Source organism: Anabas testudineus, chromosome 5, assembly GCF_900324465.2.
Source record: "Anabas testudineus chromosome 5, fAnaTes1.2, whole genome shotgun sequence".
NCBI lineage: Eukaryota > Metazoa > Chordata > Actinopteri > Anabantiformes > Anabantidae > Anabas > Anabas testudineus.
The window spans coordinates 6685088-6825541 of NC_046614.1; the positions used below are offsets into that span (position 1 = coordinate 6685088).

At 41.8% G+C, this 140454-nt stretch overlaps 11 protein-coding genes and 1 non-coding gene across 21 annotated transcripts in view; 4 read left to right on the top strand and 8 right to left on the bottom strand.

The window, feature by feature from the left end:
• The first annotated feature begins 259 nt into the window (after positions 1-259).
• rae1 (ribonucleic acid export 1) lies at positions 260-5752 on the top strand. 2 transcript variants are annotated; one of them, XM_026346647.1, is made up of 13 exons: positions 260-375; positions 1022-1146; positions 1230-1334; positions 1525-1617; positions 1714-1800; positions 1886-1972; positions 2400-2471; positions 2591-2698; positions 3519-3625; positions 3824-3899; positions 4431-4625; positions 4735-4820; positions 5364-5752. In XM_026346647.1, coding segments are annotated over exons 2-13 (1107 nt in total). In that variant the 5' UTR covers positions 260-375; positions 1022-1056; the 3' UTR covers positions 5365-5752. The 2 variants fall into 2 exon arrangements, with proteins under 2 accessions (XP_026202432.1, XP_026202431.1); XM_026346646.1 differs by lacking the exon at positions 5364-5752 and having other exon boundaries at positions 4735-4824.
• A 1406-nt stretch (positions 5753-7158) lies between these two features.
• Positions 7159-16589, top strand: LOC113153958 (RNA-binding protein 38-like). Its single transcript, XM_026347884.1, has 4 exons — positions 7159-7601; positions 9728-9851; positions 10360-10414; positions 15465-16589. The coding sequence occupies exons 1-4, from the start codon at positions 7389-7391 to the stop codon at positions 15805-15807; spliced, it is 735 nt and encodes a 244-aa protein (XP_026203669.1). The 5' UTR covers positions 7159-7388; the 3' UTR covers positions 15808-16589.
• An 11924-nt stretch (positions 16590-28513) lies between these two features.
• tada3l (transcriptional adaptor 3 (NGG1 homolog, yeast)-like) lies at positions 28514-31948 on the bottom strand. Of its 2 annotated transcripts, none has more exons than XM_026346749.1 (9): positions 31826-31948; positions 31222-31459; positions 30826-31073; positions 30557-30662; positions 30288-30423; positions 30079-30182; positions 29842-29948; positions 29352-29543; positions 28514-29259 (listed from the first exon to the last, which is right to left on the bottom strand). In XM_026346749.1, the coding sequence occupies exons 2-9, from the start codon at positions 31429-31431 to the stop codon at positions 29067-29069; spliced, it is 1296 nt and encodes a 431-aa protein (XP_026202534.1). In that variant the 5' UTR covers positions 31432-31459; positions 31826-31948; the 3' UTR covers positions 28514-29066. The 2 variants fall into 2 exon arrangements, with proteins under 2 accessions (XP_026202534.1, XP_026202535.1); XM_026346750.1 differs by lacking the exon at positions 31826-31948 and adding an exon at positions 31648-31796.
• Positions 31949-32358: 410 nt separating this feature from the next.
• On the top strand, positions 32359-35104 carry arpc4l (actin related protein 2/3 complex, subunit 4, like). The gene is made up of 6 exons (XM_026347832.1): positions 32359-32473; positions 33172-33290; positions 33683-33794; positions 33889-33984; positions 34331-34501; positions 34600-35104. The coding sequence occupies exons 1-6, from the start codon at positions 32471-32473 to the stop codon at positions 34603-34605; spliced, it is 507 nt and encodes a 168-aa protein (XP_026203617.1). The 5' UTR covers positions 32359-32470; the 3' UTR covers positions 34606-35104.
• Positions 35105-35205: 101 nt separating this feature from the next.
• Positions 35206-48148, bottom strand: pfkfb4a (6-phosphofructo-2-kinase/fructose-2,6-biphosphatase 4a). 5 transcript variants are annotated; one of them, XM_026347829.1, is made up of 14 exons: positions 45647-45844; positions 42310-42426; positions 42130-42226; positions 41952-42018; positions 41770-41844; positions 41630-41686; positions 41418-41539; positions 41114-41321; positions 40857-41003; positions 40669-40773; positions 39897-40026; positions 39296-39358; positions 39127-39191; positions 35206-36728 (listed from the first exon to the last, which is right to left on the bottom strand). In XM_026347829.1, the coding sequence occupies exons 1-14, from the start codon at positions 45699-45701 to the stop codon at positions 36669-36671; spliced, it is 1368 nt and encodes a 455-aa protein (XP_026203614.1). In that variant the 5' UTR covers positions 45702-45844; the 3' UTR covers positions 35206-36668. The 5 variants fall into 5 exon arrangements, with proteins under 5 accessions (XP_026203614.1, XP_026203612.1, XP_026203616.1 ...); XM_026347827.1 differs by lacking the exon at positions 45647-45844 and adding an exon at positions 43240-43535; XM_026347831.1 differs by lacking the exons at positions 35206-36728; positions 45647-45844 and adding exons at positions 37445-38269; positions 48029-48148.
• Positions 48149-49200: 1052 nt separating this feature from the next.
• On the bottom strand, positions 49201-61479 carry mapkapk3 (MAPK activated protein kinase 3). Its single transcript, XM_026347633.2, has 10 exons — positions 60748-61479; positions 55935-56074; positions 53908-53972; positions 53598-53677; positions 53379-53505; positions 53123-53198; positions 52888-53012; positions 52115-52200; positions 51930-52010; positions 49201-49975 (listed from the first exon to the last, which is right to left on the bottom strand). Exons 1-10 carry the CDS (start codon positions 61042-61044, stop codon positions 49820-49822), a joined length of 1233 nt encoding a protein of 410 aa, XP_026203418.1. The 5' UTR covers positions 61045-61479; the 3' UTR covers positions 49201-49819.
• A 240-nt stretch (positions 61480-61719) lies between these two features.
• On the bottom strand, positions 61720-92730 carry dnah1 (dynein, axonemal, heavy chain 1). The gene is made up of 79 exons (XM_026347632.1): positions 92625-92730; positions 92036-92303; positions 91855-91927; positions 91530-91704; positions 91268-91418; positions 91030-91162; positions 90779-90940; positions 90400-90655; positions 89862-90019; positions 89549-89760; positions 88968-89266; positions 88648-88798; positions 88187-88380; positions 87867-88092; positions 87564-87683; positions 87387-87469; positions 87085-87226; positions 86646-86801; positions 86298-86496; positions 85944-86197; positions 85538-85750; positions 85281-85445; positions 85050-85171; positions 84770-84875; positions 84501-84680; positions 84222-84362; positions 83923-84086; positions 83678-83791; positions 83418-83606; positions 83243-83348; positions 83018-83131; positions 82777-82926; positions 82524-82610; positions 82242-82428; positions 82067-82158; positions 81819-81973; positions 79889-80066; positions 79612-79806; positions 79380-79499; positions 79107-79265; positions 78881-78982; positions 78653-78793; positions 78282-78442; positions 78045-78202; positions 77693-77866; positions 77543-77572; positions 77101-77279; positions 76578-76808; positions 76140-76336; positions 75763-75898; positions 75418-75626; positions 75121-75292; positions 74266-74457; positions 73977-74087; positions 73615-73800; positions 73316-73507; positions 72974-73141; positions 72631-72822; positions 71591-71722; positions 71293-71418; positions 71033-71152; positions 70618-70767; positions 70349-70509; positions 69021-69246; positions 68663-68858; positions 68381-68532; positions 68029-68225; positions 67772-67916; positions 67343-67501; positions 66729-66860; positions 66384-66554; positions 66050-66229; positions 65618-65794; positions 64690-64860; positions 64469-64599; positions 63541-63685; positions 62866-63072; positions 62441-62675; positions 61720-62037 (listed from the first exon to the last, which is right to left on the bottom strand). The coding sequence occupies exons 2-79, from the start codon at positions 92204-92206 to the stop codon at positions 61916-61918; spliced, it is 12618 nt and encodes a 4205-aa protein (XP_026203417.1). The 5' UTR covers positions 92207-92303; positions 92625-92730; the 3' UTR covers positions 61720-61915.
• On the bottom strand, positions 80517-80589 carry trnaf-gaa. Its single transcript has one exon. It is a non-coding gene; the product is annotated as a tRNA-Phe (tRNA).
• Positions 92731-99246: 6516 nt separating the features above from the next.
• si:dkey-202e22.2 (netrin-4) lies at positions 99247-103060 on the top strand. The gene is made up of 10 exons (XM_026349401.1): positions 99247-99343; positions 99851-100341; positions 100437-100745; positions 101007-101133; positions 101413-101601; positions 101832-102048; positions 102163-102290; positions 102425-102493; positions 102599-102769; positions 102909-103060. The coding sequence occupies exons 1-10, from the start codon at positions 99253-99255 to the stop codon at positions 103043-103045; spliced, it is 1929 nt and encodes a 642-aa protein (XP_026205186.1). The 5' UTR covers positions 99247-99252; the 3' UTR covers positions 103046-103060.
• A 556-nt stretch (positions 103061-103616) lies between these two features.
• Positions 103617-106478, bottom strand: chchd4a (coiled-coil-helix-coiled-coil-helix domain containing 4a). Its single transcript, XM_026348377.1, has 3 exons — positions 106317-106478; positions 105750-105848; positions 103617-105531 (listed from the first exon to the last, which is right to left on the bottom strand). The coding sequence occupies exons 1-3, from the start codon at positions 106336-106338 to the stop codon at positions 105182-105184; spliced, it is 471 nt and encodes a 156-aa protein (XP_026204162.1). The 5' UTR covers positions 106339-106478; the 3' UTR covers positions 103617-105181.
• Positions 106479-107196: 718 nt separating this feature from the next.
• Positions 107197-112013, bottom strand: LOC113154280 (SEC61 translocon subunit alpha 1). The gene is made up of 12 exons (XM_026348376.1): positions 111868-112013; positions 110930-110997; positions 110774-110839; positions 110585-110663; positions 110232-110363; positions 109979-110088; positions 109578-109731; positions 109102-109262; positions 108790-108987; positions 108431-108622; positions 108273-108349; positions 107197-108162 (listed from the first exon to the last, which is right to left on the bottom strand). Exons 1-12 carry the CDS (start codon positions 111872-111874, stop codon positions 107976-107978), a joined length of 1431 nt encoding a protein of 476 aa, XP_026204161.1. The 5' UTR covers positions 111875-112013; the 3' UTR covers positions 107197-107975.
• Positions 112014-121330: 9317 nt separating this feature from the next.
• Positions 121331-140454, bottom strand: part of LOC113154971 (inositol hexakisphosphate kinase 2-like) — a 20150-nt gene continuing 1026 nt past the window's right edge. For 2 of the 4 annotated variants that reach the window (XM_026349420.1, XM_026349419.1), the window contains 7 exons: positions 137851-137915; positions 136489-136603; positions 126367-126877; positions 124540-124774; positions 124090-124269; positions 123481-123664; positions 122157-122807 (listed from right to left, as the gene is read on the bottom strand). In XM_026349420.1, coding sequence (XP_026205205.1) covers positions 122157-122807; positions 123481-123664; positions 124090-124269; positions 124540-124774; positions 126367-126634 — 1518 coding nt within the window. In that variant the 5' untranslated portion in view covers positions 126635-126877; positions 136489-136603; positions 137851-137915. Of the gene's footprint in view, positions 122808-123480; positions 123665-124084; positions 124270-124539; positions 124775-126366; positions 126878-136488; positions 136604-137850; positions 137916-140454 lie in introns of those variants that run through there. The other 2 variants (XM_026349421.1, XM_026349422.1) reach the window with 2 other exon arrangements.

Sequence of the window (140454 nt, forward strand, 5' to 3'; positions counted from 1 at the left end):
TTAACCAGCTCATTACCCAGTTAAAAATAATCTCCGCCTTTACCGGGGGCTGTTTTTATTATTATTATGCAATTGAATTTCCATAATTTTCCACTTTGAAAATTTGTCAAATCTGGGCTTGACTTGCACATTTATTATACCAGCATCATCAAACGTTGGACTACTTTAAATGCAATTGGCAGCATGTATTTAGTAACTTATTTGAGTTGGAGTTGTATTGATCGGACTTTGTGTGATGCGCTGCCTCCAAGCGGTAACTCGTGTTTGCGTTCATCGGGACCGTTACGTCACCAAACTGCGACAGACCGCGGAACAAGCGCCACATTTTAGGCTTTTTCAGCCGAGCCACTTTAGCTACAGCTCAACAGATCTGGGGTGTGTATCTTCATGTAGTTTTAGTTGTGATGCGATGTTGTAGAAGCTACCGTGTTTAGATGCGTTGTTTAGAAACGTCGCCGCACAGAAAAGTTTTTAATTGACCATCCCAGCTACGTGGGATGGTCTCGGAAATGGACTTTAGCTAACATTTTAGCGCTGCAGTGTCTTCATTTTCTGTCTCAAATAACGGTTAAAATAGTAGCACATGAACTCACTTGTGTTTTAAATATTACAGCACAAGTACAGTAAATCGATAGTATATCATTATGTTAACAAGCAAGCTAACAGCTAACGAGTGTTTAGAGGCCATTGGCGACAGGTGACGTAGTTAGCCTTATAGCATTATAGCTACGTCTGGTAACTATCTGTTTTGTCTACGTTACGTTCAGATTTTTCATGATTAAATTATATATATAGTTTTGAGTTTGGTAACTGCGCTGTGATGAAGGTCTGGTAAACTAAACGTACTGTATTGTGCTGCTTAATATGTGCGATATATGTCGATTGTTTGCCTCAGCTACTCTACGTTATATGCTAATATTAATTGATTCTGATAATGATGTTGATGAGCTCTAAAGCGACAGCCAAATCACTGCGGTCTACTATTATGTAAAGTACATTTTTCCTTACGCTCCTTTCACAGGTGTACATTAGGAAAAGGAATTGGTTTAATGCAGTATGAGTTTATTTGGGGCGAATACCGGGTTTGGAACAGGAGGGACCGGGGTGTTTGGAAGCACAACGACAGACAGCCACAATCCCATGAAGGTAAACCCGAAGAATACAGAAGAAAATGACACGTTTATCAGATAGTTTGATGTTTGTTGTTTACTGGCTGATTTGTCCTGAAGGATGTTGAAGTGACTTCACCTCCAGATGACAGCATCAGCTGTCTGGCTTTCAGCCCCCCGACCATGCCAGGAAACTTCCTCATCGGAGGATCCTGGGCCAATGATGTGAGGATATATTCAGTCCTAAAAATAGTGTACTGCAGGATTATTTAATGAACCAAAGTTTATGAAAAATCACATTAATATGGGATTTGAAGATAAGAGGCCGAATGATTCCTTATTCCACTTCAGAACAAGATAAAAGAAAATGTTAGTGTGCTCACAAGTTAAACTCTGTCGTATGATCTTACCTCAGGTCCGGTGCTGGGAGGTGCAAGATAATGGACAGACTGTCCCCAAAGCTCAACAGATGCACACAGGTCCCGTGTTGGATGCATGCTGGAGTGATGTAAGTCTCTCTGTACAGACTCTGTTTCATTCTAGCAGTAAATGTGGTCTACTTACCCCCAGAATAATTTCATTATGTTCTAAACTCTTTAACCAGGATGGGAGCAAAGTCTTCACTGCTTCCTGTGACAAGACAGCCAAGATGTGGGATCTTAACAGCAATCAAGCAATGCAGATTGCACAGGTTGAATGCTAGCCTCCAAATATAATATGTGGTCATAAGAATGAAGCAGAATGAATCTTATGCCTCGTATCGTTTATCTTTACAGCATGATGGTCCGATCAAAGCAATCCACTGGATAAAAGCCCCTAACTATAGCTGTATCATGACTGGTAGCTGGGACAAAACACTGAAGGTACTGAAGAACATTGTGATTGAAAATGCAAACAGTGTTATGCATCTTGAGTGAAATTATTTATAGACGCACGTACGTATGATATGTTCCCAGTGGCTGCAGGTGTTTTTTTTTTTTATTATTAATTTAGCTGGCATGAGTGCAGACATCCAATGATGATAATTAATTTAAAATGGCAAAGATTTGTCCGATCAATCAGCCAATCACTAGTTAGGGTTATTTACTTCTAAAACATCATCCAGAAAACCGGAGCCATCTCTATTTCATCAGTAACCTGTCAGTCATGTTTCCTGTCAGTTAAATCTTAATTATTGATGTGCTCGCATTAAAATTGTTACATAATCATAATGCAGCAGTTAGTCAGTGAGTGTCAGTGTTTGTAGTGCAGTATTTTATTAGATTTTCTCTGTTTTGTCTTTCTCTTCAGTTCTGGGACACCCGCTCTCCCAATCCCATGATGTCACTGCAGATGCCAGAGAGATGTTACTGTGCAGATGTTGTAGGTGTTTTTGAGTTGTACAGTATGATGTGTATTTTAATGCTTGCAGTCTGGATGATTAAGTTTTTCTTTTTTTTTTTCTCTCCCCCCCTTTCTTTTTTTGTCACCCTCATATGCAGGTGTACCCAATGGCAGTGGTTGCCACAGCTGAGAGAGGCCTGATAGTGTATCAGCTGGAGAATCAGCCCTCTGAATTCCGCAGAATAGACTCTCCACTCAAACATCAGGTGAATGCAAATATAACTTTTTTCTTTTTTTAAAGAAAATGTGTTTTCAGGTGAACACAGCTTATAAAGATTCATATCATTTGGCAAGAAAAATGTGAAATGTCATGGTTTTCTCTGTTAAAGTTATTCATAGTATCTCTATTGAGTTGAGGTCTGGGCTCTGAATTTTATACTCCAAAAGGCAAATAAAAAATTTTTGAAGGCATTTTGTTGTGGAGTTACTCTGGTGTATTGGGTCATTGTCAATCAGCTTGTACAGAGTTTCAGTTGATGTACAGACATTCTCACATTATCCTGAAAATCTTTTTTTGATACACTTGGGAATTCATCTTCCCCTTTGTCACTGCAAACTGGTCAGGCCCTGATACAGCAAAGCAGGGTCAAGTCATGATGTTTCCTCCACCATACTTTACAGTTGGGATGATGTTTTCACGATGATATGCAGTGACCTTTTTCTGCCACATGTAGTGCTTTGTGTTCTTTTCAGATAGTTCAGTATAGTTTTGTCAGTACACAAAACATTTGTCAATACTGCTGTGGAGTGTCTTTATATGGCTCTTTGGCAAATTTCAGGTGTGCAGCAATGTTATTTTTAATACGCAAGAAGCAGCTTCCTCTGGCATAGACACCGTGCAAGTTCAGTGTTCGGTTATTATATTTGTTAATACTCTTGACTTAGATGAAGATCAGATCACATTTTATGACACATTAATTCTGAAGACCCTAAAATTTCAAAAGGTTCACATACCTTTTTTTGCCACTGTAGAATATTTGCATGCTTGCTGGTTGATCTAATGAACTTTAATTTCTTTACCTGCAGCATCGCTGTGTTGCCATATTCAAGGACAAGCAAAACAAGCCCACAGGCTTTGCTCTGGGAAGTATTGAGGGCAGAGTGGCCATCCACTACATCAACCCTCCAAACCCGTGAGCGCCTAAAATAATGTTTTACAGTGAAGGAGAGTCAATTTTGGAGTCATGCTCATCAATCACTATGTTTATTATTTTAACTCCATACAATGCTCATATACTTATTTGTATTGTTAACATACCTAAGGACACACTGATCTTACTGTCAAATACGTGATGCAAACACTGACATGAATGTTTGCTGATGCCCTTTAGAGCCAAAGACAACTTTACCTTCAAGTGCCATAGGTCCAATGGAACCAACACAACCACTCCACAGGACATATATGCTGTAAGTTATTCTGAGTTTCTCTGACATTTTGACATTGTTTTAGTTTGTTTGTGCATTTGTGTTGTATATTGTAAGTTTTGAAGAAACAGAAACATTGTCCTTATCATACCAGGATGAATCCAGGTTAGAGGAAAAATGTCAATGGTAGATGTTTTGGAAAAGGCAAAATTACAGCTAGAATAAATATAATTTAAATATAACTGGACTTTTTACGATGTAACGAGTCACACATGCAGTGAAATGGTGTTCTACTACATTAAAGGCTTCAATCAAGATAAAAAAATAACATATTAACATTAATGTCATGTTATATAATAGGTGCATTTTTAAATACAACTGTTATAATGTAAAAGCTATTTTCTTTAAATACTAGTCCCTCACAAATTTGTTTTAGGGTTATAATATATATATATATATATTTTTTTATTTTTTGTTTTGTTTTGTTTTTTTAAACCAGTTTGGTTGATAACATTGTTCTGTCGTAAAAACCTTTTAAAATTTCTCAAACTAATCTCCATTTTGTTCAATCAGGTAAATGCTATCTCCTTCCATCCTGTCCATGGTACACTGGCGACTGTAGGCTCAGACGGGCGCTTCAGTTTTTGGGACAAAGACGCCCGCACCAAGTTGAAGACTTCAGAGCAGCTAGACCAACCGATTACGGCCTGCTGCTTCAACCACAATGGCAACATCTTTGCTTATGCTTCCAGTTATGACTGGTCAAAGGTAGGAGTTGTAAAGGTGTTTGAATTTTAACACACAGGCGGAGAAGTGACTGTGTTGGCTGTCAACCCTTTATTTGGTTAAAATTTTTGCTCTTCTCTTCATCACTTAGGGCCATGAGTACTACAACCCTCAGAAAAAGAACTACATCTTCCTGAGGAATGCTGCTGAGGAGCTGAAGCCACGGAACAAGAAATGGTAAGAGGACAGCCACTGTCTCTAAATCTGGAGACTTGGTCACTCGACTGAGCTGCCCCACTTTCTCAGTGCCCTCGTGAATCATGCTGGGGCCTTGTAGGGCACCCCTTCGCATGAGTGGATGTGGCTAGTGAGGATATTAACATGATTGCTTCAGAGCTCGGTACTGCAATGGTACTGCTACACATAGCTATATTGTTATAGGACAGGTGCTGTTCTGACCCGAGTCAAGTGTTGTTCTGACCCGAGTCAAGTCACTTCGAAGGCTTGTGTGGTTTTTCTGCTGTGTTTTTAGGCAGTAAGGCTTTGCAGTGACATAAAATGATATGAGCATAGTTTGAATAAATGATGGCGATAACATTTCTAAGATTAAGGAAATCATGAACATAGGTGAGCAACAGTGAAACAACCATTGTATGGATTGATTTTTTTTGTCTGCTGGTGAGTGTTGTATTTGTGCTGTTTATTCTGTTCAAAAAAGAACACCCTTTCAGAAATAAAAGGAAAAGTTTGTTGTGACTGACTGCTCCCTCCTGTCTTTAGATTCGTCGTGCCAAGTTGCATCTCTTGTGGGGAAATGCGGAAGACCTGCTGCTTTAGTGTGTATACGCTCGGGACAGACTCCTTCCTTTGGGCAAACACCTGGAACAATGCCACGGTGCTTCGTATACTGTGCATGGACCAATCAGAGGGGGCTACCATACCTGGTCTTGATAACAGCTGCTTGACAGTTGGTCTTAGAGGTTATCACAGAAGGGGAGGGCTTAATTTGTTATTGATATTGATGTTTTGTTTTTTTGTTTTTTATGTGTACAGTTCCTCTTTTTTTACAGCTTCCCAAAGACCTTTCATTCTCTTCTGATTTGCTGTTACGGTGTGGTTTAGCTCCATTAATGATGTTTGGATGTAAAATAAATAAGTGCATACTCATAGGTTTGAACATGTTTATTCCAACTTGAGGGAGTGTGTTTTCTGTATAAGTGTTTATTGGGAGTTTATGGAAGTGTATTGTGCATGCAAAAGCATGACCACTATCTTTTAAATCTCTTCATCATGTGGGTCTTTGGCATTGGAATCGTCCAATCAAAACCATAAACTATGAACAGCATCTGTATGGCAATGACTCCTCCTGTTTGCTTGTCTTAATCGTAGTTGGCCAGCAGGTGGAGCGTTTTGCTCTTCTGTGTGTCAGCTGAACAGGACAAATGAGATCAAAGCAGGACAGTGGGGTTCTTCAGTCCTTTTGACAGGGCTACACAGCTGGAAATGGGGGATTTATCAAGAGTATATGAATGAGGTAGCATGGGCAGATACAAAGGCCACGTGTGAAAAGTGAACCAGTTCGTAGAGGAGAAGGTGTGAATTAAAGGCCTTTTTACTGAGGTCATTGGAGTATCACCTCACTGTTAGATTGACCCTTAGTACTTAGCAGTGGAACTCCAACACTCTGAGGGTGAGAACATACGCCGTTGCCACAGTTCACCAACCCCTCTCCGCTTTTATTGTGTGACACTGGTATCACTCTTCTAGACCACCGTCTCCTCAACTGTTAGTCAGGCTGGGCCATGTTTCTTTAACAAACTGTACAGATCCTCCAGGTCAGATGCAGTGTTGACTCACTGGTTACTGTAAGCACCAAGAGAATATTATTTATTTACACAGTCAAGGAGTTAGGCTTTTCACTGTTGGATTGACCTGCTGCTTTGGACCTAGGTCTGCCTCTCCCTGCACAGTGCATCCCTTGGTATGTTGTGGTGCATTTTAGACTGGTTCATATTTGGGAGACCACATTAGGAAGCTTGGAAAAAGATTTGAGGGCATTACAAAATGAGTAACACTGTCTGTGCTGTAGATCAATGCTTTTACAATGCAGTTTAATGCAATTCTGCCATAGTAAAGCGAGGATTACCAGCACTGCCTTTGTGCATTATATTTTAGAGTGAGGCCGAAGAGTTTGGGGTGTGTTCACATGAAGTAGTGTAGCTGCTCTGTTGGGTTAAAGTTTATCCCTCGCAACATCTATGCGTTTCCGCTCTCAGCTCAGGCCCAATGTACTGAAGTACTCCATGTTGTGTTGTTAAAGTTAGGTGAGACTTAATTAAGTACACTTAAGCTGCAGCTTGTTCAAAAGCCGAGACAATAACTTCCTCGGTACAGTAGCGTGCTGCTGCACGGTGCAGCTTTTCTTTGTGTAGTAAAGGACAAAAGCAGGTGCAGCACAGTGCCGGGGGGGGGGAGGACCAATAGGAGGAGCCGCCGGGCGAGTTGGCACGGAGCGCCCGCGCCGATTGGCTAAGAGTTGTGTGTGGGCGTGTGCGCGGCTCTGGCATATAAAACGAGCCGGCACACTTCCTCCCAGGCAGCGGTGGAGAAGTTAGCGGAGTGGAAGAGGTCGCCGGAGTCGAGGCAGCGTGAAGAGTACATGCCATCAGGTTGTTACAACTCACAGAAGAAGAGGAGAAATAAAAAAAATTAAAAAGGAAAAAAAAAAAAAAAAACACGTGTGGCGCTACTCATGCTGGGACGTCGCTGAGCGCTTAGTTAGTAGCTGAGTGAGCCTCCGGACCAATGCTCCTGCATCAGTTCATGAACGGAGCGCTGGACGTCATGCATCCTACACCGCTGCAGAAAGACACTACTTTTACCAAAATCTTTGTGGGCGGGCTGCCGTACCACACCAACGACGCCTCGCTGAGAAAATACTTCGAGGCCTTTGGGGACATTGACGAGGCGGTGGTGATCACCGACAGACAGACCGGGAAATCCAGAGGATACGGCTTTGTAAGTACGAGCGAGTCCGTCACGCACCGTAATGCGCATCACGAGGCGCACACTGCTGTCATTCATAACTTTTAACATGATTTAAAAAAAAAAACCCACCATTACGAGTTAGTTGTTATTCCTCCGTAATTTAGTTTAGTGTATGAATATGGCCAAAACACGCTGTAAATGTCTGCACAACTGTTTTTCCTTTTATGCGCTCTTTCACATCCCTTTTCTGTTGCGTCTATCGCAGATAATTATTCAGATTTGTGTCAGAGGTAAACCCCCCCACCTCACACCCCCCTGAGCCTAAACGCATAACAGCACAGCACCTCTGTTTTTTTGCCTGGCTGGCTGTTATTTTGGCCTAGGACGAGGGATCACACAGATTGATGGATAACTAAGAAGATTATATTTCAACATATGTCTGATGCACACCCTTTGTAAACCCCCAAAGAACCCCCTCCCTCACTCACCCCTGAGCAACCCAGGCTTATGACTTTGGAAGTGTTTGTGTGTGTGAGAGAGAGAGAGAGAGAGAGAGATGGTGTGCACTCCTTGCTTGCTTTATATGGTTATTCTAGAGTGGGGAGATTGACCTTGCACACCCTGCCCTCCATTGTCAAGGAGCAGCAGGGCCGTAGCACATGATTTACATCAAATCTTGGCTGCTTGGTGAGAAATTCCAGCATCAACAAACTGCCTATCTGCTGTTCTACAAATTAATGTTAAATTCCCCTTTGATCTTATCTTTTATTTGATTTATTAAACCATCCAGTGCATCATACGTAATGGCGTAAGCTTTAAAAACTTACAACAGGTTGTTTATGGCCTTCTGATATGACCTCATGGTGCACAGTGGAGGGGGTGGTGCTGTTTATTGTTACAGTTATCACAGCTAGATCTGTGCCTCTGTTGCTTTAAGTCCATATTAGTAAAAATAACCAAGAACCCCGGTGTTTAATTTAAGTCTACACCAACAGGTGACTAATTCTGGTCCAGACATATAAAGACAGCCGTTCCCTCTCGGACACAAAGAACAGAAGCAGGAAAAGAAATGCAAATATTTACTAGAACCTTGGAAAGGCGCATCATCACTAATGTACTATCAGGCCAAAGAAGGAATGGAAACTGTTATGTGTGCATGTTTACTTCTAAAGTCAGAATTGTAAGACAATTGCTCTCCGTGTTTACACATCAGCTCTGTAACCCAGAGGAAAGCTGGGCTGCGAGTCTCGCTCGTATCAAACGGCTGCTCATCCAGGCTGGTGTTTCAGGTTAAACAGGCTCGGGGCAATGTGGGTGCTGCCTGGGAGAAGACACGCATAGCTGTGGTAGTGGAGTGATCAGCACTTTTCTACTCCGCGCTCTCTTTGTGTGGCATGAGGCGACCTGCTAATTCTGTTTTCTGGGCGCTGTAGTCGGGATAGGTGGCTGGCAGCAGCAGGAGGGGAGGGAGGCGCCCCCCCCCCTACCAAAGCTGAGCACACCTTTTTTCTAAACACACTTCAGAGGTGGATTAGTAAAACCCCCCACAGCACGGCTCTTCACAGTGTAAACACAGCCTCGTTCCTTCCTGTGTGTTCACAACACAGGCCCTGGAGTGGGCTTTGTTCCGGATCCTTCCACTACGAAGAAGCGTACTGCTTTTAAAAACGTCCTCTTAAACAATGCAAGCTGTGGCCTACATTCACTGCTCGGTCCACACACCGAGGTGACTGAACCCTCTGAGTTGGCAGAACGTGGCAACCAAAACAGAAGGGCTCAACTAATGCCAAGAGGGAGGAAGGAGGGGTGGACTAATACCAATCTACTTAATATTGTGTCCCTAATTGGATAAACCCCTTGTTGCTCTTCCTAGATCCATATTTCAGCAGCTCTGCCCGTGGCTGAGTGGCAGTCAAGTGGCTGGCTGCTGCTGCTGCTGCGGGCAGTTTTTAAAGCTTATCGCTGTGCTTTGTTTGTAGGTTCCTCTTTACTTCACAGAAACAGAATCTCAACAGTGTAAAAGCCTGTAGGGGGGATATTTCTGATAAGACCAACCGACCAAATCCTGTTTTGTTTTTCATAAAAATTTTTTGTTATGCTTAAACGATTGAGTCATCAGCTGTCCGTGAGATGACATGTAGTGATTTTGTCTCCAGGTGACCATGACGGATCGAGTAGCAGCAGAGAGAGCCTGTAAGGATCCCAACCCCATCATCGACGGCAGGAAAGCCAATGTCAACTTGGCCTACCTGGGTGCCAAACCTCGCAGCATACAGACAGGTGAGGCTCAGTGAAATCATGGTGCCTTGCATCCAACTACCTTAATTAAACTGGAGAACAAACCAAAAAAAACATCCGTAACATTAAACCACAGGTAATGGAGCATAAAGACAAATTATACAATGAGAAAAAGTCAAAACTGAAAGCAGGTAAACTGAGGTTTAAGCACATGATTCATCTCTGGATTGATTTGGGCAGGCTGAGACATCCTCCTTAGAAACTTCTGGCTGTACTGTCGTAACCCCTGAGGGATAAAGGAGTTAGACACACAGTTAAGTGTGTGTGTGTGTGTATGTCAGAGACAGAAGTATAAGCTTGCTGTTGTGTCTCATGTGCAGCAGCATTTTAGATGTACATACCAAAACACATTCACACATTTGAAACTGTTGCTCCATTATTGGTAGGTTTGAAACGGCCTCTGTCTCTCGGTGCGCTCTGTGGATTGTTCTCCGGTCCTCCTCTGTAAATGCAAATGTGTGTGTCTGACAGCCGGCCTCCTATCTTCCAGGCATATCCATTGGAGTGCAGCCCATTCACCCAGCACTCATCCAGAGGCAGTATGGGTAAGTGAGCGGGAGTGGGCGCTTGTTGTGTTCTCTTGTGTTACGCTTTGTGCAACCCCACTAGGCTACTTTTCCTTTGACAAACAGGGCCTCTGGAAAGTACACGCCAGTTTCTGTGTCCGCATGCAACTCCACCAGTGGACTATTAGCATATTTGAGTTTTGTAGGGCTGGGAGATGGTTCACATATCCGTGTTAATAGAAGAGCATTCCAGGGGCGAATATGTGACTTACTCGTTAACTTCTGTCAGGAGCCTCTTGACTCGTGTACCTGCCTGAATGGGCTCTGTCACTGAGAAGGCTTCCTAGAAGTGGGCTGTGTTGTAGAAACAGCCTGGATAGCGTCTAGGAGCCACGGTCTGCTGAGCAGCTAATGAGCATTTCACTCCAGTAATGACTCTCCTCACCCCCTGCAGCTCTTGGAAATCACCCCTCAAGCTACAGCTCCCCGCCGTTTATATTTTAAACATAAAACCTGTGCAGAAGAATGGAAAAACCGGGAGAAGGCAGGTTTTGACACAAAGAACTTATAGATGTGCAGCTATTAAAAGTTATAATCTCTATGTGGAGGTAGGACTACGTCTAAAACAATAAAATGGTTTTATTTTACTAGTTAATAAGTTAAAGATCTATTGCAACAGCTTTGATGAGTTGAATTGATTAATGAGCTGTACATGCAGAGTATTTATTATATTTAGTGTCTCAAATGTACAGATTTTCTGCTTTTATATCAGCATATGTCTGTTTCTCTGTTTGGATTTATTTGAATATGATATTATTTAATGAATGAATCTTGGACTCAGAGCATATTAACTATTTTTTGCGATGATATATACTAAACAGCCTCCGGAAAACGTTTAAGCAGTAAGTCTGTGCTGATCCTGACTCATCTTATCTTGTGATCAATCTTCTTAGCAGATACCATTTTAAACTGTAGACACTCGTTCATTCATTCATCCATTATCCTAACCACTTTGGCTGTTAAAGGTCAAGAGGGTGCTGGAGCCAATCCCAGCTGTCGTTGGGTGAGAGTTGCGGTACACACTAGACACTGGACTGACACGTAGAGACAGACGGCTATTCTCATTCACACCTATGGGCAATTTAGAGCTTCCAATTAACCTAACTGCAAGTCTTTGGACTGTGGGAAGAAGCTGGAATACCCGGAGAAAACCCACACAGACACAGAACATGCACACTTCTCAAAAAAAAAAAAAAAAAAACACCCAGCCATCCTGTGAAAACCCGGCTCTTCTAGTTGGGAAGTAACAACTGCTCCTAACTGCCCCGTAGATGTATATTCCAGGCTTTATTCCCATGATGCATTACAGCAAAATCTGGATTTGTTTCAAAAAACCTTACATGTAATAAAAGTAATCTGAGCTTGTAGTTCTATACATGAGGATTATGAGGACAAAATAAGAAGCATTTAGTGGTTTTGGAAGTTGGTGAACTTTAAAAAAAAAAAAAGACACACTCTGATAAAGAGTTCATGTCAGCCATCCACTGCTCTGAGAGATCACACTGGTCAAAATTATAAATCTGGAGCTCCACTGGGGACATGTTCTGTCATGTTCTGTTAACCTAAGGAGGACGCAGGAAAGTCCCTTCTGATGCTCCTACTACCACAGTGAACGTAGATGCTACCAAAACCCAGAGGGCTGGAAATGTGGAGCCCAGTGCGTTTTTTTTGAGGCATGTGTCTGACAGGTGCTGGCTTGTATTACAGCCTGTTACACCCCCTTAATCCCCCATGACCACCACCCCAGAGACGTAGAGAGGCATACAGAGCACCTGTCCGCCGGACTCACAGTGATCATCTACATGACCGGTGTCAGCCGCAGACCTCGCTAAGATGCCGAGTGTACTAGTGGCTTTTGTTTTGGCACCCACCCCCCCCCAAAAAAAAAAAAACCCTTGATAACATATGGCTTTGAGTGTGAACAGTGCTGGAGGGTTACATGTAGCAGTGGTTTGGACTGTGTGTGTGTGTGTGTCTGTGTGTATAGCTATGGTCAGCAGATGCTGTGGACCGTGGGGTGGAGGGGGTTCACTGAGGCCAGGAACGTTGTTTTGATGGGTCGTTGTGCTTGCAGATTCACGTCCCCCACTCTGTGCACACAGCCCTGGCGCTTTCACGCGTCGATGATCTTATTCCTTTTCAGTGTTTTTTTTTTAACTGAAATCTCTACCATTACTGTGCTACCACTACAAGCACATTAGATGGAGACACTGAAAACTGACACCTCTGTGAGACTGGGAGGGAGGAGGCAAGGGGTTAAAGAGTTGATGGGGGGTGGGTGTCTGGGGGTGTATTCTGGGACTAATGCTTAATGAGGCAGTGTGCTCCCAAGGAAACGCACTTGTACAGATGTCAAACAAAACACCCTTCACCCCCCTCCCTCCCTCCTGCTTTCACAGTCTTCTTAAACAAAGAAGAAAGGGGGAATATCAAGTACTCATAAGTACTGTAAGGTGTTGTTTAAACCCCCCACCCCACCCGGTCCAGTCCAGTCCTGTCTGTTTTCACACAGTACCAGTGAGTCATGCGCTGAAGGTCAGTCGTGTTATCATGTAGAAATATTTAGCTGCTCGGTGCGATATCATCCCGGCTATTCACATATTCACATCAGCTCGCCATATGGCCTTCATTAATGAAGAATACTCCAGTCGATGTTCGTAATGTTTACGTGCACTAAATGTTTTCTGTTGAGCGTGTGTCTCTCCAGTGTCTCAGCCTGCCATCCGCAGAGCGCCACTGTGTCAAACACACACCGACTGGCAGTCAGCACAAAACCAGCTGACCTATGATCTTCTGGCCATCATCCACATTCCCCTGTCACAGTCCCACAATCCAGTTGGCATCTGGCATCTCTGCGGCCCCCGGGAGCACGCTACTGTCCCTAGCTTGCCTTAGTCCACATCCCTCGTTTGTCTTTAAATAAAAGCCACAGCTGTATAAAAGATACAACACAGGAGTTTTCTGTCTCTCCTTAACTGCGTTTAGTCTTAGATGATCTGCATTAATTTCACACCTTGCCCACACAAGGTCACTTGACTTTAAGCATCTGTGAAGACAGACTGTCACCAAGACCACGGAGAAGGCAGACTAATAATACATGAATGCGAGTAGAAACACATGTACATGTATGACCATCATGAAAGGTGTGTATGTGTGTGTGTGTGTGTGAGAGAGAGAGCACTGCATGGGCAGCGTTTACATTGTGCTCATTGGTGGGGGGTTGCCTTTCGTTTGCTTAAGCTTTCTAGTTACATGCCACTCTTGTTTCATGTGTTCAGGGCACTGACACTGACTTTTGTTTGTCCTTCTCTCACCACATGTCTCAGTGAGCTGTTGTTTGAAGTATTTTAATAATGTCACATCATAAATGTGATTTTTCTTAAAAACGAGATTCACACTTCTGTTCCCCCAATGTTTGATTCCATTCATATATTCAATCATGTTGTAACAGGACTTCTATGTTATTTCTGCCAATAATCATTGCCATACTTGTGCTATGGTTGCTCTCTGCTATCAGCTGACCAGTGTCCCAGCAGAGGATCAGAAGATACCCACAGTTCAGGACTAGAGTCCCAAGGAGGGGTTTGACAGAAAATGTCTGCCAGCCCCCCTCCTCCTCCTCCCTCCCTCAGCCAGCCTCTCTCCAAGGTGCCAGTGATGGCTTGAGAGTGCAGTGCGGTGTGCTGTGATGGATTGAAGTGCCTTTTTATCTTTTCCCTTTTGTGTGATATGAACTGAAGAGGTTGTGCTGATTGTGGTGTGACTCTTTTCCTATTATGGCATGGTTTGGGGTTTGCGGTGGTAACTGGTGTGTGTGTGTGTGTGGGTGGGTGGATGGATTAATAGCAGGGGGCATTGGACTGACGTGAGTGTGTGTGTGTGTGTGTGATGACATCCCTATCCATGCATGCTTCCGTCTTTTGCTGTGATGACTTGGTGGCTGCCACTCATTACTGATCATCTTCTTTTAAAGGACTGAGCCTGTGAGGAGAAAGCTAAGAAAGAAATCGAAAGACATTTAAACATAGTCCACGAAAGGAAGACTTTTATCAGCACTGAGATGCAGCTGAAGAGCCTAAATCAACGTGACATTTGTTGTGACTATCTTTTCTTTTTCTCGGGGTTTGTGCCTGTGGATGTTTTTCCCCAAAAGCGTAGTATCAAGGGTAAAGGCTCTCAAAACTGTCAGTTACATCACCCGTTTTTATGTACTAAGGGACGGGGGGGGAGGGGTGTCTTCTTTTCGGTGCCACCACCATCCCTCCCTCTTGACGACACACTCAGGAGAGATGCCCCTCAGTCCTAATAAATCCTCTTCTCCCCTTCAATTTCCTCGTGGATAAAGTGGCAAAGCAAAGACAAAAAAAAGAGAAGAGGCGGTACAGTCCCCAGATGCCACAGCCCTCATCAGCTACATCACAGGGCAGGCCCATGAGGCCTGGCAGAGCCTGGCACCAAGCCCTGATGAGCTCCCCCGCCACACCTTACCTCCCACAACTAGCATTTTCACCTGTGATAGTCAGGTGTGGGAAGTGAGAACTAGGGGACTGGAACTTCTGCTCTGCCTTTGTGTACTTCCCTTTGTGTGTGCGCGTGTGTGTGTGTGTGTGCAGCAAGTGAAGAGCAGCAGCTGTTAAAACACACTGCTGATGCCTGAGCTTGAAAACCTGCCAGTAACGGCTGACTCTATCATTCACCCCCCCCCCCCTTTTTGCCTTCCCTCCCATCCACCTCAGGAGGCCCTACCTAACAGGTTTTGTAGGTTTCACTAACTGACACAGACAGAAGGTTGAAGCATTTTCACGTCCTAACCTCCTCTGCCTCTTGTCTAGTAAGTCTTTAAAAACAGTGGAGATCCATGTGAGCGCTCTCTAAGTTCAGAACGACTACTGAGGGTTTATATTCCCCACGTGCTCGCCCTCAGGGAGCATTGTAAATAATAGAAGCCAGGCCTTGGGATTTCTCTGCTCTGCTGCTGCAGACCCTCTGTCTAACCCCCTCTGTGTTTGGTCTTTGTGTCTGTGTGCAGGTTGGCCCAGCCGTACGTCTATCCGCAAGCCTTTGTGCAGCCCAGCCTGGTACTGCCCACACAGGTTTCCACCTCTGTCAGTACCAGCCCCTACCTGGACTACAGTGCCGCCTACACCCAGTACGCCCAGGCAGCCTTTGAGCAGCAGTACCCGTATGCCGCCTCCCCAGCCGGTTTCCTAGGATACAGCTACGCCACCAGCCCCACAGCCACAGCTGGCCCAGCGGCCGCCGCCACAGCTCCAGCCACCGTTCACCCAACCCTCCCCTCTGCCACTGGTGCAGCCCCAGCCTTCCTGCACTACGCCCCACAGCAGCATATCCAGCCGGACCGTATGCAGTGAGGTAGAGGGGCTGGTTACAGAGGGACGAGGAGAGAGTGATGATCGCAGATCTTTGAACGGAAGATGGCGGAACGCCCAGTGGGGTGACCCTGCTGGCGCTAAGCAGAGGCTTTCAGGAAAAAGAGTGGGACTATTGCACTATATCATTAGGATGAGCGGCTTGCTCATTGGTTAAAGGGTAAAAAGGGTGGGTAGGGGTTCAAGGACTGGCAAGGTTCAGGTTGGGAAGCTAAACAGCATAAAGTATGTGGTCGCTTCCAAGGGCTTCCAGAAGCTGACACTTCTATTTTTTCTTTAGTATCATTATTTTTATTATTATTTTTATCGTCCCTCCATTATTGTATTAATGTCATTGTTAATGTTTATTTGTATGCCATTATTATCAATGTTATCATGTTATTGGCTCAATCAGTGGAAATGATGTGTTCGTGGTACATTGACGGATAGTTTGAGAGCTGTCTGGGACACTTAACACTCCCCCCCCTCCACCCATGCTTTAGAGAATCTGGGGTGGATTTGAAGGGCACTGCTGCTTTAGGACACTGTGAAACAGTCAGAAATGAGGGGGGCGGGGGGTGCACGGTGGACACTAGAGAGGCATACAGACAGCCTCTCATTGTATCTGTGTTCCCATCCCGGTGCTGTCCACAGCGGCGTGGAGCACTTGCCCCATGAACAAACCTCCAGCGTTCAGCTCAACACAGGAGCACAATGAGAGATTTCAACTCAAGGACAAAACAGAAAGTTTCAGTATAAGACTCTAATAAATCAGTTGTTTTGAAGCTGTCATGACAGGACTACTCATTTTCTTACTCTTTTTAATTAAAGGGGCCTTAATATTAAAAGAAATTCCTTTTTGAATCTCTGTTTGTCAGGCGCTTCCCACCTCCACCACCACCTCCACCACCACCACCACTATCAAACCAAGTGGAGAAAGCTCTTTGCAATTGTCCAGACTGTTTTCAGCAGTCACACTAATCTGGCTTACTTGGGTCTTGAAACTTTCAGATAGATGTTGATAATCACATGCAGTATGTGGGTGATGGGGACCGGGAGCGCTGCGTATTGATGTCAAAAGGTAGCTGACACTGAGCTCAAACACCAGTGTAATGTTGTTGTTGTTTTTTCTTTTGTCAAACTGTTGCTCTCAAAAGGACATTCATGTACAGCATTTTAAAAATGTTTTCAGTCATCAAGTACATTTACAATATTTATATGTAGGTATTTATAAGAGGTACTAAGTTAAAATAGTTTTTTTTGTTACTATGGCTATAATGGTGGCACAGATGTCGTTTAACCTGCAGAGACATACAGTACTTGCAGATTCAGAAGTGTCATATTCATTTTGCTTTCTGTCTTGTTGCCATGTCAGCGGGTTTGCCAGAGTGCACAGCACCAAACGGCAGATGCTCGTTTGTAGATCCTCGACTGGTTGCATCAGAAATGCTCTAGATTTCTTTTTTTTTTTTTCTTTCAAATAAAAATGTCTTTTACAGTCCCTTCAAAGAAGCAATACCAAAAAATAAAAAATTTGTACTTAAAGATGCCTTCTGACTTGTTATTTAATGTTTAAAACCCACAAACATCAAGATGTGTTTACCGTGTGTGTGTGTTATTGCAGTGTCATATATTTATAACGAAGTTGAAATGCAGATCCTGCTGTGATGTCACTGTGAAAACCCTGCGAGGTGCAGGCGCTCAGTTGTGTGCGTACGCCTGTTATCAGGGTTCTGTACCGGGTGGGGGTGGGGGGGGGGTGACAGGAGGCCCAGAGTTTTATCAAGTCACAACACCACCACATGGCAGGGGTGCTGGGTGTTCCCCTGCCCACACACACACACACACTCTGAGTCTGAGAGTTTTGTTTGAGGGGGGGCTTGTCAGAAAGTGTTTTGAATGTTACAGAGAGCTGCAAGGAAGTGTTTTTTTTTCTTCTTCTTCACTCAGTTACTCAGCAGCATCTCTGCGTGTTTGTGCTTACATGAGCTACTTTAGAAGATGTGTCACTCCTAACCCCCCCCCCCCCCCCCCCCCCCCCCCCCCACTCCCCCCGGAGAACAAAAACACAAGCAAGGCTGGTAGAAACAAAAGCACATCCATTATCTTTTTGTCCTCACCCAGGAAGCAATTTATCCACACAGTAATGATTTACAATATGGCCTCGAGTTTAATAGATGGTTTTTTTTTTTGTTGTGCTTTGATTTGATTGAAACGTATTCACACCTTATTTACTCATGAAATCCTGCACTTAATTACGTGGAACACCTTGTCCCTTTACCTTTAGTAACTTCCGAGACTGTGTGTGTGTGTGTGTGTGTGTGTGTGTGTGTGTGTGGTCTTATTCTTTCTTTGAATGTGTCCCAGTGAAAACATACACAACAATAACACGAATAGCAAGTTCATCCAATAGTTGCTGAGTCGGCATGCCTGGTCTATTAAATGTTATTATCCATACAATATTTGCCACAGTAGAAGATCCAAATCAAAGTAGCAGAGGAACGAACACACCAAGATTAGATGTGTTGGGATTCCCAAATTCAGCATGAATGACTCAATATCCCATAATGCAACTTGTCCTATCTTTCGGTAAATAATTTGCCTGGTAAATCTGAAGCTTCAGTCAAGCTGAGACAAACCTGTGGTCATGTCCAGACCCCCTGAGGATCTCATAACTACTCACACAGCATGAACTGACTTAATGCCACCATTAACACATTGACTGAAGGCGTTTTGATGGTATAAAATCTACCCACTTTTAGATTTCAGTGACAGCGGCAGCGTGCGTTTGTGCTCAGGAGCCGTGTCTGGGAAGAAAAACCTTGACATAAGACATGCAGTGTGTTAGGACATGAAGATGACAACACAGAGGAGAAGTTAAAGTTTTTCTAGCTGCATCATGTCACAGAGCTTTAAACACACTTGCATTCAGCAGAGTAGACGCCTGTGCTCTTGTTGTGTTTACTGGTCGTTACTGTAGTGAGGCAGCTCTGTTCCCTCTCTCGTCTCCTCACTTCGTCACTGTTTATCTGTCGCTATCTCTCCCCCCCCCCCCCCCCCCCCGTTCTCTGTTTGTGATCTCACTCACACATTTATTTGCTCAAGTTTTCTGCTTGTCACTTCTGTTTTTTCTTCCACGAACATCTCACCCTGTCTTCCCCACTTCACTGCCCGTGGTCCTGGTTCTCCTCACATGCTATTGTTGCCCTCTTCCTTCTTTATCCTTTCCTCTTGATCTCTTTCTCCTTTGTGAATCACACCAGAGAGGAGCAGAAACAGAGCCGGATGTCAGCTTGATGAACGAGGTCATGCAGGCCCCATAGACCCTGTTATGCTGAGTCACCATAAGATCTCTCTCACACACACATTTCTCTCTCTTTTCCTAAGTCTGTCTTTCACACACATACAAAGCAGGTTCCTTCAAATCTTTGCACACTTGTCCCTCTGTCGTGCAACTCTGGCGTCCAGTGATTCCTCAGAAGTCTCATAAAAACAGTCCCACCTTGTTCAGCGCTCCACTCATGTTCAATCACAACCAGGCAAAGACATATCTTGCTTACATGCTCTGAACACCATGTAGCACATCTGCGTTATATTAGTGCAACATCAAATGAGTGGTCAGAAACACACATAATCCAAATGAGAACATCAGCATGTCTTGCTAATTCATGCGTAATGTGCATTGGTGCATTTTTGGATGTAGAACCTTTTACACCATTGCAGTTACATTATATTTTGGGCTCCGGAACAAAGCTCAAGTACTAGAAATAGTTTATACACTTTGATATATTTAGTTTTACAAATGTTCACAAACCCACAACTTGGCTGGTTAAATGTTGCAGAAGTCAGCTAAGTTAATTGACTCTCTTGATGATTTCATCTAAGTAACAAGGTGTTTTAATCATTTAAAATGTGCCTCTGAAGATATATGTGTGGGACACATTTATTTGACCATTGTGTGCTTACTGTTTATACATAGTATGCAATAGTAACACTTTGCTGTTTTAGTCATACAGCATGTTTGCTCTCTCTAACTTAAACAATCATATTGTACCATTTCATTGATGAGCGACATACAGCTTCATCAATCATATATGACAGTTATGATCACTTTAGGGCTTTATATAAAGTCATAACGTGCTACTTTATGAGCTCATTATTTTTGTAATGGGTTGTGATCGTGCACTAATATATGTTCACTCAAATGTTCCGTTACTAATGCGTCCTCCATCCTGACTGGCTCCTGTCTCTAGACCCGCTTATGTCCGTGAGTCTACGCGGGTTTCTCTGGGTCTGGGGAGTGTCAGGGCCATGGCTTCAGATAGGCCCTCAGAAACAGGCTATATTTACACAGGCTCTTAGGAGACAAGACCAGACCCCAGAAACCCATCACATGCTCTGTCCTGTGGCCTTTTTCCCGCGCCCGTTCAGATAACATGGACAGGTCTGGGAGACAAGTCAGTCGGGGGGGGAGTACCTTGTCAAAACTACGGCTGCATACAAATGTGTTAGTATTTAGTTAATTAATGCTGTTTGTATATTACATCCCAAGCTACCTGGGAAGTAAAGACAACTGTGCAGTGGTCAGGCTCAGGCCTGTGATGCCGCCACAGACTGAGGAACGGCGCTAAAAACAAAGGTATTGCTTACCTCAATGGCACATGAGAGGTTGAATTTGCACCAAATTACAATAAGTATAGAAAGAGGAGTATTGTTAGAGTGAAATTAAATCTCCAAGTCCAAACTCAAATGTTTAACAGATGCTAGGATTCAAGACAAAGGAAGAGAAATGAGGAAATGAAGATTAAAAGCAGTTGAACTGGCCACATAGCTGACAGCAACTTTTAACAAGCTGAGCAACCTGATAGTTCAAATGTGTAAAGAAGAATTCAACTGGTCCAGCCAGTAAAACTGGGCTTACAGCACAATGTAAACCAACACACTTCTGTCTTCTACATAAACATGTCTCTTTACCCCCGCGGAGTACTTGTTTTTGACAGTCTGCCACAGCCTAGCAGGAGATTCAGATTGTTGACTGGAAAAAAACATGGACCAGACTAAATAAAATGGTGAGAGCATTGCTGAGTACGCTGAACACAGCAACAGTGTGTTTTAATTCTAATTAATCCAACTTTTTATTTGTAAGAAATTAGATTAATCTGGCCGTCAAGAGGATGCAGTTGCACTTGCCCCACATCCTGGGACATCACGTCTTCATGGAAAGGAAACATATATCTTCTGTTCAGTGGGAGTGGTTGAAACGGGGTTAAGGATGTATAATATACACATTAATATATATTACTTGTACTGGACATACTTACATACTATATGCTGTTGACCCTGATGACACTGTGATAATATTAGTAACTTTAATAAGAAAATACTCATGAAAAGTAACTTTGAAAGTGTGAAAGCAGGACTGTGGAATAGTGATATTTATACTTCAATGTGAGTTTTCATGGCCGTGGCAGAAACAAGTGCTTATCCAACAGCAGGCCTGTGTCCTATCAGCTGCTCCGATGGCCCTACAAACCGCTCTCGCACCTCTAGCTCGTGTGTCTCCACTGAGCCCGCTGATAATGAGATGGGTCAGCGCAGATAGCAGGAGTGATACTTGTGGTAAAGGTTATCACAGTAAATGGGAGTGAAGTGGATTTAATTAGTTTCCCACACAGTAAATAACAGAGACAGCATCAGCTGGAGCAGGTTGCACTTTGAGTGACGTGATGAGATTAAGTGTGTCTTAAGGAACTGGACATCACTGGATATGTGGGTTATAAGATTGTGGATGAATCTGTACACGTGTGTGCATCTGTATCTTAGTAGTTGTTTTTGTTTACTCTCTGTCTTCCCTCCAATCATACAAGCTCTCCAGCTCTGTCTCACTAAAGCAGACCCCGGGGAGGTCCAACAGAGTTGTTCAGACACCCCACACTCTCCCATCGCCAAAAACTCCTATCCAACCCCCCCCCAAACATCTCCCAACGGCAAGTGGAGCTGAGGCACCACAGACGCTTCCAGCCTCACGCCCTCCACTCATGTTCATTCCACACCGTGGCACACACAGTCTGGCAGTGTCGGCACGTGCACACACACAGAAAATTATTTCATTTTGTTCTGCAGCATGCAGCAAAAGGTGAGACAACACAGTGTAAGAAGATGAAAGCAAAAGTGAAGTAGGAGATGAGAAGTATTACATCCATTAAATGAAATGAGGTCAAAGTTGTATACACATACATGTACAGTAAATAGAACTAATGTCACATCATTTAAAGACAGAGTGAAATGCCGTGGAATTTAACCACAACATTTCTGACACTTGTTTGCCGTATGTGTTAATATGTAATGTGTTGAGCACATGGAGTGGGGGGTGAGGGGGGGGGGAGTGTTGCTTCTGTGTCATATTTCCTTATCTCTGGTCAACATGCTTGTGCTAACGTGCAGAGCCTCAAACCCAGCCAGCCGCTGTTGGGGGGCAGAAAAGAGGAGGGAGGGAGAGAAGGAGAGAGGGAGGGGTGGTGAGGTTGACTACACCAGGATCAGCAAAGAAAGAGAGAGAGAGACAGACACAGAGAGAGAGACAGAGAGAGACACAGAGAGAGAGACAGAGAGAGACACAGAGAGAGACACAGAGAGAGACACAGAGAGAGACAGACAGAGAGAGAGACACAGAGAGAGACACAGAGAGAGACACAGAGAGAGAGACAGAGAGAGACACAGAGAGAGAGACAGAGAGAGAGAGACAGAGAGAGAGGCCCAGCGCCTGACAACTACTGACAGCTGAGCTTCCTCTCTCTGTGGGGCTTTCACAACCACAAACTGACACCGTCTCGCAAACACACGCACACGTATGAATCGATCCACTTCAGCTGTACACGGAGCGGCCGAACGGTCATGCACAATTTAGGCCCGTTTTCTGTGTCAGGCGGAGCGTGACATTGACTGTATCAGGCCGTGCTGTGGAGTGGTCTCTGTGAGAGAGGGACTCTTATGTAAGTGCTGATGTTCAGTGTGTGTGTGTGTGAGTTTTGTTTTGTTTTGTTGTTTTTTTTCCCCCCATGCTCTCTTTGGAGCACGAGCTCAGCTCAGACATCCTCTCTGAAACCACTTGGTCTGTGTTCAACAAATGTCTCAGTGTGTGTGGCCGCGCACGGCACATCGCAGGGGGCTGTAAGCAACAGGTGAAAAAGAGGATGTTACAACAATCAGCGAGGCTTTTTCCTCAGTCTGACTTCTGAACCTTTGCTGTCACTGTTGGCATATGAGGACAGCTGTGCAAATGGCCTCTTGTTACCTTCACCATGCACAGCAACCATCATAACTAAGTCAAAAAGAGAACTACCACTGACCTGCTTCTCTGTTAGCCACTAGTTTTTCCTTATCCAGTTTGAAGGACACAGGACACTGTGAGGTCAAATTTGTGATTTCCAGCTATACAAATAAAACTAGAATTTCATATTTTCTTTGCAGCACATGACCCGTACATCACTTAGAGTGTTATTAAATGAAAGGTCCAGTACTTCAGGTCGTCATCTTCTAGAAATACTGTGAAGTGAGAATGCTCCAAACGTGCTTTAAAACACCTGTGCACATTAACTAGTCATCTTCAGAGGTTCAGCCCAGCTGTTTCCAGTCTTCATGTCAACCTAAGACAGCCAGGACCCTGCTATAGCTCCATCTTTACAGACATGACATTAACTAACGTGGTCACTTAACTTCTTTGCATCTAACTACTGGGAAACTAATTGAGAGTTTTTCTTCAAAATGTCTGCAACAGCACAAACACCAGGAGAAACGGGATTTGACTCATTAGGCAGAGTGAAAGCCAAAAAGGGGCATCTTTTAGACAGATGAGTGAGATTGTGTCGAGATAAAGTTTCATTTATGATCCATCATCTGAGATATTTTTGACCGTTAATTCATCTGTTTAATCTCCTTTGCTGTCTTGAACTCTCAGGACAGTACCACCCCACCCCAACCACCCCCATCACTCGTTGCTCCCATCGTTTCTTTTTGGAGATTTCCTCAAACCTCTCCTATTTTAGTATGTTCCACCCCATCATGAGTTGCTCCCTTCATGTAAAGAAAAAAAACACTAAGCTCCCTGCTCTCTCTCTCTCTCTCTCATAAAACAACGTACCCCTGTGAGTTTGTGTGTGTTTCCATGCACCACCAGTTATGGTCCCGATCCTAGAGGGAGTGATCAGTGCTCAGTGCAGCGAGGAGGATAGAGAACCCGGATTCACCAGCAGCTCTTTATAAGGACAAGGGAAAAAATGCCCTGCTGCCTCTATATTTAGACAGACTTTATTGGGCCTCTTGTCTTCGCTTTTCTCCCACCCCTCCAGCCCCCTCCTCCTGTGCTGCTGCTGCTGTTAGAAATCTCTCACCAAAGCCATGTGGGCGGCCGGCCCTCCTCTCCATCGCAGTGAGGGAAGAGTGAGCTCGATAATGATCTGGGTGATAATAACAGAGCAGAGGAAACAGAAGAGAGATGGGGAGAGGATAGAGGGAGAATGACAGAGAAGAGGTGGGTGGCGAGAGAAGTGTTTTTCATTGTGTCCCCTTTTGCTGTACAATGACTATTATCCACAGTCCTGGTGCTGTCCTCTCTCTGTCCCACCATCCTCCAGCTTGGAGGAAATCCCAAGAAAGGGGTATGTTATCCATCCAGCCATATAGGGAGGAGACTGGCAGAAATCTAATGACCCAGAACCATCAAAAGCGTCTCTACCATTTCCTCCTACTGCAATTTGCCCACTGTATGTTAAAGGCTAGAGTGGAAAGTGTTGTGGAAGTATGTACATGTATACATGGTGTAGGGCTACGTGCCTGTGCTATCTGGCCTTATCTCCAAAGTGGAGCCAATTTTTCAAGAGTTCTGACCTCTTCTGTCCGAATTTACTGCCAAAAACAAGTCGTGTTCTAACTTTGTGTTCTTTCATCCACCTATCTCTCTCTTTCTTATCTTAGCTATTGCCTGGTGATAATAACGCAGTATAATCAAACACTAATGGCACTGTGTCAGTGCTGAAGACAGAGAAGTGAAAAAGAGAAAAGCTGTTGGTGAGTTTTACCTTGAGATGGGACCTTTCAAAGAAAAAAACTCCTAAAACCTTGAGAAAACCCCTTAAGTCCCAATGAGCACCTGAGCATGAACAACATATTACAGTGACTTGACTTGTTTTGGGTGTGACAGCAATCACACCTCTCTGTCAAATGTAAATACAGAAGGCAGCGATTTGCCATTGCATCATTTAAAACCTACATTTTACTGTATTATTACTTACTATTGAACAAAACATGTGTTTTTGAAACTGAGACGTTTGGTTGTTTTTTCACAAACATCTGCTCATTTTGAACTTGATGCCAGCAACACACATGTGCAAAAGCAAAAAAGTGTGGACAGGAGTATATTCGCCACTGTGCTGCATCAACTCTTCTTTTAACTAAACATGTGAAGCTGTTATCAAATTCATTTTTTTCTAAGACTTAAATCACTATTGAAATGGAGCCTGAAAAGTTTACAGGCCTGTGTAATTGTACTTCAAATGTCCTCAGTTACTTTCCACCGATGGAAAAAGAAAGAAAAGCTCGTGGTGGCACTGGTTTGATCAAGGTTAAGACAATTCATCCATGTAGTTCTTGAGATACTTCAGTGTGGAACAAAGCAGCAGCCGCCAGCATGACAAATAATGCCCCTACTTGTAGTCTGGTCTTGTCTGACTGGATTTGTTGCCTATAATGCTGGGCTGTAAGTCAGTGGTTTGTAGCTGATTGCACCTATCCAGTACAAAATACCCTGGAGGAATCACGTGCTGGAACGGGCACCCGACAATATTTTTCTTTACTTCAGCAATGAGCAGTAAAACTCAGGGAGGTGCGGCTGAATGAGGCAGAAAAGTCCGATTTGCATGCGAGCTGACAAATTCAAGAGTCACACAAGTAAACCATCAACTGCCATGCAAATGAGAGGCAAATCAAATTCAAAATAGGCCCAAGGTAAAGGAGGGGTCAAAAAGATGACAACACAGGTGCGTTTTTGCTTATGAAAAACTTGGGACTATCTCATCACCCATGGATACTGTTGCTCGTGCTCCTGACTTCAGGCTGACAAGTTTTACCACAACAGCAACAGCAGTTTGCTGGGGGAAGGACAAAAGCATGACATCAGACATCATAGTGGAAGCAGCCCCGAAGACAATACTTCTCTGTGCGGGAGAAGAGCCAAGGCGTGGCCTGGCTGGACAGAGGCTTCTCTCAGTGGACCAGCCGGCCACAGCAGCTGTCTCAACCTCTGTCTCTATCTCTGCCACACAATTCAGCATGAAAGCTGACATAGCATTAGGACAAAGGATCAACACATTTACGTTAAATCCCTTAACCCCTGGGTATCGCTCCCCCCCCGTCTGTCTCTGTGTGTGTGTGTGTGTGTCAGCCTCTGTCTGTCCATGCTCACTCTGAGCTCAGGAACGCAGGGATGGAGGCGGAGTAGGAGGAGAGCCCCAGAGAAAGAAACCTAGTTCATACAAACTGGCAAAACAAAGAGCCAATGGACAGAGAGGCTCCCACTGACAGGGGATCCGGAGTGATGATTGCTTAGATAAGTGTGTGCACATGTAAACATATTACACACAACACAGAGCCTGCCCACATTGTAGCACTGTATTTACACTCTGTCTTCTTGTAACTGCCTGAGGAGATTAATAAAAAAAAAAAAAAGCTGGATGTGTTGTGCCGGAATACTTAAGTTCAAGTTATTTACCAAAACCCTCTGGTGAAGAGCCCTCCTCTTCTCACAGCCGTAAAAGTTTACCGGCTATGACAGAGAGGAGCGAAAGCAGCTTCACCACATAGTTGAACTCCACATGAGGGGAAAAGAGAAAGCTGCGTGATCGAGTGGAGCCGAGGCTGAAGTCAGAGCCTCGCCGATCCCTCAGGGACGCGCCACCTGGGTTGTGAAAGGGAGCCTGGCTGCCCTTTTCAGCTCAATACGGGATGTGCAAACAGCAGATGAGCATCATTGAGTGTGTATGAGCAGTGTATCAACACAAAACCCACCTGCCCTTCAGTTTAGGCCCAGTGACAACAAATGCAACAAAAGCCCTGCGCGATACGCCCAGCCTCGAGGGGCCGCCACAGCTACCTATTCATCCTCTCATTCACCTGTAAGGAGGATTCAATAGGTCTGCATGTTATTAAAAGCTTTTATACATACACACCGGCTGATAGCATTATGAATTTGCGTAAAGGATGCTGGGCTAAACTGAAGGGGGGGGGGGGGGGTTACATGATGATTGGGCCATTGTTGGAACCTCCAGCCTGTCTGTAAACTCTAAGCTGTGTTCAAGCACTTTTTTATTTATTTTTTGTTTAACCACCTGACTACTTCTCTCAAAAGATAGTCTTGCCATATTATTCAGTCCATTTCCACTAAAGGTACCTACAGCATGCAATGTACTGTAAGTACACACACACACGCACACACACACATCCTCAACGTAGTCAGTAGTTAGATTGCAGAATGGCTACATGTTAAATCACTTAGGTAAACAATGCTGACCTGCTTGGACTAAATACACTGACATGAGCTTCTATGTGCTCTCCCTCTGATGAACCTATGATTATATCCTCTTCCTGTTTAAAAGCTGGTTGACTAGTTGGACAAGCTGAGAGGCTGGAAATCCATCTACAGGGAGACCCGACATGAACTTTTGCCAGATTTTGCCTGTAGCTACCACTGTAGTGTGTGTGTTGACTAAACATTTATGTATTCTAATACTGCTGCTTTCAAGGGCTTAGTAACCCCAATAACCTCTGTAACGTTACTAATATTACAGAAGATCCTTATTTTAAAAACGTATCTTTTTACCAACCGTCTGTTCAGTTCCTACTGTCCTGGTACGGTGGTGTCTCTCCTACCTACTATTTCTTCAATAAAATCATGATAAACATTTCACTACTATAAAAATATACAGTTTTTGAATTGGCGACCAGGTGGAAATCAAAACGCTTCAGTGTGTTCAGGATTTATTCTTTCGTTTAATGGGAATACAGTGGTGTGGTGGTTGGTGATGTGACCGTGTGATGGTCTCTCACTGTTGTGTCGTCCCTGGCCAGATCCCTCTGCTTAACTGCACTGGTCTGTCACTCCATAGGATGAACTGAGTGACCCTCACACACAGCTGCACACTGTGAGACACATAGTCTCCTGCTTTATCCTGGGATCAAGATCAGTCAGGATATGTTCAGACGAACGCTGGACTCACACCACAGTAACACACTGTGTTGAGGTAACGTCGGCCACACAGGCCTGAGCCATGTCAGGGCCACAGGGCTGTTGAGTCAACAGGCAACAACTGCCATCTAGTGGTGTGTCATGAAAGAGGAACAGTTTCCACATTCAGGGACAAAACCACTGGTCATTTTACTCCAAATGTTTTCTCAGACAAGCAAAATAAGTCAGAAGTGAAACTAAATCTTCTATTAATATCTCAGGATATTGGACTTATTAATACAAACATCAAAATGAAGCTACAGCTCCTCAAGCTGTGCGAAACAAAAGCAGAAGTTTTGTTTCTGTTTTCTTGTTTGAATTTGATCAACTGACGCTGCTAATTTACTCTAAAGTAAAAAACGGGTTTATAATGAAGAATGGCAAGAAACTAAAATATGATCGAGCCCAGTCTTACTGTTTAGTTGACGTGTTTCTGTCCATTTTAATGGAATATGTCTGTTCACAGTGCACAGAATGTGGCCAAGGTCAACACACAGCACATCTTAAAACCTCCATTATTTGAATGTGTAGCAGTGTGTACTAAGTGTGTACTATACTGGTAATCAAAGGATACCAGTGAAAATAATCATCTGAACTGTAGAAAAAACAACAGCACACTACAACTCATCTCATCTGTCCATGTCATACACAGAAAAACTGACTTTAAGCAGTTCTGGTTTATTCAAACATTCATGTTGTATTGTTTTCATAACATTACAATTGTAAACAAAGTAAAAAGCAACATAAAAAATGAATTGACAAAAAAAAAAAAAAAAACTGAACAGAGAAAAAGTCTCTGATCATTACTGTTACAGATCATTTTAGCTTTCTGCTGTGCATGACACAAAACTACACAAATGTCCCTATCACACATCACCATAGGTATCAGTTCACTGTTCACAATGTTCTAATTGTTGTCGACTTGTGGGAAAAGAGGCTTACTCCAACACTTGAGGTAAAAACCAAACACAAACTGTTGCTTCCTCTATCCATCCAGTAACTTGAGGATGCTTTCTCTCTCTTTCAGTGCTTTCCAGGCCTGGTCCTTCTCCTTCTTGGTTGGAGTGCGTTTCTTCTGTCTGGCTGCCATAATGCGTCGAAATGCCTCCATCACCTCATTATCAGCCACCCTGACTCTCTGCCTCAGCTCCTGCTTGCGCATCTCCTCCTTTGCCAGCCTGCGAGGAAAACGCAAATCAAAAATTTATGTCAACAGCTGATGACGGATAAGACTTCATGGTAAGTGCATCTACTGCTGGCCTGCCCTCACCGGAGCAGCTCCTGTTTGCGGGCTCTGTTGTGAGCACTCAGGGCTTTCAGCTCTGCTTGTCTCTTCTGCAGCTCTGCCAGGACCTCATCCTCAGAGTCTCCTCCCGGTCCGGGCCGCTCTTCTGAGTCCAGTAGCCCCTGGGCTACCAGCTCCTCTTTGATCCGCGCCTCTAGGGAACGTGTGTGAGGAACACTGGAAAAGACATAAAACAGATTAAATACGACACATATGAAAAACAAATAATAAGTGAAATTAAAAGGAAGTCATAGCTGGTGCAGTTACAGCTGTGTGTGGATGTTTAGCATCATGTATCAGATCAAAACTCTATAAATTACCAAGTGTTAATAACAAAGTTATAGTTAACCCATCGAAATGCACCAGCGTTACAAGGTGTTTATTAAGTCAACTCAATTATCATGTCTGTGTGAAAAAGAGAAGTGATGTTGGTGCTTGTGATAATCCATACAATTCTTAAACGTAGCACAAATACCTAAAAGCTTTTCCTTGGCTTCGAGGAGACGTCCCAGCGGCATCGTTAGCATCCTTCCCTGCAATGTCTGGTATAGGAGAATCCTCCATGGGGGATATAATGTTCTCCTAGAAAAAAAAAAAAGGAGCAATAAACACATACTCCCATTTGTAGTGATACATTGTTTTTCATCTGTCATTTATTTTTACAAATGCCACAATTATTTCAATTCAATCAGTATACACATCTAACACTGACCTCTACAAGGGCCTGGAGCAGACGCTGTGTGAGAGGGCCGAAGGGACAGCTGTCCTCTTGTGATTCATGCTGGGATTCTGACTTTTTCAACAGCGAGTCCACGTCTACAGAAGGTCAACATGAAGATGAGATTAAGTTGGATACATGCTTGTGCAGTACTTAAAGTGCTGCAATGGTAAAACCAAGTGCAGACTCTAGTCTTCCCTCACCTTTTGCATCCAGTTCAGATAACGGCCCTCCCATGAGGCTCTTCTTCTTGTCATTGGCTCGCGCGCCTTCTCTCTGCTCCTCCAGCAGATCTTCCTGAGCCCATCGTTGAGAGTAGTGTTTCCCCAGTGCTGGAATCTACAAATAGCACAGACAGCACCAGATCTTAACACACATTTAACGTAATAAACCACTCAGAGTGTTGGTCAAGCTCTGACTGAGGCTTGGCATGAGACAACAAAGGCTCGTGCAAAGGCTTTTAATGACATACTTTAAAATACTCTGCTTCATCATCCGGAGGTTTCAGAAGCTCTTCTAGCAATCGGATCTCTTCATTTGTGATATCGGCACAATATGGCTCAACTGACGCCCAGAATCTGAAAACATAAAGATACACAAGATAAGGCGTGAATTTGTAAAATCAGGTAAAAAAACAACACACCAGAAACATACTTGATTATTCCACGTTCAAGACGTAAAAGACAAGACAAATACAAACAAGCGTCAACAGAGAGATTATAATGGACAGCTGCTGCTGACCTGTTGGGAGCATCGTTTTTAGGAGTGCGGGGAATGTCTTGTGGATCGTCTGTAAATTCATACTCTTGGACTTTAGGTTGCAGGTTTTTGGATTTGGGTCTGCCGGGGCCGGGACCTGGCCCATGACCACCTTTGCCGTCCAACTTCTGCTTCTTTGGCTTGTGGCGAGTTGTGGCAGCGGGGTCTGGGTCTTTCCCCAGCTTCAGGAATCGCTTGTCTCCTTTCTTGTCCTGCCAGTCTGTGAGAATCTACAATCAAAGTTTTCGGTCACAAATAAAAAAGTGGATGGGGAGGGGAGGTGGTATTTTGAACAACAATAACCACATTGGGATGAAAAGCACTGATGAGCCACATAAACAAGTGAAGTGCACTGGTTTGTCTCCGTCTTGCTCCCACCTGTCTCTGCTCCTCCAGGGCTCTGAGGCGGCGGTTAGCCGAGGACAGCAGCGTCTCCAGCTCCAGCTGCAGGGTGTCCAGCTCCTCGATGCCGATGCCATCGTCCTCTGAGCGGCCCAGCACGGCGGTGTAGCGGGGACACACCTTGACATGCTCGACGGGCTTGAAATCGTAATATTTCAGTGGAGGGCAGTCCTTCAACTCGCTCATGATGCCGTGAGGCAGACACCTGGATAAACTGATGCGGAGAAGAATGGACAGTGTGGAGAACAGTGATGATGGTGATGAGTTACAGTGAAGTAATATTAACTGAACTTATTGGTCCTCTCTTTTTTTTTTATCTCTCTGTGTATCTGTCTAACACACACACACACACACACACACACACACACACACACACACACACACACACCACTTAGCACGTACTCGCAGGTCAGTCTGCTGCTTGCTGGGCCCAAACTGTTCACATTACTGTTAGACTGCAACAACGGTGGCTATAATTTCACAATTCGGCACATCGACAGTTTACATAAAGAACCTATGGATGGTACAAACCTAAAGCACAGATACAAACCTGTAAATGTTTAAGAGAAACTATATTTACCGTCAGTGAATGGCGTCCATGATGGAAGAAACCATTCGCCTCACAGGGGTGTGTGAATGGCATTCGAATAAAAGTATGGCTAAACTTAGATAACATAACAATTTCAATCAAAACAAATAAAATAATACAGAATAATTAATGAACATAATATTTAATTTTGTGATATCTATCAAATCAAACGTTGTGAGGTGTGAATAGATTAACCTGATATTAAAGTGGTATAATCGGCACAAACCATATTGTTAAAACGTATATGAAAAAATAGACTATCGCTAAGCACGTAATTCAGCGCTTTAATTTCTTAATATATATATATTTAGAAACTCTTTTCAACTGTATTTTATTCAAAAAGTGGTTATAAAAGATGAAAATGACTCATATGCTAACGGTCGATTAGCAACATGTATCCTATTCACAGAGCGGAATGGACGCGTCCTAGCATGCTCGTTTTGATCAAAATGTCTTCCGCGTGGGCGGAGTGATACGCGCAAACATCAGCGTTTTCGGTGCGTCGAGAAATCCGCTTCCTCAAACGAAGTAGCTATATTGAAAACGAGCGCACCCCGTGTATAGCCGACGATGTAGGATTTACGGAAGAGGAGTCCCAGGCGTGGCTGAGGAACTTCCGTCTTTTACAGCTCAAAAATGGTGAGTCTCCTGCAATTAATGTATCCCGCTTTTAATCATTTAGTCATTTAGCAGCTTGAGTTATATCGACGTTAAAGGCGAGGTTAGCTAGCGCTCTTCGTGTTTCTCATAGACGTGGTTTCTTGCTGGCTGCAGTGAAATGAGAGGACGGGCATCCTCGATACGGTTTGCAATGACTGGAGTGATTTAGCTGAGCTGTCTTTTCCTCTTTGCCACTTTCTCATTGTTCATATGACTCGTAGCTCAAAGATCTGTCTCTATCCGATGCTGTGAATCTCTGGTGTAGATGGGTTAGTTGGCTGATGTAGAGTCTGGTTGTAAAGTGTAAAGTCAATCTCTGTTACCTGATAACATCTCAAACACACTCCCGATGACTTGAATCAGCTTGATGCTGGTCAGCCTAATGTTTTTCTTTCTAATTGTTGTTTATGGCTATATCTTTAAAATATAAACGCCCCCCCTGGAAGTGGGTTATTATTGAACAGCATCCCTGCACATAGCTCAGGCTGCTTCCTTATAAACTCATGCACATCACAACAGGACCTAATGGACTGGCCCTGCAGGTTGATTCACCCTCACTAGAACGGGAGGTTCATTTTGCACTCACTCCAATCTAAATAACAAATAGCACCATTTGCAAAAGGTCTTCTCTGCAGCGTGATCCACCCAGACACTGATCTTCTTCACCTTCTCCTCAGACAGCGACTCTGCGCCCCTACCTAAATGCTGTGAGGGCCACCTTGCAGGCTGCCCTGTGTCTGGAGAACTTCTCCTCTCAGGTGGTGGAGCGTCACAACAAGCCAGAGGTGGAGGTCAGGTATGTAACGGCGTGTGTGTTTTGGGGATGGCAGTACTTGTCCCCTTTCTGTGCTTCCTCCTGTTTCTTGTGCCTTTAAGCTGTTTGCAGATCATCAGCTGCTGTCACACAAGCAGAGACATGTGCAAACATGCATAAGGAAATCTAGGGGAGGAAAACATGACAGGAGCACAGGCAAAGCTGGGGGGGGGCTTGCTGCAGCCTGTCTGCAGGTGTTTCGCAATACGCAGAGAAGCGTTCGAGTTTTTGAACAAGTCACAATCAAATTTAAGTTTCTTCTTGGAGCCACACGGGGTGGGGTCTCTAACACAATGGTGATTTTTAGTATTTAGAATAAAGTTGGTTTAATACAGCAAGCTGTTTTTTACAGATGTATTTTGCTGTGGTTACAGGAGCAGCAAGGAGCTGCTACTTCAGCCGGTAGTGATCAGCCGTAATGACAAGGAGAAGGTTCTCATTGAGGGATCCATAAACTCAGTGAGAGTCAGCATTGCTGTAAAACAGGTGATTAAAACCAGCACGATTAGTTTATTTAATATTTATAACACAGTCTAATACACATATAAAAAAAAAAAACTTCTGTTATGTCTGAATTTAGGCCGATGAGATTGAGAAGATCCTGTGCCACAAGTTCATGCGCTTCATGATGATGAGAGCTGAGAACTTCTTCATTCTGAGAAGGAAACCAGTAGAGGTAAAACACAAGAGTTGGAGGTGTAATCCTATGTAACCAGGGTAAAAAAAAAAAAAAAGTGAGTCACAGAAGAGGAATCGATATACAGTAACAGGGTGACGTGAAGAATAAAAATAAAAATGAGGAACAGTGTCAATGTTTTAAACTGTGCTCTTCTGCACAAATGTACATGAACTCCAAAAATATTGCAGGATTGCAGATTGGCAATAAACAAAAAAAAGAAAGTAAATAAAAAGAAAGTAGCATTCTTAAAGATAGAATTATACAAGTGACTTTGACTTGAGTGACATCTTATGTGATGTGTGATAACCAGTCTGTTTCTGTTTTTTGTTTCCTTTTAATAAAGGGATATGACATTAGCTTTTTGATTACCAACTTCCACACGGAGCAGATGTACAAACACAAGCTGGTGGACTTTGTTATCCACTTCATGGAGGAAATCGACAAAGAGATCAGCGAGATGAAACTCTCCGTTAACGCCAGGGCCCGTATCGTTGCCGAAGAATTCCTCAAGAATGTAAGAAATTAGTTTTCTGGACTCAAGTCAAAATGACTCACAGCTGTACAAATATTCTTTATCCATGGTAACGTGATTCGTTCCTGTCTTCCCCATAGTTCTGATGTGTCCGTGGTCCCGCACAAGCTGGATGATGCTTAAAGGGCCAATCAGCACAAGAGTGGAGAACTATAGGTGTAAACAGCCAATCATTGAGGAACCAATCTGGCAACAACACCCGCTGCACACGTCTCGAGTATTTCCCTGTACTCATGAATATCAATGACTGTATATAATGAAATATTTACCAGTTTCATTTTCAGCCACTTAGAACAAATCCCCAAACAAAGGCGGGTCCTTAAAGTATTAATCAAGTTGATAGCCATGACTACAGGGGTGTTAAGGACGTGTTGCTGCGAATGCAATGGCCAGGTTTTTGTATTTTGTGTATGTGAGTCTGTATGTTCTGTCACTTCTGTTTCAAATTTGTCTCCAAATTTCTACGTTCAGGAAACCCGTGTTTGACAAAAGTGATGCTGAATCACGTGGAGCATAATCAGTCTGTAAAGAAGTCATCAGAAGCCACGTAGGAAAAGATAATAAAACTCATTTGTTTATACCTTTTGTTCTTTGTATTTCTCGTCAGTCATTATGGGTCATTTGTGGGGGGGCAGTGCTGCAGACGTTAACTATAAATGGATTTGTTTCTCTTCTGAGGAAGTTGGTTTTTTTTTTTTTGTCGTCACATCTCACCTTATACAGAGTATTTCAGCTGTGAGTGAGGAAGAGGAAGTAATAACCCTTCATGTTGCAGACGGCATGTGAACCACTTGTACAACTCAGTTCATGCAATTACTGAATATTATTGTACACATAAAAGCCTGCAGCTCAACTGCATTGCTCAAGTGCACTAAAGTAATACGGATGAACAAATGCTTTTTATTTAACTTAACCACACAGAAAAGCTGCGCTAACGTCGCAGACTGTGGTTAAACTGATGAAGGTGGCAGGGTGTTTAAGCTGTCACTGATGAACAATTGTGTGAATAATTTGCTAGTTAAGTCTCTCGAGCAAATGTGTCTGTACTCAGCCACCGACTGTTTGTGTGAGAAGACACAAAATCTCATTAAGTAGGTTGCAGCTGTTACTTTAATGTGTATAGTTAAATATATTTGCCAGGACTCAGACATTCACCTTGTGTGGAAGACTACCACAGACTGTAGTGTTTATCCTTGAGTCCAACAAACATGTTGAATGTGTTTCCTTCCTCATATGTAGATCAATATAAAAAATATGTTTTATAAAAAGAACACGTTTTTATTAGAGTGGAGTTGGGACAAACATTTTGAAATGATCAACAGCCGTGAGCCAATGTTGGATTTTTGCATTTCAAATACTGCTCAGATGCTTTCTGCACAAACAACATACTCAGAGCAAGTTTTCATTTTACCAGCTGATCAGAGCTGTGCTGTACAACACACAGCAAAACTAAACTTTTTAATGCATTTCTCCATTGCATATAATATTTAAATGACCCCTTTTTTCACCATAGAAAACCTCATAATAATGACCCCGCCCCTACAATCATTCATTAAATCACCATCTTGTCAAAAAACTACACTGGTTTGTGCGTATTTTTGAAATTGCCTTGACCTTGAAATTGCACATTTCATCACTGAAGACATCTTCACGTCTAACAATGAGTGCACGACACGGTAACACGTGGAGCAGTAAGTCATGAAACCACATGATTAATGCTTAAAAGAATATATTACAGTAACAGTCAGTGGTAATTCTACTGCTGCACAAAAACGACACACTGAAACAGAAGCAGGCAGAAATCTGATGTGTACCTCTCTGTGCAAGACGACAGTTTGATTCCCTAATAACATGGACAAGCGACCCTCAGCGCTTCCAATAAGAACAATGAGACCCAAACACCCATCACCTGTTCAAGTTTAGCTCCATCAAATTCCTTTAAACAGAAAGACGAGAGAGAGAGAGAGAGAGAGAGAGGTGTGTGGCAGAGGTAGTGAAGGAAGAGGCACGTTACCCGGACAGTTACCAGTGTGAGCAAGTCGGAAAGGTGAACAAAATACACACACAGACCAAAGAGTCCATCACACAGGAGATGGAGAGAGAACAAGAGGTCCCGCTTCGGCCTGACTCTGTTAACAGCAGCAGCTTGTCAGAGGTGAGGAGGGACCGTCTGCAGGGCGTCTGCAGCTGTGCGATGGATGTTCACATTCTGGAAAGAAGAACGCAGCTGTGTCAGATCCCTTTTCACATACATAACACACACATCAAGTTTGTCAGTGTTGTACTGTTTTTAAGACAGGTTTTCCGGACATATTACAAAAGTTTTTAGTTTGTTTTTTTTTTTTTTTCCCAGATGGTTTGACCTCAACAGTCATGTTTTAATATATGCTGACAGATGTTTTCAATTAGCATTCAACATAATATGATCTACCTGTCATTGATTTAAAGTTTATGTTATAAATCAACTGATTCCTTGTTTATTTTCCTTACACCATCTAAAAAAAAGCCTTCATAAACTTTTTAGCTCTTACCAAAATAATTTTTATATCTAACAACTACTATTTATACTTTTCAACAAAGTGCCAGTTTTATACCACGTGTACTTTTTGTAATCCCTCTAGCTCTTGGCAGAAAGACATCTGTGGGGCACAGTGAGTGTTTTGTTCAGGCTGATGAATAGCAGCACTTTCTTATGCCCCCCAGTGGAGTCTTTGCATATAAATGAACGGAAACCTCTGAACACTACACTCATCTGTTGATGGTGAAGATAGGAAAAAAATGGCAAACCTTGCAGAATGAATAAGAAATATCCAGCTCAGAAGTAATTCTAGACTTTAAGCTAAAAGCGCGTTGCTTTCAGATACTAAAGAGGAAACCGACTTGAATGCCAAGCTTTCAAAAATGAAGCACAAGAAGATTGTGATATGGATTCATAGAGTGGTTGAGTGGAGTTTATTTAGAGAGTGAACAGTAAACAGAAATCTCGTCCTCTGCATTCTAATCAGTGATATGTAGTTTTATAATGCAAACAATATTCACATTGTTGAACAAAAAGCAAAAATTTTCCTTTACTTCCAGGATTTTCATTAGACAGTGTGAGACATCCCAAGGTTAAGTACTAAGTATAACAAAGAACAATTAATCAGAAACTAAAAATAGAGTTGATTTTATGTGCAAAATGTCAGAAAGCACAACTTTGTTTCATGTTGTGCAAACCTGTAAAACTAAATTAGAGTGGCCTGACTATCAACAGTAATATAAAGTGATGACAGCAATACACAGAGTTAAATCAGTTCAAAAGACAAGATCATAGACAAATAAGCTACATGTGATCGATGCTTCATAAGAAAAGGTGCCAGAGTTTCACTGCGACACAGTTGGGACTATAGCATTCTTTAAAAATAAAATAAAATTTAATTAAATAAAACCTCAACTTCATTCTCCAAAAATGGGAGAACATGCCTGACACAAGATCAGTGTCATAGGATTAAAATAAAAAAAAAAAATAGAAACTGGATTCCAGTCGATTAGCAACATGTTCCTAAAAGTTGACGGGAGAAAGAAAGAGAAAAAAAAAGTTCAAATCAAAGAAGGTGAAGAAGAAAAATGGGAGGCTACTGAATCATTGTGCGTCTGAAGGGTACACTGTGTGTGAGGAAGGCTAAAGGTGGGGGGAGTGGGAGTACTGCCTCATTGGTGAGCTGGCACTGTTAGCAAAGCCTCCTCTGACATCCGCGTCACTTCTACGTTCTGTTTGTAAAAACACACACAAAGAAGGGGAGGGATAAATCAAAACACATGAGACATGAAATGCACTGCACGTCTTCCTGAGCAAAGGACTCAGGAAGACGTGTCGACATTTGTTGAGGGTATTTTTGTGTCTCACCAGCTCTTCACGTTATGAAAAAAAAACATATCAATGTGTGTGTGTTTTTTTCCTTCTTTCTTAGAAAAGCAGACAACTTCTCAAAGGCTAAACATAAACCATTCTTTAAGATCCCACAGGAGCTTTTTCACCAATTAACAAACATTGATCTTATATAAATGTGAATCATCCTGGTTTTATTAATACTTTTAGACTTCTGTTATGTTACACACAACTGCTGTCATACCTTGTTTATTTTAATAAAGCTCCTGCCAACACCAGCATTTGCATTCTGACAGGTTTATTTCACTAAGAACTACTACTGGTGGTTTATTATGTTTTATCAGCGCTGTTCAGCATCAAATGCTGCATAAGGAGCTGAAACATAGTCCACAGAGGCATGTGTACATAAAGGGTGTGAGTGAAAAACGTGCAACATTACAGTGCAACAGTGGGCACATTAGCCGCCGTTTCTGTTTTGTTCTGACACCCTGTAATCCACATATAATCCAAAACAAAACCCTGCTTGGAGCTCATTACTATTTCACACTGCTTATTGTGGAAACTCAGCAATCAGAGGTCAATGCTGACAAAAAAAGTATGTATTATTACAGTGCAGTGAAATATCACATATGATACAACAGAGGCTCAAGGAACGACGTGTGCTGTGGACAGTCGAACCTCACAAAAGGCAGAGTCAGTTGAACTTTGTGTCTGCTTATTGTGCGTGTGTGTTACCCACCTCTGGTCTTTCTCTGTGTGTGTTGACTGCTTCCACATTTAGGCTGATGGACTCCACTTTACAGCCTGAACATGCACAAAGGTCAGAATATCAGCTCAGACTGCAGAGGAGGGTTCATTTTCACACTCAGTGGATGTAATATCTTGCACCAATAAGAGACCAGACTTACCGTAGGCCACTGGCGTCAGCTTCAGCACTGTGTGCAGCGGGCACTTCAGGTATGGCAGCTCTTCTGTGTGAAGACAAACAAAGTTCATGAAACTACCAGAACAAACCAAGAAAACCATTCCCATTCATCATTTTCACATACTTTGTTTTTTGTGCAGGGTGTGAGTGTAAAATATGTGAGACATACTATATACTGTGTTTTTATTTTAAATAAATACATTAAAAAACAATTGTTTGTTTGTTTTTTACCTCATATTAAATTTGATGTTTGTTTTTTTTTGTTTTTTTTGTGTTTTTTTTAACTACAGTAGTCTGGTCTCACATGGAAATGAGGTCAATCAGCCAGGAGTGACACACATTGTGAAAGTATGTCACAGCTTGTACTGTTAGTGTGTCACATTGTACAGAACGCTCTCTACAAGATAAGTGCTTTATGAAATTAAACTAAAAGCAAACTGTTTCCCTGAAAGTACTTTTAATTATTCCAGTAACCTCCTACACTCTCCACAATGCTGTTCAACAGCTACGGAAGGAGTCTGCTAATGTTGTTTTTTATGTGCCCTATTAGAGACCAGAGCTGTGCATTCAGCTGATGAACTGACCTGCTGGTTTGTCCAGGAAATAGGCCAACAAGCAGCGCATGACGGCCTGGTGACAGATGACCAGCACGTTCTCCTGCCTCTCCAGTTCCATGATGACCGGCTCCAAGCGCTGCACCAGGTCCTCGTATGACTGAGTGAGATCAATCACAAGTCGTGGTAAATGAAATAGATGGAAAGAAGGGAAGGAAAGGAAACAGGAGGATTATTTGAATCATTAAAATAAAGACTTGACACATCTAAATCTGAAATAAAGGACTGAGCAAAGTAGCAGCAAATCTGGAAATTAAGACCTCTGCTCATATCCTCTTCTTCATACAAAACGCTCAATCACTGATAAGCAGTTGGACATTTTAGCAAATAAAAAAACGATCCATGCAGTCCATAACAGGATTTCTCTAAGTATTGTCTGCCCTGCAGCCAACCGAGGCCCATATTCATTTACCAGTGTGAGATTAATGGAGAAGTAATAGGATGGACTAAAGGTGAGAACTGACCAGCGGGCATTCAGGCCCACATCTAATAACCCGACCCCACATCTCTGGTGCACTGAGCTCTGTGTAATCTGGCATTTAGCCAAATCTGTTTGAGAGGCAGCTTGTCCAAGCTGAAGCTCATTAGCAGCGTGTAAGTGGCTGGTTGCCATGTGGATACAGTTTCACAGTGTGTGTATCATTATGGTTACAAAGGAGGACATCTCTAAATTCAAACAGAGAAACACTGTGTGCTCACACGCTGCCTCTGTGTTATGTAATATAACATTTTAGCCACTGACCTCTCCTTTTGGGTAGCGATAGCGGTATTTGTCCTGGTCCCTCAGGGCAAACTCCAGAGGATAGTTTTCCTGGATCTCCTCATACATCATCTCCTCACACACACCCTGAAATGACAACACACAAGCTGAAGTGAGATATCACAAAAGGCAGTAAACAGGCAGTATTTAGTCAGGAGTGCAACACTTACAGCATCAATCTCATTCAACACCTTCCACTGCTCATAGGGCACACTGAGGGCCTCGGCTGTCTGGATGGTTCTCTTCATCTGACTGGTCCAGACCTTCAGGTCACTGATACCCTGCTCCTGGATGAACTGGCTCAGCTTCTTAGCAAACTGCAAGGAGGAAAACATACTTTTAACAAACTCATCTAATCAGGCAAAAAAAAAAAAAAAGGAAGATTTATCTGAAGATGTATTTTAAATAAAACTTCAATTTGATCTACCTCTTTGCCTCTGGCTGTGAGGCCAGAGTCTCCTCCAATTCGACCTTTGACGTTAAGCTCACTCTCTCCATGGCGACACAGGTAGATGGAGCGTGGCGTGATGTGGATATTCATGAGGTAGTAGACAATCCGGCTCTGGATGTGGTCCAACACCCTGTTGACCAAGTACCGCTGACCCACGTCCATGATTTTAATGTAGGACAGATCCCTGAGAGATTATCGCAAACACATTAAACCTTCTGGCCGACAGTCTGTGGTGTGACTGAGTTTATGTCAACTTTCCCCACACCCGTTTCCTACACACCTGTCCAGGACCTCATCCAGCGTCTCATACGAGTTTTCATAACACTTGATCCTCTTCATGAAATCTTCCACTGCTTCCTCTGTGTTACAGTTAGTGTAGTCAGGGCTACCCAGCTTCACTTGCTAAACAAAAAAAAACAAAAACAGCAGAGGAGTGAGTGCCACACAGACAGAAGTTCACGCTCTCTGGATATTTATTAAACAGACACTCACCACTATGTTTTCTTGTATGACATCTGGATCTTCACACACAGACTCCACGAAGAACACCTGAAACACGAAGAGGCTAAATGTTTAGTGTGAATGTCAGTTAATTTAGTATCTAATGCCGAACGAGGAGTTTATCAAATCACCTTAAAGCCATTCTGCTCTGCAAACTGGATGATGGTTTCCCGTCTTTCTCTGGTAGTGTTTGTTGCATCAAAAACCTGTGTAAAACATGGCAATATTTAGATGGAAGTGCAACTGCAGTCTTTGTAACATTGTATACTAGAAAACAACCTGCATCACCCATGTGAAGCAACTATGAACCTACCGCTACTTGGCCTCCATCTTCTGTGAGATACTGTCGCACATCGTTCAAGGCTGCTGAAGCGCACTGTCTGTAAAGATGACAGATAACATCAGCCGTAAATATTGCGACGTTGGTGGTTGGTAAATAAATTTGAGTTGGCAGTATCAAGGTCGAAAAAAAATAAATAAAACACTCTCACCGTCTGATCTTTAACCCCTCCTCGTTGTCGGGACTGAAGAACTCAAAGGACTTGTAGATCTTCACAAACTCTCTCCTGTACTGGCCAACGTTGAACTCTGTAAGAAAGATGAAAGAGAGCTAAGATGACCTTTCTCTCAGTCTTGAATCATCATCTAGAACTGGTCCTGTGACCTTTTACCTCTTGTGGGAACCCCAATCCAGTTCAGGTAGCGAGTCAGTTTCTTGGAGATATAGGTCTTCCCTCTAGCAGGAAGTCCCACTGTCACAATCAGGGTGGGACAGTTGGTCATACATACTAAAAAGAAAGATGGAGAGAAGGAAATGGAAAAATGTGAAACCTCAGTGCAGGACGCTTAACTTCTCAACTTCCCAAGTTCATCTCGAGGTTTTCGCGCAAATATGTCTCGGCTAGTGCTGCAAACTCTGCTCTAAGGATATCTCCCAACATTTATAAAGATTTAATATTAACACTAGATTGCCCTTATCAGTGCGTGCATGTAATCCAGTGTTATCTGCCACGAAGACAAAGTCACATCGCACCATCGGAGAGTGCTGTCAGAGGTCAGCCTCGTCTCAGCAGAGTTGTGAAACGCTGTTTTAACTGCTGGAGACATCTGGAGGGCTAAAAGCTAGTGTCAACACCCAGATGACTGGGTCAGAGGATGCTGTGCTGCAGGTTTCACAACCCCCCATCACAACCTCACATTTTGGTGGGTCTGTTAACAGTGTGTTGACTCACACACAACCAGAGTGAGACCCCCCCCCCTTCACATGACAGCAGCCACACAAATCTGTTTACCAACAACCGGTGCTCGACCCGGCACACGGTACCAGCCCTGTCTCTTTGGTGCAGCGGGCACAGCATGCGGACCCCTTATGTAACCGTGTGAACCAGTTGGGAAGAGTAGCACCGGCAGCTAACACGTCGAAACACACCGACATTAAGGCACCGGCGGTCACAGAGGAGCGGGAGTTAGCGCCGCGGGCCCGGCTGCGCGAACAACAACCTCCCGCGACAGGAATGACAAGTATTTGTTGACAGTTACTGAACCTCAGCTCCACACGCAGGTGCCTTTTTTTTTTTTTTTTTTTTTGCCGCCATACGCACCCTTCCTCTGAGAAATGTGTTTTTCGGGGAGGCCGTTTTTACACGGCATCCAGATCTTCTTCAGGGGGTTCTGCGTGAGTTCCCGCGGATTCGACGGCGCCTCGTCCTCCATTCCGTCTGGCAGCGAGGTGGACGCGGCCGCGGCGGGAACACGGGGCTTTTTCCCGTGATGCTGCTCCGAAGAGGTCCGGTGTTTCATCCGCGCTGCTCTGCCGGGGGATGCGGATGGAGGTGACCGCGGTCACTCGCTCTTTCTCTAGCTGCTCGGGTCACGTGTTCCGGTCTGGCCACAATGAAAGACGACGGGCGGCCGCAGTGGCCGCAGTACGGGCGCAACAAGCATTCTGCTTTACCGTAACTGACCGGAGCTGAGCTCACCCACAAAACGCACAGAGGGACGCGCAGGGGTTTGAAATTAGGAGGAAAACGTGTCAACACGGACTTTATTTAAACTGCAACAACAAAATGACTTTGTAATTTACAGTTACACTCGCGATCATTCAGTTCTGATTGCAAATTAGCTGTGTTGGCAAAATGGATGTGTAGGACGAATCGGGTGGGTTGCATGGAAAACAAAGAAGAAGCGAATAAATATTCAAAATGAGGGGTCGTGGGGCATTGGGGTGGTTGTGATCTGCAACCTTACCACTAGATGTCACTGAGTCCTGCACAACCCACCTTTAAAACTTGACCCCGGCTTTTTTAAGACTTCCAGAGTCAGCCAAGAACAGCTCACTTCAGGTATTTGTATAGGAGTTTATCCAGACTGGAAAGCCCCCTAATGTTACCTCTTGTTATTTTAGTCCCTAAAAGGACCGAGGTGCCAAATACATTATTATTTAGTAGTAGTTTCCCTTTCAATGCACATGCGGGGTCCAAATGTGGAAAACTTAACTTGATGAATTGTGCTCTTAAAACTGAGCATGCCTCTTTCACAGAAGACATTTTTACATGACGCAGGAGAAATGTATTACATCACTGACGCGTCACGCAGAACGACCTGGTGAAGATCTGGATGCTTCAGGATCCTGTGCACTGTCATGACAGAGTGGGACACCTGAATGTTGTCGTTATCATCTTCTCCCAGCAAATAAAGAGCTGCAGCTTTGCAGCGTCTCATGTGCTGTATGTGCTGACAATACCCATGAGATGGCAGCAAAAACTATCACTATACAGTGCAACTCCTGTTGTCCTGTAATCCAACTCAGTACCCATGCCAATTCTTTATTCCCCTTGATTGTAATGCTTGAAACACTTGAGTTTGTACTGGATTGAGTTGCAGCACACAGTGATGTTGTAGGTTACTGTCTGGTGTCTAATGCACAGATTATATTAAGCTTTAAGAGTCAGTCTTGGTGATGGAGCAACAGGGCCCTGCGACCTAAATATGTTGGGATGGACGTTTTCTAATTAAATAGCTCCAACTCCTTTCCCTCTCCCCAATTCCCTGACTGCGCCAGGTTCATCAAGTCCATGATTAATGACACACTAAATACCCTAAGAAGATGTATTTTTAGCATTTTAGGTTTGGTAAATTGAACGTGTGGCTGTGCAGAGTTTGATCCAGTGGCCCCACACACTGAGGCAGTTTAACAGTTAATAGGTCATTGATGGTTATGGCCTCTGTAGCCTATAAGGAAAACAGCAGCAGGTAGTAGCCAGTGGCAAGTGCGCGCTGTGAAGTGTGTTACATGTTTTGCAGAAGGGCAAATAAGGTACCTTGCATGCCGCACACTAGGACATGAACAGGAAACAGATCTGAGCTCCACCTCCTCCACCTCCTCCTTCAGAAGCTGCCAGACTCTGATTGCAGCTAACAGCATTTAGCCTGCACGGTACAGTCGGCTGTGAAGCAGCCTTCACCCAAACCATCAGTTAGACACAGATGTTGTGCAGAGTGAATCGCAGCTGCACCATCACAAACAACCACAAAACACGCTGTCCATCCAGGAAACGAGCAGGCATCAACTTGTCCACGATCGGTGTAGAGGAAGGGGAAATCCCCATGTCCTAATAATAATAATAATAATAATAGTAATAGTAATAATAAAGAGACAGCATCAGTCTGCACGGAGCCTTTAAACTGTTCTTTTCGGTACATGTCATCTGGACACACTAACCCCCGCCTGGCTCTGGCTCTTAGAAACACAACATCTCCGGATACAAATGAGGCTTGTTACTATAAAAAAAACCCGAGATTGTCGTCTGTTGTTGTTATGTAGGGGAAAGGTCTCGGTGACAGCGCCAACTCACGACCGCACGTCGGCTCTTGTTGACGACTTTAAACGCTGCTCTCTCTCTCTCTCTCTCTTTCTCTTTCTCTCTCTGGCATCCGGGTAAAGACGCGCGATGTAAAGTCCAACGAGCCCCCTGATCTGTTAGAAACTGTAAAGGCGACGGCTCTTACCCGCTCTGCCCTGGTTCTGTGTGAGCTTGGCTCGGCTGGAGCAGCCTCTCATCATGGGCGTCCGTCTGATGGAGCGCAGTGCCCGGCGGTGCGTACGTGCGTCCGGCAGCAGCCTGCGCTACACTGATGCTCACTGTACACACACACCCACTGTATGTGCGTGCGGGACCTCAGCCTGGGAGCAGGGCGCTCTCCAAAAGTGGATGAGGTGGGTGCCTACCTGCCCTCTGCACCCTCCCTACACCCCACCCTCCTTTTGACAGCTGGGAAATGTCCCCACCAGCACTGACAGTGCTTCAGTTGAGCATTTTCCCATGACACTGGTGGTTAAATATAGGATACTACATATATTGGAGGAAACAGCTGTATGTTGTTCACAAATATTCAACATATCAGACAATAAAGCTCACAGTAATATGATTTAATGATGGATTTAATGATAAATTATTCATTTATTAATAGAAACAATGCCTCGGTGACTGTTAAGGGAACATAAATAGAAGTTTACCAGGAAGTGTCACCTGCAAAACTAGTTTTACTGCAGTGTCTAGGAAAACTGAAGTGTCCTGAGTTAAATAGTTTAACCGCTCTGTATCACTACAGGTCAATTAGGCGTTTGTCACACAAAAAGACCCAGCAGACACACTTTTAAGTAAATCTCTACAAATCGAGTGGGAGCCTAAAAATACAAAGTGATAATATAATTTGTATTTTCTACAAATTCTATCAAATCCTATCATGAAGGTACAGAAACAGCCCAGATGGCCCACATGAGACAAGCTTACCATCACTGTACCAATCACGAGAGGGATATAAGAAAAGGCACGGTAATCAATATTCAGTTAAATGTGTTTAAAGGTGAGTGATTCTTCCTGTGAATCAATCATGATAAATGGCATTTTGACCTATCACTGGACTCTGCAGTGGTTGTCAGACTGTTCCCTGACATATCTGTTGGACGCCGTGACAGACAACACTATTCTCCAGCCGTAAAGTCTGGTACTTTTAAAATAGCCTAATACACAATACTGTTACATAATACTACCTAATACTGCTTCTACAACCTAACCTAACCTCACCCAAGCTAAGAGTAAATTCACTGTGGCTCGATCCAGCCTCATGTCTGTGTTTTATTTACTTGTGCTGTGCTGCCATGGCTGTCCCCGCAGCGGCAGTTTTATCTGAGTCAGCCACTAACTGTACTTGTCTGGATCCACTAGTCCTACTAGTAGATCCATGTTATATCAGACATTACCACACTCTGTCCTAATGCACCTTAAAGGCGTCCTTGAATGCTTTCATCACCCAAACAATACGCATGCATGTACTCAGCAGCATGACCCAGCCTTAAAGCTGCATTGTTTCTGCTTGGGTTACATTACAGTGACTGGCCCAACTGGCTTGCTTTGCAACTTCATCACAGTTTCATCATTGCTACTGTGTAATCCCAATAATCCAAAACCATTATCCGCACAGAACAGTGAGCTAACGACAAGAAGAGAGCACAGGTATAAATCTGCTCAGAGTGACAGACATCACAGATGGAAACCAACAAGAGACCTGTCAACTCTCAAAGTTGTCCGTGTGTCTGGGTGGTTTCGTTTTGTAATAAAGACAAACTTTCTATTTGTGTCTGATCTTTAATAAAAACATTAAAGCTGGATTGACAGTGAGTCTACACTGTATTGTCACCACAGTAATGTATCCAGCTGCTTTTCCCTGGTGCAACGCTGTTGTATTGTGATTCTGTTGGGCCAGGAGAAGCACAAATACTCCCACACATGCACTAACCTCTGCACTCTGACCCTGGGAAGATAATAAAAGTGTCATGTGACCTGTCATGTGTCTGTGATGACCTGAGGCTATTTCCCCGGCAGCGATGATATTTTTATCAGCAACCGATGATAGTGAAAATTAGTCACAAATTGTGAGGCACAAGGCCTGTAACTGCACATCTGTATCACACACAGGAGATATTAGGGAACAGCTGAGGTAAACTTGATAGAGTAGGGAAGAAACAGTTGAGAGTCGCTTGGCTTTGGACTGACCTCCAACACATTTCTCCCTAAAGGGCAAAGTGATCAACGCCACCAACCCCACCCCACCCATACCACACTCCTTATACTCACTATAATTCATGTCAGAGTCAAACATGAGATGACACACTTGAGATAGTCCTGTGTGGCATAAAGTTGATTACAAGCCCAAATCTTCAACCAGATGGATTGGAAATGACCACATTTTTCTTTAATTCACATTAAATTAATAATGTCGTCATTTTAAAGCGCTATATAATACCCTTTTGTCAGGATAATTAATGTATAAAGAGTCTTGACGAAGGTATGATGTGTTTTGTCAAGAGGTACTGTATAGTATACTCACCTAGCAGGGACATCCTTTCTGATCTGTCACTGGGATACAGCAGCAACAAGAAATAGTTTTATGTATCCAAAAACAAAACAAAAAAAATCTACAAATCAATTAAACTGTTCAAAACAAACCCCCCTGTGTGATGAAAGTAGTGCTGAAAAAGAACTGCCACGTGAGTGAACCTGAATTCTGGCCCCTGACCTTATGATATAGTTGTATTGCTGCATTCATGCGTTCCTTTTATGTCTGTTGTTTGCAAATCTCGGCAGAAGGCGGGATTAGTAACTTTTGTGGAATTGCCCAAGTGAAAAGTGTACGACACACTGTCATGTCAACAACCTATTAGCAAGTAGAGATAAATGGTGCAATTGTGACTGAGCCTGTTTCTTTGAAACTACTGACTAATTACACACAGCACTGCCCAAAGTAGAAATATGTTGTTTGCAACATACTAAATACTTGCACTCACTTTTTTTTGACAATTTACAGGAGAGCTGAGGGGTCGTGCTCTATTAGGACCACTTCTAATCATGGCTGACATCCTCTATTTACAGCAGAGGAGCCACCAGACCTCTTTGACTTTGGCTTCCCTTAACACACCCCCTAAATACAGTAGAGGCATCATGTGACTGTAGTGGGGGGAAGGCACTTACCATATAATCTAAACATAAAAATGTTGACCTTTTCCAGTAGAATACCAAGTCAGATGACTCCAATCCAAATAGCTACTTGGCTGCTACTATTTATAGCGGCTTTACAAAGCCTGAAAGGCACAAACACAGAAGCAATCGGCCCACAGGACAAAGCCCCCTGCACATGAACACTTCTGCCTTTACTTTGTAAAGTTTTATCTTGGATAAATGCAGTCTGTTGAGGTTTCCATTACCAAAGCCCAAAGCATTTGCTCATTTTAATGTGAAGTGAAACTGTGGCCACTATTTACTGGAAGCATTTTACTCAACCTCCATAAACACACACACACATACAGTCCAGTCACCAAAAAGTATGTGTCACAACTGATCCATTTCACACAACCAGCCATTACCCCACTGCTGCTTACATGAAAGCTTTCTGGCCCCACGCTGACAGGAAGGCGGCAGGTCGTGTGCCACCTCTCATAACTCCATTTTAGGGCACAATGTTGATCTGCTGCAGTAGCACAGAGTAAGATATATCACACAAACTGCACGTGAAGCATTTTTATTGGTGCTTTAATGAAAAAATACTCCCTCAGGTTCAACTCTAGTTCAATGTTTTGAAGGCTACATCTCTTGACATGTGTCAGACATTTCTCTAAACCCTTAAAGGAAGGCAGCAAAAGACAGACAATGTTAAGACAACACAGGTCATTGTGAGTGTTCTAGTTTCAGTCTGTCCACCGTTGGTTTTTCTGTCTGTGTGTGATCTGCACACACACTGCATAGTTACAAAAGAGACCTCAAACAGGCAACCCAGCATTAAAATACACAAAATATTATTACTAGAGACTTCATGTCTGCACACACACATACACACACAGACACACTCTGGCAACCGAACAGGCAAGATCTAAAAAAATTACATCAAATAATTAAAATCTGCAGTGAGCAGAGCTGTTCTTTCGTCTTTTTATGTCTTCTAAATGTCCAGCTCTGACGTGGCTAATGTCCCTTTATTTCAGAGGGTATGTCCTCAACATCGAGTCTCAACAAGAGTCCCAAACAAACAGCAATCTAAAAAAATCCTCTTCTGCACAAATCGACTCTTCCTCCTGCTTCTTTCTGAGTCACTTTTCCTCATCGCTGGCTGTTACGTCAGGATCCGTCACTGACTCTGACACACAGTGGACCCGCTTTTTGCCCCCGCGGCCGCCTTCTTACGCCTCTTGTTGAGCAGGGGGTTGCTGGAAGTGTCAAGATCCTTAATCTTCACCTGATCGTAGTCCACGCGCATGGTCGCTAAGGCACTGGTCATCTCTTCCTGTGAAGGACAGGACAAAGTGCCAGGTGTAGTAATGTGTTACTTCAGTGACTATTACTTCAGTTATACAGTATGCGATACATGGCAGGGAGCACGCTGGGAAATGGGGTTTTTGCAGTTTCCAAATTCTTAATTGTAATTTACACAAGTGGCATACATGTGCTCTCATGTTTAAAACAGTAGTTTTGGAAAAAGAGCATTTTGGGAAATACACCTGTTGACAATATTGTCAAAGTCATGAGAGTTACACAATAAATTCAATACCCTGTCAAAATCTGAAGCTGGACTATTTATTGTCCAGAAGCCTCCTCTAGTCTCCAGTGGTTGACAGATGAATGAGTTAGCTGAGTCAAGTCATATAATACGACAATTAACACTTCAGAGGCACAGCTGTCTCTTTCAGCACTCTGCAATGACTTTTGTCATCGCAAAAGTGTTGGTCTCTTCCATTATTGGCTCTTCTATAGATCACATTCATTCAATACGAGGATTGTAGTGTGGGCGAAAATCACCACATGTGGAGGTCATCACTGGCCCCAGACTGCACAATGTGTATTAAAATGTCAGACGATTGCTTTGTAAACCGAGGCTGAGAGTTACAGCCATTCAAATATTAACTCTCAGACTCCCCATCTTCGCTGGTTCATGACTGGAGCTCTCCTGTGTAGAAAGAATGTAACCGCTTCTTTTTGTGCCTTTTGAGAAGCAGTAGTTTAGTGTGTGAGTGCAGTTTGTGAAATTTTTTTCGCAACATAGCCGTTGCAGAACTGAACAGTTAGCATATTGTGTGCGTATCATTTTGGAAAAAAATGTCTTTTCACCAGCTTATCACTGCAGACTCACTCATTCAGCTGTTGCAAAGGAATGCGCCACTTTGCTCATGATTTTTGCTCACGGTTCCAGCCACTGACTAAACTGTGCTATTGCACAACTTAGACGTTTTGTAAAAGTGGTGGAGAATGAACCTCACAGTCAGCAAACAGAGTTCTCGATCTCTCCAGACATTTCTGTGTGTAAATCATAAAAAAGAATTGGGAGGTGTGTGTGTGTGTGTGTGTGTGTGTGTGTGTGTGTGTGTGTGTGCCCATGCAAGTTTAATGTTAAAGTGAGCTAAGATACAAACAAGACTGTTACCACTTCCCCCTGGTGGCCATCACACAATCATCAAGATGGTGACAGAAAACCTCTATTTTGAAACATGGATCTTTGCTCTCATGTAGAAGCAATTTTAAAAAATTAAAGGGGAAGCACTCAGGTTTCACTGTGGACAATTCACTTTGCTCTCGCTTCGTTTGTTGTAGAAGTGCCACTAAGCATGCCGTCCCACGCACCCTCTCATGCCACAGCTCTGCTCATGAGAATTAGCTGCAGGAATGAACTCCAGTCAAGTTAAGACGACTCAAACGAGGCCCAAATATTGCAAACTTGACATTGAATGCATATCGCAAAGGCTCTTTGCGGTGAGTGTCAGCTTAGCGTGGAAAAAGTGCCATCATGTTATTTGAAAGAGTAAAATATTAATGCTATGGTCTCTCTCCATGTTTCTGGATGGCAGAACCATAATTTAGTTTGTCAGTTGGGGAATTCAGCCTGGAGTTATGTCTAATATGTGTTGATGTAGCACATCTGACTTATTCTCAGTGTCTTTGCATAGTTTCATTCAAAATACTTACAAATATATTGACTGCCACAGTGGCTTGCGGTAAAAAAAAAAGAAAAAGTATGCAATGCAATGTGGAAATGTGTTTTCTACACAAGTTGTGCCATCCTTTGTTTGTGAATTCTCTAAACTAGTGAATGAATGTGACAATATCTCAGCCTCATTCCTTCTCAATCTGTCTCTTATAATCTCTGAGGTTTTGTGGAAGCCAACTTAAAGCTTTGACAGTCCTGCAGTAACATGTTGTAATGTCAACATGTGACCAGAGGGGTTCAGTGTTGTTGTGTTGCTGACCTTCACATCCTCCCACATGTCTCTGTCTTCAGTCAGGACTCGGGTGGTGTGGAGCGGAGTGGAGGGAACCTCCATAGACTGCTGCAGGGTGCAAACACACACACACACACACACACACGCACATGAGCAAACACATCCATAGGGAGTTAATGGTGCGATTTTGTTCTTGATAGACGGGTTCTTACGTTGATCCAGGGGTGGTTCATGAATTGAGTGATGGTCATTCTCTCATTAGGGTCTGTCTTCAGTAGCTGGTGAATCAAATCTTTTGCTAGGAGAGCAGAGGCAATAAATATGATTACATTATTAGTTGCAAGACACAGACACATTTGGAAATGTCGTGGGTTGTGACGCTTTTCTGGTGAAATATGACAGTGTGTGACTGTGCAATGTTGCTGTTGCTGGTTGAACACCAGGTGTCCGTCGGGTATTTGTATGGTGTCTCTTAGGGAAGTCTGGGCATGCTCATATGTTGTAAACCTTTCAAAGGAAAGGCAACAGGAAGCAGACTTGATGAGTCACTGTCGACCCGTATTTATCTTAACTATAGTTTGAGTAGGCTGAGGCTATTTTAGAGAACACAAGATGGTTTCTCCCTTTTAATGTGACATTTTCATCCACCTGCAGCTTATTATGTTCTGACGGTCATCGTGCCAGAGCTGGTGCAGCACCATGTTTTTATTGTTTCCTGTTTTTGACAGTGGTGCTGCAAGCTTTAAGGTGAGGTCTTGACCACAGTGATGGAGACTGATACGACAGCGGCGTTCACATGTCAGTCGGGGCTTGTACTGCAAACTAAAATCATGTCCATCACTAAGATCGTGTCACAAATAACTGAACTCTTTGTTTGACTCATCCTGATAAACAGCTTGACTTGTCCACTGTGGAGAATGTGAGAAAGAAAGTGCGTAGATGGTGTGTGGAGTTTTTTTTTTCTTTCCTCTGTGGGGATACTCACCTTCCTGTGATACCTCAGCCCACTCAGGGTTGGGGAACTCATACTGGCCCATCCTGATCCTCCTCTTCATCCCTGGTGAAATAGCCTGGCCCGTGTTGGAGTAAAACGGTGGAAAGCCACATAACCTAGAGGGAAAGACAATTTTGAAACCGCACACTTAGTTTGAAGGTTTATATACAAACTGCATCATTGAAAAAACATCTATTATAACGTTCACACAACACCGAGTACTCACAGGATGTACATGATGACGCCAAGTGACCACATGTCACATGACTTGTCATATTTCTCCGGGCCCAAAACCTCAGGAGCTTATCAGTCATGATACACAAACAGAGTTAGTTCTAGAGTCATACAGCACAGGCAAAAAATGAGTCAACAAGTAAACAGTGTTTCCTGCTTTAAACCATACTGCTAAAGTGAACTGTGACACTCTCCTCAGGCTCTTGTGCAGACGTTAGATCATGAGAATGTAATGTAAAACAACGCACCCACATAATATGGTGTATAACAGGGAGTCTGTAGTGAGTTGTGCAGCGTGGTCTCCTTAGCAAAGCCGAAATCTGTCAGTTTTAGGACCCCGTTTCTATCTCTAGAAGTGTAGAGCAGATTCTCTGGCTGGTGAGGAAGGAAGGACGAAAAAATTGTATTGATTGCAAGAAATTATGAAAGGCTTTGTTATTTTGGAGGTGATCTTGATCTCTGAGCACCTTGATGTCTCTGTGGGCGATGTTGATGGTGTGGAGAAAGTCAATGGCCGTGCCGATGTCCCTCATAATCTCAGATGCCTCTGGGAAGAAGAGAGGAAAACACAGTCTCAAACCAGAAGAAAATATTACACAACAGGAGTTTTAAATAGAACTGAGATTGGAAACAAATTATTCTGAAACCCTTTTTAGTACTTTCCTCTCTGGTGATTTCCACGATTTCTTCCCAACAGTGCTCTTTAAATAATGGGACTTTCTGCACGTCTAACATCCCGTTTTGTTTCGCATCATCCACCCCTCCATCAGTCCTCACCTTTCTCAGTGAAGGCCTGGTCTCCTCTGGCTTGGATTCGGCTGAACAGCTCTCCTCCCTCCATGCTGGAAACATACAGGCACTATTTAGAGACTGCACATTTACAGCGTAAATGTCTAGATCATCACGTTTCCCTGCATCCATCTGTACTGTTTGGTTTATGCTTTGAGTTAAATCTGTGGAGTTTTGTGTCACTGAGGGGCTTTCACCTATACTTTCAGTACAGGATCAGAGAAGGAAGGGAAGGGAAACGTACAAAACTTCCTATTGACAAGAATCAACATGGTTTATGTGAAATTACAGCACCAGCACCAGTAATGTTACAAAAGAGGCTTTTGAACACATTTCATACCTGAGACCTGTGACCTGGTTCTTTAAAAGTTCAGAAACTCTCACCACCAAACAGGTTCCAGTTTCAGAATCAGATGTCTGTGCATCCCACTCCCTGTTTTCACAACCCCACATCAAACAGATCTCTCAGCGATGCCTGAAACTCTCCCTTCTGTTCCTCAGTAAAATGTGTTTGCGCTCACTGTGACTCAAGCTGCATTGTCGTGCTTAAAGAAGAGTGTACTGTTTGTGGTTCAGAGATGAACAGATCGAGCCGATAGAGGCATGAGTGTGACTGCGGGTTAGGTAAGAAATGGCTCACACCAGCGAGAGATTACCGACAGCACACACACGCACATGCACACACACACACACACAGAAGGTCGCTACGTACAGTGCACAACACAAACAGGTGCTTTGTCAACAAATGTGATGGGAACCCGGTGAAGTTTAAAATTCCCATGAACAGAGGATGGTGTCGTCATTGACGCCCTGCTGTTTGTCTCTGTGGTTTCTCTTGTTTTCAGCTCCTCTGAATTATTTTTCAAAGAGGGCAATAAAAAGTCCAGGGTTCAACAACTTGTAGAGTGTATGAGAAAAACACTCAGACACACACACACACAGATCCTATGACCTTAACATGGACTAATGCTCCGCACCGAGATTTCACAGGGTTGTGTTTTTTCACTGGACACACAAACACACACTACAGTATTTAGCCTGACTGTATACGAGGCTCTTAGATATATACAACACATGAACTTCCTTATAGTTATTTAAATGAAAGTGTGAGGTTTGTCTTGTTCAGAGAAAACAGATCTTGTAGCACAATCTGAGTTATGACACAGAGCTGACCTTTAACCTCCGTGGTGGAAAACAAAACAGAACAAAACAAAACAAGGCACCTTGAGCGGGTTTATATTTAGCAAGACTAGCAAGTGTTACAGGAAATACTGGTTCTATCAAAGTCTAAAACCTAAAGTATGAACTCTTTGCATTTCCTCTACTTTGAAAGCTGTTTCCTGTATTTAAACACAGTAACATCGGTGGGTCTCATAAACATACTGTAAATACAGATTTAGAAAACATATGGTCTGTCTGTGTAATTCAAGCATAAACAGTGGCTTTATTTATTAATAGGGGTGGCAGCGGTTCAGTTGACTGAAACATGTGTGGTGGTGGTTTAAGTCTTTATTTACAACAGAGCAAAACAAATGCAGAAAAGTCTCCTGTGGAAACTCGGGGCAGATTGAGCTTAACTTCCTCTTTACTCCTCAACAAAAAGATAACAGGGCTGGACTCCTTTAACGAGATTTAATCAAAACAGGTTTGTCCAAACAGCTCTAGTGAGATAAAGATATGTAAGGGTTGTAACCCGTGGGACGCTGTAGAGCTCTGATCACAGTTTTGTGCCCGACACTAGAAGAGCAGGGTTTACTGTATCAGTGATGGAGGGAAGACGAATGTGTCAACCCAAAGTCACGTTAAGAAATAAGAAAAACTGCCTTATTTTAAGCTTCAGGACGTTTTTAATTACATTATTAAGACGGAGGGGAAGTTAATCAGTGTGACTGATACTTGAAGTAAATATCAATAAATATAGTGTTTGGATACAGACATATGTGTCTGTCAAGGAAGGTATTCAGAGAGGTCAGGGAGTGCAGAGCGACAGTACAGCGGTGAAACGTGAATCCTACCACTCCATGATGATGAGCAGGCACTTCTTCCCGTGATGCATGTTCTCGTAGAGGCTGAGAATGCGAACGATGTACGGCCCTCCTGATACTCGCCAGTGCAGCTCCACCTCGCGCCTCGCTTTAGGACTGTCGTAGAGAATCTGGCAGAGACAGGCAGTCGCCGATGAATACAACATTCACATTGAGTAGAACGTTTAATGTTCTACAAGTTTCTGAAGAGAATTAAACAAAAAAATACTAATAATCGTATATTGAACATCAAATAAACTTTTGATTATGAATTAACCATTAGATTAATTTTCCAATTCCAGGTCCAGGTTTATTAAATTGTAAATGTAACATACTTTTTGGCCTGCAGCTTAAACAAAATCAACTACTGTAAACTTGTATGTATGTTTTTTCATGTTTTATATTATCATTTAATAACTGTGTGTGTAGATGAACATCGCCCATATTATCAATGTACCCCCACGTGATTAAACAACAATTATTAAAAACTGTGTTTGTTTCAGTTAGTAAAGAGGGTTCTTTTATTATGATACAATATAATAAGAAGAACAATAACACAACTATAGAATGGTAGTTTCTATATTCAATAAAAAAACGTGTGTTTGAGCAAACTCAGATTAGATCTCGAACATTATAACTCCTGAGCCTTAGATAGTTGCATCATCAGCAAGAGGAAGATGGAGACAGTCTGAGGAGGTAAAACTAGGGGACTGAGAGCAGTTAACTGTGGTTGTTAGTTGTGGTCTAGAACCACCGCTCCACGCTGATGACTACATGACACGGTGATGAAATCTCAAAACGGCTGTAAAAGCAGCCACTTTTAACTTCAATTACTCGAGAACCATAAAAGATATCAGTGGAACTACGTCTGCGCCGACTCTCACGTTAGTTACCGTGTGTTCTCACACGTCCACACACACACACACACACACACACACACACACACACACAAACACGTGATGTGTGTTTGACACAGGCAGATGGACACACACAGGCACACGCAGCAGGCTGCAGACCCTGACATAGCCCACATCTTCAGTCAGGGTGTATTTTTGGTTATGACAGTGATGGAGTGAGCTGCTCTTCACAAGGCCAGCGTGGAGACAGATTGACAAACACTCGAGCGCACAACACACACATTCAGGCGGACAGACACACAAAAAATCTGTGTGCACTACAGGTGACATTGTCAGATTCAATCTTGATTAAATTATTTAGCATTTCCTGGAAACACCAAAGGTCAGAAACACCAGCTCATAACTGGAACATGAATGGTGAAGAGGAAGTGAAGAGTAGCAGGGTGTTGAAAGTAGAAACCGAGGTTTTCCGCTGACTTAGTTGTCTGATCTGCTTTTAAATGTGTTACTGTGTTGAACCTCGCCCGCTGAACTTAACCATGAGCCAAGGAGGGGGGGGTAGGCATGTTTCTGCTTTGTCATTTATGGCTTTATGACTTTAATCAAAGCAGAAACCATGTGAACTGCTTCCTTTAATTTCCTGAAGTGAAACAGAAGTGGCTACAATAAAAGATTAGAGATGTGCAGATTAAATACACATTGAACATGAAGGGAAGGACAGGGAAATGATAGATAGACATTTTTTCTGATGGACATCTTACATGAAGTGACATCATGGACACAGAAACACTCACTGAACCAATCAAACACATCCCAACAGTACTCTAAACCAATCAGATCTCTCCTTGTGGCTCACACACACACACACACACACACACACACACACACACACACACCTTTATCTAATGGCGTCTGCTGAGGTCAACAGCACACTACCAGATTCTCCATGTTCACTTAACGCACACACAATTATAATATTTACCAACAGTTACACTCCATGAAATGTTAGGGGCCTGTCAGAGTGCTGCTCTTTATATCTGGATCAAAAGGCAGTTTATCTTGACAGTTACTACCAATAAAGGGCCGCTCACGAGGTCTGAAGTAAAGCGGGAGAGTCACAGCAGCACTTTAAGCTACACACTAATGTCAATATACTAACGTGCTCATGATGATACAGTTATATGATAACATTATTATATGGCAGAGGTGCCATAGATCTGAATCAATTAAGTGGTGCAATGTCTAAAGCCTTATCTTTTGAGATATTAGACTAAAAATATGTGCAACTATACTGTGCTGTACTATACTATACTATACAATTAAAAAGATATTTTTGTATGTAGGTTTTTCATCACATCCCCATACTGCATACTGCGTGAACTTCCTCACTAGGCAGTAAAGGCATGTTCCTGTGATGTATAAGCTCAAAAATACTACAACAATCAAAGCTCTCTCAAAGCTTCAGCACTGCGGCATGTTTCCCCCGTGCCGCAGGCCGAGCAGACGGAGAGCTTGGGTTGCACAACAACAGCTGAGGCCTCGGAGTGAATAGAAAGCCCACACTTCTGATTAGTTTAACATCATCAGCTGCCGGGCACGAGCCAGTACGAGATCTGAGCATAATTTTCACAATCAAACTATCTTCCAATCGATGCATGAACAAACCACTGAGAATTTTAGCGACACTTTGATCTCTGTGGGTCTCAGAGGAAACCCAGATGTGTCTGAGGCTGACCACAAAGGTGAACTTACCTTTGTAAAGGGGATTTTGACTATGAATGGAGGCTCATACACAGAGCTTTAGAGCGTAAAGCTTTCCGTGTCCTAAGCTCGAAGGCATGTCAGATGCTAAGATGGAACAATCTCTGGCCAACTTTATGCTTCTAATGCATTAACAGTTAATGGTGGTGCTTAAGGCGCCTGTCAAGAACCACAGGGCTTTGTCAGGTCCCCCTCTGTTCCCAGGAGTCAGACAAATCCAAGTTAAAAGAACCCTAATGACTGTAAGTGAATTACAGTGAAGAATGGCTCCCCTCCAGCTCTACTGCAAAGTGGATTAACCCTATGCCCATTCATTACGTTCAGCGTTCAGAGCAACAGTTAATTAAAAAACATTGAGCTGGTCAACTCTCCTCAAACCGACCACTTAATATACGTTCTTAATAATTTCCTACTCTCTGTTTGCCTTGATATTGAAACTCTATCAGCTACTCTTAAAAACACATTCGGTACAGTCGTATATATAATCAAACCAACACAGATGCCAGTAAAAACCACAAAAAAGGATCCCTCAAACGCCTTGTACAGGTTCTACACAGAGCAGAGATGGAGGCTGAGTGTGGTGGGTTTGTGGTGTTTTCTTCTGAGCTGGGATCACACACTGACATGCTGTCCTGGGTGCCGTCACAAGTCTTGTGACTACACAGAAAAACAGTTAGAACCCTTTAACGTGCAGTAGGTGCCATGTCAACAGGTCCGTTATTTCTAAAAAAAATCTGCTTTTTGTGTAACTCTTACATAAATAGCTTTAGGAGTTTTCAGGAACATCCATTTTTAGTGTTCTCTCCCCGTCTGACATGCTGCTATCAAGCATTTTATGTCTCTTGGCCTGCTGCAGCTTCTCTGACCTGGTCTCTCTTTCCACCCCTGGGTCTCTATTGCTGACTGGTTTGGCAGCGTAGATCCAGATGGATTACTGTAAGCCAATAAATCTCTGAGTCTGAGGTCTGTGACAGCCTGATGACCCGTGAGCATGTGCAAAGGAGTACCCGAGTTTCTACTGCTTCCATGAGAAGGTGCTACCATCCAAACCCAAGTGTCTCTGTGAAGCGTAATTCATGTCGTGACATACGGCTGGACGAACGCCCAAACCTTAACTTGTAACTGATCCAGTAGACATGAGCCCGGCACAGGTGGGAGAAACACTCAAATCATTTACTTAAGTAAAAGCAGCAATACCACAGTTTAGGAATCTATTATTGAGTATATAAGTGAGAGCTCTGCATGCGTTATGTGTAAACATTACTAATGTTGTAGCTGGTAAAGGTGCAGGTCATTTTTAACATTAGCTGATTAGAGTTTGTCTGAAGAATCTGCATGTGCAAACTAAAACTGTGAAATAAATGTAGTGAAGCAAAAACTACAATATCTCCCTCTAAAGTGTAGTGGAATAAAGTAAAACATCAAATTGAAACACTTCAATAAAGTATATTTAAACTGTACTTATGCACCTATTGTTTTTCCACCACTGAAGCCCAGTGTGCTAAATGTACAGTTACCAGCAGACAGAGGAACAGGCACAAACATAGGTATCACATGCTTTCCCACCAGTAACGGTCTTCAGAAATACACCCACACACACTCATACACCCACACACACTCATACACACACACTCACACGTATAGGCAGTTTGACTGGAGATCAGTGCACCACAGCTGGAGAATGATTCAGCATCACAAAGATGGATTCTTGTTAGTCACCTTTGACAGGTGGGACCTCACTAAAGGCTGCAGTGTTTTAAACTACAATGACAACTCTCCAGGACAGAAAGGGGGCATACGGGTGTTAATATAAATATATAAATTAATAATAATACTAATAAAACAGTGTGTTCATATTTAATCTATTTCAAAGCTTCATATATAACTTATAATGGTTCAGTTTTAGCGCAGCTTGTCACTTAGATTTAAACAAACACATAGAGCCACCAAGATGAACTGGTGTCTGTCATTTCAACCTGACTCACCAGACACTGTCAATCAGGGACCAATCTTGCATCTAAAATGTAAGTATGCTCTTACAAATCTAACTATTTTATTATCATTTGGGAAACACGCCTCTGTCTAGGAGAAAATGAACAGGAGTAAATAAATCATGAGTGTGTGGAGTTAAAGTGAGCAGAGTAAACTGAGCTGTGCAGCTGAGCATCAGCTGGTTTCTTCAGTACCTTCAGAGCACACTTCTCCCCGGTCTTTTTATTGAAGCACTCCAGCACTTTGCCATTGATCCCTAAGCCCAGGACCTGACTGGAGATCTTATAGTCGTCTGTCACTGCGTTACGTTTAATCTCCAGTTTGGGATACTCGGGCAGGGGGAAGCGTGTGGACTCGCTGTCCGCGTCCTTGCTGTCCGCGGCGGAGGCAGCCGGCTCCTGCCGGCTCGGGCTGTCAGACGGGGAGTCCGGCTCTGCCTCGGCCCTTGGCGCCTGCAGCGGTGACTCCTTTCCGTTTCCATTCTGCAGCATGTTCTCATCGGCGTGTTGTCACCGCCGGTGCTGAGCTGGATGAAGCTTGAGTACTTCACCAAAGTACTGCGATGACTACTGCCGGACTCCTGTGGCGCGCCTGGCTGTCCTGGGCACATAAGCCCCTGTGAGGGCTCCTCACAGTAAATCCACTGTGTGTGTAGTAAAGCTTATTCAACAACGAACACCACTTGAAACTGCACTATTTCCTCTCACTGAACTGAACGAAACCCGCCTTTTTTCTTTTTTCTTTTTTTAAAAAGAGCTACAGCTCAGACAGATCAAACGTGTTTCACACCAAAATGAAAGTCCTCTCACAAATGTGTGTGACTGGCTGCGGAGCTGAAAACCTTCTGGTCAGTTTCCCGTCGATCAGGAGTCCTTTGACCGTTTCTCATGACCAGTCAGTGTCACTGTTTGTTCGAGCACCACCCTCTTTCAGTTAAGTGATATTTCTCAACTGGTCCGATGTGGCCGCCTTAAAGGAGCAGGCTGCTCAGTTTAGTGCTCTGCGAGGACGATTAGAGATGCTGCTCGTTTCCTGATGAGACAGGAGACAGGGTCTGAGGCAAAACTGATAGTCCGAAAAGGTTACAACATTTGATGAGGAGCAGGATCCCTCTAGCCAGGCTGGTTTTTATCAGTGTGACTCATTATTGTGAAGAACAATTTCACATTAATATTTAATTGTGAAAAACAATTTATTACACAGTGTAAAGGAGCCATTCAATTACCATTTACAGTAATAATATATTTGAGTGTTACTAAGTGCTAGAAACTATAATTCATCTATTCTCTACTTGAAACTAATTATCTATATGTTACAACATATGCATCGTGTAAATAAAATCATATGAAAGTGTGTCTGTGTTCAGTAGTCCAGTGCACATATCAGTGCAACTCCCCGTTTGATCCAGTGTCTCTGACTCTGATCTGTAGGCAGCTCAACTGCAATCACGTAGTTAGTGGAATGGCCGGTAGTGGAGAGTGTCCCTGCAATGACAGAATAAAAGGCATTTGAAGCTGCGTGTGTATTTTTGCATTCCTGCACTGAGTTTAGTGTTTCTGAGCAGCCGAACGTGTGCTGGCTACGTGCTGTGGGGTGGAAAATACAGAGCTGCACTTTCAGACACACTGTGAAACAGGAGACTAACTGGAGTCTATTTTGGGTGAGTGATAAAACCACCAAAAGGAGATGCACACAAACACTAGAGCCAGCACCCCAACACCTCATCACGCTGACAGAGCTCATAACGCGAACAATGGTTTCACAGACATAGGTTAATCAGTTTCCTTGATTATATTTTTTCACACATCTACAAAAATGAAAATAAGATTAGCAGTAAAGTACGGTTTGTTGTAATATACAGTAGATGAAACCAGATACTGTACTGACCAGCACGTGTAAGCGTCTTGTAAATGGGGCAGATGTAGACCCCGGATGTCGGAGGTTTGCGGTTGGGTTTGGGGATCAGCCAGATGACGGCCATTTCAGTGTAAAGCTCCTTGGGCCTGGACTCTGTGAGCTGACCTGCCACACTATCCCAGCGAGCCCCCTCCAGGAATAGACCGTAAATGTAGCAGCCTGTGTTGGGTTTCTCTGTTATCTCTGCCGCCAATTTCACTATTACCTGATAGACGACAGATTACAAAAGAAATGGGAAAGAAGTAGATTTTATAAAGATAAATTACAAGACCTTTTCAAAGCAATGGGACGGCATGTACATTTTTACTGGTAGATAATTTAGGTTAAGTAGTAATATGCCTCACACATAGACAATAATGATGACATACAGCCAGACACTCTGCCTACTGTCTGACCTCAAAGTCAAATCCAATTGTGTCGATGGAGGTGCCAGAGCGACGGGCATAATTCTGGAGCGTTCCAGTGAGAAAGGCCTGCGGGAAAAAGAAGCCACTAATCCAGAAGACAGGTGGAATTCCTTTAGAGATCCATCTCCGCAGGAAATTGATCCTCTGGAGCAGGTCTGACACCCAAGAAGCTAGAGGCTTTAGAGACGGGTAGGCCTGGAAGGAGAGAGAGACACACACGAGCAGTCAAAGATTTATGTATTCTTAGAAAGCAGAGCCAGGACCGATCAGAACAGGAATGTCATCTGATATCCTGTTTATTAAAATCACCTTCAAATATCAAATGTGCAAAACTCATCTCCAACTGCACTGACTACAATACGGATGAATGTCAAGATATTAATTCAGTTCAAGACACACTGATGTTTTATTTTGTATGTGTGAGTTAAGGTCTCTTTTTAAAATTAACCAGACTGAGACACAGCTAAATAAACCAGTGTTTTTTAAACTTCATTTCTCATTTCATCTCCTCATATTTTGTAAATGTTTGCTATGTGTCAGCACTCCAAACATTTGCCCTGAAATATTATGTAGAGGTTGTGACACTCCACCTGACCACTGATCCGTACCCAAAAGAAAAAAGAAGGGTACTAATTTGTATGTGTGGTATGTGTGTGGTCTTGCCTTGGCTTTCCACATATCAGGCACTGCGTTGTTGTACAGGCTGTTAGCCATGAGCTCCAGTTCTGATGACATTACCACTAAACCCTTCAGAGCCTTCACAATATCAGTGAGACTCCGCGAGATAACCGCAAGCAACTTGTTGTACCTAGAAGTCAGTAGGAAAACAAATAAAATCACATCATTAAAATAGTAAATAAAAGTTTTCATAGTTCATAAAAGTGATAGACAAGAACAAAAACATTAATAAAAAACTTTTTAAATTTTTTTTTATTAAACCACAGTATAAAAGAACACAATACTATATATTTACAAGAGGATGGGACTGTTGATCAGTAGCATGTCTCAGCAAATACTATGTTAGAGATTCCTGACTTCCCAACCCCACCACTTTAGACAAGCTGCTGAAATCACCGGCAGCAGCGGCTCACACATAACCAAATGTAAAAGCTGTTATTATTACAGTGTGATTACGAACCATATAATTATGGTTACTGACTGTGACTTTTCAAGGGTACAATTTCAGCTAGTTTTAAATAGAAATATTACACAACTGGTTTCACATTTAATTATTATTTTTCATGTAAAAAATGAAATAATGATACATTTGTACTGGGTAGCATCACTGGGCCATCCTGGTCATTTTATGACTGCTTGTAGTGAGCTGAAGAAATCAGCACTGACACAGGTTTGTTTCTCTGCTTTGAAGAATTACTGAACTTTGGATATTCCTTTCAGAGTAGTTTCTGTTACTAAAGAAACACAACTTCAAGTAAAGTTTCATTTGCTACATCTGTGCATGGATATCAACAGTCAACGCATCACCCTGCTAGTGAGTGTACAACAAAGAGCATTGTAACCTGTCTTATATTTCTCAAAGAGAAATGCAGTGTGGTTTGTAATGTTCTCTTAAAGGACAGACGTGTGTTACCTGATGACCTCCTGAATGAGCACTGTGTTCATCGACTCTTCATAGAGGACCGGGTACTGTTCCATCACTTCCTGAACATTGAAAGGCTGAGGGATCTTTTCAACAATGCCCGCCACAATCTCCTCCACTATCTACATTAGTAGGAAGACGGAGATTACCAATGCAGTACAATAACATGACAACACAAAAGCAAAGAAAATCAAATCAATCTAAATCTGTACCTCCTCCAGAGTTTTGCCTCCAGCGGAAGCAGCTCGAGGCTGCAAACAAACCACGGCTCCCAAGAGGGCAAAGGTCTCATTCTGGGCAAAGCTGATATTAGCGTTGTCATGAAGACCAAAGATCTCAGGTGTATCATTGATGGGCAATCCCCGAATGTATGCCAAGTAACCCTAGGGTGTGAAGTGTCAGTAAAACTCATGTATAAAACAATATGGTACAAACATTTTTTTCACGTCCGTCGTCTGATCCTAACTTAACATGTGCAACATCTATACCTGTGTAACTGAAGATGTGTATAGTTGCAACATGTGAAATACTTACAGTCTTGCTTTTTTACATTCCTTTGTTTGTGAAAAGGCAGCAAAAACAGAGAAAACATTGTATATGTTACTGTGAACTCTCGGAAGAGCAAACACATAAACTAAGGGGTATTCCAAATTTCTCAGTTTTTTTATTTAGATGATAATATATGGGTTAGGAGAAATAATTGACAAAGCACTGTAAAGTATCTTGTAATACCTTATCAATACATTGGCTCCAATACTGCAGTTAATAATTTTAACTCTGGAATTGATAATCTTGGTAATTATTACAGTTTTTATGCCTGCTTTCTGTTTATATCATCCGTTTATCATGCACTGTTGCTATACTGATCCTTTAATGCAATGAATAATTTTGTATATGGTTGCCTATTGTTTATTTTCTACTTTAGAAACATTTAATTCAGTTGCTGCCATGTTTCATAAATGCCAACATATGGACTCATCACTGTTCACTGGTACTGTATACTGAACAGTGAGTTATCTTTTGATTCTGACCTCTTGACTGAACATGGAGTTTTGGAGTACACAAACCTATGCAGAGAAAGGTCAAGTCTAATGGCCTGCTCTTATCACAACCTTTTAAATGCTCTTGTGTTTATCTAACCTTGATATCCAGTTTTGTGTCTATCTGCCGGTAGACTCCAGACGAGGAGTAGACATAGTCATCAACAAGAACAGCAGGACAGTAGAAATCCTCCAGTACACTAAGAAGACATCGTCTGTCCCAGTCATCTGTGACACGGCCACCGTAATTAATCTCACCAGCAGTGTATTTTAGCACCTGGATAGGTAGAGGACAATAGGGAAGGAAAGCAGACAAACATACACAAACATAAAGGCATGTGTACAATTTCAGACTTATGGTTATTATTTATGTTTCTATGACTATTGACTATTGACTATTGACTATCACCAATAATAGAAAAGATAAAAAAAGGAAAAAGTATAAAAAAGAGTGAAAGGCAATGATATGTTTTTCAAAATGTTCCAGTAACGAGTACTTAAATAGAACACACAGAAGCCTTCTCTCCATCACCTTGTATGGGATATCCTGGTACTCATCCAGGAACATTTTGAGTTGGCTGATGCAGATGTTCAAGTCGCCATCGGTGAACTCATAGGGAATGTTGAAGCCCAGAGGGCCAAACTTCCTTCGCTCCAAAGCAATTCCATGGAACAGACACAGTGACAGGAGCAAAGACTTAAGGTTTGATGTCTGGAGAGGAAACAAAAAGTAAAAGTGTGTAAAATTCAATTTCTAGATGCATGTTCTCAAAAACAAAACTACAGGTTTTCTCAACTTCAATCATATTAGATATTAGAAATATCATATTAGAATTAGTATGCTGAGACTCAGTGAGAGGTTTTACTTTGGTAGAAGAAGAGATGAAATCATTGGTGAGCCTCAGGTATGTTTTCTGCAGGTTGGCTTTAATGCCCCTTGGAGGCTCAATGGTCATCTTGGAACCATTCTGGAGAATAGATACTGGGAACTTATTGCTGGGAAGACTTGTGAGCCACAGACGAAAGTCCTTGTGCACCTATGGAGGGTACAAGTTTTGCCAATGAAAAGAAAAGGAAACAATTAAAGTCACAGGAAAGTCCTGTGTGGCTTGTTTACCATTTGGTATGCGTTGTGAGGCAATTCTGTTCCTTCCTGTGTCTGAATTTTTATTTTAAGTAGTTCTGTGTTTTGTACAAGCATATGCTCAGACCTTTGTGGGGTTTATGTTTTCAATTAGTCGCTCCAGGGAAGGCATCCAACTGGGTGCCAGGTGACAGTTCTGGAAAAACACCCACTGACCTCTTTCCATGGCAGTATGCATCATAGCCTCAGCCCAGGGGCCCTGAGTCATATAAATAACAGTAGAAGAGAACAAACACATGAAGACACACTCAAGAGTGCCATTAAAAGTAGGCTTCACAAGGCTTAAAGGCAAAGTTTAACCCTTGCTTAAGAAGTAGGTAACATACAAACTGTGGAATACCACACATCTCCATACATATATTCCACAATGTTGTTCAGGAAGGCTTAAGCTTAATATTGATAGAAAGTTAAGACAAGGTGATGCAACAGGCCAACTTGGCCAGGATTCTAACTAACATCATTGCAAGTAAGTAGAGTGATACATTTTACTGGACAATGGTGAGAAATAGAGAAACAATTAACACTCAGTTTGCCATTCTCAACAAGACACATGAAAACGGCCCAGGTCTGGTGAGACGGCGATTTACACTGGCTGAGAGAGAGAGAGAGAGAGAGAGAGATTGAGAGACAGTGAGAGAGAGAAAGAAAGAGAGAGTCCCAAGGCACCCAGCAGGCCCTGACCTGGCCCTGGCCTAGAGAGATGGCACTCATTTTCTTAGAGAACTGCATGACATCAGCAAACTTGTAGAGGTCGGCAGCAGGATCAGTGCCAGGGGAAAGAACAAAGATGAGGGGAGTGGAGGGGGATGACTCAGTGAAGACCACGGACAGGTCTGATGCCTGTGAAAAGATGGAGAAAGGAGCAACAAGCCATAAATACTGCTGCTGCATACAGAATAGCAAATACTCAAATAATTTACAGCTGGCATTAGCATCACTACTTCTATAATTCAAACTAAGCAATGTTTGCACTTATGCAGACCCAGTAAAACAAATAGAAGAATCATTTACATGTTGATATAGCCATTGTCACAGAGCAAATCACTTGGTGTCACTGTCTAGGTATTAGTTTTAATGTATATATCAACGAAAGAGGGTAGAAGACCCTACTTGAGGTTCTATGAAGCGCTGTCCCAGGTGAGCTGAGACAAAGTCCTGAAGGCCTTGAACAAGGCAGTCAGCTCTCAGACAGCGAAGAATTAACAGCTTCTGGAATGAGTCCAGCTCTATGTCCCATGCTCCTGGAAGGAGTTCCCTATAGTCCAACATACACACATGCACACCTTGTAAGATATTAACTGCTTCTGGCCAATACAAATGTAGAAAACAAGTGTGCATTTGTTGACAAAGAGGTTATAAATGTGTGCCTGTGAGGCTGGTTGCTGTCAAAAATTCTCTTGAATCCCTGCAGATGTTCAGTGAAGCTCTCTGCCAGGTTTCTAAAGTTGTGCAGCGTGCTGAGGCCTAGAATGTCCTGCCAGGCACGCTCCGACAGCCAGCTTACTGCTGGGTTGATCAGCTCTTGGTTGGGCATCCCTCCAGATAGGAGGTAACGCCACTCAGCCTGACACAGGGATGCAACAAAGATTCAAGAAATGCAAATAGAATAACTCAGTAACAGATAATTTATTTATCTCTTCATCCTCAAACCTCTGTAGTTCCTAGAAAAGATTAAGATTAAGTAAAATGTGTAAGAGACTGCCAACTTTCGTTTCTCACCATGTCAATTTTATTCTCGTTCATCAAGATGCGAGCACAGAGGAGGAAGGCAAACATGAGTTTGTGCTTCTCAAACAAGCTGCGGCACACATTACTGTACAAACTGAAGGTAAAAAATTCATTGATGTTGATGATTCTGTTCTCCAGTGTGTCTGTGAGAAACACATCAAGAAAAGGTAGCTGAAATTTTGTTTTACATCTAGTTTCTTATACACAATAATAATTGTGTATAATGCTGCAACCATACTGCATACTGAAATAAACTGTTGAACTGCTTTCTACCTGCTCTTTCAGAGTTGGCAATGGCAGCCATGAAGATACCAAGGAACCATTCCAGAGAATACTGGTACATTGGGTCAACATTGGACAGGTCCGATACACAGAAGAAGAGAATCTGTGCACGCACAGCCACCGGCACATACTCCAGACGAGTTGTATCAATGTCCCGTTCTGTCTTTTCTGCTACAGTCACTTTGGCCTGTCATTCAAACAAGCTCATATTATCACAACAGTGACAGCTTATCATTTTGGGTGAGACATTTCTAACAAATCACATATGAGGTCTTGGAAAAAGTTACACAAAAAACACCACCAAAAGCAATGACAAAAGCCAGAGAGAAACACTCTCCCACTGTCTAACCTGGATCTCTCCAGCTTTGATCTTAGAAGCCTCCAACACTTGGATGAGCTCCTCATTATCCACTGGGTTTCCCTCAGTGGAGCTGAGCCGAAACAGGATCTCATCTTCAATGCCTTTTAGTTCCTGTTTCATCTTGGCATTGCTGATGATCAGCTGATTCTTAGCCTCTTCCAGATCTGGTCTCTCCTCAGCCACCACCTGACCCAGCAACTGGTCCTGTAAACCACTGGATGCATACAGAATACATATTTACACATTAACACTTACTACAATAAGACGATATGATTTTCACACCATCCCATAGTAAGATGCACATGCATTACATTGATTGCTTATAAAATATATCCAAGGAATACAGTAGTTCAGAATACACTAAAGTTGTGCCATATTATAACAAATAAAAATGTGCATCACTATATCATTGACATCATGAAATGACTAAAAAGTGTGTCTTCACGATATCAGTGATAAATTAATGTAATGATGTATGACACATTTATGTTCCCTAGCACGCAAAACAACAGCACAAGCCAAATGTCAGAGAGTGTGAGTAGTGTGTCAGCCTGAGATGACAATTTACTACCTAAAAAGGCAACTACTTTAAGTTTTTCCCAGGTAGATTTCTCACAGGGAGCATATTTGCATCACAAGAGATTGCAGACGGCTGAATAAAGGATAGCTCATTACAGAGCAACAGTGCCGTGTTTCCCCCTAAAGTCCAGCTGAAAAGGAAACTAACTCAAATTGCCTCATATAGATATAAAAAAGTTGCTCTCTGTGATAGATTTCATTTGTTGAGATAGTTATCGCTATGTATCAGCTTTGTCTCTTTCCTGCTCACTTAAATGCATGTAAACTCTGTCCCTGGACTAGAAAGCTGCTTGCTTTGAGTAACCTGGTTACTTAAGTGCATGTACAGTGAACACAGTGAAGGCCAGTAGCTCTCTGGAAAAAAAGGACAGAAAATAAAACCATCATTTTGTTTGCACTAATAAATGCTGTTGCCTGTAAGCAGAAATTACAGATTCAGTCATTTTTTTCTACATCTTTATAAATATCAGTATCGTTATAAGTATCAGTAGTTTTATTTACCCTTCACTGCTGACACAAGATAAAACAGCATCACTGACAGACACAGTTTTACAACAGGATTTATTAAGGCAAGGCAAAGAGGCTTATAAGGCTGTGGTGGGACTGAATATACTGTGATCATAACAGGTACCCTAACAGATCAGATCCATTAAAAAAGTAGAAAAATAAGATTGAAGTTGTGAAGAAGAAAGATAATTTATCTTTCTATTTATCTTTAACTTAATAAAATGTGTTACCTGGGTGACAGCGTGAAGTTAATAAGTGTTACTTTGGCAGAGACCTCAGGAGAATAGTGCGGGTTTGGCAGATTGGTGGTCATGTACAGTGTGAAGCTTTCATGGTAGGGGATGACTGAATCGCCCAGCTTCAGCACGGTGCTGCCTTGCTGCTTAAATGTCTAAAAGCCATAAATGCAAGTTAAGCAGACAAGTGTCAGGGAGAAATTTGCATAACACTAGCATGGAAATGAGTGAGCAAGTTCTGTTAGTTGCATATGCATGTTTACCTGTTGCAACAGAACAGGTTCTAGAGCAGGATCCAGTTCTTCTCCTACATTTTCCAAAAGGCAGGGTTTACCAAAGCGAATGGCGTTTTCAAGACTGCGGAGGAAGTCCCGGTCACTGAGCTTCATTACCTCCAATCCATTGTCCCGTTCCTGGATGGCAACAGGAAGCAAGTATGGATGATTGACTGGTGCTTTAAAAAAAAATACTCAATAGATACTGGAAAGCTTGTACTACACTAGAACCCCTGCAGTGACAGTGTTAGGTACTGTACTGATAAATAATACACATTTTAAAACTACAAATGTGTTGTGAAGAAATATCTTGAGATGAGAGATTCAACAGATGATTCTTTTAGCCATTCCATTTGGCAACCTCTACAGAGATGGTCAGGTCAGAACACAGAAGTGTCTTCACCATGTTTTTGATCCACTTGTTGGCTTGTCCCTGAGGGTCAATGAACAGAGCCCAGCGCAGAGAGTACTGAGCAATCACACCGTTCTCCACTGAAAGATTATCCTTGGGCAAACCAGATATCTACGACAGGGTATGATGACAATAGGGGTAAATGTAACACATGCAAAAAGTAGGTCTGTTGCATATTCTCACTATTAAGAATTAGGATCTGTGTTTAGAGGCTTTGACCCTCAAGCTCTGCTGACGAGACTGGGTCTGACCTGCCAGGAGCGGATCTTGACTGGATCTCCTAGAGTGTTGATCAGGTTGGGCTCGTCAGTGTGTGGAACACTTAGCTCTCTGAAGCAGTGTATCCATTCTTCTGCCATGGCTGCTCTGTATTCTCCCTAAACACAAAGACAATATTGATTTTCAAATGTCCAATACAAAGAACAGTAATGACTCTTAAACTTAACTGTAATGGAAAATATGTTGATACTGTTTATAGTTAAGCATTGGTAAAACCTATACAATTAATATGTTCACACTCATATACTCACTGAGTTACATCCCACTTACAGTGAATGGTCCCAGGTATGCCACGAATCCTGCAGATAGAAACACGTCACCGGCCACATTATTGACCATGTAATCAAGGTGTTGCACTGTTTCCTTCCAGCGCACCTTTTCATCTGCCAGCCCGTTGATCAGCTGAATAAAATAAATGACATCACTATCAATAATACCATTAATAAATGTATATATATGTTAAAATTAAATTAAAAAAAGAAAAAATACATAATTTATTTTATGATAAGACCAATTACTGCCTACTACACTAAATCTATATTTTTATTCAGATTTATGCTAGTCTGATTTTTTTACAAGCTGTAAATGAACCAAATGTACAAAAGTAACAGCACACCCCTAAGAAAACAATGTATTTTAAACAATGTAGAATTTGATGCTGGTTAACATAAATGTAGAACTCAAGTTCAGATTTGACTCCTCAGAGGTGAAAATTATGAGCTTCCTACAAACTTTGGAACAAAAACAGCAGTCTGTAAAAATGTGGCTGATTTTAACCACTTTATATAGTGACAGGAGGTTAATCCATAAATAATACATCAGCATTTTATTAATATATAGTGAATTTAATAGGAATCTAATACTGCAAAACGTAACCAGCAACAAATGATGTTTGAATCCATGTAGTGGAGTAAAAGTTCAAGTAACATTAACCAAAAACACTCCAGTAAAGTACACAAAAAGTTGGGAACGTAGTATACCTCAAAATTGCACAGTACATTACTCGAGTACATGTATTAAGTTTAACTTACCACTTCTGCATACTGTACTGTATGAACTTTGTCACTTTTGGATTATTGATTTTATACATACAGTACATTACATTTAAGCACACTTGTTTAAAACATTACACTATTTAGTTTCTAATTTTTATTTAAAAATTGTATAATATAATAATTCATCTTATATCTATGTATTTCTTTTTTTTCTTCCAAATCACCTCTCTCACCTCTGATGCTGCTATAATACTAAATTCCCCTCCTGAAGATCAATGTAGTTTAGTTCTGTCTTATCCTATTTCTATTCCTGACCTTGCCTGCTCGGACGAGACGAGTCTCACACAGTTGATACTTGCTGTCCAGCTCATCTTTCTTCGCCAGACAGTCCTGGTACTTGGTCTGCAAAGTGGCAATGCCGCTCTCTACCGCTGCCAGCTTTTCTTTGGCATCATCCAGGACACGCTGGGTTGCTGCTAAATCCTCCTGGGCCTCCTGGAGAGCTTGCTGTACAAATGTTTACAATTTAATGTTCAGATTATACTCTTTTGTGAAGTTAGCTGGAGATAAGTATGAATACAAGTACAGTGGTTTCAGATAATATCTTATATGAATATGAATATATGAACATAAATAAAACATGTATTTTGTTTTTTACCCTTTTAGGCTTCACAGCCTTGGCCACAAAGTGATATACATGCATGGCTCGCACCCACTGGCAAATGGAGGTACAGGCTTTGGACACCTTGGCAATGGAAGCTGGCTGGAATTCTTCATTATCTATGTATGGCTGGACTAAACTGATCACATTATCTGGGATATTGTCCTGCAGAGACAATCAGTGACACACAATGCTGTTGGTAATAGATCTCATAGATCCCAAACAGGATATAACAAATACCGCATCAAACTGAACAAAATACAAAGTTTAAAATGTAATACTTATTTTCTACAATGTGAGACAATGTCAGTGACATAGAAATAACCCTTATCTGCTTACCTTGTCATACTTGAACAGGCTCTCCAGAAACTTGCCAGGATCCTGTAGTAGACCTTTGCCAGGTTCCCAGTAATCATCGACCTTGGTGCCAGGCTTCTCTCCAGGAACCCTTTTGGGTTTAATGCCCTTCATAATGCACACTGCTTCAATAACCAACTTCACTCCCTGGGGTGGACGCTGCATTGCTCGGACCTATGGAAAATATGCCATGCCAGTTCACAGAAACAATGTAAGATGCTTACATTCCACCAAGACTTTTTTGAAGAACATCTTGACCAATTATCATTAAAATCTCTGACCTCAGTAACATCATTTTTATTGAGTGACTTGAGGCTTGTGAGTGCAGCATCCAGGGCTGGCAGAGCTTCATCCAAGTCCCTCTGAGCATCTGCTGCAATGGCACCTGCAATAGAAGCTTTGTCTGAGGCTTTTGCTTCTTCTTCCTGCACTGATTTTCGGGTCTCCTCTGCAACAACTGTGTCTTTCTGTCAACGTAAAATATATTATATTACGCTAAACAGCATATACAACTAAAAACCAAAAGCATTAGTTTAAACATTTCTCTATGGAAAATTGGATTTAACATGCAATATATGTGCCAGGAAAATTCAGGTATGTGGCTTATTTCTCTCTAACATTCTCTATAACGTTATTTCCTTACTTTGATGGTCTCCATAGTGACTTCAGTTTCCCTAGAGGCCTCTTCCAAAAGAGGTCTCATTGTCCCCAGCTCCTCCTGCATCTTACTCACATCCTCTGCTGTCCTGAGGAGCTACAAGATCAGCACATAGCACACAGTTCAATAAGAGTACTAATTAAGAATATGTACACAAATTACAATTGATGTACACTAAAGAGGTGAGATATTGTAACAGAGTAACCCCACCCAGCAAAATACATAAAGTGTATCATGATTTCTATTAATATAATTTCTTCTTCACGTTCCTTGCCTTGTCCAGACCAGTCTTCATGCGCTGACGAGCACTACACAGTTCTTGCTTCTTGCGTCCAATGAGATCTGAGAAGATTTTGAGCAGTTCCAAGTAGCTCTTGGGTGTGACATAGTTGTGTCGTGAAAGCTCAGCCAAGTACTGTTCACATTTCCTGGCTACCATCTGGTGGATCTTCACACACATTGTTGTCTGGAGAAAGTAATCCATTAGGAAATTAGGAAATTTCCTAATAAGAAACTACTTTTAACAATTTTACATTTGTAATTTTAGCCTTTCTCTTCATGAAAAACAATTTTTTATTTAACTGAGGTGGAAAATTTCTGCTTCGGTAGAGACTTAGGATAATATAAGTTGCTTGAAGTAAGCAATCAATTACAGGGAGCAGCATGATTAAACTGTTGTCAGGATTCTGCGGTTAATGCCTGATAAGACACTGAAATCTTTTTAAATTATTTGACATTTTCAGTTGAAGCTGCAGTGGAAGTGCAATCAGAGACACTACTCTGACACATATCCACACCTGCTCCTGCTCCATAGCCTTTTTTTCAGTTCACTAATTTAATTGAATAGGAACTGAGGCCTGCAGCCAAGTTCATATGTCACATATATACATTTACATTTAGTCATTTAGCAGATGCTTTTATCCAAAGCGACTTACAAGTGAGGAACAAGGCAAGCAAACAAAATCTAAGTATATATACATTAGAGTTACTAGACAGAGCTTCTACATTTTTGCTATGTAACATCTAGTCTGTTGACATATTTTGACATGTTTGTTTCTACATACTATTGTAAAACATAACATATAAATATGTTAATGCACTGTCCTTGCTTTGGCAATGGAATCCTTACCAGTCCTCTCATGGCTGTGGGGCTGGCTTCCAGTTCAGGCAGCTCATTAAGAAACGATGTTGCTACAGCATGCAGTGCCTCCTCTGGCCAAGCACTGAACCAGTCTATGGTACAACATGTCACCAGTGAAGGAAACTGCCTCAGTCGAGCACGGAACACTTCACCAATAGGACTACCAAGAAAGAAATTTTAAAAACCTCAGTAATTGGAAGGGATACAGTAAGGACAAAATGAAATGTTATTATTTTGCTTTCATTTGCTTATGACCGTGTGAAAAAGCTTTATACAATTACTAACCTCATGCAGAGTACAGTATGGATGTTGCTGCGGACCCTCCTGACATAGGCTGCCATAAGGTTGGCTTTGGTAGGCTGTTGCCCCAGGTCTAGAACCACTGGCTTCATTGCTGTGAAGATGCGCTCCTGCTCATCAGTTGCGTACAGGTTGGGAACATCCCCAGAGTTCAAAATATTGTTGATATCCTCAAGGAACGACTCACTCTTAATCTGGCAGATTAGATGTTTAATACTCATTTACAATTAGGATCATTTAGATGACATTTTAAACCTATGTTATTCATACTCTAACTTAGATTAATATGAAATATCAGGCGGCAGGTGGTAAGAAAGTGCTTGTGTTTACCTGTGTATCTACAAAGAGGAAAGTGATCTGCTGGTCCTGAAGACCAGCTTTCAGCATGATACTTTTAATATCTCCCCTCCACTCTGTTTGACCATAGTTCTTAGACAGCTCAATCTGGAAGCATTCATATTCTGACCTGAATGTTGACAAATGGACCACAAAGACTAAGAGTCTAGACAATTATACCACATGACTCAGGTATAATTTACAGCAAACAAAAAAATTAAAAAAGGTGCCTGTAAAATGAGACATGAATTTAAAAGCTTGGATATGCTAGCAGCACATAGTCAAATAGAAAACTTGTAAAAAAGTTATGGTAACATAGCAAATAATTAGAAAAAAAATATTGATGTAAAAATTGTGTACTCAAGTCTCACATAAATGAGGCCAGTTTAGTGAGTGACTGGCGCCCGCTGCCACCCATTCCAAGCAGCAGAGCATTGCCGAGGGGCTGGCGTAAAATACGACTGATGCGGCACACATGTTCAATGGCATCCATGAAGAGCACCAGCTTCATCTTGGTGGTACTGATTTGGTTATAGTCTTCCATGTATTCTTCCATCACTTTCACCAACTACATAATATAATATGAAGAAAAACAGTATAATGCAGTAACAATGAGTACAGAAATTACAACTAGTTTGGTGTAGTAAACTCACCATTTATATAGTTGATATAGTTATAATATGGTTAAGTGAATAAAAACATAAACTAACTTCACAATGCTCAATGTAGCTATTCATAAGATGTTAGTTGTTTAAAAACAGAAAAATATAAGTTAGAATATTTCACAAACACTGGTTTGCACTGTTCACCTTTTCCTTATCTCCTATCATTGTGTAGACTTTGTGCTCTGCTCCAGGAATCATGAAATCCCCATACAGAAGAGGTTGACAAGATACAACCTCATCAAAGCTGCAGTTAAACTCCTGAATGCAGTCCTCCAGGAGTCTGTTGAACCAGTCCCTGTCCTCAGCACACACCAGACGGTCCTGAAAAACCCGGCAACTTTCGTGGTACCACAGCTGCAATAACTGTAATTTGTTCTAAAAACAAAAACAACAAAGTAATTTTACTTTTACATGAACAGGGCTTTTTTTTTTATTTTGAAACATATATGGAACAAACCAAATTACTTTTAACCTTTTTAAACATCTTCATACAGGATTATGATTCAGTTTTGAAATGTTGTATTGCCAGGAGATATAATAGACTTTCTAACAGAACAAGTGAGCAACCCTGAAAAAGACATTTCTAAAATCAAATTATCATAGTAATGCAATTCATAATTGATTAAATGAATAATTAGTTAAATATATGTATATATGATCTGTGTACCTCTATCATAGCAGCCTCAGCCATGAGGATGCCCTGAAAGACCTTTGACAGGTCTCTGAGGTTGAAGGTGTAATGGGACTTGGCTGGAGTTGGGAGAAGCTGAGAGGTAATAGTGGAGTAGACTCTTATAGTGGACTTTACAAGAGACTCATTCAGTGGTTGGATTGCTGGCACAGGTTCTGAAGAAAAAGAGAAAGAAAAGAGATGTGACAATCAAATCAATTGAAAGCTGATTTAAATTTAGGCTTTTCAATGGTTGCTTTATAAAGGAGGCTTTCATATGGTTTGATCCTATTTAGAAATTTTGTTTTAGAAATATGCTGTATATAATTAAATGAACAACATTTAAACGTGTCTTTTTATATTATATACGCTATACTATGCTTTGCAGAGTATTAAAATACATTTATTATGATTTGATCTCACTGTGTGTGTAACTTACTGCCTGGCTCCTTTTTACTCATATTTCCCTCTGAAATAAAACAAAGATTCAGTTAGAAACTGTAGTTAGTATTTTCTACGTTGCAACAACTATCCTGTCACAAAAAGTTGCCTTACAATTATTTCAAACAAATTAGCTCATATGACTCACCCATCCAACTGCCTAGAATGGTGGAGAAAATAGTTTTCTTGCTGTCATCGTCCATTTCAGTGAAGGATAGGAAGTTGAAGTGGCGAGTAAAACGCTGGGTGATGGGGTTTCGGCCTCCACCCGGGGGACCCATGGCACAGGCAAAATTTATGTCCACTAGTTGCTTGAATGTCCCTAAGGAGAAAGGACAGAAAAAGCAAAAAAGAAGCGCAATCAAGTATAATTATCTCATATCTAAACACAAATCTATGTAACACAACATTAATAATATTTTAGACATAGGATAAGTCTTCAAATGGCAATGACAAAAGAGCAATATTAAGAAAGGTGTAAAGAGCTTTAACATTCTCACCAATCTGTTTCCTGTCATACCACCCTCCATGGTCCATCCACTGTCGCAGCAGTTCAATAGGAGGCTGGGCACCATAGGTTTCCAACATGGGCATGTTTAGGTCATCAATGAAGAAGATAAAATACTTTCCTATTGGAGGCCCAAACACACCTTTCCTCCTGATGTACAAGCAAATGCACCATTGAAATTGTGACTCATAAATACATGGAAGGCCAATGTAAATTAAAGCAGGCATACCTTTTGTCCAGTTTATTGTCAATGTAATCTTGAGTCTGATTGGCTGAGGTACGTGCAGAAAACATGAGGAAGTGTGTAATGTATTCAGCAGGCATAGTATTCAGCAGCTTGTCTGACATGGTCAGGGTCTTTCCTGTGCCCGTTGGTCCAATACAGAGCACCTGGATTACACATACAGACAAATGTAAATCCAGCATAATGGTGCCTTTTCAGGGGAATGAAACCATTAAAATGTAAAGCTTCTGATAAGTGCTTCAGTATAACATGTTTAAAGTTTAGATAATACAGTTCTGATCTTTTTTAAACTTTTGCCTCAAGCTAAAATATTTGTTGATAATTGCCTGAAAATTAACTACAATCAAAATACTCACAGGTTTTTTATTAATTAAAAGCATGTCCATCAGGAAAGACATTCTCACTGTATCAGCAGTGGGAACAATGATGTCAGCATAGTTTGTGTCTGGGGTGATTACAACACTCTTTGCATCTTTCATCCAGCTGACCCACTGAACCTACAGTGAATGCAAAAAATTAATGGATCTGTAACAGATCTGATAGTTTTCAAGTATAATTTGCATTGTTAAGCATTATTTGGTTACCTTTCTTTCCTCATCTTCATCGTCATCTTCCAAGTTACTGATACCTGCATCATCAAGTCTGTAGTCATAAACCAATCCCTCTTCTGGAAAACATAAATCAATCTGAAAGGCAAATACATGGACGTTTACTAAAACATCCCTTCCTCAAGCAATTATACAGCATTTGTGCAAATTGCATTTGGAAAAACTTGCAACTGGCATGCTTAAGCAGCAATATTGATCTGACCTTCTCCTCTACCATCTTGTTTTTGAGCCAGGCACTGAAGCGCTGGCAGCTGGCTGCATCTCCTGTGGCTCCTACACTCCACACCAGAGAGAACATGAACCAGGGCTCAATCAGCTCCTTTAGACGGTCCAGTTTCCTCTGAGGGGGTGGCCTTTCATCCTAGAAAGAAAATAAGGATTGGATCAACACATTACTATCTATCACAAATAGGAAAGCACATAAATCAATATACTGAATGACGGTTACTGTAAAACAGTGAAACTGAACACACACCTCTTTAGTGTCAAATGGACTGAAGAAACAGTCCATAAGTTTAAGAAGACTGCAAGCAAGATTACTGTCCAGGGAAATGATGACCTCCTTTACTGATGTGCGGACAAATGTGATGGAGTCCTGTGTAAACGCACAGAAAAATAAAAGAAAGCAGTACAAGTGCTTATACTATCGCAACCTATACTAATGAAAATGCATTAAGATTCTCTCACAAATATTTCTTTCCTCTCACCTGCAGGAATCTGGCAAACAGAGAGCTGAGCGTCTCTGTGAAAGGTTTCATAGCTTCAGGGACCTGCTTCAGCCAGCACTCTGTGAAAGGGCTGAGGCCCAAAATACTAGGCTCCAGATAGACCATACCACAGCGAGAGACTGTGGCTGGGGATGCCACAGCCAAGTCCTGCACCTCAAACATAATGGTCATCACCTGCATGAGGAAGACAAGAAAGATCTGTATGCACATCAGATAGAACACACAGAGACAAAAATCAAGACTATAAAAACCTTACATCAGTGAGCTTGATGATTTCCCCTGAGCTAAGGCATAGCTTTTTGTTGTCATCTAGCACAGTGTTCATGTTCTCAATCCACACAGCATCCACAGGCCCATCGAACATGTACCACTTCTTCTCTTTGTCCATGGAGGCTGCACCTCCACGGATAAGAGATGAAAGAATACCATCTGTCCTACAGTAGTACATAGAAAGGCAGAGAGTGTGTTTGTGTATTTAACACTGTTCAAAAATTTAAAGGAACACATGAGATCTCAATAGGCAAAAAGTCATGGTAGATATCTATACTGATATGGACTGGGTAATGTGTAAGGAACAAAAGGATGCTATAGAACTAAAGAGGACTGAAATCGAAAACACCCCAAAAGTCCAAGTGAAAGATTATGTGGCAAGTTAGACCATTTTCCTGAAATTTCATTGCATCAACATAAATAATACTTAATAATGAATACTTTATTGATCCCCTTTGGGAAATTGTGGTTGGACAGCTGGTAGATGGTATGTCAGCGCTACACTATGGGGTGTCTGAGGTGTGATGAGGTGTCTTGTCCAAGGAGGAACTGGGAATCACTCTGGGGTTTGTAGGCAACTGCTCTACCACCCCAAAACACAAGTTCCCATACACTGCCTAAACCCGGGATTGAACCAGGGACCTTTAGATCTTCAGTCTAACGCTCTCCCAACTGAGCTATTTCGGCGCAGCCCTATGTATGTCTCCTATGTGCTTGTATACATTCCTGACAATGTCAGTGCTCCTAATGAGATGACGGATGGTTTCCTGAGGTATCTCCTCCCAGATCTAGACCATCACTGAGCTCCCAAATAGTCTGAGGTGGACCCTGGTGGTGTCAGATGGACCAATACATTATGTCCCAGATGCGTTCTATTAGATTTAGGTCAGGCAAGTGTGGTGACCAGTCACTGGTATCAATCCTTCATCCTCCAGAAACAGACTGCTTACTCTCGTCAAGTGAGGCCGGCCTTTGCCTTGCACCAGGAGAAACCCAAGACTCACTGCACTAGCATAGAGCCTGACAATGGGTCCAAGGATTTCATCCTAATGGTACTCAGGGTGGCATTGATGTGCCTCCCAAGATCATCATTGACCTACCACTAAGGTAACATAACATTCTCCACGACTACTCCCAAACAATGTCACAGTCTGTCTTTGAGTGCTCAGGGTGAACCTGCTGCATATGTGAAAAGCACATTCCAGTCAATCTCCATAGTGCTGGGTAGTGAGCTTAGTGCCCACTAGAGGATGTCAGGCCTTTAGGCCACCCTCATGAAGTCTGTTTCTGATAGTTTAGTCAGAGACATTCATACCAGTGGCTTATTGGATGTAATTTTGTAGGGCTCTGACAGTGTTCATCTTGTTCGTCCTTGCAAAAAGGAGCAGATACTGGGCCTGCTGATATGTAAAGGACCTTCTATGGACCTTCTATTCCTGTCCAGGGCTCTTAGAGTAACTGTCTGTCTTGTGGAATCTCCTTCTTCAGACTGTGCTGGGAGACACAGCAAACCATCTGGCAATGGCACGTATTGATGTGCCATCCTGGAGGAGTTAGACTGTCTGTGCAGCCTCTGTAGGGTCCTGGTATCGCCTTATGCTACCAGTAGTGACACTGACGCTAGCCAAATGCAAAACTAGTGCCAAAACATCCAGAAAAGATAAGAAGGGAAAAAATGTCAGTGGCCACCTGAAAAACCATTCCTGTTTTGGGGGGTTTCTCATTGTTGCCCCTCTAGTTCACCTGTTGTTAATCTCATTTACACCAAAGCAGCTGAAACTAATTAAGAACCCCCTCTGCTACTTGACTGACCAGATCAATATCCCAGTATTAAAAAGTGTTCCTTTAATTTTTTTAGCTGTGTATAAGCTTTTGATAGTTTTGTAGTTTGTGTTTAATGATGTGAAGGTCCTTACCACTCATGTGTGAGCAAGTCATACTCCCCATAGAGCTGTCCCATAGTGATAGACTTGGGGTTGAGGACATATGTATGAACTGGCTCATACACACCACCGCTCACAGAGGGCTGGCCTTTTAGAGCTGTTAGAGCTGCACCTAGTATTTCATAACACTAACAAATACAACAGCAATTCATACATTAGATCCCTGACAAAAATCATTACTTTCAGCAAAAAACTATTAACACTATGTGGCCTTGACTCACCTTGGTTTTCCCTGATCCAGAGGGTCCCACCAACATCAGGCCATGTCTCACCACAGTAGTCTCATACAGCTGAATACACTTATTAATATACCCTGTAATCACCACAGTGCTGTCATTTACTTAATCTAAAACAACAGGTAACATAGCATATCTGACTAATACTAAACACACTAACCATCCACATCTTTCAAGTTCTTCATGATGGAAACATTACGAATGGACTCTTCTAGTGTACCATAGTTGATTGGCTCCTGTTTTGTCTTAGGGAAAAGATCAGACACAATACCATTGAAGAGCTTCAAGTCGTCCTGTAAAAACTTTGGTACATTGACGTCTTGAATGGCCCGCAGACAGATCAGCTCCTGGGTAACAGTCAGATTGAAATTTTTTTTTAACTATATTTTAATTAATGTTTTTAAACCTGATTTTCATCATAAACAAAAGCAGCATTTATAACCTCATTCATTTTAGGATTTTCTCTCTTCAGATTTCCCGCTGCTGAAATCACAGTCTTCACAGCTCTCATTCCAAAATCATAGTGATCCTTTAAGTAAATAAGAGAAAATGTCAGCACATCTTTATATATGTGACTTATATAACTCCCCTTACATCATTTTAACCATGTGTACACATACTGTACACACACTAAATACTGATTTTCTCCTGGATTAAATTGAATATATGTCTGATGCCCTCTGGATCCACTATACCTGAGAGCTAAGCTGTTCAGAAGAAAGCTTGAATGTAGTGGTGATTTTCTTGGAGAGGACATTAGCATCACTAAAGCCAAATGAATACAAGGAGATCTCAGCTATCATTGCATAGTCAGGGACCATCATGGCCACAGGACGAAACAGAGCCTGTTGAAGATATAATCAAATCAGTTTAAATGCATCTCTTTGTCTTAAGTGCTATATGCCAGGTATTTAAGACTCAACTATCATTGCAGACCTTGAGATTGTCAGGCAGCTCTGTGCGGCCAGCATAACCAGGATTCATAGTGATGAATACAGCACAAGAAGGCACGAGAGGAATCTCTGAACCCTCAAACACAAACCGCTCTGCCTAAAAACACAACATACACACACTTAAAGTAACATTCAACTGAATGTTGACAGTGTCTAGTTTGGCTTATTCTGGTGAGTAGTGCAACTTTTAAAATGCCCAAAATCCCACCCTTTGCTGTTGTGCCTTTTGTATAGTGGTGATCTGTTGTGCCACCACAGATAGCACCTCCACATCAATGCGATTGAACTCATCAAAGCATGCCCAGGCACCAGAGCTGCAGGATGAAAGGTGATATTTAATAGCAAAACTGTATATCCATTACACTAAAAGTACTGCCTCTCACCTGGCCAATCCTTTGAGGAACTTGCCCATAGCAATGAAGTCCAGTTGATCAGAGCAGTTAAAAACCACAGTCTGGATGGCCAGAGCCTTTCCCAGGTCTTTGGTAGTTTCTGTCTTACCCGTCCCTGCTGGACCTGCAGGAGCTCCCCCAAACTTCAAGTGTAGAGCTCCAGTCAGTGTCAGGTAGCATCTGAAAGAGGCAGAAAAAGGTGTGTTTCAACGATTATATTGTATTCAGGCAATGACAGCGTTGACAATTACCTGTCAGTGAGTGGAGTGATGACCAGGCGTCCAGAGTTACCAAGGTACTCGTATCCATACAAGAATTCTGCATTCACAGCGCGGATGTATAAGTCGTCATTTGCCCAGTAATATCTACAAACAGGGTCAGATCAATGTCACAGTCATACTGTACAAAAAATATTTCTAAATGATACTATGTGTTGGCAGCAAGGTCGGGAACGACAAAAGTAAAAAGCAAAAAAGAATCACAGATTAAAACAAACCTAAGCTGGCTAATCCACTCAAAGTCATTGACACTTGAGACCTCCTGCTCCACCAGTTTAGCAGCAACATCCTTAGCATGGACTTCTATAACAATGAGGGCTGAAAGCACAGCACGTTGCATCTTTGAGAGACCTCCTCTCACCAGTTGCACCAAATCACCAAGCTGCACAAACAAAAAGCCAAATGTTATGCCATGTGCAGATATTCTGTAGAATACACAATACATTATATTTTTCAATAATTGTGGATATGTAAAGTGTTTAGTTTCGTTTAAATATTTTCTAGTTAAATACCACACCTGCGTCTGTAGCTGAGGGTAAAGGCTGTCTGCTAAGTCTCCCCGCTCCAAAGCCTCAGACACCTCAGTAGTCCAGAAGACCTGACAGCCAGCTATCACCACTTGACCAGGCCACGATAACACCCACTGTACACGTGGTTCCTGAGGGGTGAAGAGGGGCACAAAAAACCTCTTAAAAAAACTCTGCATCTCAAAAGGTATCCAACTCAGAAATGAAAAACAAACTCTAATAGTAGAATACACATAATAATTATCAAAGTGAAAGTCAAGATTTCAGACCTTGGGGTAGACTTTGAGTGAGCGGTCAATGTTATCCCTCAATGTGGCCTTCATAGACTTCTCTACATCCCTCAACCAGTCCTCTACATTCCCAGTCGGCCACACTGGCAAGAAGAGCTTTACCTCCTCCCCCTCTCCAGAGTACATGTGTGTGATCTGCAGGTCTGGCTGGAATTGAAGCTGAAAACCAAAAAAATGTCTCAGTCATGTACCATGTATGCTTCCATGTATGTGAACAGAGGAATTAAAAACAACCAGCCAAAACTAACCTGTGCAATGTTTTCAAAGCATTTGCGCAAGTGTGGTTGAACAGCAGTGGGATCTTTGGTTTGGGACAGAATCTCCAATAGCTCATCATCTGACAGGAAGTAAAACCTGCAAACAAATATTCACTGTATAATACAGTACACCATACTGTTCACGTGTGTTTCAAACCTTGTTTGCTTTTTTTCTCATTGTAGTAGTCAGTTTCATGTGTGCAGTCAAAAGACTAACAAATCTGTAAACACCAAGTGAAACTGAGAACATTCAGGACATTGTCAAAATTACCTGGGGAAAGAGCCTCGTTTTGTCTCCAAGTACTCACTGAGACCCTTCTGCACTTGTTCCAAAAGTATGTTGCACTCTTTTAGTTTGTCTAGTAGACGAGCATCTGGACACAGGTCAATCACCTAGAAGGAAACACAGAAACAAACATGACTACTGTAGTTCACAACAAACAAGATCATTGTCATCTACTTTTACGCTACATCCATTAACATGGTAAGTTTTGTTGCAGACCTTCCGATTATTAAAGGCACTTTTCATGACTCTCCTCCACGTTTGCTCCATTTGCTGGTATCTTTTTCCTTCCACAGGCAGCTGCTGGTTGATGTCATCAGAGCTGAAGATTGGCTCAAGGTAGAGCCAGGAGCGCTGGCATGTCAACCACTCCTCCAGCACATCCTGCAGGCACCAAAAGAGGGCATCAGCGCAACATAGGACAATGAATGACAATCACACAAGGAACAAGATAGTGTGTGTTTGTGTGTGTGTACTTGAGTCAGTCTGAGCTTGCTCTCCCAAGTGCTGATTTGGGCCTCAAAGGCTTTCTTGAAGGGAGAGAAGGACATGCTCTGTGTCATGACAATGTGGTCATCCAACAACTGGGAAGCTTCATCTGGGCTTTTCAAAATGTAGGTCCCTGTTTCTTTGTAGGGCAGCACGTCAAACTCTACTGTCAACCACTCATTTTCCATCTTCTCTAGGGCCTGGATTTAGTGAGAAAAAGTTACCAGTTTTAATAACAATAGACACACACTGACACTGTACAGCAAAGCGAAGCTGCATTGAGCTAAGTTACTCTGCCATATTTCACCATAGTTGCAGGTTCACAATCCTTTTAACACAATCACAAACCCCACACAAAACATAACAAAACACCTGACTCTGGTTCAGATGTACCTGTTCAATTGTGTACTCTTTCCCTGCCACCTCAGCCACTTCAGCAATGACATCCACATGGTTCTGTAGGCCAAGCTCCAGGCACCGGGAAAATGTCAGGTTAGTTTTGGGCTTGACTTTTATCTGAATACGTTCAGAAAGCATTTCCCAGTGGCGGTTCCTCATCCCTGGGTTCCTCAGACCCTGAATCAGTGGGATGTAAGGGCGGAAGTCCTCAATCTTGTTGCGGATTATAGTTGCCACCATCTGGCACTCTAGAGTAGAGTAAGACAAAGACAGTCAATACAATACCAGGTCCTGTTTACAATACACTTCACTACATAATGTTTCATTGATGACAGAGATGTGATGTACCAGGAATGTCTTTGAAGTGTTTGATACATTTGTGCATGGTCTTGTAGGCATCTGTGACATTGCGCTCAAGTTGCTCGGCATCGATGGAAGATAGTGGGTCATTCAGCCAGCTCTCATGCCAACGAAGCCAATCAGAGGTGGCAGTCCACAGGTCTTTAAAAGGCTGAAAGTCTTTTACCAGCTTCTGCAGGCGATCATACTGTAATACACATTTACATGTCATTATAAGAAAATGTATGATCAATGTACTGTATTTACTTTTTTTTATTAAAATATTTTTTTCTGGCAAAAACATAAGACAATATGTATGTAAATTTCTTTTCGCTTCAAACACTATCTTTCACTTACATTTGTGACTGGAATACCAAACAGGCGCTCTCTGTTGTTGTAGGTTTGGGCCATAGTCTGGCACTCCTTAAGCTGTTTGCTTGTACGTCTCACCTCGTTGGCCAACTCATGGGCATGGTGAATGTCTGCGTGGCCAGCAAACCCAGCAACTAGCATCTAGAAACAAAAAGATACTTTGCTGAATTTGACATATAGAAGTTCTATTATATAAAATACAACACACCAAATTCGGTCTAGATTTTCTATTTTGGAGGTTCACAACACAAGCTGCAATAAAACAGCTCAATTGTGTGAGTATGCAAATCGTAATGGGAGTGCTTTTTCATACCCATCCAAAAAGAGCTGTGAGTGAGGCTGTGAGGAATATTTGTCTGAAAAATGATCGCCAACTCATCAGATAAGTCTCTGTTCAACATAAAACGCTTTAGCTTGAGCTGACCTGTAGAGAGTCTAGATGCTCCTCAAAGTTGTTCTGATCAGCTAGCTGGATCTTGTGAAAACGCTCCTCATCCTCCACATGCTGGATGGCTACCGCTTCCATGTGGCTGATTATTCTTTGAGGCCATCCAATAGCTTTCCACCTGCACAGATAAATAACTACTAATCAACATAAAAACTCCTCAGTTCCATCTATTCACCCTACCCACTATGAACCCATCAAATCACTTTGCGACCTACATGAGAACATACATGTAAATAATCACATTTCAGATAAAAATGAGAGGATTATTATGCACTTACTTTTTATTAACATCCTCATCTGAAAGACAGTAGCGGAATTCTTCTATAAGCTCATAGTCTGACAAAGTCTTGCCAATTTGTTCCTGTTGTCAGTTTGAAAAAAACAAAAACAATTTAATTAGAAAAGCAACATTTCAAATAATGTGCAAGCATTTGCTTCATTCCTTCAGTCTGCACCTTGTAACTCTTGAGCTGTTCAGGGATTTGTTTCATCCAGTCCCTCTTTTCAGTCAGTTCATCGATGCTGTTGGGCTTCTCGTGTAGCTTTCTACTCATGATGTTAAATTCTTCACATGCCTACATTTACACGATAACAACATTCACAATGTAAGTTGTAAAGGCAGATGGAGTAAATGTATGTACTGTGTGAAGAAAATTATCAAAAGACGTCACTGGCCAAGGGTTTGGCCAGGAAACACAATTTTAATTCAATACTTTCCTTTTACAATACTATGTTCTGGCTTCAAAAAAATTACTTACATCATCAACCTGCTTGCGCAGCTTCTGAGCAAAGTGGTTCAGTATGGAATTAGCTAAAGCCTTTCTTTTATTAGAGAGAGCCTGACGTACAGCCTCAACACGAACAACAAATGGACCAATCACAATAGAGGATGGCAAGGAGTGTTCGATCCTTTCCTTTTCTTGCAGATGTTGTTGCACCTCTTTCTTCACTTCTAGGGAAGTCTGTTCTGCATGTATACAAGAACTGGGTGCAAGCATAGAAGTGTAAACAAGGAATCACATCTTTACACTTGTGATGGAGAGTTGTGACAATTATATAATTTTAAACACAAACTTACCTGAGAAGGGTTTCTATGTCCAAGTTGTTTAGCTCTAAGTATTTCTCATATTGCCTAGCATAAGCTTTGAGAGGTATGGCTGCTTGAATCAGAGCATGGTGGACCTTCTCTCTCAGCTCGGTTACCTCTGGTTCCCACAGATTCACTGACTCGAGCAATGGATCTCCACCAAAAAACAAATTCTGCATCACAGACTGGCACAGACAAAACACAAATGGTTAAAGCCTCAACAGAAAATCCCGAATGCTTTATTGTGTTTTTATCCTTTACAATTTAACAGTATGGCAGAACTGGGTGGATGTTCAAGTTGTTTACTGTTATTGTTGTCAAATACATCTATCTAATATCACTGTTTACCTGTACAGTGGGTATTTTCATCAATGGAAAAGCCTACCATTAATAAATACCTTGCATTTTTATTTTTAGTGTAATGCTGTGTGATTCAAGTGATTTTATTTTACCTTATCAAGTTGTTTTACATTGTAGGTGGCCAGAATGCTTTTATCAAACAAGTTAACAACAGATGTCTCAAAATTCTTAGGCGGAGTGCTATAATGAACTCCGGTTTGGTCCAAAATCAAGTCCACCAGGAAAAGAGGATTCTTCTTTGGCCTGCACAGTGACAATAGAGAAATAATTACAGGATTCTAAGCATTTTGTAGGTTATGACATAATAATTAACTAACATTAATCAAAAATGACTATAAGGCAAGACAAAAAGAAACTATGAAAGCAAATAATCACAAATATGTCTGAAGATGTTTATATGTGTGTGTCCTACTTGTAGGGGCTGGTCATAAGGTTGTTCTCCCAGACCAGGTCCTCAGAACACATCAGAACGCTGTCGCAGGCATCTAACAAATAGCTAGCAAGGCTGGCCAGTGAATCCTGCACAAGGTACCGCAGGGAATCCTGCATATTGAAACGTACCACAGCCATCAGTCTGTACAGCTTTGAAATCTTGTACATTTCCCACTTAGACTCATTCACATTGAATGAACCAGGGCCTATACTTCCCAGATTAGAACGAATGCTGTTGGTCAGTGCAACCCTCCATGTCTCCCGCAGAAACAAGCTTATCTGAAGACAGAGAAGAAGATTTGATGCTTCTTTAATGTGAAGGCCACATATTATTGTTTACTGAAATTATGGGATTTTTACAGACATGTTTCCCAGTAAGAAGGAAAAACAGTAGGATATTAATATGCGTTTAAATGTCTTTGTAGATAATCTGATCATAAATAAGCTTCAATTATCCTGAATACACTGTTTTAGAAACAGAATTTCAACATATTATCTAATGTTAATAAAAATACAGCCTAAAAGTGGCAGGAGGGAAAAGCTATATTGATGCTCAAATACCTGGGTGTGCATCTGAGACTGAATTACTTCAAACTCCTCCAGTCGCAGTGGTTTGTTTGAGGTGAGGTTGAACAGTCTCATATTTGAAACTTTGCTGCACTCAGACCATATTTCAGATAATACACAGATCGCCTCTGGCTTTGACAGCAGGGAGCAGAAGACAAATGCAGCTTGGTTCTTCTTGTAGGCAAAGTGAGGAATTGAAACACACCCTGAGGGTAAAACAGCCCAGTATTTAGATTAAGTAGAATATTACATGTCCATTAATTTGACTCAACTCACTCAAACATGTAGACAAGACCAAAGGACTCACCTTTTTGTGGTATATACTCAGGGTCCTTCTTTGGGAGGGTGACATGTGAAAACTCTGCTGGGTGGCTCATCACTACTTTGTCAAAGCTCATGCGATTCATAGTACGGTAATATTCCAGTTTGACCTCTTTCTCCAGGTCTCCTACACACTTCTCAATACTGCAAATATTATATTCCAACTATTAACTAATTATAAGTTAGTTAACATATATCATTTTCATTGAGATCTCGAGTACTGTGCAAAGGTCTTTCTGCACAATTTTTTTGTTCTTTTATGAACAATGACTTATTTCCCTTTTTTTTTACATTAGAAACTGATATTTTTATGTTTTTTTATTACTGTGAACATATTTCCTATGTATACTAGCTGTATTCTAATCAAGTGACTACAATATAAATAGGTATATAGTTATAATAGCACTGCCAAACCAAAGAAAAATTTAATGGTGCCTAAGACTTTTGCACAGTTCTGTACTATAAAACGGTTGATACAAATGAAGAGAAATTTACAACATTAATATGACACTGGCATAACTAACATTTTCAACCTGAGCCCAGGTGCTGAAAGGGCATATTTTTTCATACGCTGGAGACTCTGGGTATCAAGAGATGGTGTTCCACTCCAGATAGGCATGCAGTCCACAGACAAGTGGTAGAGGAGAAGGGCCTCTGTGTTCTTCCTCCAGGTCAAAGCAAAATGGATTCGTTCCACAAAGATACGTGGGTCCTCAGCAAAGAATAACAATCTGATCCTAGGTACCCAATACTTAGTACCTGCCAACAATGTGTTAACCCCTATGCAGCAGTGGAAGATAAAAAGCACAGATATATATGACAAACAGAGGGCAACAAAGACAAGCAGATATTATAGGACAATACTGCTGCTATTATAGTGTAACAATATAAAGACCAGCGCACCACGAGATTTACTCTTTTTGTGTTCTTCATTTAGAACAGGAATTTCTTCATCTTTGCTGTTTTGATGAACCTTCTCTACCAGATACTGGCATTTCACTTTACTATAGTCAAGAACTCCAACTAATTGCCAGCTGTACTCCATGAAGAATTTATCTGCGCCCTCTTTAAAAGTGAGAAAAGAGAGTAACAATCAAATAACAGAAAATAACGTCCATCTCCAATTACATAAAACATTTTTGAGGACATTTTACCATGAGAAATCTTGTCAACTGTAGGCAGCAGTGCTTTTGCAGGAATAGGTTTTCGATGAGGTGATCCTTCAGCATTGCCTAAGGCAAGCCAGTCTTCTGGATTTTTACAGTCAAAATCCTGATTGTCAAATATCTAAGTGAGAAACACAAGAAAGCTAAGCCTGGTATGCCCAAAACACCAGGAGGAAATGTAATGTTAATCAGGAATGAAAATGCCACAAGACTGTAGCAGACTCACCTCTAGTGGGAGATAGGGTGACACAGGACTGTCTGCTGTGTTCACATGCTCATCACTAGTGCTTGGATGCCTTGGCATTACAAGATTAGAGTCTATTTCCTTTTCTGCCAGAAGCTGTTCAAAATCTAACTGTAAGTATTCCCTGCGACGTCTAAAAGAAAACAATATACGTAGAACAGTAGAAATAACTAATTAACTATTAAATAAAAATATGTCAGATATGCTCCTTACAAAACCTGCAATACACTGACTGCAAACATACCTCTCTACCTCTAATTTGCGAGGTATTTGGCCAGGCATGGTTTGGTAAGGTATCTGGACCTTAGGTGCATCTCCAGCATGACAGAAGTAAGAATTCTGTAATAGCTTTGAGGTAGGTCCATGATTATACTTTTCAACAAAATTGTGCTGCTCCAATGAAGTCTTGAAGGTTGAAACTAAAAACAGTGCAGAATGGCGATGATTTACTCAACAAATACACACTGTGTATTTCAGAGAAGCATATTATGCAAAATTCATATATAATAATTATTCATATAATAATTTGAAATGCGTGTCCAAAAATGTAATGTAATACAGTCTCTCACCTTCTGGTGTGTTGCATTCACTGTACTCAACGTAGGATTGACCCTGCTGGAGTTCATGCCTCACCGTAGGAGACTAATGAACAACCAGTTATTCTTTGTTTAGGTCAGAGCACAACAGTATTTTACATAGTCTTCATAATGTGCCAAGTGCATTAGCTTATGTGTTTATTGTTTTTCTTACCTGGAACTTGAATGCAGTGATGATGTCTGAGTAGATGGCCCTCTGTTCTTTCATATAGCATTTTCTGATGGGAGGGAGTCTGTGGCTCAGAGTTGGAGGTTTGGGCTCTGGAGGTTTGCACGGTGGATGTGGCACCAGCACCCCGAAACTAGGCACATATTTGCCCTCCATCTTCTAGCAGGCTAAAAAACGATCCTTGAATTCTGTATCATTTTACCCACTTCGTATGGAAAGTTAGGTTTGTGCGACACCTCGGAGCAGCTAATACCTAAGGAAAATTAAAAACATTTAGCGTTAAAATACAATTTTTGTCACTAAATCCTAGTCACTGGGTCAATTTGGACTTAACTGAAAGAGGAAAGCTACTTGGGAGTCACGGTTACTGCTAACAAATATTCAACCAGCACAGGTGCAATCTAAATGAAAAGCAACTTGGAAAGTTAGCTAGCGTAACAGTTATTGCTAACTTACTTTAAGCTAATATAACTTATATAATGACATTCGCCAAATCTTTTGTCTCAATGGGTCACATGAAGCAAACAAGTTCCTCAAATTAATTTTGAAAACATAATACCTTGACGTATCCTACCTTTAACGCTTTATTAACACTCCTTTTAAGTTTCATGTAACCTTAATTATGTTAGCTAAAGTGGCTGGAGGAGTGGAGGTTAACCAGCTAGCTAGCTAACTACCGGTATGTAAACACTGAAGGCGGCAACGGTTGCCACGGAGACGAAGAGTCGCTCAGCTCCGAGTCGTTTAGAGAAACAAGAACTAACCAGAAGAAATAAGATAACTAATGGTTTAGATCATGAAGAGATCGTTTCTTCTACTACACTTTGGTCTTTCCATCACTTTGGTAGAGACTAATCATGGTCTCATTACTCCATCGAATTCAGTTAATTCCAATTTAATTGTTTTTCTATCAACAAAAATCATCTCAAGACACTTAACATAGGAAGGTCATTACCTAATTAACTAATAACAAATTCTCCTTAAGGAAGCATAACAGAGGAAAAACTCTCTTTAACAGAAGAAACCTCCCACAGAATCAGACCCGGTGTGGGTGTCACAGTACTTCAGTATCCAAACTTTGATTGCAAAGGTGTACCTATAAAATTGCCAGTGAGTCCATGTTTATGATGTGTTGATTATATTGCTTCTCAAAGATGTGATTACAGTACAATTACAGGATGATCAGGTGGCTATGTTTTCTGTAGGTAAGGGCCAGAACACAGACATAATCTGCTTTTCTGGTTGAAGATAGTGAAGGCAATGGCAGTAATGATAAGCTAATAGAATTTGAATTGAATCTTCCTGGGCTCACATTCGAAGTCATTTCCTTTCACACTCATGACAGCTCAAATGTGTCCACAAGGGGAAAAAAACCTCACTGACCCCTGCGATCCCCACACTCCTGGGTCACAAGGCCATCACAACTTCCTCTGTTTCCCATGGTAGATCACAGGCACCCTGCTCCTGCCCCTGGCCTCTTCAGTTAAAACCCATCAGAGCAGCCTGAGATTGGGTAGCCAAGCACAAATAGCTTTGTGTGTGTGGACCCTCACGTGTCACTTGTGAAGAAAGCGCTGCCACATATGGATAAAGTAATGTCAAGAGGAGATTGGAGAGCAGTGGATGTATAGTCTGTGTGAAGATCAAATCTGACTGTACAGTAGATCTTGTCCCTGGCTGTGGAATGGGTCATGAAAAGTCATTATGGACTCTGCGGATACAGCAATTATGTGCAGCATTGCATCACTACTCAAGATTAGCCTATTAAAGTTTTAAATAACAAGGCTTCAATGGCTTCTCTTCGCTGAAGCTTCGTCTCAAAGCAATGACCTCAGTCAGGAGAAGCCCAAACCAAATGACAGACTTCCCCAGAGGTCTAAATAACCCGCACCACATCTAATAATGATGTTATCATATCAGAGGGGCCTGACCACAGCAGTTTATTAATTGTTAACACAAGCCTACTGTGAATGATTCAATGGATCAGGGGCAAAGAGGTTGTAAAAGAAAAAGAAAACCACACAAGAACCATAAGACTCTAAAGTGGAGGTCTTCAAAACATGGTCGCCTACCAATGTTTGGTTGGCAGCAGTGGAGCCAGGAGCCCACCACAGTGACGGGACTTGATTGGACAAATGTTGCCAGAAGCTCTGGGCGAGTGGAACTGATTAAACCCTAACAAGCTTTGTTATAGCTTTGATCCAGCCTGTGCTGTTCTTTCTAACCCAGTGAGCTGTAGTCCAGTAGAAAATGCTGACATGAAAGTTAAGGCTCAACATCAGCTGTTAAAGGACATTAATATTAGTCACAATCCCCCCAGATGTATAATCCATCATCCCCCATCTTTATCCTTAAATCTTTAAATTAATCATCTACTTCTCTTTGTCCATGTCTCTACCTTTTACAGTACTGGGATTTTGTAAGGGTAATGCCTTTGGGAATATAACCTCCATTCAATGCTAATGATATCAGCATGTGCTGCTAACTTTAGTTTGTCCTGAGGGCCAGATGTTGGCTAAAAGGATCAAACATTGGCTATCCCCTTCTTACTGTCACATTGTTGGGCAAGCCAGGAGGGCTTAGTAATACACACATATTCTAACATACGTCTCCTCTGCTGCAGAACCCCAGAATCCAACCACAAACATGGGCACACCCCTACATTGCAACGTGATTTTATTTTAGTATTTGCACAAAGGAATGGGAACATAGGCATGCCGAGTTACCAGTAAAGTCTCATTAGTCTTTCTTGAGAACAGACTGACTTTTTATTTAGTTGCACTATGACAAAAAAGTGCAAAAAAGTCTTAAAAGTGCCTTGAGATAACTTCTGTTGTGAAGTAGCGCTAAAAAATAAAATTGAATTGAACTGAATATGATCAGAACATTGACACAGTCAAAACAGAAACAAAGAGAAGCTCCTCAAAGCACTTATTTATTTCTAAAGGGCACATGATTTGAGTGACGGCATCGCTGTGGTCAGAAAATGTCAGTGGCAACGGTTCATAGATGAACCACCCTGAGGGGCAGTGTATGTCATTTTAACATCACAGTGTTTTGTGGCTGACAATTTCACAAAACAAATCAGACACCAGCAACATTCATCTGTGAGGCTGCCTCAAAGCAGGTTGGATTTTTCCCCCGGTCATGTAAGGAGAGAGACCCTCGTGCTTGACAGTACATTGAAGTTGGCGTCCTTGTTTGGGTGATTCACAGGTGGACTTCATTGGCATGCCAATAAAGACGTGTTTAATGAGTTGAGAAGGGCATCAAAGCAGCAAAGTGGCCAGACATGAGAGAGAATGGAACCCCCAACCTGTGGCCCGGGACCTCAGACAGCTGCATTTCATTTTTACCCTCATTTGCTCCCATTTCTCATTGTGACTTTTATGAGGGGAAACAGACACCGTAGGTCATAAAAATATTCGACATAGTGGGAGAACGTCCACGATGCAAATTTAAAAAAAAACATTACTAAAATATTGCAAACGTATGCATAATATAAGCATTTGGTTTCTGGCTGTTTGCATCCAACTGACGTAAATCTCCAGTGAGTGCCCAGCATTGATTTAGTTTATTTGAAGTTACAGTAGTTAGCCTTATGTAAGCCAAGTAAGTAGAGTATGCTTTATCATATACAGTATTAGACGAAAGAATGAGAAAGCACAGAGAGTTGAATCTCTAACACATGTCTGTGTGTTTTTGTGGCAGAAAACCACTGTGTGCTCTGGCATTCCAGTTTATCTACGTGGGTGGGTGATGGAAAACCAAGAAAGAATGATCAAGAAACTGTCTCTCTGCTTATGTGCGTGCATCTTTATGCACGTGTCTGTTTGTGTTTACGTGGGTGAGCTGGTGACACACAAAAGTAAATCTGTAGCTTGTTGGTCAATGACATCACAAACATATTTAAAGATGTATAAGACAGAGACACAAACTGGTAGAAGTGTGTTTGTAGGTGGGAGGTTAATTTGTTGTATTAAACAGACGTTTCAGCTATAAATAAATTGTCAATTGAGCAACTCTTTAACATCCCTGACATTCCCCCGGATTAAGAATTAATAAAGAGTTCCACAGTTTCCTGTCACATATGTGTGGTGTATGTAAGAGTTCATGAGAATAACTTTTCAATGAACACCCACAAATCCACACATAAGCTCACAGACGCATACAATGTTGGTTTGGCTAGATGCCTAAGTGCTTCGCAGAGACCTTGATTTGTCATTTGTCATTCTGCCTCATCTGGCCTCTATCAGTTTCTGACATCTTAATCTGTGTCATTCATCCTCTCAGATCAAAGAGACACAACGAAACCTATTACATTAGGACAAAAGTACACACAAAGTATGTGCCCATGGACAAGTTAACAAACAACTTCGAAGCTGTCTCTGTGTGCTTCATATATACCCCTTCATGTGAAAACAAATGTTAGCAGAGAAGAGATCTACTGTCTCTTCACAGGAGATCTGTAATTTAAGTTAACAAACAGACCAACTCAAACCATATTAGGGGAACACAGCACATCCTTTTGCATTTATAGGACTTGAAATTTAGATCTTTGCGGTTGACACTAAACCTCGATCTCACTTCTAACTATGTTGACTCCAGGTTAAGCAATGTGGAAAGTTTGTGATGTTAAAGAGGTTAAAGTTAAAGTTAAAAGCTGTGAGTCTTTTATTTAAAAAAAATAAATCAACCAGATAATTAACTCTGACCTCAGTGCTTAACTTGAGCACAGCTCATTATCCATGGCATTTACCAGTTGCTCTTGTGGTGAGCGGATGCGAACGTCATACAAGAATGTACTGTACGTCTGCACCATCCATAACAAACTAAGACATTTAAATTTGACGGCCTTAATTGTCCCATATTCGCATGTGATGAATGAACAGATCAAGGTTGTGTAAGAACCAGCTCATTTCTCTTTATCCCTTCAGGAAGATGTGAGCTGACATTTGGGCCCAATGAAGACATGAGGGGAGAGAAGGACAAATGAGGAGTGATTCTATGTGTTTGACATGTAGGAGCATTCTGGGCAAATACTGCAAATTATGGGGGTAGGGGGGAGTGGGGGTGCTGTTTGTCTGACCCTGGCTCCCTAAACTCTGGCCCCCATTAAGTCTGGTAAATGAGAGGCAGAGGAGCAATTAGAGAAGTAGTCATGAGGCAGGTAGGAGATCCCTGTGACCTTTCCTGGCTGGTATTTGACCTCTCACATCTGGGAACGCTGGGGAAGTTACATTGAGAGAATGTATTGACTGAAAGATACTGGAAGCGAAAAAGAGAAGGCATTTTTCTCTCAGGAGATCTAAAGTGACGCGTCGCTCTGTGGATTCTTCTTGTTTATCCTCGTCGATAAGCTCATGTTTTAAACGGGCCCTTTTATGGGCTATGGGCAGCTCCGCATTCCTATGTCACAAAAAGTTACCCTTAATTACACTTTAGACAATTAGCAAGTGTTGCGCATTTTGAAGATAAAATGAGGAACCAAACATGACTTTGCTTGCACTTGGACCAGCTGCTCTTAAAAATGTTTTATAGATCTACAGCAAAGCTTGAGCTCAAACCCAATTTAATGAAACCTCGAATTGTGTTGCTTTTGTTACGTGCAGACAGATTTTCTAAAGGAAGACAAAAACCAATGCTGGACCTGATGATTCGACAGTTTTATCCATTTCCCTTCCTCTTCAGGCACACAGATCCTGTCTTCCTGCGACCTGTGAGAAGACGTGAGTCTCGTTCGCTCGTGTTCCAGTGAAACAGAACTGAGAGTAAATCAGTCAGGAGCCACTGTACGTCCCTATTGCACTAACATCCCCAGATAACATCTAAAGCCACATAAAGGGCATTACCCTCATCTCCCATAAAGCTATTCTTAGCATACACTGCACCACTGGAGCGAGACAAAAGAAGAAACTGTGAAATGTGGAAAGATGAAGAAGAGCCTCTCAGAACACTAGCTGGAGTTGGAGTTCAAAAACATCAGTATCTCAGTCACTACAGGCACAACATAATCACTCTCATCCGTGACCCACACCTTTCACTAGTAAATTTGGTTTTGTTGATTTGCTTTATTTTGGTATTTCCCATTTTAGGATAAAGCACAGACAGACAATCGTGTAAACAATTTGTATGACATTAAAGACATTTATGGAAACCAACGTCTACTCCGATTTTCTGAGCTCCCAGTATTTGAAGTTAATCCATAAAACTGAAGTGACATGTTGTTTACTCTTCAAACTCAGCGTGTGTGTGTGTGTGTGTGTGTGTGTGTGTGTGTGTGTGTGTGTGTGTGTGGAAAAATACATCAAACCCAGCAAAGAACTGAATATTTCCTGACATATGAGGCCCTTTTCTTATCCTAAGCAGTCCGATTCTTTTCGTTCCAGCTCCATCAAGCTGCAGATCACTGCACTGTGGACTATTTTTGTTTCCTACAAATTTTTCCCTGATAGTCTTTAAAGAGACCTGGAATTGGAATTACTGCAGTTAAACAGCAGGATGACAGAAGCAAATAACCTCATTTCCTCATTACAGGGCGCTGGACAGTGAAGGGACCTGGTTTGGTTGGTATAGCATGAACTGCACTGAGGATCCTCAGCCTGTCCTTTGTCCTCCTTTGCGCGCTGTTTTTATTGGAGTTGCCATCAATCCATATTTGCCAGATCGTAGGAAAAAAAAAAAACATCCCTTCACCTCAGAGTTGTTTGGTTTAATTTTGCAGTGGGTCGTCCTCACAGGGTGTCTCTGTATGGGTGGGGGCACCCTGGATAAATAGAGCGCTCACTTCTGTCCAGTGTGTGAACGCGCAGAGCGCCAGACCCGACCGGCACACGCATCCCTTGAATGCGCTTTTTTCTGGAAATATTTACACGAATAAATTGGCGAAAAATAGGTTGCGCAAAATGGATGACGACAAGCTCTCACCTGGAGATGAGCAACTTTTCCTTATATCAAAGATGGAGCATTAAGCACCTGGGGCGCCCAGTCCACTTTTGTCAGAGAGATGCCCTAACTGTCCTGGAAGCTGCTTTCTATTTCAACAAGGAGTTTTCCAGCGTTATTCCTGGGAGGACCTTGGATTCCCGGATCATCTGTACGCTTTGCGCTGCATTACGTAGTCTAGTTGCCAGAGATATGCGCTTGTTCGTTAAATGGGCTGCGCATAATGTTGGGACTATGCTGTAAATGCAGAGACAAAGATGGAGGTGCGTAATGTGCTTGGGAAACACAAGCATCAGATGCTGGCGGCGCTAAGTTGGCTGGTGTTGGTCGTGACGCGCTGCGGAGCAGGTGAGGCGTCGATCAGCTGCGCCAATGCGACCTAACTTCACATCTCCCGGTGGGGTTAAGCTTTGTGCTTGACTAAACGGACCGTTACGGTGTCTAAGCAAGGTTAAATGTCAGTTACACTCATGACCTCTAATGGTGTCTTACATGGTTGTACATTTGCTGGAGAGGTATCTGATGGTTTTCAAAGTAAAGGTCATGCATGTTGCAGATCAATTTGATGTTTGCATGTCTGGTGTCTTGTTGTCACATGTAACCTGAGAGTCACAATGCTGTCCAGTAGACAAAGAGAAGGATTCTGTGTCACATCAGAGCAAGCCACAGTCACACAGTCGGAAAGGAAAATGAAATATTGATGGAAAACACAGCGATGAGGATGCTTTTGACAGAGTGCTCGTTCTTAAGCTCTTTCTGTCACAAGATTCAAAGTAAAGGCATCTGATACCAATATTGCTTCACTAGCTCAGCTACTAAAGACTTTAATTTATTCTCTATCACTCTCTGTATCAGTTTCCAGATGCGTGGACCATGCCTGTAGTCCACCCATAGGGAACCTGGCTAGCGGTAGGACCCTCCACACACTTTCAGGCTGCTGGGGGAACAGCTCCCACCACCACAGCCCAAGCCCCCATTCTCCTGTGACCCCTCACCTCTGTCCTAAGGACACCCACCCACCTGCTCACATGACTGATGACCCTTTCTTGCATCCGGATACCTGGTGGGAATCAGGTGCAGGCACCGCCTTGCAGCCCGAGCACGACGAGATCCGGTTGGACCTCGAAACAAAGTTTTGTCTGTCCTACGTCGTTGTGGTGTTCAGGTCACCCCGGCCTGCTGCCATGGCCATTGAACGTTCACTTGACTTTGGGAAGACCTGGCAACCTCTCAAGCTCTTTGCGCACAACTGCAGCGCAGAGTTTGGTTTGTCCGATGATTTTAGTCAGCCGGGCTCTTTGTGTACATCTCGTTACACAAGTGCTACACCCTGCCGTGGTGGGGAGGTAAGACAATATGCACAAAGAGCTAACGCTGTATGTTGTAGCAGATCTATACATATCCATTTAGTGCTGATCAATATCAGTGTTTCTCCTCCTAGGTAATATTACGGACACTAGACCCCAGCACTGCTAAAACACTGGACCCTTACAGTCCAGGGGCCCTCACCCACCTCACCCTCACTAACCTCCGCATCAGACTGCTAAAAGCTCAGACCTGTAAAGCATCTGTGAACCCTCTTGGGACAAGACACACAGACGGAGCTCTGACATCCACATCCACTACAGAAAACTCAGCACCTTATGCTATACAGACTTTATTGGCCAGAGGGACCTGCCTGTGCCATGGACATGCTGAGCATTGTGTGCCATACAACAGCAGCCTAGATACAAGAAAGGACAGTGACATGGTGAGTGGCTTTTTTGTTGTTGTTGCGTCTGAGTAAAACAACAACAGGTGACAGTGAGAACTGTGTGTCAGTTTTAGCATCACTCTGTGTTCTATTAGTCTTCTATAACGCAACTGATGGAAGTGGAAGCAATTAAATAGCTTCATTTTCTCTTCACACCACCTGCCTGGATCTATTTTATAGCTGTCTGAGGACAGCAGATGTCTGTAACGTCTGTTAATGGAGGTGAAGTAACTGAGCAGCCACAGATGTGTCTTCCAGGTGTCTGGTAGGTGTCTGTGTACTCACCACACAGCAGGACATCACTGTGAAAAGTGTGCCCCGCTCTACAACGAGCGCCCCTGGAGGCCCGCCAATGGCAGCAGCGGGGCGCCGAATCCATGCCAGAGTGAGTGACCACCAACGTGACAGCATGACTGTTAGATTACTGGGTTATCACTGTGTCGATAAAGACAAAGTTAGAGTGTGCACGATGATTTAAATACTAACTTTGACTTAAGAATAAAATGTTTAGGTGTTTTTTGTATCATTTTTACTTGTTCCATCTTTCCATCATCTGTGCCCACCCACAAATTCGCCCATGGTCACCTCTCCTCCACATCTTACCTTTGTCTCTCTTTTTATTTTTTTCTGATTGCCGTGACATCACACCCATCTGTGACATCAGAGTGTGAATGTCACGGTCATGCAGATAGCTGTCACTTCTCCCAACGAGCATGGCTTTCCTCCGGTGGCGTCAGCGGGGGCGTTTGTGACGACTGCCGACACAATACTGTTGGACGCAGGTGCCAGCGCTGTCGTCACGGCTACCACCGCCACCCGTCCCTGCCGCTGAATTCTCCTTACGCCTGCACACGTAAGATGAACAAAGAACAGAGGGGAAGGGATACCTAAACTGAAAACTTTGCAGAGGAGAAAAATAAAGGAGGTGGCATGATTTTTGATACTGTAGTAATATTGTTATTGAATTAATGCTAGGGAACAAATGGACTCACTTTGTATCATGGTCCCATCTGCAATTTGTTTGCAAATCCATAAAATGACAATAAACAAGCAGAAAAACTTCATTGTGTCTTTGTTTCTCAGGTTGCTGGTGCGATCCACAAGGATCTTTGCCTCCACGCCCTGGAGAGGAGGGTCCCTGGTGTCATTCCAGAAGTGGCCAGTGCCACTGCAAATCAGGTGTGGGGGGCACAAGCTGCAGCCATTGCCTGGCTGGTTACTGGGGCTTTGGAGAGGAGGGCTGCAAAGCGTGCGCCTGCCCTCGCAGCTGTGATCCGACCAATGGCCACTGTCTGGACAGGTAGCCATGCACTTAATTTGTGATCAAATGGTGTTACCACACCTTAAGGAGGAAACTCATAACTGAGTAAAAACATTGAACAAGAATTGTAAATGGTTCATTCTACATTTGCAGCTTCACAAATAACCAGGTGTTCAATGTGCCCTTTGGTGGAAAAATCCCTGATCTCGATCACATGTTCCCAGTTGAAGAGGAACGACAGTGGTCAAAAGAGCTGGCTATCTCCACTCAGCATTACACAAGTGAGTGCATAACAGCCTACACACTCACCTTATACCATGCTGTACACATGACCTGTTATGAAATGATATCGAGGACATTTCATACAGAATGAAATAATGTAGAGATCAGAGCATATCTCAATGTGTTTGCAAAGGAAAATGCAGCTGTAAGGAGAAACGACTGAGGAGTGTGTCAGACCTATGCAAGACCAAATATGATTATGGTAAGAAACTGTTCATTTAAAAAAGGTACATGATGATATTTGTTTAAAAACAGCTTCTCAGCCTTTGCTAACATTGGACTGTCCTGTCTGTGTGGCCAATGACAGCGATCAAGGCCAGTGTGCTATCTGCCCATGACAAAGGCAGCCATGCAGAGGTGCAGGTTAAAGTTTGCAAGGTCTTTCGATCAGGCCAGGTGGCACTGTACCTGGGGAATAACAAAATCTATCCTCTATCTTGGACCAGCCGTGGTTGCACCTGCCCTGTACTAAACCCAGGTAAAATAGAAGTCAATGGTAAAGAGTAAAGAGTTTGTTAAGCTTTGCTATATATGATACATATTTTAAACCAACTAATGATAAAAGGTTAAGGGGAGATATAGAAAATTACTATATATATGTTATTTTTTTGAACCAGGTATGGAATACCTGCTGGCAGGCCCAGAAGAGGTTGAAACGGGCCATCTGCTGGTCACCATGCAGAGTGTAGTTGTGCCCTGGACACCCAGACTGGGTCTACTTTTATCAGACGGCCTGAGGAATGGATGTCCATAAACCACACAGTATGATCCAACAAGGCGAGACACATTTGAGTTGATTTCACAAGGATACTCACAAGTCAGTGGACAATTCAGAAAAGTGACTGAAAATTACTGGGCTGAAGAACGGTATTCACAGTGTGGAGGCGTGTAAATAAAAATAATAAATCATAGTAATAAAATAAAGACATATTAATGCTTGTTTGGTTGCACTAACTTTCTGTAAGTGTGTTGTACATGACTGCATAAAGAGGTTTTATTTTGCTCTATCTTTAATCTGGTTACACGTAAGTAAATCATTTGGGATTGTTAAGACACAAGTAATTTCATTATGTAAGAAATAAGTAAATAAAATAAGATGTTACTAACTGTAATAATACACAGACAGTGAGAGGAGTAATTAAAATAGGAGTGTATTATTCGTTATTAATACTTGATGTCTGGCTTTGTTTTTTAAGGCAGCTTCAGGAAGTAAAGTTACCAAAACAAATGATTCTCAACAGATGAAAAGAAAAATTGTAGATACGAGAGGGTGTCATTCTTTGTGTTTAGAAGGACAGAAGGAAAATAAAAGTTGAATTTGTTTGATGATCATTTTAATCTGGACAAGTTTGAGGAAGGAAAAAAAACATCATGTCATTTAAGGCCTGAATGACACTGAATAGTGACCACAATATCCAACTGGAGACAGAGACTGAGACAAAAACACTGATGCAGCGACAGTTAAACGTGAATAAACGACTTTGGTCTAGAACTAACACACTGTTAGTTAACAGAAGTGATGACTGTTGTTCATAGGGCAGCGGATGTAGGTGGAGACCCTGACATATACACAACTAGTTTAAAAACATCTGTGTTAACATCACTGTAATGTCCACTACACAGAAACAGTAATCTTATCTCTGTTTTGGTCTCTGTTGTGTCTCTGCAAGAGGTTTAACTGCTAAGATTGAAAGTTGTCTTGAGTCGAGATCATTTCACAAGTAAAGCTTAACATTACTTAAATAAAAGAAGAATCCAGTGATTCAGATGTCTGTCAAACCGAATAACAGGTGATAAATCAGTGCTAAGTGATAATTCTGACCTGTCACATTAACAGGAAAATGCAAACAGAGAAGTCTTCTGGTTGACAACATAATACACAGCAAATTAAATTACCTATTGCATATAAAGTAAGTATTTCAGGTCATGTCCCTGAAGCAAACAGCTTGGCCAACTGTCATTAAATAGTATTGTTTAATTTTTAAGTGCTCAGCAAAGAGGGCAGCCTACACTTTGTACATATGTTTCTTTGTTACCCACAAGTTTCCTCTCTTGGCCTGTTCAGAGTTCAGTGCCACAGGATGTTCACATATACAGATTCAGAAAGCTGGGACAGTAATTACTACTATTCATTTTGAGACCTGGGCTGTGTCTGAAATAACTCCCCATTTACTCTATAGTGCACTTCATAACATGTTACAACTTTGTAGTATTGTCTGAATACTGAGTGTGTAAACCTGACCACTATATTGTGCACTCCAAGTTTCCATAGTGCAGAGAAAACAGTAGTTGGCATGGCATATGGATCATTTTCTGCTAGCAATTCCATAATTTGTGCTGCGCTGGTCCCTGTTTTAGAAATAAGAGAATATGACACAATATGACGGGTAAGTTAGCATGTGACTGAGATCTCAATTTACTGCTAACTACTGAATAGACTACTCGGTGTACATTATTTAGGGAGTAGTGAACGAGTGAATAGGGAGTGATTTCAGACAGCCCTGGTCTCACACAAGTTGAGGTTAATTTAAAAAGGCACTCAGCTGTACTACAAGAGGAAATAGCCTCCAACACAGTACAAGCAACAGCCATTTGAGAGCCAAACCCGATCAGTTTACTCCACTACACAACCTTTTAAACTTGAAATATATCTGAAAAAACTATGTAGTTGAAACACAGTATGCTAATTACGTGCTGGACACAACAACACAGTCCCAGAAATATGGATTCAAGACAGGCCAGATACTGCCAACTACATTGTATCCATATGTGTGAGTGCACTGTAAGACTGCTGGAGTAGGAAGCAATCCAAGCTCCTCGCGGAGAGTCATTTATGTTGGGCAGTGTTACACACAGAGAACGTAAGCCTGTGGATGATGTGTGACTGGTCTTAGCTGGAACTCTGGTTGTCTGTAGGTGACACACTGTCAGATGAGACATTTGAAGTGGCTGGGGTAGAGTCCATTTCAGGAGTTAAGGCAGAGCCCTCTGTCGGGGCAGCGGAGGCAGAAGCAGCATTGGACTCTTCTTTATCTTCCTCCTGGGGATAGAGCTCAGGGTACTTCTGCATACACTCCTGCATGTTACGGAAGTTGTCAATGCACTCTGAGCCCTTCACCTCTTCCTTACTGTAGTGGAAGCAGGAGAAGGCCTCTTTGAACTGGGAGCCACATGGCCCGCTGGCCATGCCGCCCAGGCACGGGCAGTTCCAGTTGATGTCTCCATTTGGCAGGATCAGGCCTAAAGAAACAAGAAACCAGACACTAGCATTTTAGTAGAATGTTTTTTCTTTTATTTAAAAAAGGTGGGTGACATTTTTTCACAGCCTCTAGCACAAGTTTACAAACTAATTTGCTGGGCTAGGGTTACAGAGAATGTGTGTAGATAGGTAGAATTAATTTAATGCTGTTGGTCTTCTAATGGCATATACAGATTTTGGATATAACTGAAGGACTAACCCTGCTCTTCATAAGGATCATTGGGGTCATCAGCAATCAGCTCAGCGTTGCTGGGGGTCTCATGGTCTTCCTTCGTCACAAAGATGATACGATCTTTGCCTTAGAAAGAACATAGAAAAAACTGGGATTACAGTGTGTTCTTGCGTTATAAACCTTGGTCCTGGATGACATGTTCGCATAATCTTATGATGCATGATAATGTTACCCATAAACAATCAATAAATACATCGCATTTGTGTACAGTTTTGTTGAAAGTGTTTGACAGCCCCAAACCGTATCGTGTAACGCTAACAGTTTAATTACTGCTACAAATGTAACTTAGCTTAACGTTATCTGGGAAGTTTCTGCAGTAATTTCATAAACTCACCACGATGCCAGAAGCTAATATGGATCTATATTCTCACTATTGCTCGCAGAGACGCAGCTGGGGTTAACTTAACGTTACTGTATCACCTGTATAACCAGTAGTAGCTGTAAACGACAGTTAGCCTAGTGTTAGCATGGTGCCTCACTCGGTGACATTGCCCAGCCGTGGACTGAAAATAAATGAAAGAAAAGCAAAATTACCCTCTTGTCTGCAGTACGACATGTCTGTCTGTGTTTCTGTGCGTTGAGCTCCGTCCTCTGTGGTAAAATACGACCAGTATGACAGAAATTACTCAACAACTGCAAGGATTTCATTTGACAAACTACCCGGCGTCCAACAACCCGTTACCCCTCTGACCTGTCCACATGCGGGCGCACAATAATGACGTCACTCGACCTTTTTAAACGTATAAAAGACTATCACATATAAATAAATCAAAATAAAAGAAGATAAACTTTGGATGGAGAGTTAAAGTGATTAGCTTTAACAGTTTAAAATGCCTCAACAAATACCGATTTTAAATGATTTCACTTAGTATTCAGATCCTAGTAGTTATTATTGGTCTTATATATCTGCATCTGCTTTATTAAATTAAAGCTCCATAAACAAACAACCGATATAAACATTAAGTAATAGCAATATTGTGTTGTACTAGCAGACACAGTTTAAAAATTACATTTTCCTTTTACGGAATTATGTGGAGCAGGTCTATCTTGTGCCTCAGAAAGAGTGACCTCTACTGGAGTTTATTAGTACAACTTACATCAGCTTAATTAAATCACAGCTCAGTTATAAATCACAACAGTAAAAAGTTATTTAAATGGTCCTTGTGGTGATTAATATCAAATCTATCTTCATAACTTTTGCCATGTTTTTGGTATGCCACTATGCAATATTCTATTATTTTGCTCACAAAATAGTTTCACCACAAAACACGCCAGGTTAAACAAGACCACAGGAATAAAGAAACAGTGTCCAAGTGTGTCAGAAAAAAATCCTGTTTTTTTTTTTTTTTAATAACACAATTATGTCTGTTACATAAAGTAAAAACCAAAACAAGACCCCTTTTTCATCCCTATCAAACCCACCCTCGTCCCGACCACCTCGGCAGTATTGTGCAGCGATTCAGTCTGGGAATAAAAGAGCATGACAACACAAACACTTTCGCTTGAGGACCCAGACACAGTGAACAAACACTGCGCCCCACATAAGACTAGAGTGAATATAAACAGTCCATCATTTAAAATATTAAAATAAAAGTAAATGGAAACCACCAATGGTTTGTCTGAGTTTACCAGCAAACTTACCAGCAGTACAAGCATATTTTATTTATACTTTTCACATCCTACTAGAGGCCCCTAGTAACCTCAAGCATGATCGCTACATGATGAACATGACATCTTTCTTTCAACTCCCCCAAATGTCCAGACAGTGCTTTCAGCTTGAAATAAGCACAAACATGCTTTTGCTGCCTTAACATCCCTTCAACATGCTTTAATGAACAATGCCTGAGGTAAGTCAGAGACAGCACTTCACACTTGTCTTTTTAGGCATCCTGTCAGCTGATAAGACAGTCAGTGGGGATTTGGACAGCCTGCAGAGAAATGGGTAATAGCTACTGGAATAGAAGAACTGAAGAGACACAATACTATGCTCATTCCTTGAAGTAACCAAAACAGCTTACTCAGCATTGACAAGTGGGAGAGGCATGGTGGAAAACAAAGGTCGGAGTGAAGTTACCTATCCCAGCTGCAAATGTACTGATTGTGCGAATTGCAAAAAAGGCTAAATTAAAAAAAGATTGGGGGGTGAATGTTTTGTGTCTGATGTGTGTCAGCAGGTTGTATTTATTTTTATTTTTAGAAGAGCAGTGCTCCCATGCTGCCCACTTCACTCTGCTCCTTTACAAAGATCTCGAAGTACTGGTAGATGATGGTGACAGCCAAGAGGATTCCTGTTCCTGAACCAATAGCACCCAGAAAATCAGCCATGACAGACAGTCCTCCTATACAGAGACCACCAAAAGCAGCCGCTGTAGGGATGTACCTGTAGACACAAATAAACAATAGTATTATTAATTAAGGTAATATCAATATGCTGGAAGAGAGCTTTCAATAAGAAGAAGTAGCAAGCAAACACTGAGGATTGCTTTGTACCTGTTAAGCTCGTGCACCATAGACGTCTCTCTGTGTCCTCTCATTACCATCTGCTGCTCCTTCAGCTGCTTAGCCACCTGAAACACACAAAATTATGTTAGTGGACAGTTTAATGAAATAACAAATGACAACTTGTACATGCTTGCATGAACACTCACATCTTTGGCAGAGGATCCTGAGACTTCAATCCAGGTCTTGGAGAAGAAGGCACAAGAGCCGAGCATGAAAACAATGTAGATAACAGCATGAACTGGGTCATCCAGGACAGAACCGAATGACTCTGGAGGAGAAAGGTAGTAGCAGAGACCACCCACTGGGTAGGCTCGAGCTGGTCCTCCACTCGAGGTGTCCTAAAAAAGACAAAATTGTTACTAGCCTTACTAGAGTATAAGTGAGTCAGAACCTGTCTGCAGCATATTTCTGAAACACTAACTCCATAATACTGTTTACTGATTTTTAACATGTTGCAAAGACTGAGGCTGTATGTGCTGGAGAGGAAGCATCAACATATACTTACAGACCAGGTTCCCAGGAGGTTGACCAGGAAGTTACCACTGAAACGTGTTGAGAGCATCTGAGAAATTACATAGAGATTGGACACTAGGGCAGACTGCAGGATGATGGGGATGTTCGAGGTGTAGAACAGTTTGATGGGGTACGTGTTGTATTGACCACGGTAGCGTGCTGACTTGATGGGCAGGTCCACTCTGAAACCCTGTTAAGATAGGTGTACGAGTATGTCAGCAAGTTATTATTCTCCAAACATTTTTCTAGTGCAATAAAAACCAGTAAAACATTGGACTGTATTCAGTTGGCATAACCAGCTCACCTGGAAGTATATGACCACTGCAAACACAAACACAGTGGCGATGAGGTTCATGAGGTTGGGCAGGTTCTGTCTGTAGAAGGCTTCTCTCAGGGCACGCACCTTGTCTGTGCGGGTGGCCAGCAGATGGAAGAGAGCAATGATGGCTCCCTCAAACTCAGTACCTGGAAAAAAAGAGAAGTTTTATACTTACAATACAAAATTATCATTGTTTTAAATTTCATGAGTACACTCTAAGATCCGATGTTTGATTGTTTTGTACGAAAGTACACTCCAATGTTTAGTTGAAAGTCATATGAAACTAAACTTTTATGTTCCAGTGTGTGTGTGTGTGTGTGTGTGTGTGTGTGTGTGTGTGTGTGTATATATATATATATATATATATATATATATATATATATATATATATATATATAAATAAATAAAAGAACACAAAATTCACTGTTTTTCTTTCTATCAAAGCACATGTGTTCCGTTACCTCTGCCAGTGTTGACGGTGGTGGGGCTGAAGGCTTTCCAAACGATGGTCTCACAGATGTTTGTTGCAATGAAAAGAGAAATACCAGAGCCCAGACCATAGCCCTTCTGCAGCAACTCATCCAGCAGCAAGACAATCAGACCTGCAACAAAGAGCTGTAGACACAGATAGAAGGTTTGTATTGAAACAGTGAGGGTGAACAAAACAACTCCATACAGGGTCTGAAATGCTTGCCAAAATGTGGAAAAATCTTTGTAAAATTTGCTTTAAGCAGACAGTTCCATTATGTTTGCCACTATCTACTAGTCTTTTAATAATACCAAAGTCACCTCAATTTAAAAATCCTAGTTTCTATTTGTCAGCTTAATAAATTAGCCAGCAGCACTGAGAGGTTTTATTAACCTGGATGATGATGAGCAAACATATCCCAGCACCCATCTCTGAGGGGTCTCCGTACATGCCAGTCATTACATATACAATGGCCTGTCCAATGGTGATGATCATTCCAAACACTGCAAAAGGACCAAAGAAATTAATCAGTCAAATACTGCAAAATCAGCGAGTGTGCAATCTTCAAAGTGTAAGACATCTTCGAAGCTTCAAAGGTGCATGGCAAATGCTAAAAATAGCAAATATTGTGAGTAAGACGACCTACATTTCTGAGCTCCATTGAAGAGGGCTCTGTCCTTAGGAGTGTCTCCCACCTCAATAATCTTGGCACCAGCCAGCAGCTGCATGATCAGGCCTGAAGTGACAATGGGTGAGATACCCAGCTCCATCAGAGTACCTGGAGGACAAAGTAGATAGCATTACAGTCACAGTCATAATAACAATAGCACCATGAACAACACAAGAGGATCTACAACTGTTGACCTTTGACTTGTCACATGTGATAATGAGATTATGTCACATTTGCTAACAAGAACAGAATAAGATGATTCATCCTTATTTGTGCAAACAAATGATTAAAGAGTGACAGCCAATAGAAAAAATGCACAATTCAAGCACCTCTGTTAGAAGCCAGGATTACTCTCATCCAGTAGAAGGGATCTGCTGAATCTGATGACATGATGCCAAAAAGGGGTATCTGAAATAATAAAAAAAAGAAGATGCAAATGTGTCACTAGCCACTGTCAACAAAGCAGAACCAGTTATTAATCTGAGGTTAATTCAAGTTTGCCATCAGTGAACACTAACCTGGCAGCACACTAGAAAAATGAATAGTGTGATGGCGGTCCATAGTACTTTTTCTCTAAACTGAATCTGTGAGGATTAAAAGGGAACACACATAGTTATATTAACACAGTTTGACATGCACAGTGCACAAATACTGCAAAGCTTTGTTAAACTTACCTTTCTCTCTGGTTTCTGAATTTCAGGCAGGACCGCACAGAACGGCTTAATGACCTCCAAAAATTTAACTGCAGGAAAAAAAGTATGTTAAAAACCAAATCAATGTTGTTCTGACACTTATATCTACTGACATTTTTCTGCAACATTTTCTGCAGTCATGAATCTTTGGTTAGCTTAGATGCTACGTCATCACTAACACCAGCTGCACAGCTGCCAGCAAAGCAGTCTGGTCAACTGGTCAATGCAACTGCATGCACAAGATTTCATAGAAAAACTGAAACTGAACTAATACGTTTTTAGAACAGGAAATTGACACAACTAGCTAGTATCCCGTGGAGTTATTAATGCCGCAGCTCTGCTGAATGTTTGGTCTCGGAGCTGATCAGCTGTGTCAATCGCTGACTTTGACAGCTAGCGACTCATAATAATGTTAACGTTAAACCCGAGCGTAATTATTTTCTGGTTTTCGACCACAAGGTGTGACACTGTATATTATATCAACGTGATCACACAAACCGACAGAAGAAACAGTTTTCGTTTGTGTGTTCACTAAACTACATTAGATGAACAATTCATACAGCTAACTAACATTAGCATGTTGCTAACTACCGTTCAATCACAACGAGTGAATGATTTAGTTAAAAAAAAAAGAAGCTTTGACACCGTTTTGAAAGCAATACACAAGACGTTAGATTTGTGTCTCTGTGACACAAATCTCAATAAGTTAATCTCAGCAAAACGAAATCTAAATTCAATAAAAAAAAAAGGCTCCCGTTATAAGCTAGCTTGACTTGCCACATAAGCTACACAAGGTTAGCTAGCTAATTAGCTTCCCGACGAGCGCTTTATGCTGGTTACCGTTCGAGATAACCTTAAAAAACTAGCGGGTATTATAGATCACCCTCAACATGTGTATACAACAGAAGAAAGCCACTTACTCCCCATGGTGTCCTTAGACCGACTCCCGGTGTGTTACTGCTAGTTTGAGTGCTCAGTGGAGTCAGTGTGGCTCCATCAGCCGCTCCGTCAGAAAAGAAAGAGCCGTAGAGACACGTCACCAGAGAAGCCGCTAACACACGTCACTTCTCCGAGACACACACCGCACATCACACCGCTCACTGCAGGGCCCCGGAAAGCCGTGTCCACGTAAACACACTATTCAAGGCGATCAATAAATCATATCAAGTCGGAAAATGCACAATTTAGCATTTTTATCCTGTATAAACAGCCTGTAAAACACGGAGCTCTCCCATCCTCAAGGGGGCGCTCCAGCCCAGTGTCATTAGCAGCTGATCACGCTCCTCCCTCCACAGTTTGGATCGAGCACAAACCTGGAGACTGGAAAAGATTCTTCATATAAAATACAACATGTTTACATACGGTATGTGCTATGAAACCACAGGAGAAGACAAAGTGTTTACTGAAGAAAATGCTGAAAAGGGAGATCATCCAACATTGCCTGTTAAAACATTTAAGCATTATAAACAATCAATTTGATTTTTTGAGGTATTGTTGATGCTATTATAGTGATAAATTACCTTTATTCACTGATTGGAAGTGAAGAAAAGCATCATTATTATTGTTAGTGATAGTAGGTTTATAAGGTTTTTGGTAAATCTGAAACAGACAGTAAAATTCTTCCTGAACATTGTGCAGATCTAATCCACAGCTAAAGAAAGCACTTGCTTGAGGTAAGAAAAACACTGTTGTCATTATGTTTTCAACCATCCTCCATCACTCTGCATGTTTGTATGTTTAATGGGTGTGTTTAGTGCAGACATGAAGCTTGTGAATTTGTTTTTCTTATAAACATAGTATTTTTTGGGGGGTATTTGTGTCAACTTTATTTAACTGTTTAACTGTCAACTTCACCAATTTTCAAGTTACTTCCTATGGATTAAGTTTGGAGAGTGCATAAATACTATTAAGCTTCCGCCTGCCTTTTTTTAATATGAACATATCCTTATGCTTCTGGATAAAAAAAAAATTTCCACGTGACATTACCTGGATAGGCTTTCAGTTCACATGATGTCATCTGGTTACCATAACTACAGAGGTTGTAGTCTTGGTCAACCACCTCCTTGAGCAACCACTCAGCTACCAGCTGTCTTTAGTTACCCTACTGCATTTATTAGGTTAGTAAGACTGTAGCCCATAGATTTATTGTCCATCCATCCATTATTCTAAACTCTTGTCCTCCTTGGGGTCATGGTGGTGCTGTAGTCTACATGTATCCCAGCTATCATTGAACCAGAGGTGGGGTACACACTGAAAAGGAGTCACCAGTCTCTCACGGGATAACTAATGTTAATGTAAGATGCAATGTAATTATTAATTATTAAATTAACTTTATTCTCATCTAATTCAAGCAAAATGCTTGTCTGATCTTTATAAATGCTATATGCTATATTTTAAAGTAATGCTGCATTTATTTTTAGAGTCTCAGTGATTTTATTTCTTGTTTATTTTACTAAATTTGATTAATTTATTATTATTATTTATTTATGAACTTTTTTTTTTTTAGACAAAAGTGTGCTGCATAGGTCACATACAGTATGTAAACATACCAACACTATCACATAGTCTAAGTGTGATCACAGAGTACTGCACTGCCATACAGCAAGTACGTCTGAAAACAAATGGCGTAAAAGGTTTTAGCAATGCAGCGTTGAAAGGTGAAGTAATATCAACTGTTTTGTGCAATTCTGAAATGTGGAAAATTTCACAATGCATTTATTTCTAAAAATATATATATATATAAATATATATGCAAGGAACAAGATAAGCTGTCACCACTAGAGCTCACTGTTGTACCAATATTGACACTGAGCTCTGTGTGTGTGTGTGTGTGTGTGTGTGTGTGTGTGTGTGTGTGTGTGTGTGTGTGTTTGTGTGTGTGTGTGTGAGTAAGTCCACCATATATTTGTCATACTGTGGGGACTAAAGGAGGGGAGTGGTAATGGTTAGGGTTAGGGTATTTGTCCATGTGGTGTGGTTTGTTGAGGATAAATTATATTATATTGAACAACAAAAGCCATTCTAGTTCTGCAGAGCAACTGAAGAGAGGCAGGCTGTTTGTAAACACAAGATTTCAACACATTATTTACAGTTGTCAGATTTCTAGATCAGTGGTGATGTTGTGATCACCTTTGACTGCACAGTGCTGGTGGCACACTTGGTCACTGAGCCGTAATAATGAAACAACAGCCTGACAATGACTGGGGCATTCGGCCATTGATACATGTGATCAGTCTAAACTCAGAGGACTTATTATCATCTATCACTTAATTTTTTTGGTCTATTTTTCCTCGGCCACACACACACACACACACATGCAGGGATAGTAGAGTGTGGTTGAGAGCCGGCTCATCTGCCCTCGGATAAAGGGATATTTGTTCATGCAGTTACATAATGACCAGAGAGCTGTGAGCTAACACAGAAGTGAGGACAGTCAAATTCCACACAGCCCTCCACCCCCCGTGTCTCGGCTTTTCACAGACCTCTATAGAGCCTGTTGTATTCAAGATCAAGCATACACTTTTTCCTGTCACTCAAGAGGAAAATATGGTCAACGTTTGCTGTCATGTTTTACAGAAGTTATTATTAGTTAGTGTGAATTTATTTCTAAATGTGCTCATGAAAGCGCAGCAACGCAGACGTTAAATAGTTAAATCCGCAGTGCTTTAACAGTCCCAAAAAGATGAGATCATGCAATCAGTCTCTTAGCAGCAGGTAACGCAAATAGTCCGTGGCAATGCACAAACAAATGCTAATTATCTTTTTAGACAAAAAAAAATCAGTGCAAATAAAATGTGAATGCTGACTAAATAACTTAGCAATGTTTACCCTGCAGTAAAGGTGCAATCGTGTGTCCCTGTGGAGGACATTGTCTGCAATTATGTAAACACGCCAGCATTACAGTGTATGCCTGATACACAGAATCCCAGGACATGGAAATAGCCGAGCCGCACTATTTACATTCTGAATTAGCATGAATGCTAACAACAGTAAGCAGGCATGTCATGCCCCATGAACAGGTGCTCAAAGACAAAAACTACACCGGGTGACCTTGTCTGCCCTCAGGGGTCAGAATGAAGTTCTTCTTTTGAACTGTAGCATGACTATTAGAATAATTGAAAGTTTATTTAGGTTTAATAATGCCATTTTTGGTGAAACTTGTGTTACTACCAACATCGCATCTTAATGGTGAAAGCTTTCATTATTACAAGCAAGAAATGTTGCCAAACCACATTGTGTACTTATGCTCTGTAGTAAAACCAGGTGTTTAACTAGCTGGTCTACAGTCCACGCCCAATGAAAACATTCGGTTCGTTAGGAACTGTAAAATACTATAAAAGATGAACCCAAACTACTCAAGCTGAAAAAAAAAAACCAATACAATACAAACGAAATAAATACAAATAAATAAGTCTAAAGACAGTAGGACATTACACATATAATATGCTGCAGTCAGAAAATAAAAACGTGTTTTATCAGTACAGTATGTGCTGAGGGGCCTCCCAGATGAAAAACAGTTTGAAACAAAGGCAAAGGAGTGGACTGAATTCCCTTGACCCTTAAGCCTCCTACGGTCTCGTCTTATCAGCCATTAACTCAGAATAATTTGAAAGAAAGTAGCGGTGTCAAAAAGAGTGTTATCAGTTTGATAACACTCTTGTGACACCACTACGTTTTTATCCACTAATGGCTGACGCATAGAGCTGTTTAAACATCAGTTTGAATGAGCTCTTTCTCAATGAAAGTCAACAGCACGCCCTCTGTTATCACACGCTCTATTCGTAGGAGCGGCCTCGAAAAGCAGAAGCAAACGCAGTCTCGATGCGTTAATTAATGTATGTCACTGTGCTGTTTTTAAAACACACACACACACACACGCATCACTCTGCCCCGACCACACGCATTCTGACCTCATTTTCAGAAAAAGACACCAACCGTGTCGCACACACTCGTCTTCACCCACACTCAACCTGACACATCTGCCTCCACGTAGTGATGCCGTGCACTGAGAAATGTGGAGTTTGCCTGAGGTGTGGGAAGCTGATAAGAGCACAGAAACGCACACAGCGATCATGTTGGTTACTTAGTAAACTTGCATCTGTCCCACATGAGTCAGGCTTCTCTTTCCTACTTTTAGAGAAAAGTAAATACAGTGAAGTGCTCCTGCAGGCGTGGAAGCACGAGTTTCAGTCAGACACTGGACGGTTTCAGTTAGCAGATAGTAGATGGGAATGGCACAGAGCTACTCAAGTCATATCAGCGGCACTCTACCTCTTCCTTTGTTGTCTCTAACATTACATCACATACTGTATTTTATTGTAGCAGCATATAGATACAGGCTGTGTGTGTGTGTGTGTGTGTGTGTGTGTGTGTGTGTGTGTGTGGGTGTTTAAACTCTTAAAACTCCCAGATATATCATGTCACATTCCTCTCCATTGTGGTTTTCAGGGTTATATTAGTCTTGAGCTGTCCAGTGGAGTGAACATTAACACCCGTATTACGCACAAATGCTATTTATGTAGATGAGGTCTTATGTAAAAGGCATCTCTGAGGATGGCGACCAAAAGAAGGAGACGGTGATATGAGGCTATGAAGTGAATCCCAGGACAGTGCAGATAGAGAAAGAGATAAATTAACATCCTTGGCTGCTATATTTGATTTTGGCATTGTATTAAGTTTGGTAACTAGCACCTCACTGAAACCATATCAGACAGCAGACAGCAGAGGCTTTGTTTGGCAGACACAGCCACTTGTGACTAAAGACCGTTTCGCAACCTTATTTTACGTTCACAGTTTTTATCTATTGTTCAACCCGATGCCCAAACTGCTGTAATCCTTGACTAATCCAATCGAGGCCTGGCAGTGTGATGCGAGCCCGAGTAACACCCAGGGAGTGATGTCAGAAAGTCTCCCTTCATTTGACTTTTATTGGTGCGCCTCTGATGGTTCATTATAGTAATTAAGAGGTTAGTGTAAATGAGCTTGACAGAGTGGACGGCCGTGCTGTGGGTACGACAGGAGCCTCAGGCCACCGCGAGGCCCGATGCCTGGCAGACAGCATCCCTACTATTGTTATGCAACACTCTAATTACATCTTGGCTCAGTTTTGCCTTTTCCTCTCTTGCATTTGCCGACCATTTCTCTGCTCTTCCTTGTTTCCGTGACTGGTGGAGCAGCCCAACCCGACATGCACAGTGTGGTCATTTGATTTCTTCTTACCACTGAATTTGATTCTAATCAGTGGTTAGAACCTGCTAGATGTAGTTCCTGTTACTAGTGTTAACATGGTTTAACTGCTACAGCTGGATCACACGCAAGAGCTGGATCAAGAGAGCATGGAGGGATTTTATGAATTGAATGGTTTAGATCAGAAATGGGTTAGTGCATGACTTATCTTCCTGTGTTAAATAATCATTTGTTTCTGTTATATCATGATGTGATATTTGCTCTGATTATCTGAAAGTTGAGTCATGGCAACTGGATTTCCTTGTCAGGTCATCAGTGTGAGGGACTGAAGAATCTACTTGGATGAGCAATGAAACGTCCCAACCTGACAAGAAGGAAGTCCAGTTTCCATGACTCAACTTCCAGATAACTTCAACCGCAATCTTCACTGACATACGCTCCAAATATTTCAAAACTATTTTATTTTCTGTGAGGAAGTTGATTGGTGCAACAACGTCATACAGTTCCTGCTCGAAGTATTCATGCTGCTTGGAAATTAAAACTAAATAGACACAAAATACACATTTGCATTAGTATCCAGTCCCTTTAACTGAGCTCACCTCAGTCATTAGAAATGAACTAAATGAGTTCACATGTTATCATCTTTTTTTTGACAGCAAAGGGTTTTGGGTTGACCACTGTTTAAAAAGTCTTCGATCCCCTTTGATTCAGTGTGAGACAAAGCAGAGAGCGAAAAGCAGCGACAGAGGGTAAGCATTCACTCTGAGTATCCTCACACCGAGGCACAGTCTAATCTCTCCAAACTGACCTGAAAACCGGCTTTGCATAAGCAGGTGCACTCTTTCATACACATACACGCTGAACTCTAATCAAATCATATACAGATTTTAAGCAGGACAGGAGATTAATTGTGCATCATCTCAGTCACGCCACCATCTCTTTTTCTGTACATTCAAAGAGATTTTCTACAGTGAGTCTGTGTTTCATGTCTCTCTTATTACAGTACTGACCCATTATGGCCGCCTAAATTGTGCAGCTATCACATCTCTTTTTGTGTTGACATTAATCCATCAAGATGTTTCTGTTGCTCTTTAGTGTAAAGGTAAAGAAGCTGTACCGCATCGTCTCTCTGTGTACGCTACATTTCTCTTTTTGGAATTTGTATTCTACTCAATAAACACTTATTCTAATCTAATTCCAGTTGAAAAACTGGAGGCACGTGTGCTGCTGTTCATCTGATTAAAGCTAACAAACATAGGATTCATCAGCAGCCCAGCATGCAGCAGCATTTTCTGAAAAGGGGAATTAAAGAAGGGTTTAACCTTGGTGACAGCAGTGCTGAGTGGTTTCAATCTCCACTCTGTTGTCACAGCCTGAGGCAGCAGCAGCAGCAGAAAACACTCCATCCACTGCCTACTTGTACACTAAATTGTGTGACGGACAATGGAGCAATTCTCAGATGGCAGTGGGAGGAGAGAGAGACATTGCGCTAGTGATCACATGTAAGGAGTCACCAGACAGTTACTGGATTGATTGTGTTCACTAATTTCAAATATGAAACCAAAATAGGAAAATATGTGTGACATTCCAGGCTGTGAGCTGTGAGTGTGAGAGGAAGAGCATGTGGGTGAGTCGTTGTGAGAGTAATTAACCTTAAGTTATGCAGAATCTATCAGGATTTCATGCACAGGGCGAGAAAATGAAAAACGATTCGGAATGAAGGACGCATTCTTGAGCAGACCCGCAACCACAGATATACACAAACAAAAACACATTTTTCAGAGGAGAGGATCAAGGACGAATCCTATCAGCATCAAGTAGCAAAGAGAAAAACGGAGATGGCATGGTGAAAGGCGACTCTTTTCTGTATACAGAGGAGCAACAGAGAAGAGCTGGGGAACAGTTGGCTGCTTTTGCGCTGTGTAAGAAGCGACAGTGCTTCACAGTTGTCAGATAATTCTCGGCCTGTTGCACATGATGAATGGACTGCTGAGGGATGAGGACTGTTTATTTGTTAATAAAATTAAAATAAAAAAATACATAAGAAGTACGTTTATGTGGAATCGGGCATGATGCTGAAGCTAGTATTGGATAACGTCTTCAGTGTGATGTAATCTACCAGGATTATTGTTTCGCAGACGCGGCTCTGTAAGCGTGTGCAGCACACACAATGACTGAATGCATGTTCATGAGATTTTGGAGCATATTTGATGAATGAACCCAGGAGGGACAGAGTGTGTCTTAACGTCTTGACGAGGGTGTAACTCTTGTGGCCCAGAAAAAGCCGTGACACTATTTTATCACAGCAAAGGGCTGCTGTTGCCATAGTGATTTTGACTGCTGTTATGAAACCGCTCCATTTTGCACGAGCAATTTTCATAAAGCATACACAAGCACACACCTGTTACACTGGCAGCATAACTGTGGATCTACAGTATGTATGTGGTGTGACACACACACACACACACAACACGATGACAGAATGGGATCGTTTTGATGGCTGAAAGCAGCCCACTAACCCTGAAGCTGTTACGCGACATCAGCTATCTTCTCCATCTCTCTTTTGGCTCCCTCTGCAATCACACGACACAGAACCATCACAAGCATGTGCTACTTCAGTACTAATGGCGCCTCTGAAACCCCACAGCAGAGCAAATACAATATGTTCCCATAACACGGTTTAAACCCACCCTGTCTCTCAGTCACCTCAGGATATGTCTGTATGTTCAGGTCAGGCCCTTTGCTGGGTAACAGTCGACCTTTTATTGTACCCTCTGTTCATTGGCTTAGTATTACAGAATAAGCAGGGCATATGAAAGGCATGTCCACAATTGGTATAGTGTGGTTAAGCCTTAGGAAATATATTTGCTCAGTCATTCTCAACAATCTACTCATACAAAAGTAAAAGATATTGATAATGTACCTTAAAAATATAATCAAAATAGAGTAATTTACATACTGTACATTTTCCAAACATTCACACAAAATACACAAACTTTTTGATTAATGTTTTGGTTCATTTAAAGCCTATTTCAATTTCAACTTGCTCCATTTGGTTTTGTTTCGGTTTCAAAGTCATCCATAGGCTCTGACTACAGAGATGTTGGTCTTGTTCACCCTCTTACTTAACATCTCCTCCAGATGATGTTATGCGGAGGAGAGCAGCGAGGTGTTTTAATGTACTGGAAGCAAGACAGAGTGAGCTTCAATACTATTAATATACTCACTCATCGCAGAGCAGTGGTCAGTCCCTAAGCAAAGCTGCTACTTATAGGAAGTGTAAATCTGTATGTGTACTGTAAGATCTCATGGGACAACCTCTTCACATCCACAAGCCGGCATGCATGTGACAGATGGTGATCTGCAGGAGGGCACTATTTTCAGCATTAGCTGCAACAAGCACAGTGTACTATCTAATACTAAGTAAGTATTCGAACCAATATGGGACAAAGATTCTGAACCAAACAGGCTGGGAAAGTGTTTCACCGCTGCCTACATGATAGATATTCTTAATTTAACAAAATAATAGAGTGTGTAACTGCAGGTGAGTAACATCACGCATTAAAGTTAAAATGTCAAACATCAACATGTGCTTTTAAAACATGATCCTAGATTAATGGCTGGCCATCAGTGTATTAGATGTGTCAGCAGTACAGTCAGTGCATCACAGGGAGAGGACACTGCGTTAATGGCCTGTGCAGTGTGTTGACACAAGCCCGCGTCTGCTAAATAGCTCGTCCCCCTGCGCAGAGCTAGAAACTCAGAGCACGCTTCGCCTCCTCTCTGTCTGGCTGAGACTGGTCAGGGGTGACCAGGCTGGTTGAGGCAGCACAGGGTGTCATCTTCCACCTGCCAGAACAACCTCCGTTACTATTTCCACATTACTGCAACAGCTAAATTAATCAAAGTTATTACTAGGAGGGAATCTTGTGTCTTGGCTGCATGGTCGGCTATTTTCTGCACAGCGGGTCCAGTGAGGGTGGACATGGAGTGCCTGCTCGTATTGAGTTACAGTTGTATCATACTTTCCAGTGTCATCTGTAGGCATATTAATATTTCACCATGTGCATGTACTGGTTGGTGCTCAGAAATTGAATTTGTCACATCATACACGTACACACCTAGGGGCAGCCACACGTCTGTGGTTTCTTTTTTTTAACCCAGTGAGCTCCTCCACAAAACAAGACGACACAGACATTACCACAAAGCAGAAGCTTTAATTTCTCCCCCAGCAACCTGTGGACAACACAAAAATACAAGATAGAGGTATCCAAACATGTCAAATAACAATATTAATGAATATCATTATTGTAACATTAACATGGAATGTAGTACTCTCCATTCACAATCTTTTTTGAACTTTTAGTTTATTTTATGAAACATGTCAAATAAATAAACTATATCTCTGATACGTGTATGAATATATTCTCTTTGAGTGAAGATGAACAGGAGACGAGGGATGGTAGAATGAAGAGGCAATAGAGAAGAATGGAGAGTGAGTCCAATACCTTTCTTCCTGTCGACTCTGACCTCATACACATACAACTCTATCTCTGATAGCCCTGTCTCAGTCAATAAAGCACACTCATTCGGCAGAACGGGTGTGTTTGTGTGCAAAATGCTGACACTTTCTTTGGAATCAGACACAACGAAAAAACTTTTCTACTGTCTCACATGTCAAACTGCTTTTATTGGCTGCCTGCCCTTTTTTCTTCCCAACGATGAACTGAGTTAAAACAGAATGATGGTAATGGGTAAATCACTGCATCAGTCACATAGGTGGTTCTGTGTTACTTGCGGGTGTGATTCATATCCAGATGATCACACACACACACACAACAGGAATATTGAGAAGCACCAATGGCAGAAACCGGAAGCGGATCCAATGAAAGGCCAGCTACAACAATTGTTTTGAATTTTGAAGAGGGGAGGAAAAATCTCTCCTCTTCTGTAGTCCAGTCCTCCACATTTCCTCAGTGTGTTATTGTGCCTCTGTGAATGTGTGTGTGTGTCAAGTCAGTCCTCAGTCTGTGCTGTGGTTCTCCAACTCAGAGATGATGGTGATCAGGTTCTGGAGACCAAAGATGTAGTCGCTGTCCTTGCCCTCATGGACCATGCTGTCTTCCTGGTAATGTCTGCAGGTGGTGTGAGCAAAGTCAATCATTCTCACATCCACCAAAGGGCTGTGGACGCCTGAGCTCCCACCACTGCTGTTACTGCTACCGCTACTGCTGCTGGAGCAACTGCTGCTGATCTCACTGGACATGCAGGGGCTGTGGGGTAAACCAAGCGCGCCTTCTACTTCACCAATCTCCTCTTCTTCTTCCTCTTCCATGTCTGGTTCAGTCTCAGTCTCCTTGTCGTCATCCTCTTCTTCTTCATCTTCATCTTCTTCGGAGAGCCCATCTTCAGTGCATCGGCGTGTGCGTTTTCGGTGGTGGGATCCATCATATATGATGAGTAGAGAGCTGGAGTAGAAGCGGTAGGATTCGCAGGCTTCCAGGGCAGCTTGCATGTCTCTGAGTCTGCGAAGTACTGGGGAGAGGAGTTCATGTCGTAGATGCCGTCCACTGTGGAAAAACTGGTACAAAGCCTCTTTGAAGCCAGACAGGGTGAGCTTGCGACCGTGGTACTTGTTCATGAACATCAACTGGCCTGTGTCAGACTGGTACACCTGAATGGACAGAGAAACATGAAGACGTTGGAAACAGATTTCGCAGTACAATAAAGCACTACAGCACCCAAAGTTTGATTTTATGGAAAGTACTACCTAAAATTATCTTTGTGTTACCGGCAGTAGATGAGGTTTTAAAGTCAGTTTACACTTATTCTACTATAAATGTTGTGTGTTATTTTCCTTTTTCTAGTTTCTACTTTAAAATTATATATAATTATAGAATAAATTATAAAGTATATAAAAACATTATAATTAGTGCAGTGAAGGCGAAATGGATAGGGTTTGATTAAGTTTGAATTTGTCACAGCCAGAGAAGCGTACAGAGAAAGGCAAATTTCTACTGCCCTGTAGTGCTTGACGGGTAGTAGGTTCAGACCTTTTTTGCAGAATATAGCACTATACTGAACACAGTAGTGACAGTAAATATTAAACAAATAAGATATATTGTGTTAATCAGTGAGCATTTGGGGTGCTGGTATGCAGATTTTCTAACTGCCGAACAGAACAAAACAAGATGTTTGTCAGTTTCCAGTGTTTTTGCTAAGCTGAGTTGACCACATACTGACAGTAGCTCCATGTCTAATAATAATAACAATGTGAGAGTGGTATTGATCTTCAAAATGTGAAACTATTTCTTCAAGACAGAGGCCAGACTCAGCTCCCAGCCTACCTGCATGCCACAGAGGCGAACACCTATAGAGGCTGATGTGCTCTGCTCACACTTGCGGATGTGCATCGCCTTCTTCTCCTCTGAAGCATCATCTCCATGTTGTCGTGTTCCCATTTTCAGGTCCAACACACAAGGCACTGTGTGCCGCCACGTCAGGTTTTCCAGCAGGATGAATTCTACAAAACTGAGTCAAGGACAAAATGGAAAAAACATGGCCTTCTTCTACACTAACATCACTTTACAACTAAGAACTGCTTGGCATACAATCTCAATGTAAACATTTTCTTTCAGACATGTTGCTTTCACACTGCTATTATCATTACAGGATGTGAATGCAAATTAAAGTAACATCAAGCAGTTAAGCCTCTAAGAAAAGCAAAATCATAGGACAAAGATACTGATAGCTGGACAGTGTAGCAGACAACAGTCCTATGACTTGAAAATATATAAGTTTGAGGTGTGCTGGTGGGTCAGTTGGCCGTGCCATGTCAGCTCTGGAGCATCTCTAAAATGAATCCTGTCTGTTTCCATGGCCATACTGAATGTTGGCAGAAAGGAATATTGAAAACAAAAACAGTCTAGGTGTCAGGCAGTAAAGGGATACTGTACTGGTTGCGATGTTTGGCATTCTCCTTCATCCTCTGCAGGTGCTGCTGGTGACACTTAAGACTCCAAGGGTTGTGTTTGAGCTGCGGGACAGCGTTACTTTGACTACGCTCTAGTCTGTAGTAGAGCACCTCAGCCTGGTGCCGCCACTCCAGCTCCACATCATCTGGCAGCTTGTGAACACTGGACACAAGAGGGAGAGAGGTACTTGCTAAATACAAAGTATAAAAAACCCGGTCTGTGTACATGGTTTAAGTGTGTATATGGTAGTAGATCTGCTGGAACCTTGATGATCATGTTCATATATGATAGCTGTGTAAGGTAAGTGTGAAGTGATATATCTCCAAGGTATCAAAGTAATAGTGATACAATTTGCCCCGCCTGCTGAAGCATCAACTACACCTTTGACTTCACCACAAAGATAACACGTCCCTGTGTGTACTGTTATCTCACCTCTTGTCTTTGTCTTTGCGAGAGTGGCGGCTGCGGCTGTCTTTGCTGTAATTTTCATTGTCCACAAGCAGAGAAGATGCCATCATTTTACCCCATGTGAGCATCTTGTTCTTGGGCTCGCAATCAGCTGACGGATCCATGTTCTCTACATCTGCTGTTGGGTCACTGTGCAGGGGATAAGCGATAAGGCAAAGATTTCCTTCCTCATCCTCCTCAAAGCTCACTGATACCACACCTGAGCCATAAACAGAGAGAGAGACAGAAAGACATATTTTAGACATGTGTCTAGAATATAGATATACAGCACTAAACAGATGATATTTCTGATAAGAAAAACATTCAAAGACAAAAGAGCTGACAAAATAAAACTAGCTCTTAAGTGCCAAGTATCTCGCTGCTATTTGTAGCAGTTACACTTACAGAAGTTTGAGCCAAAACCCACATCTCTCTTTATTCCAAGAATTTATGGGCAAGAAAGAAGAAAGACAAGCAGAAACAAACCATACTCTCTTAAGCAGGTCTAATGCTAAAAGACATGCAGCAACACAGAATACCCAACAGGCCAAACAAAAATGACAAAAAGCTCCTCAATTAATGTCAGATTTCACATAAATAGTGAATATATAAATAAATTTACACACGGCATATATCCACCATAAACCTCAAATCATCACCCCACACACAGACAAAAAATAGGAGTAGTATTACGCAGACATGATTCTAATGTACTACCCAATTAAGGGTACAACAGCAACACAGATCCAGAAGATTTTCAAAGTTTCCAAATATTCAGCATAGTAAATCCAACAGCAGATTTATATGTTCACAATATCCCCACTTGTTTCTATCATAAACAGTCACACCCACTGGTGTCCCATAATGTGGCTGGAGGAAACACCAAGATGAGGTGAAGGTGAGGAATAAGAACTTTTACATAAAAATAAAGTCAAAGAGGTGAAAATACTGTTGTCACTAAATATTCATGGAGCAGAAAAGGAAGATAAGACTGATTTTAACGTCATCTCATGTTTACATGAGGTTTTGTACTATTGTGTTTTGGAGACGAACACAGCTACAAAGCAGTAGTTGAGTTTAAAGACAATCAGAAAAGCCTGTTTGCATTTCTTCTGGGGAGACATAGACAGCATCTGCTCTGACTAATAAGAAAGCGTCTCATATAACTTCTAATTAGGAAATGTTATCGTAAAGAAAACCTGAAAAGCTTGTTAAAATATGAGAAACTTTTTTCTGTAAACTAATTAAGAGGTGATTTGTCAGACAAGTCCAACAGACTATATTTGTGTCCCTAGACTTTCTGGAATCCTGAAAGGGGTGTGGTGGCGGTCAGTCCATCAGGTCTGAGAACTAATCCACATTTCTCCTGAGGTTTTGTTTATTTCTGCCTCATGATCTCGCTCCTTTGATTTCTGAGCATGAAAGGAAATTTGTTTTGTCCACCTATCGTGGCTGTATGCAAGGAAAAGCAACTGTTGATTCCACCTGTTCACCTGACCCACTTGTGTTACTATAGCCTTCAACAAACAGGACACCACAACAAAGTGGTCCGTTCAAAGGAGGCATATTTGTAATCTCAGCTGCAGCACCCTCCTGTGGACTTGTATGGTACATAGTGCCAGTAGACACCTTGAAACAGCAGGAAGAACTACTTTTCTAAAATAAAATCTCTATTTTACCTGCAAAAAAATGTAAGGCATTTGCGTAACACCTATTCCCATCTTGCACATAAAGCAGACAGCATAGAAAGAGAGAAGAATAATAACATGTGTCACCACATACTGTAGGTCAGAAAAGGCTTGTTTACATTACCTCTATACTGAGGAGTAAACTTCCTCATTGCAGCAGGCAGACTCTTGTAGAACTGATGCTCACGGGGGATGAGGGGTTTGCAGATGGTCTGCTCTCCAAAGCGCAGGACGCAGGAATGTCCCCCCACCTGGTGCACAAAGGGCTCAAGCATCACCCCTTTATCCATGTAGCACTGCTTTTGCTGCAGCTGATTCTGTTGCTGCTGCTGCTTTTGCTTTTTCTCTGCGTCTATGACCTCCTGGGCCTGAGCCTCTACAGCCGGACTCATCCTCCACTGGCCCTGGCCACACTACTGCGGGCATTAGCCTCCTCACGCACACAAGCACAATGTGGTGGGGGCCCCGTCAGGCAGGGACACACACACAAACACACGCACGCTGACTCAACACACTGCAGATCCGCAGAAGACCAGTTCGGGTATCTTAAGATTGCAGGCTTTAGCTGGTTATTCCCACGATGTCTTCAGAAGCTGGTGTTGTGATGGTCTGCTTCGTCTGTGTTGTTGGGGATTCTGCTGGTCAAAAACAGAGGACAAGAAGGAAAAAATGGAGGAGAAACAGAACAAAACTCTAAGATTTGGTCAGTGGTTAATTCCTTTTAACTCCTTGTCTGGCAGTTCTTGCAGCCGAGTAGAAATAGGAAGCCCTTTAATGTCCTTTAAACGTTAAGGTTTGGACTAGTGCTGCAACGCTAATACTGCAAGCAGGGATGTTGCTTATGCCTCTGCTGCAGACTGAACACTGACAGCTGAGAGCTGGCTCAGGACTGGTAAAGCTCTCACAAGCCTCACACTTAGCCCGCCCCCATCATAAGCAAACTACCAATCGCAAGCTTCCAAAGCAGGTTGTTGGGTGGCAACCCTTCAGGAAAAGGAGCAAGCAAACAAAGACAGTGGTAGGAGGGGAGTCTGGGGGAAGGGAGAGGGACAGAGAGAGAGAGAGAGAGGATTGAATAAAAACAAGGAAGGAGGGTGAGGCTGAACTCAGCTGTTTTTCTGTCTATGTGACAGCAGGGTTTTAACAACTTGACAGAAAAAGCAGCAGTGTTTCCTCATGTAAAGTGGGGTGTAAGGAACGGAACAACAGGGGAGGATAGAAACAGCAGTCAGGCAATTACTAATTAACTACAAGGAAAACTTTGCCTGAAAGAGCCAAAGCTTTGTCTTTTTGTGATTAATGACTATTAGAAGAAATAAAGATGCCATCTTAAGAATGTTTGTAACAAAGGTTAGATTGATTCTTAAATCAATTCGGTAAAGTCCACGGTAAGGTGAAATGTTTTACTAGTTGTAGAGCCTTTTATGACCAGAATCTGAAGATGAAGATGCTAATGTCAGGATGCTGTGTTAAGAAGATATGGTATGTTGAGAAGGGAGGACCTGAGGGGTGTGGTAAGAGCTTGTACTGTTGCCAAAATGAAAACTGTAATCCTCATCTTACATCCCCCCAGGCCTTCCTGACACAGATTATGGCAGCAGGCAAAATAATATGTGATTACTGCAGTCTCCATGCACGTGAGTCCACCTTTAAACTGAAAAACACAACACAATTGAGTGGACAGTGTACAGTCGCTTCAGCAAGAATTCAGCCTTTACTGTTTTGTTATATATTTTACAACATACATGCCATAACCCATAGTGGCATTTTTTTGCAATATAATAAAAAACTAAAACCTAAAATCTCTAATTTATGAATGTATTAATAACATTTATTCTGAACTATGTTAAATTCCTTCACACAAGCTTCTCATAGTTGGGTTTGAGCAGTGGTTTAGCCAGTTCTTCCTGACAGATCTAAATCACCCTCTTTAAAATTTAATCTTCCTGTCTCTCTATAGGTGCTGTATGGGGTTTAAGTCAACAGCAGTCAGAAACTTGTCCTGTTGCTGCTGAAAACTGAAGTGTCAAGTCTTCTCTGTATTTGGCAGCATCAATGTAGAGATGGTATTAATCAAGACCTGACTGGTGCAAGGTTGCTGTAATGGTTGCCCACCACCAGGTTCTCCTATCTCTGCAAAGGACTTCTCAAGTTCTGTTAGAGTGACTTTTGAGTTCTTGGTTACCTCCCTGACGAAGGTCTTTCTTGTCAGTTACTCAGTGTGAAAAGAGACGAAAAACTAGTTAAGAGTGCTAGCTGTTTAAAACTTGTTCCATTCATGTGTAGTGGGAATTGTGGGACCTCCAAGTTCTAGACTAATCTTAAGAAAAGCCAAATTAAACAGGATGCACCAGGTCACAATTTGGACATTAAAGGGTCTGAATACTTTTGTAAATTAAAGATTTAAGTTTTTTATTTTGAATAAAGTTCCTAAAATTTCTGGGAATGGCTTCAACTGCCTCGCATTCATAGTTTATGGATGGAAAATCATCAGCTTATGGTTGCACGTTTTTGGGCAACAAGCCTGTATCATCTTTTGTTTGTTTTTTTTTTTTGTGTGTGTGTGTGTGTGTGTGTGTGTGTGTGTGTGTGTGTGTGTATGAATGTGTGCGCCTACTGTATGTGCACATGCACATTTAATATACATTTAAGTTGGACACTGGCTAGTTGTATGAGAATGAGTCAGAAAGCCAAGCACTAATCTCTCTAATCCTGCCTCTTGGAACACAAGAGGAAAATAGGCCACGACAAACAAGTAGAAAATAGCCACAGTTACACTTAAACACACGTGTTGTCTACATATACACAAACAGAGGATTTGATGATGCAATGACCCTTACAGGTCCCCTGCTCTAAAGTCTTTCAGCAATGGGCAATTTGAGAGGCAGACGATATAAACAAGGACAGCATATTAATAGAAGGGAAATCTGTGTTCCATGACCTCTGACTCCATCATTTCTTTTACAATATACCAAGAAACAAAACATAGGCACTCTCATTTATAGAGTTTTTTTTTTTTAGTTTTTGTTGAAAAATCATGATACTATTGTCTATAATTAATTGATCTCCCAAAGTCCCTCCACGAAATCACAACTTTATTATCCTGCAGTGTCAACATGAAGCTATAGAAATGTCAGCACCTGCTTTGTCTGCTGTATTAAAATTAGCAATGAGCGAAACAATGACAGACAGCTAAATGTTAACCTGTAAACAAAAAACTAAATAATTGCTCAAAGAAGAATAAGCGCTATGGGTCACTTAAAATTGAAAGAAATGCAATACAACAAATGCTATTTAAAGCTTGATAGAAGCTGGAAAAATGACTTCAAATTGTACAGAGGAAATTACGTACAGAGAAAGAAAATAGTGAAGTGAAAGCCATGACCTTGAAAGAATTGGGCTGCGCACAGCATGGGCCGGCTGTGGGGCATTTTCACAGTTCTGCAGAGCGCGTGCCAGTTGCAATGTGCAGCCAATAGAAAGCGGGAGTCGGCAAGAAGAAGTGTGCAGAATATTGTAATCATCAGTACTGAGCTTTGGGGTAGATAACTCCAAACATTTTAGTTCTGCACTGGAATACAAACTGTTGTAAAGCTCTAATACTGATGCAAATTGGCATTTTAAAAAGAGGCTTCTCTACATAGAGAAATCACAGAAATCAATGTTTCTCACTGTAACAGGTATAGTGCATGCTAAACTCTAAGCCTAAACCAGCATGTTCTTCAACTGCCCTGTACCTTCTGCTTCATAATTAGAGTCAAAGTCATGTGGGCAACTGTCTCAACATCCTCGCCACGATCAAAACATTCGCTTAGATCAAAGGCCTCACTTAGCAGACTTAATCTGTAAGCTTTTATCTTTCAACAATAATGGTAGAGCAAAGGGAACAGAATGAGAGCAAGTATGTCACGTAGGGTATCAACTGGATTGATATTATACTGAATCACGACTGTGGTATCTCCAGAGGGCTTTACAGCACGTTCTGGTGTCCTAGAAATGTGATCGTCAAATGTATCTGTATTAACAGGATTCATTTAGAGAGGGATGTTGGGTGAGGGTGAGGTGTGTGCAGGAAGGAAGAGTGGCTGAGGTCTGTCCTCGGCCCTTGTGTGACCACGGACATTTGAGGACAAGGCTAATATAAAGGTGCTGAGTGAAGTTAGATCTAAACAGATATGGAGGGCTTAGAGGAGAATATAAAGGGCACAGTAAGAGCACACATACACACAAAAACATGCATTAACCTACAGGATGTATGGATAGGTCTATCACATGGGCCACGCTTCTAGTAAACACAACACAAACAATCCTGCAAATAAACACTTGTTCACACATACAGTAAACACATCCAATGAATGCGTATCCTCATTGTTTTGCTGGTTCTGAGAACTAGTTTGTTGTGTGTTTTTGTATTGTTGACCTTTCTTCCTGCAAGAGCCTTAAAAGGATAAGACAAATAATCTGAACAAGGTGGCATGAGTCTGGATTTACCTGGATTGACTAATGCGATGGCCAAGGAGAAAAATGCATAGACACATCAAGTCGTATTCATGTGCCCATAACTTGCAAATAAAATGCAAAAATGCAGACAGAAACAGAGCAACACAACCAAAAACAAGAAGCCTCCACACAAACATATAAAATCAATCACACATACACACTCTATTTCTGCTGCCCTTGCACCTTGGCATGAGTGCAGTGGAAAAGGGCTGATCTTACCTGTTGTGACGATGTGCAGGGTCAATTTCCAGACCGAACACATCGTGCCAGATAAACCTGCTAACCAAATCCTCATGGGTCACCTAAGTCCTCACTAAACATACCACACGCTGATGGCAAATCAGGCTGCAGAGTGGCTATTAATAAACAAAGTCGGCTCCATGCCAATGGCAGGACACAAACACCAGTATAATACGGCAAGGAAACAATTCACCTGGTCCCACAATAGGCCAGTAGGACAGACACTGAAGTTACATAGCTGCACAAGCTGGTCAGGACCTGGTGACAGTTCCTGTCTATACGTGCCTATGATATCACTGTAGACATTTATCAACCCTCTATCTTTTGATCTAGTGGTCTCTAAGTTGCATGTAAACACACTTCGAAACATATCTGCTGACATAAAGATGGCACCATGCAGACACTGGTAAAAGAGATGAGTAGAGCTTCATCTGTCAAAATACTAGATCTTCAGCCATAATTCCCTTTCTGTCCGTACTCATTATTTTGGTCAAATACAGAGTAGTTGTTAACATCCTCTCTATCTGGTCTTTGCTTTACTGTATGATGATAGTTAACAACAGCGGGCTGTAGAACTTAACCATACAAGGTAAAACAATCAATGCTGCCTAGAGAAGGGGCAAGACTGCCTTACTGTGTGACTGTGTAGATCTGAGAAATGGGTGGAGGCTTTTAGCATGAGGTCACTTCACCATTGCACAAACTCATCATGAACTTGTTTCCTGCCTACATCTAGCATGGGGGGGGCAAAGATTCAAAATATGACAAAGGGCGAGTAAAAAGAATACAGGGCAATGACTGTGATAAGGGGAGACAGAATGAGATTATGATTACACCAGGTTCATCGTCCGATGATTGGCCTAATTAAAAATATAAAAATATCCCAATGTCCTCAATAAAACACTATTTTAGTCTAGTTAGTGACAATGATGAAACAATCCAAAATTGTTAATAATCTGTGTGACACACAGAACTGTCATTACAGAAAGTCTGAGATCAAATTAAAAAGGTCATTTACTCAACATGGTGAATATTTAAATGTTAGTGTCACACAGCACATTTAAATAAATGGATGACTAGAGAGAGGCAGGTGATTTTGGTCACTCACATTTAATGTGAGTGACCAAAAGGAGTTTTTCACATGGGATCATTTGACTTGCCAAATACAGGCGAATGTGGCTCACAGTGTTTACAATGGCTTAATTCCAGCTACTGTAGGTTCACTAGTTCCATGACCCTGGTATGCCAACTCACTGCTCGATCTTGATACTGTAATACACCAAGGCTGATATTTAATATATGTATAATATAAGATTGTGAATTTTCTTGCTATGACATCAAAATTTCCTAATCAAGCTAGAATTTCCTTAGATGTCAGCACCCAATGCTTGTGTACAATAAAGCCTAGGTAGTCTATTAATAAAAAAAAAATAAAAAAAAGTGCCGTGGGAAATGGGAATCTGAAGATTGGCAGGACAGCGAAGATGGAGATACTTGATAAAGAAGATATACTGTGGGTTTACAATTGAGAGTTTAATTGCAGCATGCCCTAAATCAGGAGTAGGCCAAGATTAGAGCTGTGAGTCCTCAGAGGAAAGGGGGACAGCCAGAACTAGATCTGGAAGAAACCAATGTTCTGCCAAGTGGTAAGCTATCTCACATTAATGAGCCAATTATTTAGACTCTCACCTTTGTCAGGAGCAATGTTTGCTATCTTCAATAGATTCTGACTAAGAAAATGGCTATGAAAAGTGGTCTTTACTTTAAATATTTTACTAATGTAAAAAAAATAATACATGATTGACAAACAACAGAATTGACAATTAATCTCAGTGTATGTTTATAAAAAGGCGTTCTGAGTACCTGCTAATCCATTAGCAATGCCCAAGATAGTGACTGGATGGTAAGTCATTAAATTAAAGAAGTACTTGTAAAGCCAAAAAGCTCAGCAGCACTGTACAGGAAACAGGGACATGGACGTCACACATTTCCTGTATTAAAGCTTTGCCAAACTCTGAAACTGTCTGTACTTCTCAGAATCATTAGACAGATACTCAGCTGGCTTAAGTCCACTGACACAATGCAGTCCTCCAGTCTGGTGCAGTGCTAAGGGGTTCTTGCACTACTAAATGCTGCATGCAGGCTATAATAATTGCTGGCAATTTGACAAACAATAAATTATGTATATGCATAATTAAAATAAATAATAGAAAAATAATTAAAGATCCATTCTTTCACTTTTTTCTGCCTATTAATTTCAAGTTTTAATAAAAAAAACTTTAAACATCCTCTAGGTTTCCAGCTTCTTTGTGGGTCCTATTAGAACTAAAGCATTACAATTAAATTAGTATCATATTCTTGCAAACTTAAAAGTTGGCCATGTGCAGTGACATTAAAACCATATTACCCAAGTTGTTTGTGTTCTGGCATTCTCCTCATACATGCTTGGACCGGACTATTTCCATGGCCATTTGGCTGTATTCCTCTGCTGCAGCTGAGGAAGGTCAAAGAGTACGAGCTCACCCCACCCCTAAGTTCAGTTTCTTAGAAGATACATAGATACTGTAAGGCAGCTGAGATGTCTCTGACAGCATTATGACTAGGTTGAGGAAATCTTTGGCTCTGCCTCTCATACGAACCATGCTCTAACACAAATCTGTAATTCTACTTAAAGGAAAACAAGAATTTTGGGCAACACTTTTGTGGCCATTGAGAACATTAAAACAAAGAAAACATCCATATTTCCAGAAGTAGAAACAATGTGATGTAATAGTATCTATTCTAAATCTTTTACTAGCTGTGGACAGGTAAAGCTTAGGTCAAATCCAATTGTCAATTACAGTCTTTCAGGGGCTTCTGAGTTAGGTTACACTGTGTAAGCAAATGATACCTGTCAGCATATTGGTATCACAAGCACCCTGTCAGACTCCTGTCTCTGCTCAAGCCTCTGTTAGTCACATAGAGTTGTATGTCAACAACACTCAACGCCTTATCCATAGCTTTACATATAGTGCTGTGACAGCTTGAAAAGTCTGCAGCAACAGACAAAACACAACCTACAGCAGACGAGGGTACAGGCCAGGAGTGAATCTGTTTGTGTTTTGAATGTTGTGCCAGTGGCTTTTCTATCTGGCAGTAATTTATCTTTAAAGACACGTATGCATTGAATTTCTGTCCTGAGTTGTTGTCAGATGTAGGCACTATAATATTCACATGCATTTTTAATCCTAGAATAAAACCAGCATATCACATTTAAATAAATTCTGCAATGAGCATTGAAAAGCTTAGATTGAGGCTGACCTCAGATGAAAATGACCTTGAAAAAGAGGATTACATTAAGATGCGCGTGTGTGGAGGAACTGCAGCAAAAGGATGCAGAATTATAATTTTAGTCAACTTAACAAGTTCTCATGATATATGTCATGGGTGTCATTATGTGTGTGTCTGTGTGCATCCCTGAAATTCTTTACCTCCAAAGTGTATATTCTTCAGCATGTTGGCACATCTCTCACACCAAATAAAAACAGACACACCTATCACACTATAAATAACAACACTCATACACTTTATCTGAGTCTATTAAAAGCTGGGCAATGACATAAACACTATGGCATGACCTCAGCGTAGCTCACCAGACCAAAGCTTCTTCCATATATTCACATTGTTGTGTAGAGCCAAAACAGCATTTGCACGTAGCTATTTCTTACCCAAAAAGGATAGCACATTGCAATGGTGACAGTACACAGTCAAATCATGTGAATCTCTGTTTATGTCTTTATAAGGATGTGGCAGATGCAAACAAATTAAAGACAGGATTTTCGGTTAAAAAAATAAACAAGAGATAAAATAAAGACAAAATTAAACTAGAAGAAACCAAAGAAATGAAAATTAATTTTTATGACAGGAGAACAAGTGGAGTCTATTATGGGATAGACACAAAGAAATATGAAGCCGTGGCTTGAAAGCTGATACCATCATATTAAAAGAAACGTGATCATCGCAGAGAGAAGACAAGCAACTGCTTCATCTAGGACACCTAATATTGTAAATCAACTTAGCATGCAAAAGGCGCACAGTCTCAGCCTCTGGTGACTGCTGCCCAGATCAATAGTAATCCTTGGAAAAAGCCTACGCACGTGCAAAAACATAATACAGTAATATGAGTCTCTAAGACAGAGTACAGTTGAAACAACTTAGAGGACTGGTACTGACTGGCCTCAAGTACCTGCACTCTTTATTTACATATGTGAATAATATGCACACACACACACACACGCCATATGACACACATGATTTAACCCCTAGAAAGTTAGTAAGTCTATTTATTGTGACAGAAAAGAGAAGCTATCAGACATTAGTCCTGTTTAGCTACCATCATACTGTGCTGACTGGCTGACTCTGCTGTTCACTCTGCTTGCAGTGTAGGCTGCATTTGAACTCAGTTCTCAGTCATATGCTATATCATTCATCATAGTTCATTCTCCAACAATACCAACAAGTTTTAGATGTATGCTTGCTCAATTATCTATTATTGGACTTGCTCTATGTAATAAATTTGTTTGATGCTCAGCAAGCTGCTGTTTCCTACTAATATTTATTCCTTCTGCCATATATTCTCACAGTAATATATGTGAGAATATATGGCATGTTATACAGTATGACATACTGTATACATATTTAAAACATCACAAATATATCCATTATGGTTATCCATATAGAAAAAATGTTTTTTTAACAATATTATTCCATATAATTTGTGAACCTGGTATAGCAGAGACAGTACTAAGCTGTAAGTAGGTCACAACGCAAACCGATTCCTATAATTACATGGATACCGGCTGCTATCAAAATGTGCAAAGATGTAATATTAGTGCGGCCACTGTGGCAAAGGTTTTATGTTTTATTTCAGTAGTGCAACAGAGTGTGACTGGGAAGAAGGACAAAGTTCCTCCGCAGCACAGGTGAGAAAACAGTAGGGAGATTTAGAGAAGTCTGATGAAACGCAGGGGGTGTTTACAGTGTGTGTGGGTAGGGATGTTGGGTGTACAAAGCAGTGTGTGGGCTGCGTGTTTCTGTGCCACAGACAGCTCTGCACTGCAGTGTTTGTGTGTGCACGTGAGGATGAGTGCACATGTCACAGGATTATAAAAGAGCCTATCCATACCCCCCACTGAAGCCACTCAGACAAAATCTACACCTCTTTCTGCACTAATGCAGACAAAATTTCTAGTTAAGTGAACACCCAGTCACAATCTTTCCACGTATAGCAGCATTTATCTACTCAAATGAATGCATCATCACTCACACCAGCAGTCTGTCCAGCAGACAACATCCAATCCACCAAAACTGACTCTAAAGAAGGAAACCTACTTTCTGTGGCTTTTCTTCCACACAACAGCTGCTCATTACCTGCAGTCCAATGTGGTACCCCCATTACCTTCTAATCCTTCAATGCTGCTGCAATTTACACAACCTGTCCTTATTGTCCTCAGCTAGTGGTCTGTACCTTGATAGCGAGCAGTGCAGGTGATAAGCAAAGTGGTGGAGAGGGCACTGCGATTCCTGGGGTTTGCAGTCCTGGGCCTGGTGGCTGAATAGGCTGAAGGAAGAACACTTGAGGCCTAAAGAGACACAGAGAGACTACTAAATGTACAGTAAAGAAAACATGTTTATACAACATCAATGAATTACAGCACTGCAGAGTCACATGGTTTTCCATTTAAACGTTACCTCTGTGTAAGTTTTGTGTAAAAAGCTACTGAACTGAGGTCACGTGCACATTTGGTTCCTTTTACAGAAATCCGTTTCAGAAGCTATAATAAGTGATGGTTGTCCTTCGTCGTGGTAAGTTCCTTTGTTTTGAAAAATATATATTCAACGCTACAGCGTTTACAAGTAACCAAATAACTGGTGCTTTAGGGTTATAAATTTCCAATTCCTCTATTGCATTGGCTGAACATAAATATACTTGAACTGATACCTAGAGCTTCTTCTATTTTAGACTGTGACATTTTTTCACAGCATCACTTGGGTTTTCAGGCAAAATTGTCATCATGGTTATAGCAAAAAGCACAACAACCAAAGTGCATGCATAGTATTTCTGTAGTTATCTCTAAATCACACATAAAGCACATAGCAGCTCATATCATTTTTGCACAGCACATGTAGACCCCAAAACATTGTGGGCCTTTTTGACCTCATAGTTGCCTCGGACAGACAGACAAACAAAAAAACTTTTCTGGCTAGTGCAAGGTGTGAATAGTCAATACATAGAGCAGACTAGAGACTTGAAAAGCCATGGGCTACATAATTACATCTGTCCGATTAGCTCAGCCACGACAAGACATAGACATAGACATGTGGGTGAAACAGAAGGTCACATAGTTGTAATTTCTAAATCAGATCTGGAGTCCACCCCTTTGATGACTTCCTTGTGATTTATTTATATCAATCTTAAAACAGGGCACAGCAACTTTCTATCCAAATCCGTCTACAATGTCCAGCCATTAGAGCCAGAACAATATATATCATCCAAATGGACGTTCTACCCTCACTGGGGCTTAGTGACACTATGCTGGATCATAAAGCTCCAGCTCATTCTTATCCACTGATGAAAACAGCTACACAAAGGACACTGTAGCTAATAAATTTGATCTGGGAGGATGGCTGTAACTTGCAGTCCAAGCTAAACTTACATAATAATACAACTTGGCCTAGTAACACCACACCTGGGACAGAGTGAGGGAGAGATAAGGAGGAAGAGAATGAGCCAACTGGGAGGAGATGTGACAGAGAGGTGGCAGGAATGAGAACAAAAGAGTGGAGCATATTTAAAGATAAGTGAGTGCCAAGAGGAGCCTTTGCCTACCTGAAGCTAAAACACCTTTGGCCTGGCCTAGCGCGTTTGAAGGACATCCATCCTAGGCCCTCTACCTGGAAAACATACAGAAAACCATGAACACCACCATGAATCACCTCAGTGCATATGTTGCTAAAGAAAATGTCAGAAGGTTTCAACACACACATACTCAGTAAGAAAAAAATCCTAACTCCAAAAATAGACACTCTTGTTTCCATGCCACTGACCTCCTCTAACCTGGCAATGATTTTGCTATGAAGGAGTTGTTATAGTGCATTTCACCATAGGCCAAACCCCACACCTGCACTCTCAATGAGTCAGTGACAAATTACAATTTACCCAGCCTAACTCTCACATGCCCAGCAGGAAGAGAACAATGTCCTTCAAAACAGACCACACACGCACATATATACATTATTCCTGTCAGGCACGGTACGAAAGGCGCATTTGAGTCTGTGTTGCGCACACACATGCACACATAGGCAGAAACATGTAAAAACAAAGTGATATCTGACTAATCATATGCAGGACAAGGAAATGAACACTGAGGCAGTAATTCTCTGGGCAATCAGGTTTAGCACGTGAGCTGCAGATGGAGACACCATAGGGAGAATTTAAGTTCTGCATAGGCAAATATAGATCAAAGAGCACTGGACTGCACAGTGGCCCCTCTTTGAATTATTGTAGGGGGGAAGAAAAGACCTTGAAACAGAGAGATGTGAGACGGAGAGGCTGAAAATGTGGAGAGACACTCTGGGTAGTCAGTCACCAGACAGACATAGATATGGATTCTAAATGAGCTGGCAGTACCAACAACTGCTTCAACAGTCCAATGATAGTGAGAACATGGGTTAAATATAAACTCAGCAATCCCTCAACAAAAGGGCACTTAATGAGAGAGCCTGGATGGTATGATGCCACAGAGAGTGAGTTGGAGGGTGGAATGCAACTGGCAAAAGTCCAAGATTGTGCCATGACCACTCAGGTTGATCACTCATCAAGTGGAATAGCTTCATGCTCAGGGTCCTCTCAATGACAAATACCAAACTCTGCTTCTCTGTCCAACTGGTTGTCCCCGCCATCAGAAAGCAATTTATCTCTATGCGGAATGCTTCTTCTTTCAAACTGGGCTCACATGCTACTAAGTAGAAAAATTAAGCTGGTGAGCAGATTATCATATGAAGTCTCAGGATTAAAGCTCGTCACACTTTCCATGACTGGGAGAAGGTGACTAACTGGTAAGTCAGTCCAAGCCATGAAGGACAACGATAGCCCTGACAGTCACCCTGTTGGATCGTGGTAAGTACCTGAATTATTTAATAAGGTCAAAGAAGCGCCGCTGGCTCCAGGCCTAGGCCACGCTTTGATACTTCAAATGAGCTGCCAGCACAGTGTTACTTTCTCCCCATAGCAAAACCCTGCTCTGGTTTCATCAGTATCAAGTGTCTATTTCTCCTACGTTTTGATCTCAGAGGGAAGCCCTTCTCTACTGCAGTGGCGATTTGGACATATATTTCAAGTAACAACCACATCACTCACGACCAACTAGGAATAGAAATAAAAGGATCTATCCTGAGGCTGTGTGACAAGGTATATTTGTGTTTCTTATTGATTCTGATCATCAAAGAATGTTTCTGTCATTAAGCTTAAGCTCACTGGCCTGTTACTCATCTCAGTGTGACCATATATGCCTGAAAGTCATGGTGAAAGTATGTGCCTACATTTCAATGACAATTTAAAGTCTACAGATTTATACCCTGGTCACTAAAACATGCCCCAAAATGCTAAAGCGGCTCAGATAGATAAAAAGAGATCTATAGTGACTGAAGCTAAAGCTAAAGCCACTAAATCTCACATACCTCAATGCCAGCAAAAATGGCTGTGTTTATGAGTATTTGTAATAAGAGATCAGATCAGAGGTTCGGCAGATTAACAGGGTCTGAATGACTGACTGCAAGAAGCTGCATGCCTTAAGGGCACACAGCAAGCAAATGGGCGCCCCTCAGAGCTGGTACTCTTCCAAAAAAAAGGTACAATGGTAATATGGTACCGGTACCATGGTAAACCATTTGTACCATGGACAATACCATTGCTAGTATTTTTTTTTTTTTTTTTACAAAGGACAGTACTGTGGTGCATAATTAGTACCATAGATAATCCCATGGTAAATATCTGTGAAGTGGTATTGTGTATTGTGATGAACCATGTCTGTACTACATTATGGCCTCTATACCATATACACGGACTCTATTAACTTAAGATTTATTAAACTTTTTTAATGTGGTTTTGCTTTGCTAACAGGCAGGTTGTCAGCAGTTTGACTTTATTTCCCAGAGTCTCGTACTACCACAGAGTAAACTGAAGAAATCCAGGAGTCAGAGAAGAACTCACCCTGAAGGAAACAACACACCACATACATATGCATTCAAGGAATAAAATCTGTTGAACTTGTTACTCCCCGTACATCTGATCTCACCAGGCCTTGTGCCATTTTGAAAGAGTTACAGCAGGTTGATTATCAAATTACTTTGAAATAAGCCATCGCGAGGGCTGTCTGGGTTTATCCCTTAGCAATGTAATCGTGTTGGTTTTGTAAAGCATTAGACATTTTAA

Excerpts from the sequence above, each read along its gene's own strand:
- pfkfb4a (XM_026347827.1), bottom strand. The coding sequence starts at position 43,438 with ATGAAACACCGGACCTCTTCGGAGCAGCATCACGGGAAAAAGCCCCGT. Across the intron at positions 41,322-41,417 it reads CTGGATGAGGTCCTGGACAG|GGATCTGTCCTACATTAAAA; the intron begins GTGTGTAGGAAA and ends ATAATCTCTCAG. Across the intron at positions 39,359-39,896 it reads TTTCCTGGACAAACCAGCAG|AAGAGCTGCCATACCTGAAG; the intron begins GTCAGTTCATCA and ends GTCTTCACACAG.
- tada3l (XM_026346749.1), bottom strand. The coding sequence starts at position 31,431 with ATGAGCGAGTTGAAGGACTGCCCTCCACTGAAATATTACGATTTCAAG. Across the intron at positions 31,074-31,221 it reads CCCTGGAGGAGCAGAGACAG|ATTCTCACAGACTGGCAGGA; the intron begins GTGGGAGCAAGA and ends CTTTGATTGTAG. Across the intron at positions 30,424-30,556 it reads ATGAAGCAGAGTATTTTAAA|ATTCCAGCACTGGGGAAACA; the intron begins GTATGTCATTAA and ends TGCTATTTGTAG.
- mapkapk3 (XM_026347633.2), bottom strand. The coding sequence starts at position 61,044 with ATGCTGCAGAATGGAAACGGAAAGGAGTCACCGCTGCAGGCGCCAAGG. Across the intron at positions 53,678-53,907 it reads CCAGGCCTTCACTGAGAAAG|AGGCATCTGAGATTATGAGG; the intron begins GTGAGGACTGAT and ends TCTTCTTCCCAG. Across the intron at positions 53,199-53,378 it reads TTATACACCATATTATGTGG|CTCCTGAGGTTTTGGGCCCG; the intron begins GTGCGTTGTTTT and ends ATGACTGATAAG.
- si:dkey-202e22.2 (XM_026349401.1), top strand. The coding sequence starts at position 99,253 with ATGGAGGTGCGTAATGTGCTTGGGAAACACAAGCATCAGATGCTGGCG. Across the intron at positions 99,344-99,850 it reads CGTGACGCGCTGCGGAGCAG|TTTCCAGATGCGTGGACCAT; the intron begins GTGAGGCGTCGA and ends TCTCTGTATCAG. Across the intron at positions 100,342-100,436 it reads CACCCTGCCGTGGTGGGGAG|GTAATATTACGGACACTAGA; the intron begins GTAAGACAATAT and ends TTCTCCTCCTAG.
- dnah1 (XM_026347632.1), bottom strand. The coding sequence starts at position 92,206 with ATGGAGGGCAAATATGTGCCTAGTTTCGGGGTGCTGGTGCCACATCCA. Across the intron at positions 91,419-91,529 it reads CGCAAATTAGAGGTAGAGAG|ACGTCGCAGGGAATACTTAC; the intron begins GTATGTTTGCAG and ends GTTTTCTTTTAG. Across the intron at positions 89,267-89,548 it reads AGTCTCAGATGCACACCCAG|ATAAGCTTGTTTCTGCGGGA; the intron begins GTATTTGAGCAT and ends CTCTGTCTTCAG.
- arpc4l (XM_026347832.1), top strand. Across the intron at positions 33,291-33,682 it reads AAGCCAGAGGTGGAGGTCAG|GAGCAGCAAGGAGCTGCTAC; the intron begins GTATGTAACGGC and ends CTGTGGTTACAG. Across the intron at positions 33,985-34,330 it reads TGAGAAGGAAACCAGTAGAG|GGATATGACATTAGCTTTTT; the intron begins GTAAAACACAAG and ends CTTTTAATAAAG.
- LOC113153958 (XM_026347884.1), top strand. The coding sequence starts at position 7,389 with ATGCTCCTGCATCAGTTCATGAACGGAGCGCTGGACGTCATGCATCCT. Across the intron at positions 9,852-10,359 it reads ACCTCGCAGCATACAGACAG|GCATATCCATTGGAGTGCAG; the intron begins GTGAGGCTCAGT and ends CCTATCTTCCAG. Across the intron at positions 10,415-15,464 it reads CTCATCCAGAGGCAGTATGG|GTTGGCCCAGCCGTACGTCT; the intron begins GTAAGTGAGCGG and ends GTCTGTGTGCAG.
- chchd4a (XM_026348377.1), bottom strand. The coding sequence starts at position 106,338 with ATGTCGTACTGCAGACAAGAGG. Across the intron at positions 105,849-106,316 it reads GTCGTACTGCAGACAAGAGG|GCAAAGATCGTATCATCTTT; the intron begins GTAATTTTGCTT and ends GTTCTTTCTAAG. Across the intron at positions 105,532-105,749 it reads TGATCCTTATGAAGAGCAGG|GCCTGATCCTGCCAAATGGA; the intron begins GTTAGTCCTTCA and ends TTGTTTCTTTAG.
- rae1 (XM_026346646.1), top strand. The coding sequence starts at position 1,057 with ATGAGTTTATTTGGGGCGAATACCGGGTTTGGAACAGGAGGGACCGGG. Across the intron at positions 1,618-1,713 it reads TGGATGCATGCTGGAGTGAT|GATGGGAGCAAAGTCTTCAC; the intron begins GTAAGTCTCTCT and ends CTCTTTAACCAG. Across the intron at positions 3,900-4,430 it reads CTCCACAGGACATATATGCT|GTAAATGCTATCTCCTTCCA; the intron begins GTAAGTTATTCT and ends TTGTTCAATCAG.
- LOC113154280 (XM_026348376.1), bottom strand. Across the intron at positions 110,664-110,773 it reads TTTTTCTAGTGTGCTGCCAG|ATACCCCTTTTTGGCATCAT; the intron begins GTTAGTGTTCAC and ends TTATTATTTCAG. Across the intron at positions 109,263-109,577 it reads CACCGTCAACACTGGCAGAG|GTACTGAGTTTGAGGGAGCC; the intron begins GTAACGGAACAC and ends CTTTTTTTCCAG.